Genomic DNA, 144,179 nt, shown 5'->3' with positions numbered 1-144,179 from the left:
ATACAGACGCCACCGACTTCAGCTTATATGATAACCTCACATTGGTATAACCAAATGTTAGCTGAAAATCTACCAACATATTCAACTGATTGCAGTTTCAAAAAGACAATGAAGGATAACAACACCTCATTCATGTCAGCCATTTTGAGTAGAAGTTAAACAAACAATGTAAGGTAAAACAATCATATGTTCCTGTGTTTACTTTCATAGGGCCTGGACATAAATTACGGGGGAGGGGGTTTTCACCTTGGAAGGGTTGCACTACTATCGCAACCATACGAAAACAAGATGTGGCAGATACATCACTTTACTGAAAAACATCAAATAATAATACATTGGAATCAGTTTGGCAAAATATTGATAATTTTGCCCTATAAAACATGCATTCGGAGTAAAAAATCCATCTGTGTACAAGAAACTTGATTTTTGGATTCCATAAAACTGTTGATTCACTCACTGTCCCTCCACCCGCCATTGTGGAAACGCGACATGTGCGCTATTGTTTAAATGTGTTAATTGCTCTACTGTAGGTACGAGGCGTGTTGCGGATGTAAATGTTTGTTTGGGGACGCCATCAGTAGTGTTTGGCAACATCTTGCGGTGCGGAGTATTTCATTTGCTGTCATTTCGATATTGTGACAAAGTGTATGAAACAAGTGGGTTGAATCAAATGTGGATGCTAAATAATTCGAAGGAATTGTTGCTTGATTTAAAAGTCAAGAAAAACAAGTTCAGCTCAATCCGAACATTTGACTTTTCCAAATTATACACCACAATTCCCCATGATAAACTCAAAGCTGTCATCTCTTGTTAAACAAGCTTTCTGCATAAAATGGCAGTAGAAGGTACCAATACATTACCATCAAACATAGGACAGGTTATTTCAGTAACAACATGGATGCCCAGTACAAAAACACAGAGGAAGATATTATTAAAATGCTTAATTTCTTAATCGACAACATATTTGTTAAGTTTGGTGGTATGACATTTCAACAATCTATCGGCATACCAATGGGTACAAATTGTGCACCCCTTCTGGCAAACTTATTTCTGTATTCATATGAAGCAGATTTCCTACCGTCTCTCTACAAAGCAGGGTCTAAAAAACTTGCAAGGCGTTTTAACAACACGCACAGATATATCGATGATCCGATTAGTCTAGACAATCCAGACATATCAAATTACTTACATCATATATTACCTGATGAGTTGGATATCAAAGAAACAACAGAGGGTAGGAACTCTGCTTCATATCTTGATCTGTTCCTACAAGTGGGTACTGATGGGCTACACACTAAGCTGTATGACAAAGGGATGATTTCGATTTTGAAATCATAAATTATCCCCACCTGTCAAGTAATATTCCATATGCACCTGCTTATGGTGTGTACGTGTCTCAATTTCTCAGGTATTGTAGGGCTTGTGATTCCCACACGGATTTTCAACTGAGACACAGCTCATTGGCATCAAAATTACTGAGACAAGGATACACAACAAAAAGACTCGTTAGGACTTTCAAAAAATTCTACGGTCGATATGACGACATTGTGGCCAAATATGACACCTCGGTCACTCAAATGATTAACGACAGCATTCCCGGCTTTGACTTATTACAGTGATTCATATCCTGTATCTTTTCATACAATATTTAGACAATTTTGGGACCAATCATGACGGGTGTAGCATGCTAGCAGGGTACGCTTACCCATTCCGGACACCTGGTACCACCACTCATTATCATTGGCTCAGGATGGTGTTACGTGCAGAGAAAACGAACAAAAGGGTGAACTCAGCAAATAACGTTTTAACAGAATTTATTACGAAAAACAAAACTAATTGCTAAGTCAGGGATAGAGTACAGGCTTTAAAAGTGTACAGACTACTTATCTCAGCTGGGACGGCAAAGCTCCAGTCTCAGAGTTGTAACAGTCAGTCGGATGAATGAACAGTCCTTCGGCTTGCAGGCTTGTAGTTGCACAAAGTCCACAGTATAAATCCAGCGTTGGCAGTGAAGGTCTTGAAAAGTCTTGAGAATGACTACTGCTGGAGTTTAGTAACACACAAGAGACACGATCCCAAAGTCTGACTGGAAGCTGTGCACGTCCCTTTTATAAAGGCATGTAAGAACAATCTAGAACTTTTATTGACATGCTAATTACTATTCTAAAATTATCTCCCTTACACAACTAATCAACTTTCCAGAACATTCCAAACATGACTAATTGAATTCAAGGTTGTGAGGTCATCAAGGGCAGTGACCTTGAGAATGTTCTAGACTAATTGAACTCAGGTCATGATGAGTGTGGGGGGAATGACCTACATAACACACCCCTCTTCAAAAAAAAAGAAAATTTTTCAAAGAAAAATCTTTCTTTTGCAAATGTAATCTTGAAAAAGATTTAAGTACTCAATTTTTTTTTTTCTTACTCTAAAGTAAAACTTCTTGAAAGTGAACAACAATAAACTCTAAATACGAGAGAGACAGTCTGCAATTAAATTGTCTCTGCCTTTGATATGTCTAATGTCAAGATTAAACTCCTGTAACATTAAACTCCATCTTAGCATCATATAACTCTCTTGCATCTCTGATTTTTGCCTTTAAATTTCTGCAGAAAACAAGAGGGTTGTGATCAATATAAACCACTATTGGCTGATTTGAAGAAGTAACATAAACTTCAAAATGCTGTAAAGCTAATATCAAAGATAAACACTCTTTTTCAATTGTAGAGTAGTTTCTCTGGGATTTGTTAAATTTGCGTGAAAAATAGCAAACAGGATGATCTACCCATGACTATCCTCTTGCAATAAAACAGCACCAGCAGCCGTATCACTAGCATCCACAGCTAATTGAATGGCAAAGTGAAATCTGGTGCAGACAACACTGGAGCACTTTGCAGTATGGCTTTAAGTGTATCAAATGCCTGTTGGCATTGCTCTGACCAAACAAACTTTACTTTCTTTTTAAGTAAGTTAGTCAAAGGCTCAGTAATTGTGGAGAAATTTGGACAGAATTTTCTGTAGTAACCAGCCATACCGAGAAAGCGCATCAGTTGTCGTTTGCAGTTTGGTATGGGAAAACTTGAAATGGCACTGATTTTGGCATCAACAGGTTTTACCTCACCCTGTCCTACAGTATGTCCGAGGTAAGTTACCCTCGCCCAACCAAACTCAGATTGGCAAGGTTGACAGTCAACATTGCTTTGCTCAGTCTCTCAAAGAACTTCCGCATGAGCTTGATGTGTTCCTCCCAGGGTCACTATACAGGACGACGTCGTCAACGTAAGCTGCACATCCGTCTAGCCCGGATATGACGTCGTTGATCATCCGTTGGAACGTTGCCGGAGAGTTCTTCATTCCGAATGGCATCACCTTGTACTGGAACAATCCGTCTGGTGTAACAAAGGCGGATATTTCACGAGCACGATCCGTCAGAGGGACTTGCCAAAATCCCTTCAGTAGGTCAAATTTCGTCACATACTTGGCTTTTCCCACTCGGTCGATGCAGTCATCAATCCTCGGGATTGGGAAAGTGTCTGTCTTTGTTAAAGTGTTGACCTTCCTAAAGTCCGTGCACATACGATAACTGTGATCTGATTTGGGAACAAGTATGCACGGCGAACTCCAGTTACTTTTACTGGGTTCAATAAAGTCATTGTCCAGCAGGTATTTGACTTCTTCCTGGAGATATTTCGCTTTTGTTGGATTCAGTCTGTATGGATGTTGTTTTACAGGCTTACTGTCCCCAACATCAACGTCGTGATAGATGACGTTTGTCCTCGTTGGAACATCTTGAAACAGGTGTTTATATTCATGGAGCAGTTCTTTCACCTGTTGTTGTTGTTCTGGCTGGAGGTGTGCCAACTTTGTAGACTCCAGCTTCTCCAGGATTTCTGAGTTCTGAAGCTTGACCGAGCCCAGCTTTGAGTTTAGAGTATTTTCACTCAAGTCAGTTTCAGTATCACTATCTTCATAATGGTTTGAACTGACTGCACTGACAGGCTGAGTTATAGTAGGATTATCCCTATCCAAATATGGCTTAAGCATATTTATGTGACATAGCTGTTTTTGTTTTCGCCTGTCAGGGTTATTATGATGTAATTTAAATCACTCAATTTCTTATCAATTAGGTATGGCCCAAAGTAACGAGCATGGAGTGGTTTGCCAGGAATTGGAAGTAGAACAAGAACTTTTTGACCTGGTTCAAACTTCCGTTTTGAGGTGTTTTTATCATATTTGTTTTCATTGACTGCTGAGATGACTCAAGATTTTCTCTGGCTAATTCACATGCTTTAGAGAGTTTTTGTACGAAAATCTGACACATATGCAAAATATTCAGACAATCATCATCGTCTGATAGGAATTTCTCTTTAACGAGCTTAAGTGGGCCACGGACTGTATGTCCAAATACAAGCTCAAATGGGCTAAAACCAAGAGACTCCTGAATTGACTCTCTAACAGCAAAGAGCAAAAAATGAATTCCTTCATCCCACTGCTTCTCTGTGTCAAAACAGTAGGTCCTAATCATGTTTTCAAAGTTTGATGAAATCGCTCAAGAGCACCCTGACTTTCTGGATGATAGGCGGATGACCTTGTACTGTTTAATGCCTAGCTGATCCATTACTTGTTGAAAAATACCAGACATAAAGTTGGAGCCTTGATCGGACTGGACACATTTAGGGAGGCCAAATAAAGTGAAAAATTTGACTAAAGCTTTCACTATAGTCTTTGTCTTTATATTTCTCAGTGGTATGGCTTCTGGGAACCGAGTTGATGTACACATTATTGTCAGCATGTACTCATTTCCTGATCTTGTTTTTGGTAGGGGCCCAACACAGTCTATTAGTATCCTACTAAATGGTTCTTGAAATGCAGGAATTGGCTGTAAAGGGGCCTTTGGAATGGTCTGATTTGGCTTTCCTACCATTTGACATGTGTGACAAGTTTTACAGAAATGTGCTACATCCTGCCTGAGATTAGGCCAATAAAAGTGACTGAGAATTTTATGATAAGTTTTCCTGACTCCTAAGTGACCAGCCCAGGGAGTTTCATGGGCCAGGCGCAATATTTCAGCACGGTAGGGCTTGGAACCACAATTTGATGTTTTATAGCCCAATCGTCATCAACCAAAACATCTGGAGGTCTCCATTTACGCATGAGAATACCAGATTTTGTATAATAGGAAACAGAGCTATCTGAAGTTTTACCTTCATCATCTACCCTGTCAAACAAAGACAAAATATCTGGGTCTTTGTGTTGTTCTGCAATGAGATTTGATCTAGAAAATGTCTGACTTTGGTCAGCAGAAGTTTTACTGGAAGTTTCAAATCCACGAGGGATAACGGAATGATCCGTGTCAAACACCTGACTGAGAAAGGTGTCATTTAAGTCAACATCTGTGACATTATTTTTGAGAGTATTTTGATTCTCGGAAGTTTTCTTTGACATGGCTCGAGTAATGGCACATGAAGGAAATAAATCGGGTATCTCTTGTTCAATTGGCTCTGGATCCTGATCTAAACTAGGATTATCAGTCACAAGTGGATTAGTAATGACCTTGTCCCCAGCAAGGTCGTTTCCAAGAAGAAGGTGAATCCCTTCAAAAGGCAAAAAGGCCTAATACCTAAAGCCACAGGTCCAGAAACAAAGTCCGAAGACAAATAGACATTATGGAGAGGAACAGGAATGTAGTCATTGCAATCTACCCCTTAATAAGAACTTTAGAACCTGAAAATGACTTTTCAGAAAACGGCAGGTATCTGCCAACAAAAGAGACTGGGAAGCCCCGGTATCTCTTAAAATTTGACAGGGGTAGCGGAAGAGAATCACTAGAAAGTGATATAAAACCATTATGAATAAATGGCTCGAAAATACCCATAATGCTATCTTGAGAAGAATTGACCTTGACCTCATTAATTGGGGATAAGAGGGGTTTAACCTCAGAAAATGTGTTGCACACATTATTAGACTCTAATTGAGTTGATGAAGAAATAAAGCCGGTGGGCTTAGATCCACTTTGACCACTTTGACCTTCACGTTTTCTTTTCAATTTGAACACTCTGACATTAAATGGCCGTCTTTCTTACAATAATTACAAGAAAGTGTACCGAACTGTTTGTCAGAAGGAGATTGAGACTTGGGATCTGATGATGTGTGAGTGTTACTTAAATTTTGTGAACTGTTGTCATTTGATTTCTACTTCCTTTGAGAAATTCTTGGATGAAAAGGAGGAGTTAAATTTACCTGCATTGTTTCTGTATGAAAAGGACTGGGATGGTTTGCTGAGAAATGAAGATTTGTGGGTCAATGAATAATCATCGGCCAAACGTGCAGCAACCTCCAATGTATCTGCCTTTTGTTCATTGATAAACGTCTTGATGTCACTCCGGATGCACCTTTTAAATTCCTCAATCAAAACGAGCTGTCGTAATTTGTCATAATTCTGACTGACCTTTTCAGAAGAACACCAACGATCAAACAGTTGTTCTTTTGTTCGAGCAAATTCAACATAAGTTTGATCCTTCACCTTCTCACAATCCCTAAATTTCTGACGGTAAGCTTCAGGCACCAACTCATAGCCCTTGAGAATTAATTCCTTCACAGAATCATAATCTGAAGCCTGCTCTACTGACAACTGAATGTAAATTTCTCTGGCTTTACCCACCAAAGCACTCTGCAAAAGCATAGACCAGGACTCCTTAGGCCAATTCAGACTCTGAGCAATTTCTCAAAATGGAGAAAATATTTGTCAACATCCTTTTCTTGGAAAGGGGGAACTAACCTGAAATGCTTAGTGATGTCAAACTTGTCCGAAGGGAAGAATTTCCTGACTGTCCAAGCTCTAAACGTTTTATTTCTACCTGTAATCGCTGTTCTTCTAATCGCAATTCTTTTTCTCTCTGTCTTTCTTCCATTTCTAATCTTTCCTGCCTTCTTTTTCTTTCTGTCTTTCTTCCATTTGCAATTCTTTTTCTTTCATTCCTTTTCTAATTCCAATTTCTTAAGCTCCAAATCTGCCTGTCTCTCTTTTCCATTTGTAATTCTTTTTCTCTCATTTGTAATTCTAGTTTCTTGATCTCCAAATTTGTCTGCATTTCTAATTCTAATTTTCTGAGTTCAGAGGTAGACTCGGGCTCATAATCTTTCAGGTGGATTCCTCAAATTGGCCTAAATCAACTAGATGTTTGGCAATACGGTACTGTATTTCCCTCTTGCGCATAGATCTTTTAACTTCTACTTTAAGGAAATTTGCCAGTGCTATGAGGTTGTCTTTTCTGAGGGAATTAAATGTGTCCTGATCAAGGTCATCCATAAATTCGTCTGGTTTAAATTCCGCCATGATTGGATTTGGCTGAGTTCACAGTGTACAGTAGTTTTGAAAAGGCTGGCAAAATGTTGTCAAACGGCTCAAAATATTCGTATCCCGGACGAGCCCCAATTTGTTACGTGCAGAGAAAACGAACAAAAGGGTGAACTCAGCAAATAACGTTTAAACAGAATTTATTACGAAAAACAAACTAATTGCTAAGTCAGGGATAGAGTACAGGCTTTAAAAGTGTACAGACTACTTATCTCAGCTGGGACGGCAAAGCTCCAGTCTCAGAGTTGTAACAGTCAGTCGGATGAATGAACAGTCCTTTGGCTTGCAGGCTTGTAGTTGCACAAAGTCCACAGTATAAATCCAGCGTTGGCAGTGAAGGTCTTGAAAAGTCTTGAGAATGACTACTGCTGGAGTTTAGTAACACACAAGAGACACGATCCCAAAAGTCTGACTGGAAGCTGTGCACGTCCCTTTTATAAAGGCATGTAAGAACAATCTAGAACTTTTATTGACATGCTAATTACTATTCTAAAATTATCTCCCTTACACAACTAATCAACTTTCCAGAACATTCCAAACATGACTAATTGAATTCAAGGTTGTGAGGTCATCAAGGGCAGTGACCTTGAGAATGTTCTAGACTAATTGAACTCAGGTCATGATGAGTGTGGGGGGAAATGACCTACATAACAATGGTCCTACTTAAATTTGTAATCACAATTGTCCCATGGACCTGGTATTATATTACCTTGAATGGAAACGATTATTGGACAGTTTAATGTCATTTTGCTTCTCTGGTAACTTTGTTACCATCGCCAGGATTTCTGATACAACTGAGAAACTGTTTATTAAGAGTATTTTCGTTTTAGATTTTCGTCTATGATTTTCTGTGTTTTTGCGTTGAATTTTACCCACCAATTTTGACCTCGCTAGGTAGGAAGAGGCACCTTATAGTACAAACCCCCCCCCCCTTCACTTGCAGTAATAAGAAGAAATCGAAAAAACTTTGGCGTAATCAATCAGCAATGGGGTTTAAAAAAATGGTAGTATGCGGTTTGTTTTTTTTTACTCTGTTCTGTTTCAGAAACGCCCGAGTTTTCGACGATGCATTTGTTGTTAAAATAATCGCAATCATACCAATCATAATCCAATGACAGTAGGTCAGAATTCGTAAGACAATAGTTGTAAACATAGACACAAAACAGCACAGAACAGACAGTAAATAGACGGTACACAAACAAAGTCATATTCATGAAAGAAAGATATATATTGATCTCTGGCCAGAAGACAAAGAAGTGATGTCAGGTGTTTCGAAAATAGTAAGCGCATCCTGCCCCACATGTGGCACCCGCCATATATCAATCTATAAGTCAGATAGGTAATGGTCACTAACTAAGGCCCAATGTCACCGATGCCATCAGTGATCATTTGTCAAAGAGAGATATTATATTTATCTACCAGCTTACAATACCTGCAAAAAAGCGTTTGAATGTAGAGACAAGTCTTGCTAAAGATGGCGGCAACCATACTTCGGCAATGCGTTTTTTGAACAACGAAAATTGCCAATAAAATTCCCCGTGATGTTTCGGAATGCTGTTGAGTTTGCCGCGACGCCATTTGAAACTTTGATCAAGCAGGTTGGTCGGTCACAAAGTTTTTTCCTCCCTTTCATGTTTGAATCTAATCCAACTCAGCATATTTGGTCATTGAACATTAAATTTACGGTATTTTACGAATGGTGAGACACTTATTTTGATGTTTATTCTTCCGAAACGATGATTTTTTTGAATAGTGATTTTGTTTTTGTCTTTGTTTAACCGTTCTATGACTTAGGGGTACAGTCGCGTACAGTTATCTAGCAGCGATTCCTTTGAAGCTCAATCTGTTTTGAAGGCCAAAAGGGTAGGCCAAAAGGGTACGAAACAGCTTTGAAAAGAAATGATATTTTATGTTTAAAAATGTGAAAGAACCTTGAGGCTCCCACCTCAATATCGAAACGTTTGTGTTTCAATATATTTCGGAATATTGCAGTGCTATCTGATCATTTTGGTTAAAATTAGCATATTTTCATGCAAATCCATGTACTTGTCACCTTTCAAGCCGCACTTTTCAATCTCAGATTTCCGCATTAGTTGAGATCTCCTCCAGGCAAACACTTGGCCAGTACGATGTTTAATTTCTATAACATTGATTACACAAACTGATCTCAACCTTTTGTCATATTTTGCTAATCGTGCAAACAGAGTTTATTCAAGCGTTTGATTGACTGTCGGTTCAAATCACCAACGGTCATCGATTCCCAACACAACGCTCGAACTTCCTAAAAAATTGTCTTCCAGTCGCGTTAGACTTTGAATATAACCACAGAGTTCGATCAGCAGCAACTTCGCGCTGACCGCTTGGCAGTCTGTCTGTGTTTTTGCGGCAGGAGAAAACTAAAAAGTGGCGTTATCTTGAGCGTGTGCCCGCGTGTTGCCTGTACACAATGAACGCCGCCATAGCTTCACGTCCTTTTAAAGGGAGGTTCCGCCTTTAAGCTGTCAGCAATACACAGATTTTTTTTGTAATAGATATGTTTAGCCGCAACGTGGTTCAGAACAAAAAAACAGGAGGTGTTTCCAACTGGTTTGTGGAGGGATGGTGATTCACTACACATTGTATCTATGAGGAAACCCTTAAATCTTATTTTTAAATACAAAGTTAGCCACATCTGTGTATTTATAGATGCTTGATTATTGATAATAATGTACTTAGTTAGACTGAGCTGGTTACTAGTGAATGTGTTGCAAGAAATGTGATTTTTCGAATATTACCGGAATGTTGATGCACTTTACACATACATTCTGCCCTCTGTAAAATCTGCAAATAGATATATTTTATATACATCACAAGTTAAATCTGTGCTGTTAGAAATGTTTGACAATTGATATAAATGTACATGGTGAGAATGGCGTTTGAAAACAGATGTGAACAACAAATATGCCATTGAACTTTCACCTAAGTGATTATACAATATTTCTAGAGGTTTAAGGTATTTCTTGAACGTTCAAAGGTCAAGTAAGAAATTTTACGTCAAATATTAATAAAACATTAACACAGACTGTGACACAAAGGGCGAATGAAAATTGGAAGCAATCTATTTTCTTGAAAACACTTTTGAAGGGTGATTATTCTACATTTTCGAACCAACACCCCAACCTACCCCCGCCTCCCTGTAATTTCTGTACAGTCCCTCACCGGGATCAACACTCATCCAGGATCTATTGCACGGCGAACACGAATATGTCATATTAGCATAAAGTTGCCTTGGAATTAGATGTCTATTGTTCATTTGACATAATCAGGAATATCGAGGATTTAAACAACACAAACGTTAGACATTTTGCTAGATAAAGACATTGCTGAACACGCTTATACGAGAAGGAGTAGACGTATGTAAGACACTTGGGTGGTTACGAATCAGAGGACAACTATACATATAGATACCTAGACGATGTTATTTCAATGAATAACTCTGAATTCAGTAAATATCTCGCTATGATTTATCCTCCAGAATTGGAGATCAAAGAAACTACAGAAACGACCTCTTCAACTTCATATCTTGACATTTTACTTGAATTTGACTCTAATGGTCACCTTTCTACTAGGCTATATGACAAGAGAGATGATTTCAACTTTAGTACAATCGATTTTCCACACCTCATAAGTAATATTCCACTCTCACCAGCATATGGGGTATACATTTACCAGCTTATTCGATATGCTAGAGCATGCAGTTCATATGGTGATTTTGTAGAGAGATATGGCCATCTCTCGTACAAACTGTTAAATCAAGGTTACACCAGAGCAAGACTTGTCTCTACATTCAAACGCTTTTTTGACAGGTATTTCAAGCTGGTAGCTGGTAGATAAATACAATATCTGTCTTCGACAAATGATTGCTGATGGCATCGGTGACATTGGGCCTTAGTTAGTGTCCACTACCTATCTGACTCATATATTGATATATGGCGGGTGCCACATGTGGGGCAGGATGCGCTTACTATTTTCGAGACACCTGACATCACTTCTTTGTCTTCTGGCCAAAGGTCCATATATCTTTCTTTCATGAATATGACTTTGTTTGTGTACCGTCTATTTACTGTCTGTTCTGTGCTGTTTTGTGTCTATGTTTACAACTATTGTCTCACGAATTCTGACCTACTGTCATTGGATTATGGATTGGTATGATTGCGATTATTTTTCTATACTATACACGACCGCCATCCAGCTGATGCAGGACTCAGTGGCGATCGAGGCATTACAGTGCGTGTCAACCTCTCGCTGGTGTGAAGAGAGTTGCTCTCTTCTGTCAAAATAGCTAAAAAGGGTTGTCGAGTTTGGCCCTGATTGAACGGAGAATAAAATTTGCTGCTTGTCGAACCATAGAGCTTAAATTGGTAGCTCTATGGTTGAACTGGACAACGTAACTTCATGACACGATCGACGACTCACCAGTTGCACTAGATTCAAACGTACAGCATAGTCATCAAGACGGTCCAGGATTTCAAGGGTAGCCTCTGTAGACATCCCTAAACACAGGTGGGACATGTCAGTAAATGCTAAAAGATGAACGACTGGAGATTTTGATACGGATATGATTGTTGACGGTACATGTAAGTGACGCGACGCTAACAACTGACATTGTGTCTTTTGATTGACCTTTGACAAATATGGTTTATGGCTCCTTAGGTTTTGAAATATTGAAGGAACGAACTGCAAAGAATTTGATGATAACTATCATTTTTTTACACAATCTTGGACACAAATATTGCTAACTTAGCTCCATCTTCTTCTTTCGCCAGATAAATGTACAAACTCAAGGGCAGCAGGCTAAGGGGTCAATTTTCAACAGCAAAATAGTTTTGCTCTGCCGTCTGCATGTGATATCAGACTTCGGCTTGCAAGCTGTTACGCACACAGACCTGCCAAACTCGTGCACTGAACCGGATATTTGGCGAGGTCTTTTTCAAAATACTACAAAATAGCAGCAATCAGGCCTGGCCTATAATCGTGTTTCAGTCATACTATGAGGTACAAAAACGACTGAAGACAGTATTTTCGAACCAAAAAACGTGTCAAGGAAAATCGATAATTTAATTTTAAAAGTTGAAAAAAATAGTCATGGTCGTTGCTCACTATTGATTAATTCGTGGAAAGTATCGCGTCTCCCGACTATGATTTAACATACTCTCTCTTTCTTTCTTTTCCTTTCTTTTTCAATTGATAAATTATTTTAATCTTCAATATTCCATCCTCATTTATAACCGATGTCATATCCTAACCTACTGATTTAGTTTCTGACGAAAATACAAGGACGTGTCCCATGCACCAACGTAGTGCAATATGTTTTGTGACATTGAAGAACTATTGTAGTTCGGCCGTGCTCAACCAGGTTGCTCCAGAAGTAGGGTGTCACAACGAGGTCAAAGCGAAAAGATAACAAATCAGTTGCATAAAACACGGTTTGTTACCGTGGCCCTTTTCTACAAAGTTTCGCGAGGTGATCACACACATCAGATTTCCGCCTGCCGGGATTTCACTTACATTTCTGCGCGACGACATCACACCAGATTTCTGCGCGACGACATCACACCAGATTTCCGCGCGACGACATCACACCAGATTTCTGCCTGCCGTGATGTCACTACCCGTGACCTCTGACACAATATATTATGCATGCATGCATACTGCGGCTTTCCCGCCGTACCGTTGTGTATATGGATTAGTTGCATGGTCCGAATTCAGGTATGTATTCTTTTTGGTGTTCGTAGGTTTAACTCTATTTTTACTAACCCCATCTTACCATGTTTTTGCAATGTTATAAAGGGAAAGTGGCTTCACACATCAGCCATCTCGTCTTGTATGTGCTTTGGTGTGTTTAGTGTCTGAGTTGTGTTTTGGCTGTTAGTGTGAAAATTAAAACTGCATAAAAACCCTATAATACTTACTGTATTAACATGGATTATTGCCTTTATTTTAGCTGAAGAGTGCATATACAGATGAATACAGTCAAGAATCCATTTTTTGTATTCAGCAAGCCTGTATTCATGTGGATTTATGTGAATTCACGTGTATTATACTGTAATAACAGGCAACTCATTAATGTGAATTTACCTGAATTATAGGGTTTTCATGCAGTGGGGCGCATGTACAAGCGAGTCGTTAATTTAAAAATAAGCCATTGCAAGACGTGGGCATAGTCAGATGTGTCTTTGACAGCCGTGACTCTTTTTATCCCCACTTTTCGAAACCAGAGCGGTCTCTTCCTCAGTCGCCTAAGATATATATATATCTTTTTTGTTTTATGTCATGTCGATATTGTTGATCTCCTGTTCTTCTAGCAGTGAAGATAGACCACACACTGGTTTCGAAACGTAGCGTCAAAGGATCATGCTGTCATTTGACAGCCAGATTACGGCTACGTCTCGCCATGGCGTATATCTACACCAATAGCCAAATACACAAATTCAAACATGAACAAAGAGAGCGAAAAACTAGTGTAGGCGATGTGTGCAGCCGCTTTTCCTTTATTACATAGTTGTGTCAAAGGTCTTAGCAGGCATGGTGCGAAGTCTTGTATGAGAAATCACCACAGGCGGAAATCTGGTGTAACATCACCGCAAGCTGAAATCTGATGTGATGTCGTCGCGCGGAAATCTGGTGTGATGTCGTCGCGCGGAAATCTGGTGTGATGTCGTCGCGCGGAAATCTGGTGTGATGTCGTCGCGCGGAAATCTGGTGTGATGTCGTCGCGCGGAAATCTGGTGTGATGTCGTCGCGCGGAAATCTGGTGTGATGTCGTCGCTCGGAAATCTGGTGTGATGCCGTCGCGCAGAAATGTAAGTGAAATCACGGCAGGCTGATATCTGGTGTGTGTGATCACCGCGCATATCTTGTAGAAACGGGCAACGGTCGTTTTTGGATATCGTATCTGTTTATTTCAATTTCTGAATATGCTTTGGAATCAGCCTGGTATAATAACTATCAACCTGTACCACCCCTACCCCCCGACGGGAAAAGCGAAATACAAAAAATTTTATGCAATTTATAATCATTTGGTCATGGTCGCGATTTCACATGCGGAAATATCCAAACCTGGCGATCACATCGGTACATGAGGTACAAAGTTTGCAACTCTAAAATCTGACCAGAAAAATACAACTGTACAACAGTAGGTACACAATTTTATAAAACTTAAAGCACTAGGAAAAAATACCGTCAAGGACAGTGTGCTCACATTCGGTTTGAATTGGTCCATTCGAGAAACATTTAAACCAGGAAAAACAAGAATGACAAAAGCAAATAAGGTCTCCAACTTAGGTACTGGAGGTCATCTTTAGGAACACGCATATCAACTTCTATAGCAATGGGACAAGCAGATCCTACATACATAAGCAAATGTCAACAACAAAAAATAGACAGAGAAGGTTTGATAAAAAGAATGGGTGGGAGTGGTTAAAAAATGTACAAGGGATCTGGTAAAAAAGTAATGCTACCTCATCAATCTTCTACACCCTACCCCTCCTGAATATCAAATGTTCCATCCCTTGGTATTACATAACGCCAGATGACAGGAAATGTATTTACAACCTTGGGGAGTTTTTAATTAATGCGATGAGTGTTACCATTCTAATGTAAACAGCACTTAAGTTAGTTACAGATAGTGAAATGCCTTCCACTGTGGGTGGTGATTACACATCTGGAATTATCTTGGATCCAAATTTCTCATCAGTTCTTGTATGTCTTACATAGAAAAGTTGCAAAAATTGGTCCAAAATGAAAAAATTCTCCTCAGCTTTGTTTTCTGGATCAAATTTTCCTACAAATTGATACCAAATATGATAAAATTATGTTTACAGCCTTCAAAACTGTCTCACAACATATCCTGGGTTGGTGTAGGTCATTTAAGGTCACAAACAGAGAAAATTACCTAAAATATACAAATTTGGGGGTTTCCCAACACTTTTAGCAGAAAATTTATCTAATAACATCCCTCGGGACTTTATACCAAATTACAAAGGTATCAAACAAGTAATTTTGAGAACAAGTTTTCTTGACCAAAAATGACAATATTGTCTTAAAAATACAAATTTGTATACCGGTATTTCAGGACAATTTCATCTCTGTACATCTGTGTACCAAATATAAAAGCTGTCTGTTCAGGGGCTTTAAAAAGAAAATACTGTTTAAGATTTTTTGACCTAAAATGACAAAATTGCTCCAAAATAGTAATTTTCCCAATTTTGTCATAATTTCAACAAATTAGAAGAGTAACACCCTCGCAAAGATCCAACCCAAATTTGAGAGCGATTGGGCTGGCGGTTTCAGAGAAGAAGAATTTTTACTGAAAATGAGAAAAGTCACCAAAAAATTCAGCAAAAATACAAAATTAAGGATATCTTCACAATATTCATAAAACTGTATAAGGTTCACCTAAGGTACCTGCACACAAATTTTCGAAAAAATCAAAACAGCGGTTCTTGAGATATTAATTCTTGACCATTTTCACATTTTGTAAGCTCATTTGCATAATTTTGGCAATGCAGACTTCATTTGAACAAAATCCCATCTATAGCCCAGGATGCATCCACACAATAAATACAAAGCTGAAACATGCAGCGGTTTGCGTGTTTCTGATGTTGACGGACATACTGTACGATACATACATACATACATACATACATACATACATACATACATACACACACACATTCAGACGCCATCGACTTCAGCTTATACAATAAACTCACATTGGTATAACCAAATGTGAGCTAAAAATCAGAAAAAGGTCACATCTTCACCTAGCTGAGCAAAATAATTTGACCTTACGGCATTGATGTTTCTTTTGCATTCATGTTTTTAGGCGGCTGGCTGTACTGATATACACTCAGTGTGACAGTTTTCGGACGACCTCAGTTTTCGGACATTTAGTGACATGCTGTTAGTTACACCCACTTCGCTCCGTATCGATAGCGTTTTACAGGTCATGTGACCTCGTATTAAGTCAGGTGACACTGTTGTCCCGTTTTCGATAGTTTTTTTGGTAGAAGCTATTGAGTTCGCTACGAGCGGCGGTCACAAATTGTCGTCTGATACCGCGTCAGTGATACTGTCAACATACTGCCGTCAGGTCAAAGTAACTGAAATTTTGACTAAAGTCCTGATTTAGCATTGAATTTTGAATGTGGGGGAGAATAATGATTTTGAAAATATTCTTTCCATTGTTCGCTACGATTGCATGTAGTTTTAACGAAAACTGCGCAGTTGTTTAGAGAAAAAAAGTACATTTAATGAACGTAAGAAGTGTACAAGTTTTCGGACAGACAATATTTAGCATGTGTAAACGTAGTAAGTGACTTACCGCGTAAAAACTTGACAGGTAAATAATTCCATACGATGAAATATACTCGCTATTTTTATTAAATAATGCCTGTGCGATTCTAATACAAACAAAATATGCAATGGAAACAATTATAAGTAATACTCACTGAACAAACTTAGCGAAGTTAGCCACACCGTACGATACAAGTTGCCGAAAGCAACACACACAGAGACAGCCCGTGTCCGATATCTAAGCGCTATACACTTCGAAATATAGTCGAGTCGTCCATGGATTAAACATAACTAATTATCATGAAATATTCCTATATACAGTTTTCTAAACACATCGAAATTAAAAATCGGTGGTTTGAAGTTTCAAATTATCAATACTTAGCTCCTAATCACATTCCAAACACAACGTCCGATTTCTGGGATTGCAGTCCGATTATTACGCCTTCAACACCAGGTCAAAACTCTGGCAACTTTGACCCCGAAATACCACTCCCGACGTGTCAACTGAGTTTGAGGACAACCACAATAAAGTTTCGAAAGGTATGGTAATAAGATTTCATATTGCTGGTCATTTACGAAACGACTTTGGGCGAAATTTACTACCCTGTCCGAAAACTGTCACACTGAGTGTACTCATACGGAAACTAAGACAATACAATGTTCGCTTTGAGAGTATTTCATATGACTGATGCCATTAGCTACAGCAAAGTATTTTTAATATTGTCGTTTCTGTGTTCCGCATCATTCTTTTTAATCATTCCTTCGTTTTGAACGGCGGTCGATTCGCCTGATAACTACAACGCACTTGCCAGGGTACAGGAGATTTGATAGAAACTATGTGAAACCCCCACGATACTAGTGAGAAGTTGTATCATAGGGTTTCCGTCAAGCCACGGACCTCCACACTCAACGACCATTGAAGCGCCCGTGCACCAGAGTGTCTATAACAATATGCAAGGGAGGATATTGGGTAGCCTGCCCAATTTCCGGCACTGAGTCCAGGGGAAGAAGTCCCTGCCCTGATAATGCTTGTTGCACTTAGCACAATTAATTTATTCGGTCTGTGCTGCAGCCCTCACCATGACCGTACTGGATATGCATTGTGGCCACATACCAGGGGCCTGGGTTCGAAAATGACACTACATCATCAGAATAAAATGGCCGATATATTTACACATTTCACATTTGATAATGGTCTTGCCTTCTCAGCAGTCTCAAATGTTGCCATTGTTGACTTACACTATTATTTATAGTGTATTACATTAGTCGGCTGGGATTGAGTAAGATAACAAAAAAGGTTGTTTTCAATCATGGCATTGAGCTGTCAGAGTCACTCCTTATTTCACGCAAACCTAAATTTGAGTGTACACGTTCTTATAAGTTGTAGAACGCATTAGAAATGGACTCTGTAGGGTCCTGGATGTAAAACAGAGAAGGGTGCAGGAGGGCTTGATAATCGCTTTCCCACGTATTAGACTATTATGTCTTTGTCGACGCTGGTCTTTTGCCAGGATCTGTGTGGGATTGTTTACGAAGCAGGATCTTTTGAGTTCAAGTGATGGAGACAGAGGCGTCGGCTGTATTTCTTCAAAGTTTATTACTACAGCTACGATGAACTACTGCTACAATAACATAATGTATCAGTGGGTGGATAAGTGACGACCAGATCCAGTGGTGAGTGATGCGCCCTGAGTATACGCATACACATACACTATACTGTACGTAAACATATACTACAGTAAAGTGGCAAAGGATAGAATTCAAAATTCTTGGCATCACTTATAAGATACTCAATGGTCACGCTCCAAAGTATTTAGGTGAATTGCTTACAGTCCGTGACACTCAGCGCACACTTCGCTCTCACTCCAGTGTTGTAAATTTATATCAGCCATAGGAAACACAGTGTATTACGGTGATAGGGCTTATTCAATTTGTGCACCTCGCTTATGGAATTCTCTGCCATTACATATTCGAGCGGTTCAGTCATTCGATGTTTTTAAAAGTAAACTGAAAACTCACCTTTTTACGTCTTTTTATTCATAATTTTTGTAGTTTTTATGATGAATTTTTATAACATGTTGCTAATTTTAACTTTGCTTTTTTACTGTCAGTTTATAACAATTTTTGTTTCATCCTTCTCTTTGTTGATTTTAAGTGTAAAGCGCATTGAGATTATTTTTAATGTAATGCGCTATATAAGAAATAAAGATTAAAGATTAAAGATTAAAGATTTGTCTGCTTAGCAACGCCTTCTTCTTGTTATCGCATATTGTCTTTGCGATGTTGGCGAATTCTTGTCTTTGTACATCTTTAATCCACTCTATCTCAGTGCGATTGAGTTCGTCAGCGGTTATCTGTCCGGTTTTGTGAGTTGCCTTTTGTTTTAGGTTTGAGATAAAATGCAGGACTAATGCGGTTACGCGAAGTAACTTTGTGAGACCACTATATCTGTTGACATTTATGATTAATTGAATTCCGTTTACAGAAGGTTTGCTTCTGTCATCACTAGGCTTATTGCAATCCGCACTACGGGTACCGAAATCCTCCTCAGTAGACACACGATATGTTGAGCTGTCTAACACGGGACAGATAGACCAATCACCTTGTTTTAGCCAGGGTGGGCCTTGCCACCAGAGAATGGATTTCTCTAACTCACGGGTTGAGATTCCACGTGTCAATAAATCGGCTGGATTGTCCTTGGTTGGACAATATTTGATCGTGCATGGCACATTTCTAATTTCTTTGGTTCGATTTGCAACGAATACTGGAAGTTTCTTGTCTTTTCGTGTTATCCAATGTATAATGCATTGATTGTCCGACCACAACGTACGATCTGTGATATTGACTTTGTCTTTCAAGGCGTCGTGAACGAAGCGTAGTAGTCTAGAACCAACTAATGCTGCCATAAGTTCGAGGCAGGGCAGTGATAATTCCTTGATTGGAGCGACGCGTGTTTTTGGCATGACCAAAGAGGTTTGGTCACTGCGCGAAGGTATGCGGCTGCACCGTAAGCCTTACAGCTGGCATCTGCGAAGACATGTAGTTCATGATCGGCGCTCGTATTCTCGGCGAAATAACAACGGTCGATCTTGACCTTGGTGCTCGCGTTGAAGTCCGATACTATGTGTGTCCATCGATTTGCGGGGTCGGTTTCTAGCGGTACATCCCAATCTAAATTGCTCTTCCATATATCTTGAATAAATGTCTTTGCTTTCACTTGAACGGGTGAAAGGTATCCGAGGGGGTCGAATAAACTTGCGGTTACTTGTGTGACTTCGCGCTTTGTCGCGAGATAGTCCGATTTCTTCACATCCTTTTTCTTAGCGTAAGCGAGTTGATCAGAGTCCGTTAACCAGCGCATTCCGAGAACACCCATGTTGTGTTCGTTTCCAGCGTTTTGTCTTTTGTGGCCAATTTGTGTATTTCATCATTGTTCGATGACCACGAGCGAAGGTTAAATCCAGCGGATTTCATTAGAGAGTTTGCGTCTGTGTAGTATTTCGTAGCTTCCGGAGTATTGTTGACACCCGAGATGACATTATCAACGTAGATATTATCTTTAAGATCAGCGGCGATTGGAGTGTTACTGTTGTGACTCCAAGTGTGTTTGACAACTGCGTTAATATGAAGGTGAACAGACCGCGCCAAAGGGAACGGTTTTAAAACGATAAACTTTGAACGAGCTCTCAGGGTCACTTGGGTCAGATAACCAGAGGAATTTTATGAATTTCCGGTCATTTTCGTCGAAACGTACATTGAGAAATGCTTTCTCGATGTCACTGCTGAGAGCAATGTCATGCACTCGAAATCTGAGTAGAATGATGAGAGATTGTTAAGAAGTGGCAGTCCAGTCTGTAAACAGTCATTTAGACTAGGTGAATCTGATTGTCTGCAGCTGCAATCATATCCCGGGGGGGTACCTGTTCAGAGAAGTGGCAGGGGTGTGCGGCCGCAGGTATAAAACCCAGGGCCCATTTTAGACCTAAAATCCTGTTATTTAGGACCCCATTTTAGACCTTTATGACCTTGACCCAGGTCAAAAGTCAAAGCGTCAAAATTTTTAAAATGGAAAAAGCAAGTATTTGCCCCAGTAAAGCGTACCACTGTACTGCGTTTAGGGCTATGTTGTTGCTGGCTAAGCCATGATTTCCAAAAGGAAATGCCAAAAAAATTTGATGAAAGAAAATTTTGTCTTTCTTTCACCCTCACCGAATTTTGGTCCAGCTTCTACAAATTATCAATAATCTGCAGTTACAGTCTGACCGGTGGTTTTTTTTTGAAATTGCAATTCACAACAAACCTCGCTGTTCATCTGTAAAGCATCACTACTTCATGTGGCCATGTTGACCTGTCTGTCATGATCAATACTAGGGGCCACTTAGTTTGGGTATTTTCTATTGGGCAAAAATCTTCCATATATGGAGTTCTGACCAATCAGTGACGGTGTTTTACAACCAAGTCGATATTTACTTTGGCGTAAGCCAGGGGGTCTCTTTAATGGTTCCCCTGCCACAGAAGAAGATATCGATGCTTATAAAGTGCAGCTGAGAACCCTGCTAGCGAGAGGGAACAGACGGTTGAAATTTGTTCTGGTGGGACACTCAAAAATCAACCCCATTTTAGACCTTGGTTTACAGTGGAATTGATACCCCCATTTTAGACCAAGTTGCTGAAATACCCACCCCATTGGGCGGCACGTATACATATAGGCAAGTAATGGAAGTGACCCCCCGGGAATCATATACAACATGAATGGGTGTAGTCGTCGAGTCTTTCTTTACTGAGCGATGAGGAAGATAATGTCCGTTTGTTTTTCATCGTCATCGACTTCCTCGATAAAGTCGTGAGACTGCTGGTCAATTAAGATGTTGTTGTATACTTTAAATAAATCGGGTGTTACCAGACGCACCATAGCGCGTGTGCGTTTATCAGTAATATGATAATTGGTCGGTAATGGCGGGTGGTTGACCTTCCATGGTAATTTAGCAACGTATTTTCCATCTTCAACTCGTAAATGCGTATCACAATATAATGCGAATTCGCTTACCTCAGTGTCCTTGGCGTTTACTTGGTCTCTTATTCCGATTGTTTCCAAGTCCCAGTAGTTTTGAAGTTTCATTTCCTCTTCAACTGTAGTCATAGTGATGTGTAGAGTGGTTGCGTCGGGGTTAGGTGCGTTTCGTATACCAGTGGGTCCCAACAATAAGTATCCACCAAATTTAGAAAGGACGGCACTCGGCCTTGTCCCCGTACAATGTCATTTTCGATAAAGTCCCAGTAATAATCAGTATCGATTAATAGCGATATCTTGAATGATTCGGCATCAGAGAGTGGGTGCGTTAATTTTAAACCCTTTATGTGAGGTAAATTCAATACTGAACGTGAATTTTGTTCTTCACGCTGATTGATTTCTCCGGAATGATTAGCGCGCTCATTGACTTTGGACCATCGCGTGTCTGAAGTGCGAACATTACCATTTCAAACAATCTTGCATTAGTAATTTTGTCAACGAATCTCTTTAATCTGTATACGTCCGAGGTTTGTGGCTTCATATCTAGCTTCATTACTAGATCACGTGTAATGAGGAAACGTCCGAGCCTTCATCAAACAATACCGTAGCGTTGATTGTATTTGGATCGTAAGTGATTGGAACTTCGGCAGTTTGTGTATGCCTGGCTCCATTTTCCGTTTACCCGAGTTACTCTCCGTTCTCGCAAAATTTACTCCAATCTGCGTGGCAGGTTTAGTAGATGAGGTAGGCTTGTCGTCGCCTCTATTTCCTGTTGCGTGCGGTTGAGTGTCCTTAACCTGATTGTTGGGATTTGGTCCCATTGTAGCGTGACTAGATTCCGTGGTACACAGCGAGGTGTGATGCTTCCTTCCACAGCGAAAGCATTTCCCTTTCGATTTGCAATCTCCGACTTTGTGTTTCCGAGGCAGTTGAAACACAATTTATCCCGTTTAACAATTTTGTGGTGTTTGCTTCAATCGGTTACTACCGTACAGTCGTTCAGGGAGTATTTAGTGGGACCGATGTCATGAGGAGTTACCTAGTCAGTAGCATTTGTTGCATTGTTGTCAGAGTGCACGCTCGTAGTTATAATATAATAACTGTATGCTTGTTTTCAATCTCTGATTGTCGCAGTGCCAAGCTTTGACAATATCCTATTTCATGTTAAAAAGTTCGGGGACCCGCTAACACATTTTTCATACGCAGTGCATTGATCATTGTAATAAAATTCAACAGTATCCATAATGGATATACAGTTGTATTTTCTATACCTGCACTTCTTACACCCCAGCAAATCTGCAATGCATTATGGTTAGGGAATCCAGCAATATCCATAGAGGATTTCCAGATGTATTCCTAAAATGAACTTCTGAGAGTGGTTAACTGGATACTAATAGAATCCATTGTGTATTCTACCACTATATTCTCTAAACTGGATAGCAGTGGATTCCCTTATAGATCCCGCTGTATACTAGTAGAATCCACCGAACTATATTCTAGTCGATTTTGATAGATACGGAACATCTTGCATAGTGTGAAAAACAACTGCTTCTGCTAGATCCTCCACTATACATTTTTCTTGCAAGACCCCATTTCATAGGCCATTGACATAACCCAGCAAAAAACAGGCTGGAGGAAGCCTTGGACAGCATTGATGCTCCACCTCCCAATCAAAATTGGTAAGGGAGAGACCAGAAAATAAATGTCTTTGGCTAGGACAACGGCTTTATTGTCCTCCAAATCAAAGAGCAGCAAACTGGAATGCCTTGTATCAATGTGATGTTAATAAAGATGGCTTGGAAATTCCACAACTCCGGGTAAAGGACCTCAATTGAGTGTTGAACGACAAGAGGAAGCACAAGGAGAGCAATCACTTCTACACTAGTTGAACCTGCTGCTAACCAAAGAGCCTAAGTGCTAGGGCATCGAGCAGGACTGCTGTAAGGATTGAATGCCAGAAGAAAGCAAAAACAAGTTCACCTTGCAGAACCACAACAAGCAGCTCCGTGTCCCATTTTTGATCTACGCCGACATTGAGGCCCTGATCACAAAGGTGGCGGGCTCTGAGCTCAGACCATGGCCATTAACGCCCAGGCCATCAAGTGCTAAGAGCCAAGCAACTTCTTCTATTGAGTCTGTGGTCATATGTTGCAATGGCACAACAGCCCAAAACTTGCATAGTACAGAGGGCCAACCAGGCAGATCATTTTCTCAGAGCTGTACAAGAAGAGAATTGCCAGATCAAGCCATTCCTGGCCACCAACAAGCCTTGTGGAGGCCTCAAAAGACTAGCAGACCAAATACTTCTGCACATGCTGCCATTTACGCCGGACGGAACATACTCTACGAGAGACTCTGTCCACAACAACTGCCATGTCGAAGGGCAGTACTAAGGCATGGCATAACAATTGCAACCTAAAGCTTCAGCTGAGCCAAACATCTCAACCATACTGGTCTTCTTCCATATCCTTAAGGGCCTTTACTCCTATCTCCTGATACAGGGGCCACTTTAAGTAGAGGGCAAGACAAGCTGGATCCCTGTAGCACAGAAAAATATACCTCCTTCTCCCTTGGGCAACTCTGATTAATCAAAACGCCAAGTTTCTGTTGATTTCCATAGACAAGCTAGTGAAGTGCAAGCCCTCTGAATAGGAACATACCCTCTTGCACTGCAAAGGCAAATACCCCTATGAGTACATGGATTGCCGGAAGTGCTTCACTTTACCCAAGCTTCCACCAAAGGAGGCCTTCAACAGCAAACTCGCTGGCTCAGGCTTTAGAGAGAGTGACTATACCCATGTAAGAAATTTTTGGGAGACCTACATCTGCCACACCCTGGGGAACTACCACAACCTGTACAACTGCACAGACACCTCCTTCTGGCATGTGATTGACAGCGCCGAAAAACAAGCCTGTGCCAGTACAGCCTGGACATGCCTTACTGCTACACAAGCCCTAGTCTCTCTTTGGATGTTTTGCTGAAAAAGACAGGTTATTGCTAGATATGTCAATCGACTACAATCAGCGCATCTCCATTGAGAAAAGGCTGCGAGAGGGATCTCCACAAAAACGACAATATATGCAAAGGCCAACAACCCAGCGGTGGGTAGCTATGATTCAGCCAAGCTCAATGCTACATCCTCTACACAGACGCTTACAACCTCTATGGCTGGGCGATTGGCCTCTTGCTTTCAATGGGGACTTCCAATAGGTGGATGACTATGGAAAGCTCAAAACGACCGTCGCCACCGACCAAATTGGCAACCCTGCAGGCTGCTTCTTCAATGTGGACCTTGAGTACCTTTTTGATCTACATGAGGATAACAGTATTTATTATCTGGTCCAAGTGCGCATGTTGCCTAAGAAAGAATGGCTATGGTGTACCTGCAAGGGTTTTTGGGAGGAAGGGGGCATTCTCTGAAGTTGAAAAGTTAGTCATTATCCTCCGGGAAAAGGACCACCGCAACCTCTGCTATTACACCTTGCAGTTGTACCTTTGGAGGGGACCGCATCTAAAAAAGATCAACCAAATCATGAAGCTGAGTGGTTTTGTCTGTGCCTTCTCCATTAGGTGATGGGGTACTGTATGTTGTTAATTTTGAACCCGATTGATACCACCATATTTTTACCTTTGGTTGATAGCTCTGCTGGTGGACAGAATTGTCCCTGAACCTGTCTTTTGCCCAGTTTAAGCAATGTGTTCATCGCTTCACTTCGATAAAATTTTGTGTGTGATGTGTGATAGTGAGCTTACGAGTGTGAAAAAATTAGTCAAAAAGTCATAGTCAAAAAATTTGTAACACCTTAGCTCAGTTAGTGAACCAGTGTTTTTTGAGATTAGGATTTGGCCAAGCGGTTTTATCTGTGGTTTCTCCTCTGGGTTACTGGGTACTGTACATTGTGAAGTTTGAACCCGATTTAAACCATCGTATTTATGCAAAGCCCCTGGATGAAGCTATACATCTATATGAACATAAAGTTGCAGAGGCAGGCAACGTCCACATTTGAAACAAACCTCTACAGGTCGATATATAATCAATTTATGGGAAGAACAATGGAGAACCTCTACATTCAGGTAGATGTGCAGCTTAAGCACACATATCAGGGGGACAAGTTTCAGCACCTGCTAGCCTGACCTACCTAGGCATGGGCTGATAGCGTTGACGAAGAACTTACAGCAGTCCAACCCACAGACTACACCACATTCTCAACTATCCTGTGTATATGGGCATGAGCATTCTCGATGTTTTGAAGCTCCAAATATACGACTTCTTCCATAACAAGATGAAAGCTCAATAGGGGAAACTCATCAGTAGCTCACATGGACACTGACACCCTTTTCTTAATGGTCTAGACAGAGGACATATGCAAGGACATGGCAAAGTGCCTGGCCCTCTATGACACGTCCAACTCCCTGCAACATCACCTCCTCTACTGCCATCCAAAAGGCACTGGACAAGATTGGCGCCCTATCACCTAGTACATTGGCCTGTTCCCAACATGTATTCCATTCTAGAGGCTAGTGGAATAGTCATCAAGGGCCCTAAGGTCCTGAAAACTGTGAGCTGATGCAGATCATACACAATAAGCAGTTAAAAGAGGCCCCTTTTGCAGGAAAACATTAGCTACTGCATGGATGTGCTTAGTTCCATGGGGCGCAAACATACAGACAACACTTAGATAAGGTCTCACTGTCCCCCTTTAACAGCTAACACTGGATCCAAAAAAGGATTGGAGATCCCAACCCAGTGTCATGCGAGATTTTTAGAAGCAGCTGCCCCAAAAATGTGGCCTTGGCCCATGGTGACCTAAAATATGGAGCTTGTCTAGGGGACAGAGCTGTGTTTATGACAGCAATTATATTTTATTCCACTTAAGAGGGGACATGGTCAAGCTATAGTCACCTACTGCAAACAGGCTTGTGCAACTCGGCCATCCAGCCACAGACATTGCTGTAGATGAGGATGATTGCCTCTCTGCCGGGGGATGTGCTTCAAGAGGAGCAAGACTCATGGTTGCAGGTGTACTCAAGGATGACAGGCTTCTTCTACCCGCATCTGTCCTGGACAACCAGCAGACCCTGCCAGCATTACATAGAGGATCACCCTCTGAGTAATTTGATTCAAGGAGCCATCCATATTAACTAATGTACACCTTTCTGGCCAATGGAGGATAAGGTAGGGGCAACCGCCTCTGGGGAATGTTTGGACCTCCATGGTAACTATTATCAGCATGGAGTGGTTTTACTCAGCAAGGGTCTCCCCAGGCATCAGGCAGCTGGGAGTTGGTGCATGCTACCCCAAAAGAGGTAGCCTGACCCTAAAAAGGAGGAGGGCTAGACAAATTTAAGCAGGTTTTGCCTATTTTCCATGTAACTGCCAGGCTGGTGCCACTGCCTCCTCACAAAAAACGATCGCAAGTGTCTTACTTTATAATGATATAGAATAATACAGCAAATCTGGCAGCAAGATTGCAGCAAGTTGGCAGAAAGCGAGCCTTTCCAGCTAAAGCAAATAATCGCAATCATACCAATCCATAATCCGATAACACTAGGTCAAAATTCGTAATACAATAGTTATAAACATGGACACAAAACAGCACAGAACAGACAGTAAATTACCGGTACACACAACAAAGTCAAATTCATGAAAAAGATGTATATGGACCTCTAGCCAAAAGACCGAGAAGTGATGTCAGGTGTTTCGAAAACAGTAAGCGCATCCTGCCCAATTGTGGCAGCGGCCATATATCAATCTGTAAGTAAAATAGGTAGTGGTCAAACACTAAGGCCAAATGTCACTGATGCCATCAGCGATCATTTCTCGAAGGGAGAAATTGTATTTATCTACCATCTTGTGATACCTGCCTAAAAAGCGTTGAATGTAGAGACAAGTCTTTCTCTATTGTAATCTTGATTTTAGAGTTTGTAAGATAGATGGCTATGTGTCTCTACAAAATTACCATAGGAACTGCATGCTCTTGCATATCGAATAAGCTGGGAAATGGAGACCCCATAAGCTGGTGAGAACTGAATATTACGTACGAGTTGTGGGAAATTGATTATACAAAAGTTGAAATCATCTCTCTTGCCACATTGCCTAGTAGAGAGGTGACCATTGGAGTCAAATTCAATGAACATATCCAGGTATGAAGCAGAACAGGCCGTTTCTGTATTTCTTAAATCTCGAGTGAATTTTTGATGAATGTCTTCAAAGACAGGGGCACCCATTGCATGCTGCCTTAGCCATTACCAGAAGGTGAACTAATGCACCAAATAGTGAAGTTTAACAGCTTGGGCTAGTACTGGATATGAGTGCCAGCCAACCAAGCCTTTGCCTCCTTTGTGTTTCTATGGCAATGACACTGTTCTTGAATATGTCTATTGGGTTGGTGATGGACATTTCTGACTTAGTCATGTATATTTTGAGTTCAGTCAGCAGCATATTGAGATCAGCCACAGGCATAGTGCCCATGCCCCATTGGCTGCCAGAACTACTGGGTGCAGATTCTTCTTGAGATAGAAACTGTTGGCATCGGCAGCCATCGTGCTGATATATATATATATATATATATATATATATATATATATATATATATATATATATATATATATATATATATATATATATATATATATATATATATATATATATATATATAATATTTCACCAGTTATCACTGGCTACCCTTTGTCAGTATAGCCGTCGAGCCTTTTCTTCCGCATATTTTTTCCAGAGGACAGGTGAAGCTCTCTTCCTTTTGGATCTTGAGTGCCTTAGCAAAGATATATACTTGATTATGGCCGAGTCTGGGTCGTCCATCCACTAGCTAGCTAAGTGCATAACTCTCTGCCTTATCTCTGTAGGCAGATGCTTGTACCAGATGTAGTCGAGTTTGTATCATTCTCTTTTCTCACCCACACCAATGCTCGTAGGATGACCATGATGACTAGGACAGGAAGGGCAATTGCCCAATGGCTGTTGGTATGGCAGGAACGAGGGCAGCTAGTGAATTGCTGATTAGCTTGCCATTTGCAATGTTCATACCTACATTGATCGAGCGCATCATCTGGTAAAGATGATGGGCTCGAGAAATGCACTCATAGGTTAGAATCATGTATGATAACAGACTTTCGCCAACGAGACTGGAAATTCTGACCAAGCAAAGTTGAAGGGTTATCATTTGGTAAGCAGTTGCTGTTCTTTCAAGCAGCTTGCGGGCATCTGTGGAGACAGAGACATTAACCATCGTTCTCTATTTTACATGCAAATTCCCATGCGATTGAAGTTTGTATCTATTTGTGTGTGTGTCACTATAGGAAAAATTTGCTGGCGTAAACTTTCTTGCAATCGGTGAGGTTCTCTCATTATTCTCATAGCTTTCAGTGAAACTTTTTAAATCATCACTTGTAAACAGTGAGAAATGCACTCATAGATGAGAATCATGTATGATAACAGACTTTCGCCAACGAGACTGGAAATTCTGACCAAGCAAAGTGGAAGGGTTATTTTAATGGTAAGAATGCATCATACACTTATCATTCACTAGTGAGATTCAACCGGACTCACAGTGGTATTGGTGAGAATGAGCCAGATTCATTGTTCATTGGTGAGAATCAAGCTGATTAATTTTAACCAGTAAATAATAAATCTAGTCGATTCTCACCAAAGACGGTGAGTCTGGTTGATTCTAACCAGTAAAACTATCACACTGACTAGGCTTGGTGAGAATTTCCAGTTTCATTGGTAAGAATCTGTTATTATCCTTGATTTTATCTAAGGATTGCATTTCTCACTGCTCACCAGTGAGAATTCAAAATGTCTCACTGGCATAAATGAGAATAAAAAGAGATTTTCGACAATTGTTAGAAAGCATCACTCTCTTGCTCCTTTCGGGCAATTTTCCAATAGTGCCTGTGAGGATAAGCTTGAGAACATGATTTTCGTTCAGATAACATTGCTCTTTTATTACAAGAGTTCACTTGTTAGCTATTTGCCCGAGTTTGCTAGGAGGACTTGTCTATTAACTCTCTGCAGGCTGCACCATTCTTGATCAATGTAGTAGCCAAATAATACCGTGTGTTTCTGAAAAAAAATTGACATATTTTTTTTGCTTAACATCCTCATCTACGCTGTGAACCTATTCACCATATAAGATAAAAGTACTGTCAAGAAAATCCATAGCTGTTCAACCATAAAGCCCACCACGCTGTCAGCGGTTTTTGGTACTAAACTGATTGTGTTGCCAATGAATCTTGGGATAGGGGCATAGCCAATTCCTCCAGCCACTGGTCCTGATATTTGACTGCTTTTTTGCTTGTCGTATGCTTTCACCTTGGGACCATCACTCATGTCACCGTACGGTGCGTTACAGTGTTTCGTATGTAGTCGGCTCAGAAGGTAGGGTTCCCATGCACCCCATGGATGTATTTTTTAACCTACATTTTTGTAATCCTTAGGGTCTATATTTAATGAATTTTGATGTTCCCAAAATCAAATCGTATCCCATGGGGTTCATTTGGCGCCATCTTTGCCGCCATCTTGGCCGCCATCTTGGATTTCAATGATGGGGTAGGGGTCACGTATCTACCGCTCGACGGAAACAGAAACAATAAATACTATAAACGTTACAATTTTAGAAAGCCAAGATCATGGCCTTTTCATTGATATATAACTTAATAGGGATTAATTAATATTCGAACGTCGATTAGACTTATATTGGTCATTGGCCGTAAATCGTAAAATTTGCGAAATTTCACACCCAATAAGTTCCCGTTCCTCCAAACAATTTTTCATAAGGTATTTATATATTTTTTGGAAGAACTCAGTGCAATAAACAAGAAAAACAAGATTAAAAGTATGTGTCTTGAGATTTAGTGGGTGCATGAGCTTGTTTTCTTATTACGCGGTATGCCACATATCCGTGTGTAACATAAGGGGTAGGGGTAATGTTTCCCTTTCTGTTTCGAATCATGAATGATTAAACCATAAAAATGTTACATTTTTTGAAAGTGCTGCATCAGACCTTTCTAAAAATATATAGATTTATGGGGAAAAATTGCATATTTTAAAGTTACAAAGCTTAAACCTTTCGGTTTGTGTCGATTTTAAGTGATTTTTTAAGAACGAAATTACAACATATGGGGTAGGGGTAATGTTTCCCTTTCTGCCTCGAACCATGAATTACGAAACCATATAAATGTTACACTGTTTAAAAGCTCTGAAATGGGCCTTTCCAAAATGTATAGTTTTATTAGAAAAAATTACATATTTTAAAGTTAAAAAGCTTAAACCTGTCAGTTTTGTGTAAATTTTAAGTGATTTTTGGACACCGTGGTGCAAAGCACCAAAGGTGTCCCATGTCGCCACAATGTCTGTGTGTGTGTCCGTCTGTCCGTCCGTCCGTCTTCCGTCCGTCTGTCCGTCCATCCGTAGACAGATTTTGTTCCACTCATAACTTAAGAACCCTTAGGTCCAATGTCATGCAATTTGGTATTTGGTATTATCATGATGAGACTTAAGTCTGATTAGATTTTGGTGGGTGTGGCTTATTAATTAATTGCTCATTTGCATATTTATGACTTTTTTCGTTCACGCAGATATCTCAGAGACGCCTGGAGCGATTTTGTTCAAACTTAGTAAAAGGATAGTACTTTACCTCATACAGATGCATGTTGATTTGTTTCACAATGCGATCAAATTTGGCCGTGGTAGAGGACTTTTAGTTTTCACCTCCATAGACTCCCATGTATAAGGCAGACCATAGACTCTCATGTATAAGGCAGACCATAGACTCCCATGTATAAGGCAGACCATAGACTCCCATGTATAAGGCAGTCCATAGACTCCCATGCATAAGGCAGTCCATAGACTCCCATGTATAAGGCAGTCCATAGACTCCCATGTATAAGGCAGTCCATAGACTCCCATGTATAAGGCAGTCCATAGACTCCCATGTATAAGGCCAAGAAAAATAAAAATTTAGTTTCTCATCGTATTCATATTGCAAAAAGGATGCAGTGACACAGTTTTTAGTCCCCACAGATAAAGTCCAGGGGGCTCATAGATTGGGTCATGTCAGTCCGTTAGTCCATCCATGTGAGTCCATCCGTTCACGCAGATATCTCAGACGCTTTGACAAAATGTCACGTGACCTTTGACCTCAAATATACATATTTGTCCATAACTCGGTAACCACAAGTGCTAAACCTTTCATATATGGTATGATTGGACACCCTATGATGCCACATATTGTACCTCATTAATTATGTGCATATCTAATTTTGAGCAAGCCAATAGAGCTAGAGGTCTGATTTTTGGTATATATGGATAACTTAGCAATACAATTTTTTGACAAAATGTCGTGACCTTGGTGACCTTTGACCTCAAATATGCATATTTGTCCATAACTCAGTAATCACTAATGCTACACCCTTCATATTTGGTATGATGGGACACCTTATGACGCCACATATTGTTCCTCATTAATTATGTGCATATCTAATTTTGAGCGAGCCAATAAAGCCAGAGGTCTGATTTTTGGTATATAACTTAGCAATGCTATTTTTTTGACAAAATGTCACGTGACCTCAATTACCTTTGACCTCAAATATACATATTTGTGCATAACTCAGTAACCACAAGTGCTACACTCTTCATATTTGGTATGATGGGACACCTTATGACGCCACATATTGTTCCTCATTAATTATGCACATATCTAATTTTGAGCGAGCCAATAGAGCTAGAGGTCTGATTTTTGGTATATAGGGATAACTTAGCAATACAATTTTTTTGACAAAATGTCATGTGACCTCGGTGACCTTTGACCTCAAATATACATATTTGTCCATAACTCAGTAACCACAAGTGCTACACCCTTCATATTTTGTATGATGGGACACTTATGACGCCACATATTGTACCTCATTAATTATGCACATATCTAATTTTGAGCGAGCCAATAGAGCTAGAGGTCTGATTTTTGGTATGTAGGGATAACTTAGCAATACAATTTTTTTGACAAAATGTCACGTGACCTCAATGACCTTTGACCTCAAATATACATATTTGTCCATAACTCAGGAACCACAAGTGCTACACCCTTCATATTTGGTACGATGGGACACCTTATGACGCCACATATTGTACCTCATTAATTATGTGCATATCTAATTTTGAGCAAGCCAATAGAGGTAAATGTATGATTTTTAGTATATAGGGACAGACTATAGGATAGAAATTTTTTGACAAAATGTCATGTGACCTCGATAACCTTTTACCTAAAATACACGATTATGTCAATAAATAAGTAACCACAAGTGCTATGTCCTTTATATTTAGTAGGATGGGAGACCTTATGACAACACATGCTTTACCTCGTTAATTATGCCCATATAAATTGTGGGCAAGCCAATAGAGCTAGAGGTATGAATTTGGCATATATGGATTAATTAGCAATACAATGGTTTTTTTTTCCAAAATGTCACGTGACCTTGATGACCTTTGACCTTGAATATGCATATATATGCATAACTCAGTAACCACAAGTTCTTTACGCTTCAATTTTGATAATATAGTAGACCTTAAGATGTCACATCTTGTACTTCATTATTATGCACATATGTATTTCTTGGCAGGCCAATACAGCTAGAGGTCTGATCTTTTTCCCGATTTAGAACCATAACTTAGACATGCCTCTTTTTTCAAAATGGGAACAATGACATAGACCTATGTGCCATAGATCTGAACATATACACTCCAGTGATACTTCTTAATGACCTCATTTCCCTGCCCCATCGAGACTAATACTCCTATTACAAGTGGGGACTATGTCATTGTCAATGACTTGTTACTTCTAGAATATACAGAATATTATCTCACATAGTGAGTGTCTGAATATTATTCTGAATTGTATTCCTAAGCACATTCTGAAAGTAACTCTTCTGAAATATCACATTCTTTGCCACTGCACCATCTCCCTAATACATACTGATGACCCACGGTGTCCACTCAAGTCTCACTTTGATTTAAGGACGAAATTACAACATATGGGGTAGGGGTAATGTTTCCCTTTCTGCCTCGAACCATGAATTATGAAACCATATAAATGTTATACTGTTTAAAAGCTCTGAAATGGGCCTTTCCAAACATGTATAGTTTTATTGGGAAAAGTCCATATTTGAAAGTTACAAAGCTTAAACCTTTCAGTTTGTGTCAATTTTAAGTCATTTTTTAAACAAAATTTTAATATAAGGGGTAGGGGTAATGTTTCCCGTTCTGCCTTGAACCATGAATTATGAAACCATATAAATGTTATACCGTTTGAAAGCTCTGAAATGGGCCTTTCCAAAGATGTATAGTTTTATTGGGAAAAGTCCATATTTTAAAGTTACAAAGCTTATGCCTTTCAGTTTGTGTCAATTTTAAGTGATTTTTAACAAAATTATAATATTAGGGGTAGGGGTAATGTTTCCCGTTCTGCCTTGAACCATGAATTATGAAACCATATAAATGTTATACTGTTTGAAAGCTCTGAAATTGGCCTTTCCAAACATGTATAGTTTTATGGGGGAAAGTTGCATATTTGAAAGTTACAAAGCTTAAGCCTTTCAGTTTGTGTCAATTTTAAGTGATTTTTTGAACAATATGCACAAAACAGTTAGTCCGTTGGCCAGGTATCGAAATCATCCCCTCTAAGGCATTTTACCCACTATGATTTTCTGTTAGCTAGTATTCTCAGCTGTCATAATCTGCTTATTTTCCATTTAACTGATGGTGTGTGAGAGTGTAACGACTTGTTTGTGAAGGGCTGTCATGCCCTCGGTAGTAAAATAGGAATGGTTTAGGGGTAACATATTTACCGCTAGTCGGAAACAAAAACAGAAAAGTACCATAAACAATATATTCTTAGAAAGCCCAGATATAAGCTTTTTCTTTTTTTATAATTATTCGACTTTAGATGGCGCCAATATTCCGTATGTACATGGCGGTCAGCAGCTGAATCATTCACATAACGAACGTTGATATGGCCTGAAACTTCGGTAAATTCACTCAAGCAAACTCTTGTTTGATTAAGTTAATAGTTTCCTTTTTTTTATTTCGAGTATTTGCCATGACATGACTGAAACGAACCTTGAAACAAAGGCTGTACGTATCTATATCTGTCCGAGCCTGAGCGTGATCTGAGAGCAAACAGATCCGCAGATAATGCGAACGATCGCAACCGTTACCAACAGACTCATTATGCAGAGCCATGCCCCAAAACGCCAACCAAACTTGGCACTAATCATGATCCCAGTCCATTTCGAGCCGGGCTTTAAGGGAAGTGCGGTGGCCTTTGAAAGACCCTTTGGTTTGGTTTTGTACCTTAGTATAGGAAGAAAACCCGACCTGTCGTCGTTGCTGTGAATGTTTGTGTTGTTTTTAGCCTCTTTTTTGCCTATTTGAAGAATCGTCTTTGCAGCCTTCCATCCTGCGTTCTGTGTAGCGAGTGTCTTCGATCGCTCTCTTAAGTTTGTAATGTACAACTGTCTTGAGTCCCGGTGCTTTATTGGGTGTAGAGGTAAATAGTTAGAGATCAGGGTGATAAATTGGTTGCCGCAGTGTCTTTCCAGGTGTTGCCACTTTTGAAGGAATTCAACACTCGGTATTTGGCCTGGTAAGTATTCTTTAAGGTGTACCTGTAGGCTACGTGGTACTGAATAGGGGCCACTTAGTTTCAACACATTCGATACTCTTGGCTTTCGCTTATACCCCGTTGTATGAGTAACTGGGATCGGAAATGGGAAAGGCTTAATTAATATCCATCTTTGCTAATATTAATTCTCGTTTGGCTTACAGATGGTCACCTCTACTTGTTTCGGTGAAAATTTGACTTTCAATTGGACAAAACATAGAGTATGACTTTCTTCTGTGTGTTATTTAGGCCTATGAAAAATATGAAAATTGCATACATATTGTTGTCAAATATCTCAAATCTTAGATTGTAAGAGATAGGCTTAGGCTTCCCTGTAATCATACAAATGAGTTAAATGGGAATTTATTTGAGTAGATTACAGTAATCGAAGAGAATGGTTGACACTATAGAAAGACTTATCTCGGATTGTGGGGACCTAACTATAAAAGAACAGCACAGAATACTTGCCGGATATATTGACTGTTCATGTATAGTACAGGCTAGTACAACGTGGAATATAAAACATACAAATCAAAGAAGTGGCAAATTTTCTCAACTTTTCACAAAGTTATATTCCATCATTACTATCAGGATTAGGATTTTCCCAATCTATAAATAAGCTATTACTTGATTACACTTGATTCAGCATAACTAACATTTTGCATTTTCCATGCAACCAGCCATGCCCGTCCTTGGGATCGAGAACAATGCCTTTAACGAAGCTTTTGAACGCTTTTTGTGAATTGTGTAAGGATGTCCTCTCTGTGGAGTATAATGTGTGAAGCCGTTGTCTAGCTCGCTTGACTCTGATGATTATGTTGACTTTTTTCTCAGCTGCTGGTGGCTGATCTAGCTCAAAAGTTAGATTCATCTAGTCTCTCTGATTCGATCATGCTGGTGGGAATGGTATCTTCAAGCATTGACCCTAAAACGTCCGTTTGTAGGGTCTTTGCTTCAAAGACGTCAGGGTCTAGCATTGGGTAAATGTCATCCATGATAAGAAACTAATGATAGATTCACTCACAAGGCATTTTAAACATTGAGGTGTCAATTGGAATATAAGCCTTTTTAGTCATTTTCTGAGGTTTGTCTCGCCTTCTTATTGCTTGGTGTAGAGAGTGTTTGTTCGCCTTCTGTTTACTATTTAGTTGCGTAATTTGAATGCGTTCTGTGACATTTGGCTTTTCGGATTTTAGTTCCAGAAGTATTTTGCTATTGAATTTTAGTACCCAGTCGAAAATGCAATCCTCATTGGGAGTATATAGTGTTCTGCGTTGTAAAATAATTTCGAAAAATTGGTTATAATCTCTTGTTTTCTGGTAAGGAAGGTAAAGTGCTGTCGATCCATCTTATCTTATTATGAAGAAGCTATATTGTGGATTAATGGTGATTGGTTTTCAGCGATAAAAGATTCTCTCGTGTTCCCGTGTGGTATTAAAAGTACATTAGGGGATGCTCGCATCTAAAAAACAGTGCACTTTTTGAGCTCTTTCTGCACTGATAATATGCAATCTAAAGTAGTTATATCAGATATAATCAGACATTACATAACGCTTAGTCAACAACTTGAGATACCAATAGCTTGGCCGGTACTACTTATGCCAAGTAGCTTCAGCTATTTTCTTATTTTTAACCTCTCTGCTTGACGTTGAACATACAAATTAGAGAGTGATTGTAGGGGTAACTAAGACCACAGTTACACTATCCCATTGTGTGCATGTATATCAAATTAGCAAATCAGAATTGAAAAGTCTTGCATGATAGTTCCAATTATAGATCCTTTTTTCTTGAGGGTCTATGTTAAAATTCACAAATAAAAAATTGTTAGGGAAATGTATGCACTTATTGTAATATTCTGAGACAAGCGCAGTTGACAAAGAAGCTAGCTTTGTTAATCTGCAGAGTTTGTCCAAGAGATCTCCCAAACACCACACTCACTCATTTTTGTGAAACACACAAACATTGGTTTGATTCAAACTTTAAAAAACATTTATTGCATTACCTGGATTTAAATCAAATCGTACAGTACCTGAGATATAAATATGGTGGCATGTTGATATATAATTACAAGCGACCTAATGGCCGATATAGCTCCAATGTGTTTATGTAGAAAATAACTATTTGTGACTCATGTTGATGAAGAAGGTGGAAATCTTTGATAGCTCAATGCAGTGGCCAGAAATAGTGGCTAAAATAGCGGCAAAATACGCAATTGAAGATTTCACCAAAGTACTGAGTGAATGTGGAAATTCAAAAATACCTGAGATAAATAAAAATGGACAAATTCAATAAGATTTTACCTGAGTTGCGTAGCAAATGTTGGAGATCACAGACAATACCTGAGTTAAGTAGCAAATGCTGGAAATGCAGACAATACCTGAGATAGTTCATACTGGATAAAAACAGACTGACCTGAGTTATCTTGGAAATGCAGACAATACCTGAGATAAGTAATAATAAAGGTCAAAACAAAATAACTCTACTTGACGTAGTTGAAAGGGGACATAGCAATACAAAATAAAACCTGAGATAAGTAAGAAATGACAAATTCTGAGCATGAAGGAATAAATATTGTATGAACATTAAACCTATACTTGTCCAGTTATAATTCACTACATTGCAAGGATTTGCTTAGATACCCAAATAATGATGAAATTTCTTATTCAGGCGAGTACTGTTGTAAAATTTGTCTTATAAGTTGCACATGGATGAATGTAAATTCACATAAAATCATATTATGACATTGTCTACAGCTAAATATTTCAAATGTAAAAATTATGTAGTACTGTGTACAAAATTGTAAAAATTGCATTAACAAAAGCCAAGATAGCATGGAAATCATTTTAAAAGTTCTAACATGATCTAAAAAAGTTAAAAGTAACAGTGCTAGCTATACGTTAGTGCAGACCTCACTTTTGTAAAAAAAAAAATGTGCATAAGTTCCTGCAAGCAAACAGATCCCATACAACATGTCCCTTCAAAAGAGTTTTACTTATAATTTAATGCATTTTTGCATTTCTTGGTGTGTAGCCAAAACAGAAAAAATATTATGTCACAAGTGTGACAAACTCATCTTACTTTGATTAAAATCAAGGAAAATAAACTTTTTCTGTAGTTACAATTTACATTTGACTGTAAAGAGTACACTGCTGGTGTGCTTCAAGGTATACCCAGTTACTCATGCCTAGACCATGTTTCTGTATGTGAATATGTATATATCAATTTGCCAAATTTTGTAATTTTTGATTGGCTACAGCAAAGACAATCACATTTTATAGTTCAACAAAAGTACAACAACAGCCCAGTTGTATATACTTCTAACCTAGAAAATTACAAAAGCTACCTGATATCTATCGGGACAATGATAGATCAAAGAGATTGAAGTTGAATCTTCAGAATGTTATGCTGAGTTAGTTTAAAAAATTGAAAACAAAAATTGCTAAATTGCGTCGAGTTGGTGGGTTGCAACTAACAAACATATTTTGTGTAACTTGACAACATACAGTAAACATACAATGTTTTGATACAACTTTCAAATTGCAAAAATCATCAGTTTTTTAAAAATTCGCTTGGTAGTTTTGTGCGGTATCGCAACAATATAAACCATCATGACATTGACCATTGACAGATTGATGTATATCAATTTTCAAGTAGACCATGAGAGTCATATAGAGTTCGAAAAAAGGAAGTAGCTATGCGAGTATTTGTGTAACTTTGTAATGTGTAAAACTGTAGGAGAATTATTGCAAGCCATGACAGAATTGTTCCATTGCCAATAAGCATGTTCTCAAATGTATATGTGCATGTACGTGTACATACACATACAAAACAGAATACTAACTTAAATTAAAAAAGCAGTCTATTTCTATCACCAAGTACTTTTACATATGTCTGAGCATGTAGGTGCTTACTTTCTGAACCACCGTACACCATTTGTTGTAATAGGATTGCATTGCTTTGTACATGTATGTGGAAAACAGAAACAAACAATTAAAATTTACACTACCTTACCAGGGCACAAGATTTGAAAAAGTGTCACTGCATAATTTTTTGTACATAGGGATAATAACTGACTCTTGGGAGGCATTTAATGGTAATTTCTTCATTTCTTCTACAGACTTTTTTCCGCCAACCACATTTCATTGTATTTCAATTTCTCCTCTGCAGAGAGGTTTTTCCAATCTTTGAACACTTTCTTAAAAAGCTGTCGTGCCCAAAAAATGTGGACTTATTTTTTTGTCTTTTCATAATTTCTGCTCTCTTCCTAAATGCAAAGTACTGTGCTGGATTACGGGGTACACGTTTAAACTTTTGAATCTTTTGAGAAAACCTTCCCTTCCTGCAATCTTCTTTCTTAGACAATTTCTTCCTGCGATCTCTAATGACAGATAACATTGTCTTTGTTCGTCTAAAATGTTGGTCATATAAGGATACCTGGACTGAAGGTGTTCCCTTAGCCAGTGAAGTAATATCAAATAAATATTGTGTAAAAGGCAGTCGCAAGTTCCCATTGATACTTTCAAAAATGAAAGATGCGTCTAATATGTTATGTTTCTACGCATGGCAACTTTTAATGTCTCACAATTAATTCTCTGAAAGACTTTTGAGTGAATTTTTGGGTGCCATGCTTTTAGAACAGTACCAACAATAACAAATACCATATTTGGAAAATTGGCAGAATTCCACCTTTTGCACCCGACGTTTGGCTATCTTTGAGGGCAATACCTTGTTTCACTTTTTTCTTACTAAATACCCTTTAAAGACTTTTTGTACAACTGTGGCAGCAGTATGTTGTTGGCAGTATCTATAGAATGTTTCATTCACCGAGTGATCTGTTGAAGTTTGTATTTGATATGACATTTTTTCCAAATATGGAAAAAAGTAGAGTAAATGAGGTCATTCTGCTTAGTAGTCCCACCATGTCTTGTGGTATGTTGAAAATAGAATCGTGCATGTTGATAATTAGTGTGCTCACCACCCTGAGACTGAAATCGTCCTAGTGGAAATGGTAAATCTTGCATCAATTGTGGTACAATATCTATGAATTTCATCATGTATGGAGTCAAATTATGGTAACCATAATGACAACAGAATAACTGATAAAATTTCTCAGCATGTACTGTGTAGTTTTTCAGATCTGAACTATCATATCCAAATTTATAATCCTCAACTCTGAGAGAGCCTTCAGGTTTGCCAGGAAGGATTTTTGGCTGGGAATCAGAATTTGCAATACTGAACATTTGATAAAAGCTGCACCAAATATTTTTCACATTTCAAATTCTGAATATTTATCTTCAGTCATACCAATGAAATCTTTCACCGTCTGCGCCAAAGGTAAGGCAATAACCTTTTGTGTATCAAGGACACCCTTAAGTGGGTGTGGGTACTTATTTTCAAGACCAGATGGGGGAGGGCTTAACAGTGACTGTGCATGAGTTGCATTAAGAGTTATGGGCTCCAAGTCACCTTTAATATTGAAATAAATTTTAAAATTACTATTGCGTACACCTCTTCTACTTATGTTTTGTTCAAGAAGCAGTATTTTATCACTAACAATCTCTTGTGGTCGAAGCGTTTTCATATGTCCTGTTGTGTTGCCACTTGATATTATGTTCTGGGTTACTACCAGGGTGAGTAATTTTTCTGCACACCTTGCCAACCCATGCAATGTACACATGACAGTATTATCAATTGAAATACCTGGTAACAAGTGTAAAATTGTTTCACTTGTAAGGAAACTATATTTAAACATCAACACCTCTACTAGTTGTTCTGGGTCTATACGCCAACCCATGATTGATGTCCTTCTTGGCAGTAAAACTGAATAGACCTTATTCTTAATGGCGGACGAGATCTCGTTTAGCCCGAGAAAGCGTGTGAGTTTACTTTGGGGGGCAACTTTACTTCCGGGAAGCCATGCGTTCGTACAGTGCATATGGAAGTTATGGGTGGACCCCGGGGGGGGGGGGGGGTAACTCCCATAGATGGCTATACGGGGAGGGTCCGCGTGAAAGGGGTCGTTTTTTTGCACTGTTTGGCATCAGAAAGGGTATACTTTTCACGAGGTGTTGGTATGAGAAAGGGTCCGGTTTTAAACACATGGTATTTTATGTTATGGTATTGTATGTTGGCGGGGAAGCGTGAGTTGCTATGCGGGTCAAAGGTCAACCCCACGCTACCCCGCCAAGAGATAGCTGCGTTTCAACAACTAGGTATCAGAAAGGGTAGGTTTTTTGCTCAAAACTGGTATCACAACAGTTTGGGTTTCCATGTTCGTGCGGAGCCCCCCCCTCCCCCTGTACTATTAGCCATGGAGTTACCCCCCCGGGGGGTGAACACGATTCCTGTAGCGCATATGGCTATTTTAAACGAAGAGATCAAGACGGGCATTCAGTCTGGCAAAGGAGGACATGTAGTTATCTGCAAAAGCGCCCTCTCTGTAGCTACCTTCATAGGCTCCTTTGTTTTATACAGTTCAGCAAGGATTCTCCCTGGTGATCCCCTACTAAGATTTAGGAATCTTAGATAGTCACTGCCTTCCTTCTGTCTAGCCCCATACATTTAGTGATTTCTGCCCTCGAGTGCGCCCTCATTGTTCTGTCTCAGGAAAGTGCTTTCTGGTCGGTATGGAGATTGCATTTAATACTCGTTCTCACTTTGTAGCCGGTTTCCTTAAATTAAACCATGGCCGCACATTATGATTGCTTGTGCCTAGAGCGCTCCCTAAAATCTGCTGCCAGGGAAACTATTGTTGGCACCTTATATTTCTTCCCTTTCTGTAGTTTCTCTGCTCATCCTGCCCCCAGTCGCACCAAAAGCTAACTTGTCACACTCACTTGCGCCTACTACAGCCTTCCACTGTGCCGTATTTTCCCCTTTGATCAGATAATTTCATGAAGGAATTCTTAAAATTCCGAAGCGAAAATACTCTATGCAAAAATAGGTGAAAACACAGCAAACAGCACAAACGATCTTAAACTCGTCATTTCATAACAATAAGAAAGAAAATTAAAAAAACTAAAACGATAGAGTTTTAGTTAACCTTCATGAGATGCTTAATCTCAAATATTGTGAGAAATAACAGCAAAATGAAAAATTTGATCCGGCGGGTTTTTTCAGATGTATTTTTCATTTTACGATGTGCCAAATAAGCTCGATTCCCATAGAAAACAATGGCGTTTATGCGCGTCTGATCGACCGAACAGATTGCACACTTCTCGCCGGTTCAAATTTTTCAATTCTGAACCAATGATGATGAAAATTGGCACGGTGATCCTTTGACTTATAAGCAAAAATCGTATTGTTTTAGATTTTTGAATTTCTTCATAAAATTTGTTTTATTGCCATTCTATTTATTCTGATCACTGAAATATACTGTTGTCGTCAATAATATGGCGATCTGACGGCGTTTACATGTGCAGAACAAGGGTCTGAAATTGACGCAAATTAATCAGCAAGTGTCTCCTAAATTGTACAGACCAAATACCTGTCAAGTTGTTGTCTTTTATACAAAATTTGGGTGAATATGAACCATGAACATCGCAGTAAATTGGTAAAAATAACACGAAATCGAAGCGAACTGGTGTAGAGTCTCCACTGTTAACGTGTAGTGAAAATTATCGATCGATATTCTTTTGTTGCAAATTGATACAATGTTGTGTTGCATACCCGCGGATCGCATGGCGCCAAACTTGTCCAAAGAGCGCCAAAATTCACTGAGACATAAAAGTATCACCAATACTAAACAAACTGTCTTCGATTATATTTGAGTGGAAGAAACAACAAGATACGTTGATTTTATGGTATCTAAGTCTATTTGGGCTGTCATGGAAAAATTCATGACGTAACCTGAAAATACGAGCGACAGGCGAGCAGATTTCGATCGAGATTTTATTGAAATGAAATTGATACAATGTTTGCTGTCGTCACTAGCGACCAGCCCAAATTGTTGTCCGGCTGGGGGCGCTGTACTGAACAATTTAGGGCCCTTTTTGCCCATATTGAAGAATATCCCAATATTTCCGGCAGAGTCAGAGTCGGACAGACGCATCATGAGTCTCCTAATAAACCAGATGTTTATATGACCATGGAGCTGAAAAAGGATGATTTGACTTCCTCTGTTACGTTCTGTCGTTACTTCAAAGCGTACGAATCCACATGAGCAAGTGCCATCCTATATCCATAATTGACCCGATGCAGTTCCGCTGCATATCGATCACAGTGTATTACGTCTGACATATTTGCAAGATTTCCTGTCGGAGTTTTCGAAATGCATCTGATTTTTGTACTTTTTGGTTCCAATGCAAACTAAGTTTCGCAAAACAAATTGGCAAATAAACACAATAATCTAGACTTGTTTTCTGACTTCCGACTGCCATCTTGGCTTCATAAAAGTTTTATGTTGGCTGGTACACCGGGATCACGGTTCAATCTTCAGAAAATACTCATTTTATATTATTTCGACACCGATGTTTCCAAATTTAATAAAACATTTGTTCTAAGAATTTGAGAGATTCGAACGAAGGAGATCATGTTTTTTGCATACCAGTATATTGACTTGTAATTTTGTGGGTCGAGGTATAGACAGTAGAGGGGAGAAAATAGTCGAGGACACTGTCCACATCCGGCGCCAAGCGACACCTTGCTGAAATCGGTGAAATCTGTAACTCGAATAAGTTTGCTGATATAGAGGTTCTTGACACAAAACAATGAAAACGATACTATGTTGACAGGGGAGAATACCCTTAATGTAGGAACCTGGGATTAAGAATGGCGGCTTTAAGTGGTATCAGGCCTGAGTAACACTGCACTGCTTAGAGGCCCCGTAAGTGTTTCTGACTTAATGGTACCTGCCAGCGAAGTTCTGCTGGCGTTAACGGCCCAACCAAGGACCAAACACCGGGGGGTCGTGTATTACAGCTCTCTGCCATTTGGCTTATATTCTTTAATGGTTAAATACAACATTCAACAGGAACTACAGCAACAGTTTACTGGATCTAAAGCAACAGCTTTACTGCTAACCGGCTAAGACTTATACTCTCTGCTTACTTTACTCGGGATCGTATGTAGCTCCACCCAGCAAGGGAATGAATGTCTGGAATGCCATGTATGCCCACTGGAACTATACGACAGCAAAAGAGTACTGGAATGAAATGTCTTCTCTGTTAAGACAGTCCAGCAATGCTACAGCAGCAACACCAGAGTCTACGGTGATACTCTGTCAACAGGATCGAGCAGCACACAGCCATTAACCAAGTCTGTAACTGGACTTACCCCTCCGCTCGCTTAACAGGAATCTGGTCTCAATGGGTTGGCTGTAGGCACACTGGCCGCTGGATGCTGAAGCCCCTTGAGGCTAAGTCAGCAGCTGCTCAGGATATCTGCAAGCCTTGCCGTCTAGACGTCTGAGATGTCTCGTACACATACAGCAACTCCGTTCTATCAGCAACTCCGTTCTATCTGCTTACAAAACTCTAAGTCCAGAGCTTAGAGATCTCTGCTACTACTGTTGGGCATAACAGCATCCTTCCCCTGTGCGTGGAGTAGCGCCCGATGCTAACTCAACAAAATCACACAAAACACTTGCTTAAGTATGACTTCTCTAGCAAATCAGAAGCTACCTCTGCACACAAACAAGCCTTAAGCCAATGACATACAATATTTTGCTCATTATGATTGCCTAGTCTGTATATTATATCCCTACTTAATATCATCTTAATACTAATCTCGCTATGATTTATCCTCCAGAATTGGAGATTAAAGAAACTACAGAAATCGCCTTTTGTGCTTCATATCTTGATATTTTACTTGAATTTGACTCTAATGGTCACCTTTCTGCCAGGCTATATGACAAGGGAGATGATTTCAACTTTAGTATCATCAATTTTCCACACCTCATAAGTACGGCTAGTTTTCAATCAGGTTCGAACCCACAACATACGGCATCAGTCGCCTAGCGGAGAAGCCACAGAGAGAACCGCTCGGCTAAATCTCCACTCCCAAAAAGAGTGGTTCAATAGCCGGCTAAGTTGTTACATTTTTCTGAATGAGACCGCTCCACACGTTGTAGAGTTCGTGAAGTACTCACGCACGCATGCTCACTATCACACATCGCACATACGAACTTTATCTAAGCGAAGAAACAAATTCATCGCTTTAACTGGGCAAATGATAACCTCGGGACAATTCTGTCCACCAGCAGAGTTACCAACCCAGCGAAGAAATATGGCTAGTTTTCAATCAGGTTCGAACCCATAATAATAATAATAACAATAATAATAATATTACACTCTCACCAGTTTATTGGGTATACATTTCCCAGCTTATTCTCTATGCTAGAACATGCAGTTCATATGGTGATGTTATACAGAGACATGGCCATCCCTCTTACAAATTGTTAAATCAAGGTTACACTGAAGCAAGACTTGTCTCTACATTCAAACGCTTTTTGGCAGGTATCGCAAACTGGTAGATAAATACATTATATGTCTTTTAACAAATGATCACTGATGGCATCGGTTACACTAGCCCTTGGTTAGGTACCACTACCTATCTGAATTATAGATTGATATATGGCGGGTGCCACATGTTGGGCAGGATGCGCTTGCTATTTTCGAAACACTTGACATCACTTCTTGGTCTTCCGGCAAGAGGTCCATATATCTTTCTTTCATGAATATGACTTTGTTTGTGTACCGTCTATTTACTGTCTGATCTGTGCTGTTTTGTGTCTATGTTTACAACTATTGTCATACGAATTCTGACCTTCTGTCATTGGATTATGGATTGGTATGATTGCGATTATATTACTATTACTGCCATGTTGGCAAAAACAACTCTCAGAAAAGGTGATAAATTACTACACACTCTAAGACGCATTGGAATGAAGTCCAGGCATGTTATTTGATATGTCTACTGACCTCTTAAGTGCATGTACCAAGGACATTACACTACTCGATACTGTAATTAAACGTAAACACAACAATTAACAGGCACTTAACTAATAAAGAAACTATTACAAAGATTATTACACATCCAGAAACGTCACATAAAGTGCACCATCGACTCTAGATTAAAATAATGAGTGAGCTGTTTGATCACCACCCCCTTCATGTTTTACTTCACCAAAATATTGAGAGAAGAAGCGGATAACCCACTTTGTTATTTTTTGCAGTTTGAGAAATGCTCACGGAAAAATCTTGATACCAAGGCCTCCCAAACTTTTTTACTTTGTTCACCCCTCCACAAAGTTTGTGTGGCACCGACCCTTATCTCGATTTTTTCCTACCAAACAAGTACTCTACATTTTCAACAAGCACGGCTTCTTCTTTTTCTCAGTATCCTTTTATATCTATTCTTTTTCCTGACATTCATAAAGCTACTGAAAAGTTTTGCATCACGATACGCTCGTATTTTTCCAAAAGTGAATAGTGTAACCTCCAGGTTGTCTCTCCCTGTGTATTTTTTTCTGTTTTTCCCTATTTTTGTTGGTCCAAGCCTTTTTCCCGGATCACCACAAACAAATTTTATCTTTACACCAACGCTAACGCCCCCTTCCCTGTTTTTTTAAATGACACAAACGATTTCCTTTAATTCTGATCTACCACAATAACTACCCCCTATTGTTTTTACCCCAGCGATTTTTTCTGGATGTTACTCCCCCACTTCGTATTTTCATTACCCCCTAGTATTTTTTTGGATATACGCCCCCTTTTTAATCACCCAGGCGATTTTTTTCTCTGTGTACCCCAGTACTCAATCTGTTTTTGTTTACCCCTGGCGATTTTTTATCTTGTATGACCCCCACCGAAGTTTTATGTTTTACCCAGCGATTTTTTTTTTCTGGATCCTCACAAATGTTTAAAATAATTATCAAACAATCGGCAGGGTGAAGGTTTTCTGTTTCCATACACTGGCGCTGACATGGAGACACCACAGAATTTTCTCTGTGACACCAAATACGACTACTGCAACTACTTTGGATGATGATGCTGTTGCTTAAGTTGCTGTCGTTACTTTTACTATCCCCCTTCTGGAAAAAATCAAGCCCGGCCATAGAGGAGACCTCACACACTGAGATACAGGAGAGGGATTGGGACCCAGGGGCTACATGGTTATAGGGGTATATATGCAAGTGGTTTCTGCACCAGAACCTGTTTCTGAACAACTTTTGCACCACCATAAAAGCTCCAGAACCTATAATAACAGCAATTTTTGAACATTCAGTAGCGGAAGCTGCAATGGTTGCAATACTAGAAATATGATCATTTAAGGTAACAGCTGTTACAGTAGCAACAGAAGATATGAGAGAAGTAGAGGCAAGCATACAAACAGGGGCAATACCAGCCATACTGACGGCTGTGTGCATTAAGATTCCACTCTTCAACATATAAGAAGGGTAAATCTTAATAATAGTGTATCTAACACCAGTAAAACATCTATGGGTACAATGCGTTCCTGTAACTCCTGTTGCTAATGTGAATAAAAGTCTGCATTGCCGCAAGGTGTTTTGGTGTAAGGGTTGGGAGAGAGGTCAAGACCTCTCCCTCCATTTCAAACCATTGCTCCCCAACCAGAATATATATATCGAAGTATGCAGATTTCCACGTGGGAAATTACAGTGCTCGAAGCTGAAGCAGAGCGTTATAAATAATTACACAAAATTACTTCAAGTACAAAGTAATGATATCTGTTACTTATGTTTCATGTATCCTGGAATCATCGGACAGAAGAAGAGTAGGATTGCAGGATGCGTGAAACCTAAGTAAAAGATATTATTACTTTGTACTTGGAGTAATTTTGTGTAATTAATTATATATATATATATATATATATATATATATATATATAATATATATATATATATATATATATATATATATATATATATATATATTGTGTAACATCATTGCAGCCTTGAGGAGAGGAATTATATCAACTGATAGTGAAAGCTATGAAACAGGCAACAGGCAACGGTCTTTATAAATATGAAATATTTGATGTGAAATATTGATGTAAATTTGTTTGCATGAATTCATAATATTTGTAGTCAGGCAAATCTGCTTTTAAAGACATTTCACACTAACATTTGCTTGATTTTTGAAATCCTTTATGTTCATATTCTGTGTAAAGTATCTCCATGTTAAAGTTTCTATAACTTCCTCGAGTACGTTAAGGCGAGGCTCGAGAAATTTTTATGAATATGCAAATTTGCACTAATAAATATTCATGTTTCCCTGAGCGCGCGCGCTCAGCTTGATTCAACCGGGTCGCGGACGTGTATGGTGTGCGAGTACTCGCGAGTGTAGCCTTCGAGGCTTCAGCTCATGAGGGCAAAAGACCCAAACGGGAGATTTGGAACGGCTATTTATGTCAGCCAACTTCACCGTTTCGGTCTTTGGCATATCAAGAGCATATCGAAATGAACGCAGTTTGACGAAGGATATTGTGGCTACGCCATCATGGTTGCCGCCCGGGGTTGCCGCCATCAGCACATGTTGATCCCTGATGTGGCCCACCACTTGTTTTCGCCATCATTCATCAAGGACAGACAGGAGTGTTTTGCAACTACTGGTTGTCACTACTCACGATATGTACAAAAAAACGTCAGAAACAAAAGCGAGGTTGAGTATTTTATCGATCTCCAGAACTGCTCTCGCACCGACGCGATCGCTGAATGCGTACGGTGCTGAAATGGACGCGAACCGCCTCATTACTAGGATACAGTCAGCTGTCTCTACCCATAAAGCATTGCATGTGGTCCCTGGATGGGCTTCCCCAGGGCCTGCATAGGGATTCCCCGGGCCGGCTAGAGTCCCAAATTACGACAAGAAAATTGCCAAAATCCAGCCGCTAAACTTGTTATTTTTTTTAAATCGCTGATTTGAATATTATATTGACATGTTTGTCATTATCATGCTGGCAATTCTTTATCCCAGAAAGCAAGTGCAGGCACAGTTTGACCCCAATTACGCTCGTACTGGAGGTCGTTCGTCAAGGGTCAGCTGATATTTTGTGGCGAGTCATTAATACGGGGCCGAAATTTCTTACAGTATAGGTCGCACTAGTGATGGAAAGTGAGGTCAACGCGGACAGTGGGGTTATTTACAGGATATGGGGGAGTCTACCGGCTGGATTCTGTGCTCGAACAGACTATACCATTTTCGAACCAAAATACCGTTATTTAGTGAAATAAATTATTATTTCCGGGATTTTATCAACATAATACTATTTTGCGGAGTCGTTTTTTATAAAATACATATGCAAAGTTTGACTAATACGGAAGGATGTGCCGATTTAGCCAGTAAAACCGAACGCACTCGTCGATAGAGGGCGCCCTTGCGGGAGCCGTGCCTTAATATACTCGAGTCAGCACCGGATGGAGATCTTTGTTTTTACATGTATTAATCAGTACAAGAAAGTCACGTGTAATATTATTTCTTAAAAACGGCGTTATTTCCTCTATGATATCTTGCATGTCTAGTTTATAATCTTAAGAAAATGGTCAGTCGACGGTACGACATGTAAGTGGTACAAAAAATGTCAACTTGGATTTAAATTCGCTATTCAAGAACTGTGTTTACTCAACAGGTTACTGCAGTAGAAAGATTGAGAGAAGACTCGACATAACCTACAGCAAACAATGCTTTGACAAAACATTACATTTATCTTGTTGATTTTTAGTACGACGGTTTCTGAAAAGTTCTAAACGTTGAATTGTGTATTGCACTAACAGATAAGGGCAGGCTCTGCACGTCTTATGATGGGGAGACAACTATGCCAGAAAAAGAGAAACCGAACGAAGTTCCTTGTGTGACGTATACGACTGCAGCTGTTAATGTCGAGAATGGTAGGAAAAGCTTCGAATATTTCGCCCTCGAATAAAATGCAGATCATCAAAAATGTGATTTTTTTGACGAGTAAAAATCATGGCATTGCATTTCTAATTCAAATGCCTCGATTAGTAAAATTCTGTTCGTTTAACCTTTTTTTTGAATATGATGAATTTTGACAAAAAGAATAAGAACGGAATTCGACAAAAAGAATAAGAACGTTTTGAACAAAAACAACGTACTTATCTTACTAGACTGGACTTTTGATGGACTGACAGCAATCATCATGACCGTTATTTATTTCGTCCTGACTGCACTGGTACTTTGTGTAAAGTATTGGGATAATATCAGGCAGCGTTGGAATGATAGAAGGGATCAGGTAAATCTATACACGATTTGCTTTTGTACCTTAGTATTAGACGCTTGCTATAAATAATCGCATTAAAACAAAGTTACTGACCAGTGATATATTCTAACACTATTGTTCGCAATGAAATATTTAAAACACGTAACTGATTAGACGGAAAACAGTTGGCGAAAACAATCACAGTTGCTATCAGTGCTGAGACATATAGAATTCGGTGAAGACTTATTAATTATACTTGTATTGTATATGATGTACATAATATCCGATCAAGTAAACTAGAAAGCATCAAGCCGACATTAGAACTAATGTTTTTTTTTTTTCTTTTTCAATATTTACATTGGGCATCGCGCCAGACAAGTGAGAAAGACACCCAAGAAGGAATGCCAATGAATGAAGTGAGAAAGTATATTTTTAGCTAATGTCATAGCGATGTCTGTCTGTCTGTCCATGTGTGAGAGAGTGTACCGGTAATGTGCGTGTGTGAGAGTGTGTATGTGTCTGTCTATCTCTCTGTTTACACGATAACTCAAAAACGCCTGAAAAGATTCAAGTCAGATTTTGTAGACAGAAAGAAATAATAGTTGCAAGAACTGATAAGATTTCTGTAAGTGTGGCTTGCATATTAATGGAGTTATGCAATGCCATATTTTCCATATAATGGTTTCTTTATGGAGACGGTAATGACAGAGTCGATATATATCAAGAAATACCGAACAAAATTTCATAAAACTTTTCACCGACGACAATATGAGAACATTATGATGATTACACTGTGAGTGTCATGTAAATTATCTGCTCATTTGCATATTTCATGATTTTTGTAATTAGTGTCATAACTCTGAAATCCCTGCATCAAATTCGGTGAAACATGTTACAGATAATGGCCTGATAAATTTTTAATTGTACTGAGAAGCTTTTGGCAGTGTAAGTTAATAAATTGCTCATTTGCATATTTTATGAAGTTTTGTAATTAGTCATATAACTCCGAAATAACTACACCAAATTTAATGACATCTGCTGCAGATACTGAACTGACAGATATCTAACTGTGGTGTAAAGCATTTAGTATTTGAAGTAAAGTAAGGGTTAATTTGAATTTTAATGAAGTTTGTTATTAGGTATATAACTCGTAAATTACGACACCCGATTCGATGAAACCTGCTACAAATAATGGTCTGATAATTCTCTAATTGTACTGAGAAGTATTGGCAGTATCAAGTTAATGAATAACCACTTTGCATATTTTATGAAATTGTGTAATTAGTCATATAACCCCAAAATAACTGCACCAAATTTGAGGAAATATGTTGCAGATACTGATCTGACGTATATCTAACTGTGGTGTAAAATATTTAGTAGTGTTAAGTTAATTAAGATTTCATTTGCACATTTCATGGATTTGGTAATTAGGTATATAACGCTTAAATTATGGCACACGATTCGATGAAACCTGCTACAGATATTGACATTAGGGGAAGACTGCATTAACTTGCATGGTACCTGAAACCCGAGTCCTTGTCTGACCAATTCGGGGTGACTAACAAAAGACTGTTAATCACCCAAAGTGTGAATGTTCCCTTGTTATGTTATCTAATCCAGCTGGTGCCATTGTAGTGCCATTGTAGAAAAAGGCAGGTCCGTGAAATTGATCCTCTAGGGAAGTAGGGTATTCCTAAGTTAATGGAGCTTTCCCGTAATGATCCGATAAATATCTATTTGTACTGAGAAGCATTTGGTAGTGTCAAGTTAATAAATAGCTCATTTGCATATTTTATAGTGGTTTTTATTAGTGATATTACTCTAAAATTACAGTATTAAATTTAATGAAACATGCTACACATGTTGATCTGATAGATATCTAATTGTCCCTTAAAGCATTCGGCATTGTCAATTTAATATACAGCTCATTTGTGTATTAAATAAATTTGTTATTAGTGATTTAACTCCGAAAGTTGATGAAACATGCTATATACATTGGTATAACGGATATCTCATTGTTCTGTGAAGCGTACTACTATTAATGAAGCATTTGTATAGCACATTTAGTTCACATCTGGTATGTTTTTAAATATAAGTCGTAAGGATGTAACTTGCTTTCATTAAAGGGACATAAGCTGTAACATGTGGCAAGTTTTTCAGTATTCTGCTTCTGCATATCAATTACCCTGTCTGATCCTTATCAACTTGTCATGCTGAAATTTCGAGTATTGTTTTTTGTCAACACTGCTTGTATGTGTGTAGTGATCATTGTTTATTGTTTACAAAAGAATTCTAGACCGGACTTTAATTTTCAACAATAACAATAGAGATTTTATTTATATAGGTTGTGTTAATATACTAAATACTTGGCATTAAATTTCAGTTTAAGGATTCAATGCAGGAAATGTAAGGAAACTACAAAACAAAAGTTCTGGAAAAATACCCAAAAGATCAGCTTATGGAGCTTAAAGATATCATTTTAATCGATAAAAACATGTACTTTCCAGGCGCTCTGAATATTTTCAGACAATGTGTCCAATACAAAAAAACAAATTTATCTTTATCTTCTGTCTTGCTGAATTTAATCAAATTTGTGCCCCTCTAAATAACTAAGAAAGATGTTACGGGTGATTCTTTACAAATTACTGATTCATATTGGAATGAATAGATGAAACTATTGAGCTTCCTACAATATAATTGTTGGTGTCATTTTATCCTTTCCTGTTGTTTTCTCTTTCTTAACCCGATCTATTAATAGTTATCCTTACTTTGCGACTGTTCTTAAATAGGGCATCATTTCTTCAACAGGTAATACCAATAGTTGATGGAAATACACAAGATGATCAGCCAGCTACTTGATCAATGGAGTGCCTTACAATCGCTGTATCTAACCATGAACAGAACGAAAAAGAGTTCCCACTTTACGAAAAAGTCAGGTTTTTCTCAATTTTCATGTGAAAAATGGAAAAGTAGCGGCATTTGATTGCTTGTTTTGGATAATTTATCTCCAAAATTGTGAATTCTTGAATTTGTGTTAAATAACTGTCGGAATAAATAATTTAAACACAAAAAGTTGTGAAAATTTTGCTTAATAAAAAGTAAATAACAATTGTTACATGGTATTTGGGTAAAACATTTCAAAATCGTCAAAAAAATTCAAATTAAAGTCGTCCTATTCTATGTACACAAATTAATTTTGCTAAAGTTGGTATTCCTCAGAAAGAGCAGTATCTGAGCTTTCCAAAAATGTAAGGTTTTTGCTATTTCATGCTAGTTTACTCAATTTAGGGGAGGATATAGTACCCCCTACCCCTACCCATTTTTCGCCATTTTTTGCGGTACATACAAATCAAAAACCAGTGCAGACAGGTAGTGCATCCCAAAATATCCAATGTTAACATCTTTTTTCTAGTTCAGCAGATCCCAAAGAACAAAAAAATACCCATGTAGTAGGTTTAGGGGGGGTGCACGGTGGGCCCCTCCAGCCCACGGACTATTTCTCCTTGCACCATAGGTGTGCATGTTTAAATGTTTGACCCATTGTTAACTTCAAAATAGATGACCTAGGCCTATACCTTCAACTGTTTCATCCAATGTTTGTTTACAGCTTGTTGGGTATTCCTTCTCGTCTCAATTGCAGATTGTTGCATTGCATTCCTTTGTAAAGCTGCTGCTGTTATTAGCCGCGATAAGTACAACGTTCATATGATTTGAGGCAGATCGTCCAACGCGCTGGGATTACCTCCGGGGATTACCTCCATTGAAAAGTACCTGCCGTGTGCCGGTGCAGTAACGATCGGTGACCTGAGTCAAACGATGGAGGTAGCAAACTAAGTCAAACATCGCATTTCGGCATGGTTGAGACATCTCGCTCCTACTCTCACAGTCAAAAGAATCTTCGCAGCCGCTTTTTCTTTGTCCTTGAGTGCAGCTGTGCATGCTTTGCTATGTAAGCTGGGTGTGCTGTGACGTAACTGTATATACTATTAAAATAGGCAGGGGTCAGTTCCTTGTGCCATGCCGCTAGGAAAAAATATTGCAATCATAAAGCTGAAACTATATCACAGGACGAAAACACAGTAGTGATTATAAGTGATATACAATATTATCATATACCCATGCCCATATTGCTACATCCTAGTGACGTTCAACGTAAAATATCAGCCGTGATATTTCACGGTAAACATCAAGATATGCACGATGAATGTCATCAGTTTTAGGGTTTTCCCGAACTACATTGGCAGTTTGTTGGTAAACAACGTAAACAACAAAATGGCCGCTCCCCACCTGAGAAGCAATGTCGCCGACGTAAAAACTTGAAGGGCTTCGAGGAACACGGGTATTTCTGGTTGCAAAATACGGAAATATCACGTTGAGTCTTGAAATGTTTTCCCATGGTATTTTTTGGTCAAGTTCTAGCAAACATTCTGCCGTTCGCACGGCACCGGCACTGTGCACGGTCTCCACCGAAGAGCTAGTGAGCGCGTGGCGTGAGGACGATGTCGCGCACGCGACGACTGTTGACATGGCAACTCTAAAGGTAACCTTACAAAATGGCGTCCCCTTTCGACGCGAGCTCCGTGCCGTACGACGATCAAAATCAGGATAGATTTAAAGCTGAGCAGTTTTTGATCGGTTACAGTTGCAATAGCATATTGCACCTTAAAATGTTCCTTCTGTATGGCAATTTTTGTATCCCTATGTCTTTCTTCTTGGGTTTCATTGAGATATGGACGACTTGCAGCGGTGTCGCCTGTGATGTTGACATCTTCGTCGTATACTTTATGAATGAAGCCTGTTCACATAAAAATTCTGATATTGATGCGCAAGGCGTAATAAAGTAAAGCCTCAAAATTAATGGGTTTTCGTTCTATTAGTAAAAATTCCCTAAAATTATGGGCATTGGTATATGCTTAATCGGTTATTACCCAATATCGCCTGTTCCTTGTGTCGTATCAGCATTCGTGTCATTTGTGCTGTGTCAGACACTCGACTTCGTCTCGTGTCTGACGCAGCACAAATGACACTCATGCCAAATGACACTCAAATGACACTCATGCTGATATGTGTCATTCATGTCATTTGTGCTGCGTCAGACACTCGACTTCGTCTCGTGTCTGACGCAGCACAAATGACACTCATGCTGATACGACACAGGAACAGGCGATATTGGGTAATAACCTCTAAGAATTATACTCAAGAGAGAAAAGCACACCTAACGCTTAACAGGCAGTCCCTTACGAAAGATCAAAATTTGCCACAAGTTTGCATTCCTTATTTGTTACAAACTTGATACAAATTCTGACATCCAAACAAGCACCAATCTTGCTAGTCAGTTATATACACTTTGATTCAAAAATAGGCTAAGTTTGCAGCAAGTATGTGTGGAGAGTGTGATGAACATTGCACCAAGTTTGTACAGAGAATGTAGAGGTCATTTTGTTTTTGTTTGTATTGAGTGTGCACCAAGCTTGGAGATGTGGGGGGGGGGGGATTCAATATCGTGGGCACGGTATCTGTTGCCTTAGCAGCAGCAGACATATACCGGTACTGTTGCCCTGGTTACATTTCAGGGGATTTAGATGATTGTAATTCCTGACAGCGTCTTTTTCAAAGTAATGCTCACACATCATGTGGTACATGACATCATCGTGCTGATACTCCCCATTGTATTGTATACAAATGATTCTTCTAAACTGGCTTATAAATGTACACTCTTTAGATATGTTTACCTTGTGAGCAGCAGATTCTAAAATTCACCTTAGAGTCATGTATCCAGATGTTAGGTTGAACATCTATGAAAAAGTTTAGAGGATATTACTACATCCAACACGCACTCACCCTACGACACATTCAACTATATCACTACACTGTAAAAAGAAAAAACTTCTCACACAATAAATTTTGTTAACTAAAAACACTATATATTACTGCAGATAAAACAGTATCTCTACTATAATAAACATACAATCTTTGTACTTTATACATAAAATGAGCTGTAAAATATATTCTTTTTGGCATATATGTACAGTACACTCTAATTCAAAACATTCCCTGACAATGGAATTTAGATTGAAAAATGGTAAATTCTGTCTCTTTAAAGAAGATCATACAGATCACAATTTTTTTAAATGTGTACCAAATAGAAACTGAATGGTGAAAAATATTAAAGTCTCATAGATAGTTAACTATGAAAAACTTATTCAAAAAATTGTGTATTTTTTGTGACATATATACTTTTGTTGACGAATAAAATTCACTTTAAACATTTCAAAATACCTTTCCGATAGAGTGTACATGGAAAACATAAGAGTTTTAACTTAATGTTGTATTATTACATGTTCAAATCAAAACGCAAAATCATCGAAAAACATTGTCCAGAGCTACAAAAAAAATAATAACTTCATGGGATGACCTTGACTTAACAGCGATATTTGAACAGACACTTAGTGTTCAGTCCAACTTCAAAAAGCAAAAAACTAAACACAACCACATTCCACATCACTTGGATGATAGATTAGTTCCGCCGAGTCCAAAATATTGTTTCCACCGTAAGATACTGACAACTGTGACGAAAATAACTCTGCCATGTCCGATTTGTCCAATGCACAGCATGCAGTGGAGTTTATATCATAAGAACCAATGCAATGATCGATAGGGACTGCAGTCTCACTTCTTGTCATCATGATGTTCTCAATGAACAGTGGTTGGTTTGAAATGGTCCTCTGTGGCATGGAAAGTGTCAAAGCTGCAAACTCTAGCTTGAAACTTAACTGAAATCCCGCGGAATTGTCCAAGGTCATTTGAGTGTATAACGGACATCCATGATCCACTGAATGTGTTTAACTTACATAAACTCTCGGTGTCGAACGGAGGCAATGTGTCCTTCATCAAACAACAATTGTACTCCCAAATCTCTTCTTTGTTCCCTTAATCGTCGGATGACAGAAATAATCTACAATTTCTCCCCAAAACGGCAGGTAAAAACGTTGTAAATTTGACTGCTGAAGCAGTGCATGATCCATGACTTGCTATGGTGCAGTGGAATAGACCTTTTCCCGGTTATCCCACAATGCATTGCAGTGACTTTATCAAACATCGTATATAAGCTCAAAACAGCGAAAAACATGCTGATTTGTGTTGCACAACGGATTGTTATAGAAGGATGACACAAATTTGCAATGCCAAATAATGCCCCGTGTATAATCTAACCATCGGCGACGAAAATATAGGTCAGGATGTACCCTGCCATAGAGTTCTACCCTGCATGTACCCTACGGCTAAAAAGTTCTATGCGTAACGTACGCTTTGTATACCCTGGCGCGCACTGCATCATGGAACCGGTAAAAGAACTATTCAAATGCTGGTGTTGGCCAAAGTAGCCAATCAAGTGTCTCTCTTCACGACATGTGATCTTGTAAGGTCGAAGTTCAAATACATAATAGGCTGTGTGACCTGTGACCTCGATGCTCTCATTTATCTGAAACGTCAGTTTCTCGAGAAATGGGAGAGTATATTACTTTTTTACAAACTTTTATGCACTTGAAATCAATCATTTGAAGACATTTGGTGTCAGCTGGGATCCATGGTCTTTGGACATGTGTAATAATGCAAGTAATCATTTATAGCCGTGGCAATGACTTTTACCTGCTCTGAGCGTACTCAGTACTGGTATGACAGTGTGAATGTGTTTTGGCGGACACATGACAGGTACTTTCAGTGGTTACGACTAGTGAACGGAACAAAAAAGTCTTTAAAATGGAATTCGTGTACCATTTTGGATCCTTATCATTTAAAATATGTCCAAGGAAATTGTTTGAAAAAAGGCAGCTTAGTTGACTTTTGATGTTTTTCATTCATGATGTTGCAATGGTTTGATATGGAGGTAGCTACCTCAATGGTTTTTATAAATTTGTGCATTCCTCGCGTAACCTAATTCATATGTGTTTAACAACCGAGAGTATTAAAAAATTTTTGAATAAAAAAGAATTAATTTGTCATTTTGTACAATGAACACAGGGTACGTAGTTCGATCATTGTTTCAATTCTGTGACAAAACAGTGCCACGTGGGACAGCTAAAAAAATCTGAAGTTCGTACCAAACTTGATTTGTATTTCATATATATCTACAAGCTTGGTACAAATGTCACAACTACCATGGTGAAAATCCCATAGTGTGTACCAAACTAGTACAAACTTGGTGCATATTTCACATGTTCAATTAAAGTGTGTATGAAATTTGTAACATATATGTACTAATATGTAGCAAGTTTTGATCTTTCGTACGGGGTACAAGATCTGATCTCTTTTGCCCTTCCCTTTTTACAATGGACTACCCGACCCTTGACCTTCACTAAGGTGAAAGGTAAATATGAACCGAACCTCGACACACACACAGAAACCGGTGGAACGCATAAGTCATGTCACGGTTTTTGTGGAGGGACCGTGGTCATGTACAGTGGCTGCGTGCACGATTTTGTGGAGGGACCATGCTGCGTATCATACCATCGTCAAAGATTCGCACCATCGTTCGTCTTATCACAGGCGTGATGTTTTCTGGGTAGTTTCTATGAGTGTAGTTTATGCTACGTTCCGTCGTTCTCTTCCGTAGCCTAATCACAAGGTAAGAAACAGAATTATCCGGCCTGCCAAGAAAACTGCACGTTCCAGTCGAAAAATAAACACAAATCCTACATTGAGTTACCTAGTTAGATGCGGAAGGATCTCGGCTGTCCAAAAAACACTCTCATGTTACGATAAAATGACAACTTTAGGAGAAATCTGCCGTGTTTTGACAAACTAGGCATTTCTGGCGTCCACCGTTGTAATAACGCAACTCATTATCATAATTGTACGCCGTCCGCATCGCTGATTGGTCCGTGAGCAACGCCATCAACGGCATCAGACTGAGATTCAACGCTTTCTATGTGCAGACACACCGTCCATTATGATAATGAGTTGCGTTATTACAACGGTGGCCATCAGAAACGCCGATGTTGTCAAAACACGGCATATTTCTTCGAAAGTTTTCATTTTATCGTGACATGAGTGTGTTTTTGGACAGCCGAGATCCTTCCGCATCTAACTAGGTAACTCAATGTAGGATTTGTGTTTATTTTTCGACTAGAACGTGCAGTTTTCTTGGCAGGCCGGATAATTCTGTTTCTTACCTTGATGATTAGGCTACGGAAGAGAACATCAGAACGTAGCATAAACTACACTTATAGAAACTACCCAGAAAACATCACGCCTGTGCACCATTCAACATTTATTCGACCAGTCTTCAAGGCGACAGCTTATGCAGTGAACTGTGCGTGATGTAACAATGCAGTGGATCGTCGCTCAGACCTGCTTATCCATGTCATGGATAATGGCGTGCAGTTGCAGAAAAAACAGCCGGCTTTAGACTCAAGCACCTTACACAACATGTATTTTTGACCACAGTCGAATCGTGACTTTAAACAGCGTGTATGTATAACCGACACACTTGTTCATCTCAGGAATTTGACCACTTCGGTTCACTGTTGCGGGCACCCTGTTGCGGCCGGCCAGGAATGTAGTGCCTTCCATGCCTATACAAAGGTATGTCAAGTTTGTAATCTTTATCCAAACACCCTTTTTATAGTTCCGTGGTTCAAATCAAACAAACATTGACCAGTAAAGCTCAATCTTCAAATAGCAAGGGAGGAGTCCTTGGGCGAGGGGGGGGGGGTTGTTACTTTGAAATATGTATTATGCCAAGGGACACTTTGTAAATTTTAGGCATGTCCATTTGATCAACAGACATTCAACTGTAAACATTTTCATTTCCATCACATTCAGCATCGCCGTCCAGGTCTTTTTATACTCCATGGTGTAATTATACAGACATACATGGTATAATATTCCAAATTACCAAGGTACATTTTCTTTTAACATTGCACCTCTGCTTCTACAGTACATGCATGTGTGTTCCTCAGGCCCACTTCTCCCATTGCCAATATCTTGTATTGAAATATAAAATATATTAGGATTTCACTGAAATTTTCCAGCTCACAGAGTCAGAGTCATTCATTGTGGCACCAGAATTTAGCCGGCATTGAAGGTCGTCTAGCCTTGTGTTAGGAGAACCTATAAAGTACATATAAGTTTACTAAGTTCAGTGGTTTTTTCAGAGACATGCACAAAAATTTGTATCTTTTAAACCTCAAATTTAATTAGGCCATGTTGATGCAAACTGTCAATGTAAAAGTAGTGTACAGTTTGCAATTTCCTGAGAAAACTGACAAGAACTTGGCCATTTAAACAAATCCTATCATGGTGCAATGAAGCATTTGATAAGTAACACTACTCTTACATGTTCCTTACCAAGTTTGTGGAACTAATTGCATTCTGAATAATTGCCTGTATTTTCACAAAAGTACCACATTATCTTTCACAATATACAAATTTTATATTTTGTAAATTAATTTAACACTAACAATAGAGCTTTCCATTAATTATATTTAAATGATAAGGGAGAAATGAACTAAATGTGAACTGACAAATATAAAGAGACATAAATAGTACATGTACAGTTGTGTACCAGTCAAACATACATTTGATGCTGAACATTTGCAATAAGTAGGTCTTTCATACTCTGGTTTTTTAATTGCAAAGGCAATTCTTGAGTATTAAATGAAAGAGTAAGTGAAAACTACACTGTACAGGTACATGTGACAGCCAGCTATAATACTGTACTGAAATGCCAGTGTCTCTTGTTTTGAGACAGACAACTCATTACACCTTCAATAAACTGCTGGATCTACTTTCCCTTGGACCCCTCACCAAAAACAAAAAATAGAAGCATAGTCACATAGGGGTCATGATATAAATCTATGAAATGGTCATGAATGTGAAGACAGCCAGAATTGAGCTGACAATGTTCTGGTGTACAGTACTGAAAATGAGAGTAATTATACACATGGTACATAGTGAATTTAAATATTTTTTTTTTTTCTTTCAATTGCATGCCAATACTATTTTGTATGCTGTTTGGTTTGTATGGCTCAACTAATTTGTGTGTTTTATTATCTTTGATTGTAGATCATTGCCATGAGAAGGACACCAACAACACAATAGAGGCTGAAGAATTACATGGGCACATGAACAGTATTTCATTGTGTGTAGAGTTGATAGAGGAGATTGATGACGGAAACAAAACGGATGGGACCCAGAATACTTGCCAAGACTTCAAGACCATATTGAGGAGTAAGTAGTCAAACCCTTGATGGAAAAGCTACATCATATGTCAAAGAAAATCAAGGGACTATAGTTTAGGTAGATTCTACAAATACTCAAAAATGTTTGAAGCTTTCAACTTCGTTGATTTAAGAACATTGTCACAGAGTTTTCCTTTTCCTTCCTCCAATTTGGTTTTAGAATGGATACATGTAGCGAACAAAATTCAAATTGACATCTTTTGATACATGTAAGATTGAAGTCATGGTCAAAGATTCGAGAAATTCCCCTGACAAAATACTGGTTCAGTTGCTTTGAATATTGAAACAAGGACTCTAAGGGGTGTCTTTAGCTCATACTTGTATACATGTAGTTAAATACATGTAGCTTTTTTATGTGATGTGTATTTTGCATCATTATAAAAGAATGTAGCAGTTATACAGGAATTTGTTTGGCAATACTAATTATGTACAGTTTCAGACTTTTCAATTCAGTCTAGTTTTTGTGGGTTTTAGCTTGTCAAGATCTGTTGTTACACATTTAGAAACTGATTGCATTCAATTCTATACACTGTTCTATGGCAGAGTACTAATGTGCAATATTTTGTTCACAATCGGATTAATTGCTGGTGGCTGAGATAGGACCCATACATGTATATGTACATGTATGTACACTCATATGTACACTCATATATGATTGAATTATTTTTTATTTCAACTCTGTAAACCAAAACAAAAGATGAAATCATGTTTACTTTGATACATGTATGCTTACTGTCAAAAGAGAGCATTGATATACTTTTATAAAAAAAATAAAATTTAAATAGAAAAGGCCATTGCTTTGAATCTTCAACATTTTGCAAAATTATTCAATTCTGAAAATTGATATTACATTAACCCTTTTCCTGCCAAGTCCATATTTCACCACCAGGTCAAGATGGTTAAAATAATGAAACACAACATATTCCATATGATGTATTTTAACATATTACTGTACATGTACATTTGAAGGCTGTTGAAAACATAAATTCTATAAACTTGATTTTTTTTTACCAAAGATGCTTTAACATACCAAGCCAAGTGGGTGAAAATACATCATGTTTTGGCTCAAAACCGCCTTTTACTGACTTGGCTGATGGGGAAGTGACACTGTCTGGCAGGAAAAGGGTTAACATAACACTTTTTTACATCAATCCTTAAGCAGTCACAATATTTCAACAGATCATTTGCGGTATTTGCTTCGTTAGATGGCTATTCTTTTTCTCAGGCTAGAACTGAAGGAGCCAAGTGTAGTTGGATGTTTTTAATTGTTGTAACATGGCAAGGATATTGTGACAGTAGATTGGAGACAATGTGTTCTCTCTTGTAGACAGCAATTTAAGTATTAAATGCTTGAAGAATAACTTAATCTAACACTTTCTCAATACAGTTAGAGGTCAAAAATATCTATCTGTGCTGACCTGAATTCAACATTAGTAGTACTGAAGCAACAATTTGGACAACAATGCAACTCTAACAATCACATTCTTTTTCACCTCAGTGACTATATAGGTTTCTGTGGCAGCTACAAAGTCACATAATTTTTTTTAGCACACAACATTTATTTCCATACATGTAGGGACTAATAAACAGAATGAAAATTTAATTGTTTATGGAGACTCCACACAGGGCACTCTGCAGTGCAGTTTGTTGCCATTCACAACTGTACATTTTCCTCATCTTTTAAAACCCTTTGAAGTTTTTATCAGTTTAACAAGAGGGGTGTATGTGTTCAAAGACTTGTTCATCAAATTTCCTTCCAAAATTATTATTATTTTTTTACAATCCACATTCATAAGTTACCATAGTATTTTTTATTTAAGTGTGATGCTACATATACATGTATCTGTATGTAATGATTAAGCCCCTTCATATCAATCAACATGATTACATTTTATTCTGTATCAGATGTGTTCTTACATGATTAGGTTTTCATTTTTCTCTGACACTTCTGTGTAGGGCTATATAGGCTGGCTGCAAGGTCACTTGTAGTATGATGTAAAACTCTGTCTTTCAATTTGAAAATAGTATAGTAGGTCTCCAGTGCTACACTTAACTTTGTGGCCACCCAGTGTATGGTTCATCATCATGTATCAGGACCATCAACTTACAATGATAATTCAAGGACACTAAAAATTTGCATTCATTTGTAAGAACTATGTATATGGTATATCAACTGCTTTGTACCAGTCAATTACATTGCAGTAGCATGTATATACAATGTATTATCTGTTGAGAATTTGTTGAAAGCATTACTACCAGATATTGCTAAATTGTTGTAACGTTGCAAAAATAATGATTTGTTAATTGTAAGGTGGAAGGGTTGAAATTTAAACTTAAGGCTGCATTCACAAACACCTCTGGAGGTGAAGGGCAGGAGATTTCAGGGAAGACCTGAAAAAATTTAAAACATGCCAGGGGGATCATAAAAAATTGACATTGCAAAGGGTGGGAGACTTGAAAATTTATTGAATATCAAATTCCTTTCAAAATACCTTCTGGCACTTTCATTTCCAGCCATTTCCATTTGCGGCGTGACATAGTTATATGTACTTATGAGTACATGAAATTTCATGTACTCACAAGCACATATACATTGTAACTACCATCTTCTAATCAAGTATAATTATGTCAATTATTCAGGTCCATAAATGCACCAATATTGCAGTTTTAAATTAGGAAAAAAGTATTCACAGTTTTGTCATAGACTCCAATGTATAGGGATCAACATTTCTTGTACACATATGCACTTTTTGCCTGCCAATTCAAGCAAAGTACATTTAAATGAATTATCACACACATATAAATGTAAAGATATAGCTTGTTTTTATGGGAACAAATTGTAATAATTTGCCCAATAGCCTCGCCTTCATTATGATTTGATATTTTCAGACAAAGCATTATATTGGCCACATTTTGCCTTCCTTTGGGAGTGACTAAAAATTATAGCAAGTCAGAAGGGAGGGGAGGAGGCTTTGAACACTTTGTAATTTTTATTTAAAATTTGTTACGGGGTAGTTGAAAAAATCTGAGAACTTATTTGGAATCCCCCCTCCAGAGCTGTTTGTCAATGCAGCCTAATGGCTCAGTGTAGAAAAGCATTCAATCTAAGTATGGCAAATTATAACTGTAATTTTGAGATATATTTTGTTTGAATATATTTGTACCTGATGTAACACAAACATTGACTTTTCTTTCAAATCAGATTCTCTCTAAACATAATGTAAAATGTATATGAGAATATTTTTGTAATGTATATTTCTACTACATGTACTCATTGAAATGTTAAATTCCTTATATATATGTAATAATGGTTATGAATTGTAATTGAAAGTAATTTATGCCTGTAACTTTCATTTTTTCCACAAAGAATTTCACTATCACCTTCATCTGTGCACACATTCTATATTTACACATGTTGTCCTCTGGTGATGGTGATTCAATTAAGGAAATGTCTGAACAGACATAACTGAGTATAGCCATTAGCATTAGAATAGACGAGTTCACCATTTGAAGTATCGTCAACAATTGTTCAGATTTGGAACTGAGTACAATAAGTAGTGTTTAATCAGATTAGTTGATTTTGAAGTGTTGTCAACTGTGGTTGAGATTTTGAACAGAGTATAGATGTTGCAATTTTTCGACAATGGTTGACAAACTGAATCACCTTACTCTGAAATTGAAATTTTTTATCATATAAGGCAAGTACTGCTAATCACGTATGTGTTTTGTGGACTTTTGCTTTAAAAAAATGAATTTCATGTGCAGTAATTTCTCGGGTCACATTTTTCATCAGAAAATGTTACATAGCCATATTTCTATCAAGATGGACTCTCTTTTTTTCATAGAAAAATACAAAAATGAAACCACATTAATTTGTAATAGGATTTTCAAGCACTTTCTTTGAAAGTTTGAAAAGAAAAAAAATTGATTCCATGATTTTTAAGAAAAAAACTCATTTCACCTCAACTTTTCGTAAAGTGGGAACTGTTTTCCGTTCTGTTCATGGCGAAAATACATCGTGAAACATCGGTCCTGTCTAAATTACATATCTGAGGGACATAAAGTATCACTCAATACAAGTTATACTATCTCACAGCACTACTCTAATAAGATTCCAATAGTTTTTACCGTGAAATTTGTCGTCTGTTCAAAACTGTGTACACAGTTTGGCGTCAAACTTCAGAATCCCATAGTCTTGAGCAGCGAATACCTTCATTTCGGCGGAAAAACATAAAACAATCTATACTATCCATTTGTTTGAATCAAAGCGAAGATGTGTACACGCTATCGTTCAAAACTAACTGATCTTCTTTTTGTATTATCCAAAGAAGAATCATTATCTCTCTAGTTCCCTTGTTATAAGAACGTGGAAGCATAAAACTTCATATACGCGCAACTCAATTAATTACTATGAAAATGAATTGAGTGAAAGTTATTTCTGTGTTCATAAACTCTCCAAACTCGCTACTGTTCTCTCGAAATGAGATTAAATGATATCAAGTCAGCTTTGTTATCCCAAAAGATACGGAGTCTCATGTTCCATCAAACATTTAACGAATCATCATTACTTTCATCAACAACTTTAGTTGTATGATGTGTTTTCTGTCAGCCGATTGTGTATTTTAACGTACAGTACTGCTATTGTATGCAGGAGAAGCGGTTCATCGTATACTGTATGTGAGGCATTCCTGCCTGGTCTTAGGAGCATGATATCTTGGGTATAGCAAGTACCTTTAAATCAAACAGACTGCACCATTGCACGTATCAATATGTCAAAATGTCCATGCAAGATATGGTCTAGTCGGAAGGTAGGGTTCCCATGCACCCCATGGATGTATTTTTTTAACCTACATTTTTGTAATCCTTAGGGTCTATATTTAATGAATTTTGATGTTTCCAAAATCAAATAGTGTCCCATGGGGTTCATTTGGCGCCATCTTTGCCGTCATCTTGGCCGCCATCTTGGATTTCAATAATGGGGTAGAGGTCACGTATTTACAGCTCGAAGGAACAGAAACAATAAAATACTATAAACGTTACATTTTTTGAAAGCCAAGATCATTGCCTTTTCATTGATATATAACTTAATAGGGATAAATTAATATTCGAACGTCGAATAGACTTTATATCGGCCATTGACCGTAAATCGTAAAATTTGCTAAATTTCACACCCAATAATTAAGTTCCCGTTCCTCCAAACAATTTTCATTAGGAATTTATATATATATATTGGAAGACTCCAGTGCAATAAACAAGAAAAACAACATTAAAAGTGTGTGTCTTGAGATTTAGTGGGTGCATGAGCTTGTTTTCTTATTACGCGGTATGCCATATATCCGTGTGTAACATAAGGGGTAGGGGTAATGTTTCCCTTTCTGTTTCGAACCATGAATGATGAAACCATAAAAATGTTACATTTTTTGAAAGTGCTGCATCAGACCTTTCTAAAAATATATAGATTTATGGGGAAAAGTTGCATATTTAAAAGTTACAAAGCTTAAACCTTTCGGTTTGTGTCGATTTTAAGTGATTTTTTAAGAACGAAATTACAACATATGGGGTAGGGGTAATGTTGCCATTTCTGCCTCAAACCATGAATTATGAAACCGTATAAATCGTATACTGTTTGAAAGCTCTGAAATAGGCCTTTCCAAACATGTATAGTTTTATTGGGAAAAGTCAATATTTTAAAGTTACAAAGCTTATGCCTTTCAGTTTGTGTCAATTTTAAGTGATTTTTAAGAACGAAATTACACGATATGGGTAGGGTTGTGTTTCCCTTTCTGCCTCAAACCATGAATTATGAAACCATATAAATCGTTATACTGTTTGAAAGCTCTGAAATAGGCCTTTCCAAACATGTATAGTTTCATTGGAAAAAGTCCATATTTTAAAGTTACAAAGCTTATGCCTTTCAGTTTGTGTCAATTGTAAGTGATTTTTTTAAACAAAATTATAATATAAGGGATAGGGTAATGTTTCCCGTTCTGCCTTAAACCATGAATTATGAAACCATATAAATGTTATACTGTTTGAAAGCTCTGAAATAGGCCTTTCCAAACATGTATAGTTTTATTGGAAAAATTGCATATTTGAAAGTTACAAAGCTTAAGCCTTTCAGTTTGTGTCAATTTTAAGTGATTTTTTGAACAATATGCACAAAACAGTTAGTCCGTTGGCCAGGTATCGAAATCATCCCCTCTAAGGCATTTTACCCACTATGATTTTCTGTTAGCTAGTATTCTCAGCTGTCATAATCTGCGTATTTTACATTTAAGTGATGGTGTGTGAGAGTGTAACGACTTGTTTGTGAAGGGCTGTCACGCCCTCAGTAGTAAAATAGGAATGGGTTAGGGGTAACATATTTACCGCTAGTCGGAAACAAAAACAACAAAGTACCATAAACAATACATTCTTAGAAAGCCCAGATAATTCCCTTACCATTGGTATACAACTTAATGGGGATAAATCAATATTCAAACATCGATTAGATTTTATATCGGCCATGAAATGTAAATTGTAAAATTTGCTTAATTTCAAACCCAATAATTAAGTTCCTGTTCCTCCAAACAATTTTTACAAGGTATTTATATATTATTTGAAAGAACTTAATGCAATAAAGAAGTAAAAAACATTAAAAGAGTGTATATTCCTGAGACTTATGGGGTGCGTCGATTGTTTTCCTAATATATGGTATGCCGTACATCCCTCTATAATATACATTTAAGGGATAGGGGTATGGGTAATGTTTCCTCTCCTACCAAACGCAGCGAATAAGGAAGCCACATAAATATCATATCTCTGAAACACTAAGGCAGTTGTTTTTCCAACAAGATATGGCTTGATGGGGTAAACTCAAAAATTATGCAGTGACAAAGCCTAAACTCAAAGGTTGTGTTACTTTACTGACATTTACTCGTTAAAAGGGACATAGAAAAATACTCTATAGGCACTAAATGCACTAAAAAGTTAAAATGGTGGTTAATAAAAGACGTTTTATTCATTTCAATAACTCAAATTAGGGAAAGAAAGTTAACAGCTATAATATGTCAATAATTATATATTCCAAACCCACAAACACTAAATTGGTTGTCATAGTCGTCATGCTAAGTTGATATGACAGCAGCAACAATCAATCCATTTGTTTAATTGTATCGCGAGAGATGTATAAGCAATAAAGCACCACTTTGAAAGGATACCACACGGTTTCGACCGGTAAACAACATATACGCACGAACTTCAGTTGTGTGTATAAGGAGTGAAATGGTCAAAACCAAGCTCGAGTGGTGTACCCAACTTATAGGGGTTGTTTATCGCTATATTATATCAGTATATTGAAACTTGTGATACAAATAAAAACAATTTGAAAGAAACCCACTTGGGAGATAGGAATGGCCAACTTTACAGTATATAATAAATATATGCACAGTCACGTGACCGTCTGGGCAAATCAGAGCTTACTATTAATAGTGTTAGTTTTAATACCACACGGGAACACGAGAGAATCTTTTATCGCTCAAAACCAATCACCATTAATCCACAATATAGCTTCTCCATACTAAGATAAGATGGATCGACAACACTTTACCTTCCTTACCAGATTACAAGAGATCATAACAAATTTTTCGAAAATATTTACAATGCAGAACACTAATACTCCCAATGAGGATTACATTTTCGACAGGGTACTAAAGTTCAATAGCAAATAATTCTGGAACTAAAACCAGAAAAGCCAAATGTCACAGAACGCATTCAAATTACGCAACTAAATAGTAAACAGAAGGCGAACAAACACTCTCTACACCAAGCAATAAGCAAGGTTGACAAACCTCAGAAAATGACTAAAAAGGCTTATATTCCCATTGACACCTCAATGTTTAAAATGCCTTGTGAGTGAATCTATCATTAGTTTCTTATCATGGATGACATTTAACCAATGTTACACCCTGACGTCTTTGAAGCAAAGACCCTACAAACGGACGTTTAAGGGTCAATGCTTGAAGATACCATTCCCACAAGCATGATCGAATCAGAGAGACTAGATTGATCTAACTTTCGAGCTAGATAAGCCACCGGCAGCTGAGAAAAAACAAGTCAACATAATCATCAGAGTCAAGCGAGCTAGACAACGGTTCACACATTATACCCCACAGAGAGGACATTCTTACACAATTCACCAAAAGCGTTCAAAAGCTTCGTTAAAGGCATTGTTCACGATCCCAGGGACGGGCATGGCTGGTTGCGTGGCAAATGCAAAATATTAGTCATGCTGAATCAAGGTGTAATCAAGTAATAGCTTATTTATAGATTGGGAAAATCCTAATCCTGATAGTAATGATGGAAAATAAACTTTGTGAAAAGTTGAAAAAAATTGCCACTTTTTTTATTGTATATTTTACATTCCATGTTGTACAGTACTGCCTGTAAATAGTATACTCGAGTATGTTAAGGCACGGCTCCCGCAAGGGCGCCCTCTATCGACGAGTGCGTTTCGGTTTTACTGGCTAAATCGGCACATCCTTCCGTATTAGTCAAACTTTGTATATGTATTTTATAAAAAACGACTCCGCAAAATAGTATTATGTTGATAAAATCCCGGAAATAATAATTTATTTCACTAAATAACGGTATTTTTGGTTCGAAAATGGTATGGTCTGTTCGAGCACAGAATCCAGCCGGTAGACTCCCCCATATCCTGTAAATAACCACACTGTCCGCGTTGACCTCACTTTCCATCACTAGTGCGACCTATACTGTAAGAAATTTCGCCCCCGTATTAATGACTCGCCACAAAATATCAGCTGACCCTTGACGGACGACCTCCAGTACGAGCGTAATTGGGGTCAAACTGTGCCTGCACTTGCTTTCTGGGATAAAGAATTGCCAGCATGATAATGACAAACATGTCAATATAATATTCAAATCAGCGATTTAAAAAAAATAACAAGTTTAGCGGCTGGATTTTTGCATTTTACTTGTCGTAATTTGGGACTCTAGCCGGCCCGGGGAATCCCTATGCAGGCCCCTGGGGAAGCCCATCCAGGGACCACATACAATGCTTTATGGGTAGAGACAGCTGACTGTATCCTAGTAACGAGGCGGTCGCGTCCATTTCAGCACCGTACGCATTCAGCGATCGCGTCGGTGCGAGAGCAGTTCTGGAGATCGATAAAATACTCAACCTCGCTTTTGTTTCTGACGTTTTTTTGTACATATCGTGAGTAGTGACAACCAGTAGTTGCAAAACACTCCTGTCTGTCCTTGATGAATGATGGCGAAAACAAGTGGTGGGCCACATCAGGGATCAACATGTGCTGATGGCGGCAACCCCGGGCGGCAACCATGATGGCGTAGCCACAATATCCTTCGTCAAACTGCGTTCATTTCGATATGCTCTTGATATGCCAAAGACCGAAACGGTGAAGTTGGCTGACATAAATAGCCGTTCCAAATCTCCCGTTTGGGTCTTTTGCCCACATGAGCTGAAGCCTCGAAGGCTACACTCGCGAGTACTCGCACACCATACACGTTCGCAACCCGGTTGAATCAAGCTGAGCGCGCGCTCAGGGAAACATGAATATTTATTAGTGCAAATTTGCATATTCATAAGAAATTTCTCGAGCCTCGCCTTAACGTACTCGAGTATGTAATTTCCTTTCTGTGACACAAATAATATTTACAAGACCCCCATTTTAGCTACAGAGGGAAAAAACCCCCTCTCACCTGTAACTGAAGTGTGACCCTGACCTGTATATGAACTCACATACGTGACAGCTGGTGTGAGTACAGATGTATAAATAAACACTGACGTCACTCCCGTTTACAGATGACTCACTGACATATATATTTAGGTCAGCACTCAGCACGGGAATTCCCTACAACAGCTGAGTTTCCTATGCAGTCATTTGTTCGATAGATTCTGACTGTGCTGCAGCTCTGTATCGTTCCGTAAGGTTTCCAGTGCTGATTCTCTTCTTCTGAATGTAAGTATCAATATCTTCTGGCTGTGTTGTGTCCCTATTCACAATGTTTCTCATTTTTTTCATACCCTACCGGAATGGGAGCAACACTTATGTTAGATTTTCACCTATTTAGTCCCTACCCTACAGTAACTGTAACCGAAGGGTTCCAATCTTGAACACTGTTGCGCAATACCTTTCCAGGCAGGGACTTTCCGGTGGGACTTTCCGATAGGATTTGAGTGTTGCTTAGCAGCCTGTGATGTCATGATACAGGTCTGTCATTCTACAGTTTTCATGAAAATTTTCTGAACTCAGGAGTTAACTAAAATTGTAAAGACTTTAATCTACTATTCGCAACGTCGACCTGAGCATCACTAATAACATAAACATGGGCAAATATATTATCATCGCGAGCTTCGATTCTATTATCATCGCGAGAGTCGACACCCTTAACTGAAGTATCTTTTTTCAGGATTTCAAGCTGTATACCATCCTTTGTGTTCATTACTTTTAAACCATTTCCATGAAATTCAATATCTTTAAAACTACGCAGATCTATAAACAGACAAAATTTATTCTTCAAATAATCGACTTCATCTATATCAATTTCACACCAATCTTCATCTTCCGCAAAATACCGTCGCGTTTCTTTCCAAAATTGTCTTGGTAACATCTTCTGAGCATATATTTTATTTGCAATGCCCTCAATTGCTACAGACACGGATTCAATGGATGGATTAAAGAAAAGTTCACTATTAAGTTCTGACTGATTCTGATATTTAGTGAAGAGTATCGCGATACCTCTAATGGTACGTCGTGGTACATTTATATTTTCATTGATAACCGTGGTTGATTCTTTGAATGGGATTGTTCTAAAATAATGTAAATGCTCGTAAAGGTAACTTTTTCCACTGTTGTAATAACCAGCAGTATCTCTCGCGAGGTCGGAATCAGATATTGTTTCGTATTCCATTTGAATGTTTTTTAATTTATAATTGGGTGTAACAACATTATTACTGACAAGTAATTGGGAGGCGGGTGCAAGCGTAATTTCCCATTCGATATGACTCCCTAATGCTGATGGATATGCAACCCCATGGCCTGTTATGAGGGGATGAGACAGACGAATAGCATATTTTGTTTTATATGTGTCAAAAAGTAAACGATCGTCCACGGCGGCGTGATCTGCATTGACCACGCCACTTCTCAAATTCTTAAATTTTCATTCTGAATTCCGTACAGTGTCATGTTCATTCTCTCCTTTTTATGTTTGAAGAGATCGCGATAACATTCAATAAGGTTATATTTATTCAAATTGAAAAGTGCCTGCCCCTCAAATGTGAGAACCATACGCTCAATTATATTTTTTGCAACATTTTGAACTACTCGATTATCTTCATGTCCCGTTACTTCGAGATCAAAAACCAGGTCGAAAGTATCTGGAACTAGTACTACTCCGCTTTCTACCTTTGGACATCGTATGATAAGTGTCTGGCCTGGATCTGCCTCACTTGGATTATGAGCAATCACATGATGAGTTCTTTCTGACTTTGTTCCCTGCAGTATTCGGTTGCTGAAATTCGGAAATAATGATCTGTCGTACCCCATTTTCGTGTAATGTATATAGTGACTAAGAAGAAAAATTACAGTTAAAAAGAAAATAAATCACATCCTTACATAAATATTTTCGTCTGACTGAAATATAAATCAATTACCTGTGTCGCGAATCAATCGAAGAACCCAATGTTCTTGTAAATGTTGGACTTCCATTTCATCATCAACCGCCCGAAAGACGTTTATGAATTCTAGTCGCTTAAAGAAGTTAGTCTTTTGACGTTCCTTCATGAAAGCTAATATGTTATGATATAGATTATCATCTTTGAGTCAGACACCTGGATTTGCTCGAAGGATATGTCGATTTACTCATCTGAGTTTACAGCATTCCAAATTGACAGAGGAACCAAACAGATCTTTATTTTTAGAAAGAAACTTTGTAATATTCTTTTCACCAAACATGTCGATTCCATAGGGGTCATATATTAATACATAATTTTATTTATTATGACTAATGTTAAACCTGTCAAAAATATCCATAGCTGTTCTCCAACAAATCCGACCACCGATCCTGCTGTTTTTAATAGAAAACTAACAAGTGAACCGATTAAACCTGGTATTGCAGCAGCAGTTTTTGCAGCCAATGTTTTTAACTATTCACCATATTGCTTTACAATTTCTTTCACTTTTGTGTATATTTTGGGCGGACCTGCTCAAGACCCGCCAGTTCCTGCTCCCCTCGTCCTCCTTTTGTCACAGCAAGGGCAATTGTTGATATTGTCATTCCAAGGGCAGTTAGTATTGCAGCGATTGTAATACCATTTCGTTTAAATAACTCTGTCAGCTTCAGCCTGAGTGACAATTCTGGATCGGAAATTACATCACGAAGAGACCTAGTCGACGCCAGTCTTTCACGTGCCCCACTGATCATATCATGTTGTACTTCAATTCGATTATTAATTTTAGCTAGTCTTGTTCTGAGTTCGGGTGTAAGTTCTGTCTGCTCTGACATAATTTTATCTCTTTCATTGTAAAGCTCATCAAGACGCATATTTGCCATCTTTAATTCATCAACAAAAGCTCTATATTCGGGGTTTAGATTGTTCCATTCATCGATTTTATTTTCAAAAGCTTGTATTTTATCTGCATTACCGCTAGCATCTTGCCGTAAGAATGTCAGTTCATCTTTGTATATACCAATGTCTTCTGGTGTCATCTTCTCAGCCGGTATTTTATCGTTTTTCACATCTTCAGAATACAATGTTGAACTCACAAATTCGGGCTCTGCAATACAATAGCAAGATTTTCTCTGGCTGGCAATCGGCTCACTGCTTTAAAAAGCACAGTCAATTTCTTGAACTATATCAATACATGTAGCGAAATCGTGAATCCCTCTTTTAAACCGAAATTTAAAATACTTTGTCTGTGTGTCGCTCCCTCCTTCTGATACACTTTAGATGGATTGTAAAATCCGCAGTATTCTTGGTTAGATCTGCGGTGGAGTAGGCCAGGCTTGCAGCATAACTTTTAGCAGTGCTTGCATCGAAACTTTCACCTAAGGTACGGAATACTATTAAATCGGTAAACTTTTGAAGACTCGGTTGCCAACGGACACACATTTCATCGCATGTAGCTGGATCTTTGGATCCATATTTAGGTCCGATGTTGAAAACCACTTCTAGCTCACTGTCTACATATATGAAAGGATCTACATATTCACCAAATATGAGTTTGCCGTCACTGATTTGAATATTGTTTTCTTCACTTTCAAGTATTTTTATTGCATCTGAAATAGAAAGGATTGCCATTGTCTTATCGTAATATATCTTTACAAAAAATAATTTTAAAAATTTTTTCTATGATATAGATAGCACAAAAAATGTCATACATATTCATAAATGGACCAACTGGAAGTGGTAAGAGTTACGATGCAGTAAATTTGGCGGCGACTCACGTACCAGAATTTGACACTAGTTTTTCTAGCAACATTGCCGACTTTTATAATGGGAAAGTTTCGATTGCCGATTTTCAGAACCAGTTTATAGAACATACTCTTAGTTTACAATGTCAGCTTATTTGTGACTCTTCCATAATTCAACATCTAACTTTTTCTAGAATCCGGGGCGTTTCCGTTTCGTCGGAAGAAAAAAAGATTGTTTCTAGAGCATTTGACCATTTACATAGTTTCATTATCATATTCAAAGATAAGCCTTTTGATTATTGCAGGCGGAATATTCTGACTCGAGCCAGACAATATGAAATAGCTGCCTTAAAAGAACTAGAAGAGATTCATGATAAGTTCAAAAAAGTTTTCTTAGAAATTTGTAATGACTACAGACTTCCATGTTTGGTAATTCATCAATCTCTTACGCCTGAAGTTCTCAAGAATATACTTAATCCAACAATTGATACAGAGACAGTCGGGCCAGTAGATTTTCCACGAGCTTTTGACTTTGGAATTGCATGGGCGCTCAGCGGTGGCAGCCAGGGATTTTTAATAGACGGTTTCGGCGAGGAGGAACTTGAAAAAGCTTATTATCCACCTGGTCAAGAACAACTAGAACAACCTCGAGTCTCACTCAAGAACCTACACAAACTTCTTAATGCTTGTGAATCTGTGTAGCTATAATGCTCCGTTTGACTTACAGGCACTTGATATGATGAAGCCCTACGGTTCCGTAAGGGACTTTGAAGTTACTTGTCTATGGCTCATGTCAGTTGTGTACATTATACTTCAGCCAGAACTTATCGATAAAGCTGAACAAGGGGGACTCGAAAGAACAGCTTGTGGCAACATGCACAGTCGCTTTGAAGATCTTGCAAACTTAATATGTTCAGGAACCGAGGTACCACCTCATCCACATACTGCCAAAAAAGATGCAATAAGTGAACATTACTTACGACAGTACATGATAAATACTTGGCCAGGTGGTTGGAAGCGGGGTGGTAAACTGACACTTTCGGCTTTCAAGAAATTAAGACTTCTTCCATGGTACTTATTGAATAACTTTCGTAATACTTACGTTAGTACTTGCGTCGTCATACAAGTACCAGCACAGGAACTTACGAAGTACTTACGAAGTTCTAATAACATTTTCCTCTGGCTCCCAACTATTGAAACTTTCCGGATAACCGCGCCATTTATCAGATAATATTTCTTTCCTCTAATTTTTTTCGTCTTCAAAATTCGTTCTACTCTGTACAGCTCGTCGGCACGTTCCGAAAGGGCCTCGTCGCGCCAGCAGCACTCTGCAGTTCATCAGAATAGAAAGTGCCGAGTATTTCCTCTCCATTCAGATCTTTTATCTTGTAAACAGGCGGCGTTCCTAGTCCAGCTGCATACACCACTTTTGAAACTATGAAAATCTCCTCTGTCCAATTGGTAAATATCCTTTCCTGAAAGTGGTCTTTTATTTTGTAATTCGAACCCGTTCTCCCGGCTTGAATTCGGGGTTAGCTCCCATGGCTGCCAACTCAAGGTAAAGTTTTTAAAATGCCTGCCAATCGTTCTCCTCTGTTATATCAACGGGTTTCATTTTGATACTTCTGTGTACGGTGTTATTGTAATTCTCGAGAAGTTGTGGTAGAATGGGGAGCCATTCACGTGTCTGTCTGTATGTAAAGTATTTCCACATCATCGTCTTAACGTACGATTAAAACGTCCAACGATGCTAGCTTTTTTGTCACTGTAGGTGTGAAACCAGTGAATTCCCGCCTCCTGGAGCCATTTCTGCATTTTTGGTTAGTAAATTCCCGCCCCTCATCTGTCTGAAGTTTGTCGGGTTGCCCCCCGGATTTCTTAATTATGTCTTGTCGTGCGTGCAGAGTATCATCAGCCGTTTTTGACTGTATCGGCCTGGCCCATGCATATTTGCTGAGCACATCGATTACTGTTCGCATGTATCGAATGTTACTATTCGCTTTTGCAAATTGTGCAGGGAATTCCACGAGATCAGCCAAACTCGTCTATCGATGTTACTAAAACGCGCCTCCCACCCGTAGCACCTGAGGTACAGGTTTATGTAGATGATAAGTTAGCTGAGTTTTTAACCACTCCTGCACCTCTTTCTTAGGAACTTTTAGTCCGCTGGCGAGCGCTGCTTCATATAAATTTTGTACACCTCCAAAACCAGTTTTCGGGTTGTAATATAATTCTCTAAGAGTTCCTTTGGTAGAACCTTCGGGCGAAGCCATGATTAGCTATATTATACGAAAAATTGTATGTCGTACGGATGCCGTAAATGAAATACTAGTTTACTGAATGGTGTATTTTTCAATTGTCTGATTAGGGAACCCACCTCCCGTTCTGACACCTCCATTCCATATTCTTTTATAATAGTCTTGTTATCTGTCTTGCTTGGTGTGTAAAATAGTACTAACATCTGTATGTTTTCCCTGAATGGTTTACTAATACTAGTATATTGTTGAGTCAGAACCCAGACAGATAATCCGTCATGTCTTGCGCTGAAACCAAGTTTGACTAAAATGTCACTGCGCTTCTTCATATCTTTGGACGATGCACAGTCATCGAGGATTATTAAAGTGTTCGTGCCGGCCCATTCCTTATGTACAAAGGCTAGTGTATCATCCACAGCATCGAGTCCGACCGGAAATATAAACACATAATCATCGGCTAAAATGAATCTTTTATTATACGTTTTATTGTTCATGAATGTCGGACAAATGAAAACTATATATTCAAATTTCCTTAAGTACGGAACGGTGAGGAGATGATCCATCACATATTCATCTTGCCAGAATTTGTCGGTCCAGTTACAATCATGTAGAATGGTACGGTTGCATACATCTGATCTATATACAGTACATAAATGTAATGAACATGGCTAAAGATAACAAACCAATTTTGCCGTATTCGTGAATAGGATCCGCGCCGGCGACTGTATTTGCTGCCTTCCGTTCCGAAGGCGATAGGGAAGGTGACCCTCCAGGATGCACAGCATCCTGCCACTTCACGGGATCCTCTTCCCCTTCCATCTCATGTATAGCACTTTCTCGAATTTCCGTGTTTATATCACCATTCACCCCGAAGGTCATAGATTCAGTTGCGTATTGCAATTCATTATTATAACCTGAGATTGCCGGGCCCGAAAGAATAACCATTTTAGATGGCAAGAGAAGTAAATTGGGCGAAACGGCCATATCAATTTGACACCAGTATTTGTTATTGTGTCTTGATATCGCCTATAACTAATTACTTTGTCTGTATTGCGAATTTCATCTTCGAGGAGAACGCCGAATTCTTTTCTTACTTGCACTGTGCTGATCACCCACTATGGTACTGCGAATATTTGCTTGTGTGCCAAGTATGCAATATACGTAGGCTTCAAGGTTTTCATTGAGGCGGGCGAGACCGTCCTTTGTTAGACCCCTCCGGGAACCCAAGTCTCAGTTCAGGGGACGAAACTATTGTATTGCCCCTCCGATCCATCATTTAGGAAGAAATAATAATTTGGTCTGTCTTTGTCAGGCAGTACATGTTTTTTCTTTCAAAAAATTGTATGTGTGTAATAACGCCTCCGTCGGCGGTGAGGAAAAAGTCGTGACCATTGTATACTGCTTTTGGCTGTCGAACGGGGCCACGATTAGTGTAATATTCATAACCATAACCAAGACCTGAGTTTTGACCGAAACGATAACGAAAGTCAGACTTCGTTGGGCTTATATTTCCAAATTATGTACATACCGGTAGAAGTTCATATTGGACGAGATTGTACGGATTGTCGCCAGCTTTGAAGACAGTATCGCCTGGAAGTGCAACGCCCATTTCATGAAGGATCCGACGTATCGTAAAATAAACATGGAAACGACAGAATAATCGTATTTGCAGCGGAAATTTCTTATCAAAGAGATGGGCGAATGATATACCACAACCAGTAGTGCTGCACCATACGGCGAAATTTAATTGCTGGTCCCAGTATTTCATGTTCGGGCTGCCCAGCCATATATTACTTTCTTTAGCTGATCGATGAGTGATTACGTTATCTTTGAACACATCCCTTGGATAAAAAGTAAATTTATCTGTCGGTGTTACATATATTTCTAAGTCCATGAGAACACGTTTTATGTCATTCGGTTTGGAAGGAATATCAGCATGCTGTACTGTCAGTATATGTTTTTTATTCAATTGAAAAGCAACTGGGAATAAGTCTGTACTCATGATTCGTGTTTCTATATACAGATAGATTTTAATGGAGGAGAATTTTCCATACTTCAGAATGGGAATCCCTATCGGTACGGTTCCGTTAGGGGTCCTGACATTTCAGACTATGTTAATACTATATTTCGGATTCAGGTTTAAACGTGTATTTATTTTTTTACTAAGAGTAGATAATATATTATATAGATTTGATCATATTTTCTGAAGGATTTTTTATTTTTACTAAGAATAGATAGCATACTGCAAACAATGGAGAATTTAATAAAGACTTCGGCAGATGCAAATACGACAGCGACAGCACGTTCCAAAGGGGCACTTCCAACTGCAGCATCGGACGCTCGATCCATAATAGAGACGAAACGTGAAAAAATACTTTGTGTCATCGCAAGTGGTCAAAGTAAGTTATTTTTTGGCAAGGACATAGAAAAATGGGGGGATGATAAGGTTATTATAACCTTCAAAATATATGAAGCGAAATACAGTTCTCTTATAAGTGATACCATCACTCAAAGTTTCATAGATCTAGGAGCCCGCGCAATAAGTTAGGTAGTTCCAATCGATGATCGAACAAACTATGCCACTGATCTTAAAAAGGATTTTATTCTAAACAGTGAAATAAAACGATTATCATTTTCAACGGATTTTGAGAAAACTTATCTACCTTGTGATCGTAAATCCTTTGCCCAACAAAATGATCGTCAAGATGAAGACCAGAATTCCTGCTGATTCAATAAAGTTTGCTGGGGAATACATAAGAAAATAGACAAAGAAAAACAGATAAATAAATACATAAATAAAATCCATAGGTCATATATTCACTCTTTTGAATCAATATAATTTTGTTTTTCTGTCGATTGAATAATGTGAACTACGAAAATTGCAAAAATTCATAAAATATTGTCAGGGCTTGGATGATCCCCTTGTCATCATTTGAGTGTAATATTTGTGAAGCAAAGAAATACAGTTTAAGTAACATTCCAATTGATAATTTTCCTGTCATTCCATTGTATTAGATTCCTGCATCAGGAGTTACTACCCTGCACATCAATTTTATTTATGGGTAATCTCATATAATATAAATTATATTGACTGAGGCATGGATACAAAAGTTACAAAGCAGTGCATGGCACATCTGTCATTTCAACTGACCTCCCTACTAACTTGTGATTCACTTACCTAACATTTCCAATCCAGGATACGGTAAACCAGTCTTTCCGTACATCCCGTATGCAATTGTCATCAGAAACAAACTGGAAAATTCCGCCAATACTGAGAAGGCAAACAACTTGTATGTACAGTGTAGAAATCTCCGTTCTGACAGAATCTCTGTAAGTACAACACAGGGTATATGAAATCAAATTAAATCACCTTTATAATGCTATATTGTGTGAATACATCCATTTACTGCATGAATAGTTCTCTACTTCGTACGATATGGTTGTACTTGTGAGCTTTATTAATTAAAAGCCGCATTGAGTGATGCTGCGCTCTCAATGGTATTCAGCAATCACAAAGTATTCAACAACTAAAATTTTTATTCGGGTAAATTTTCACCCTTTTCCTTAGACTCTCGCCAGTCGCTTGTACTACTTGGTCTCGCGTAGCTTCCGGTATTTATAAATGGCTCGTGCCTTCGGCACTCGACCTTGGCCTTCGGCGCTCGATCGCTTACGTTGGATTGCTACCGCACTTAATAAAGTGACTCCGGTCAAAAGAAGGCACGAGGACTGTCGACAGTCTACCTTTTCCTGAAAAACACTCAGTGCAGTACATATTTTCTATAACTTGGTAAGAGGACAAAAATCTTATTTATAACTTGTCAAGACCAGTACTTACTGGAAAAGCACATATTCCTAGATAAGAAAACATTTGGACAAATGCTTAGTGAAAAGAACATGGATCATTCAATACCAACTGGAAAAGTAAATATTTTGACAGATACATTACTTACTGGAAAAGCGGATGGTGATCACAGACAGGAAGAAATACAAAACCATAAACACCAAATTGGTTTCCAGAATATCTGAAAGATTGAAAATCAGAAAAAAATTAGGACCAGTAACAGGAACATTTTAATAATGTTTGCTCAAATATATTGAAGATTTAAACTCTATGCAGTCTCTACTCAGTACAGGGAGTGTCCATCAAATGATGTATTTTATTTGTGTTGTTCTTGTCTGTTATGTAGTCTCTTGTAATATTGAAGTACCCTGCCTTCACTCTTTCAATGCAGACTGTATCATCTGTGTAATGTACATTTTACTTTAAAAGACAGTTGGCCATTTTTGATCAGTTATTCATTTTTGCTATGGTTTCATTTTTCGTATCTAATACCGGGGTCGAATGTATGCATGGTCACCCATTCATTCAGTATCTTTCGACATGTCAAACAATATATGTAGTATCTCGTATCAAACAAAATTCATGAAAAATGGCCAACGTTGTCCTTTTAACGGGTTCTCAATCATGTTACCAGGGTTGCCCTGAGAATATTAGTACAACTGTGTTACAGGACAACATAAATGCTTCCGGGGGTTCAAACATAATTTGTCTATCCTCCAAAACCTTAGCTAAAACAAAGCAGATACAAACGATGAAATGAAAAATGCTTGTTAACCATTCATTACTTCACAGGTTATGATTTTTTTCAATTTACCTATGTCATGAAGACATCAGTATCATAAAATGAATCAAAGCAGTATCATCAAGTTTCATTTAACTTTAATTTAATGAGCACTAATGCGATAGGTTTTCATCACTAGTATTGCGATAACGTCCCCAATACTTACATCTTTCATCAGCTGAGAAGTGTTTATCCCACAACTTGACACCGTTGGTCATAGTAATGTTATAATCAAAGTCCATAGCTACATCAGAATAACAGTTACTCATCACCAAGTACCACCAACGTGCACGGGGTGTTTGAAAGGAGCGACCTCCAACACAGTGTATCCACTGAAAATAGAATTCATACTATAATGGTGAGTACAGTCCACAAGACGTCAGACATTGCTGATGGTTGACTTTACAAAACAACCTTACCAATGGAATATACCACAACTTGTGTTGTAAGGTCATAACTAGAAATTTGAGAATTTGACAGGGCGCTAGAAATGTCAGATTGTTACCCCTATGAGTGCCAAAGTCAATTTTTGTTGCCTTTATAAAATATTCCCTACTAGTCAATTTGTTTCAGATTTTTACAGAAATTTTGATAAAAACTGTAGCCAATAAAACATGAAGTCCATTTTGTCCAAAATTAATACAAGACTCACAGATAAATTCATAAAAATTGGTAAAATATTGCACTAAAATTTTGGTGGGAAAAATTATAGCACTCACAGGGTTAATACTAGATTCCAAAATCTGAATGCAAACCTTGTTCTAATAAATACTTTATAATGGCTCTTCACAAAGAATATACTGAATTTAAGTCAATGTAACAAGTAATTCCAGAGATTATTTTCAGCATAGTGATGACTTTTGCCAAAATGTCAGTTACCACCATCTTGCTCTGACACGACAAGTTACTATAGCTATTCCATTAGATATCAAACCACTGTGTTTCAGTCTATAACATATACAATGCAGGATTCGGGGCACAATTTTTTTTTCGCCGAGGTCTCCGCTACGTATCGATCGGTATCGGGGGTAGCGGAGACCAAATAATCTTGAAATAAATAGATAACAAGCCGTAATGATGTATTAGTACGCTGGTACAAGTTTAACGATTGTATTAGATAATAGAAAAGCCGGACTTTTTTCTCTATCTTACACTTGACATTATTGACAGCCGGAACTTTTTTTATAAATGAGCACCTACTTTCAAAGTGTCTATAAAACCTGTAAAATGAAATTTGCAGCGTTTGTAATCAAATAAATAAATCAAATTGGTGTCGGTTACGACGCATAAATTATAGGGATGCACTTGGTTGACCGGAGATTCAAATTACTACAAGTAAGAAATCTTAAATCGTTTTTTTTATTTTTCCTAAACGATCGCAACTTTGCCCAACTTTTTAAAATAATATAATTACATTTATAGATTTATTGAGCATTATGAGGTAGCGGACATTTTTCCCATTCCAGAATATGCTCAAAATCGGTAGCCCATAGGAGACAAGGTAGCGGAGGGTAGCGACGGGTAGCCAAAAGTTTCAGACTTCATGATTGTCACAAAAAGATTGTTTGGAGGAGTCAAAATCGATAGCCCATAGGAGACAAGGTAGCGGAGGGTAGCGGACATTTTTTCCCCATCCAGAATATGCTCAAAATCGGTAGCCCATAGAACACAGGTAGCGGAGGGTAGCGACGGGTAGCGGACAAGTTTCAGACTTTATTGTCACTAAACGATTGTTTGGAGGAGTCAAAATCGGTAGCCCTTAAGAGAAAAGGTAGCGGAGGGTAGCGGACATTTTATCTCATTCAGAATATGCTCAAAATCGGTAGCCCAAAGAACACAAGGTAGCGGAGGGTAGCGGACATTTTTCGCCATCCAGAATATGCTCAAAATCGGTAGCCCATAGAACACAAGGTAGCGGGGGGTAGCGACGGGTAGCGGACAAGTTTCAGACTTTATTGTCACTAAAAGATTGTTTGGAGGAGTCAAAATCGGTAGCCCATAGGAGACAAGGTAGCGGAGGGTAGCGGACATTTTTTCTCATTCAGAATATGCTCAAAATCGGTAGCCCATAGGAGACAAGGTAGCGGAGGGTAGCGGACATTTTTCCCCATCCAGAATATGCTCAAAATCGGTAGCCCATAGAACACAAGGTAGCGGAGGTATCGACGGGTAGCGGACAAGTTTCAGACTTTATTGTCACTAAAAGATTGTTTGTGGAGGAGTCAAATCGGTAGCCCATAGGAGACAAGGTAGCGGAGGGTAGCGGACATTTTTTCTCATTCAGAATATGCTCAAAATCGGTAGCCCATAGGAGACAAGGTAGCGGAGGGTAGCGGACATTTTTCCCCATCCAGAATATGCTCAAAATCGGTAGCCCATAGAACACAGGTAGCGTAGGGTAGCGACGGGTAGCGGACAAGTTTCAGACTTTATTGTCACTAAAAGATTGTTTGGAGGAGTCAAAATCGGTAGCCCATAGGAGACAAGGTAGCGGAGGGTAGCGGACATTTTTTCTCATTCAGAATATGCTCAAAATCGGTAGCCCATAGGAGACAAGGTAGCGGAGGGTAGCGGACATTTTTCTCATCAGAATATGCTCAAAATCGGTAGCCCATAGGAGACAAGGTAGCGGAGGGTAGCGGACATTTTTTCTCATTCAGAATATGCTCAAAATCGGTAGCCCATAGGAGACAAGGTAGCGGAGGGTAGCGGACATTTTTCCCATCCAGAATATGCTCAAAATCGGTAGCCCATAGAACACAAGGTAGCGGAGGGTAGCGACGGGTAGCGGACAAGTTTCAGACTTTATTGTCACTAAAAGATTGTTTGGAGGAGTCAAAATCGGTAGCCCATAGGAGACAAGGTAGCGGAGGGTAGCGGACATTTTTTCCCATTCAGAATATGCTCAAAATCGGTAGCCTATAGGAGACAAGGTAGCGGAGGGTAGCGGACATTTTTCGCTATCCAGAATATGCTCAAAATCGGTAGCCCATAGAAAGTCAGGTAGCGGAGGGTAGCGACGGGTAGCGGACAAGTTTCAGACTTTATTGTCACTAAAAGATTGTTTGGAGGAGTCAAAATCGGTAGCCCATAGGAGACAAGGTAGCGGAGGGTAGCGGACATTTTTTTCCCATCCAGAATATGCTCAAAATCGGTAGCCCATAGAAAGCCAGGTAGCGGAGGGTAGCGGACATTTTTCCCATCCAGAATATGCTCAAAATCGGTAGCCCATAGAACACAAGGTAGCGGAGGGTAGCGACGGGTAGCGGACAAGTTTCAGACTTTATTGTCACTAAAAGATTGTTTGGAGGAGTCAAAATCGGTAGCCCATAGGAGACAAGGTAGCGGAGGGTAGCGGACATTTTTTCCCATCCAGAATATGCTCAAAATCGGTAGCCCATAGAACACAAGGTAGCGGAGGGTAGCGGACATTTTTTCCCATTCAGAATATGCTCAAAATCGGTAGCCCATAGAACACAAGGTAGCGGAGGGTAGCGACGGGTAGCGGACAAGTTTCAGACTTTATTGTCACTAAAAGATTGTTTGGAGGAGTCAAATCGGTAGCCCATAGGAGACAAGGTAGCGGAGGGTAGCGGACATTTTTCCCATCCAGAATATGCTCAAAATCGGTAGCCCATAGAAGACAAGGTAGCGGAGGGTAGCGGACATTGTTTCCCATTCAGAATATGCTCAAAATCGGTAGCCCATAGGAGACAAGGTAGCGGAGGGTAGCGGACATTTTTTCCATTCAGAATATGCTCATAATCGATAGCCCACAAGACACAAGGTAGTGGAGGGTAGCCGACGTGTAGCCGACATTTTGTCCGTGCAAATTTTGTGTGAAACAGTAGCCCTAAGGATCCAAGGTAGTCTAGGATAGAGTAAGGGTAGAGCACATTTGGCCAACATATTTTCCATCATGAATGTGACCATAAGCGGTATCCTTTACAACACATGGTGCGGGCGGGAGCCGACATTAGTTCCTACATAGCTTAAGACTTATCACAAATGGTAACCCATAATAGACACAACACTTTACATTCCGTTCATTGCGACGGCATGCCGACTCCTATAGAATTTATTACGCATGTATTACATTTCAGACCCACCTTCCTTGAGTGATTTTGGTCATTTTTTGTTTTATGGTAAATTTTGAATCTGTCTAATATGGCCTTTGGTGGACGATAAGTTTGAAACCATAACATACTCGGAAATGAGTTAGATTTTAACAAAAATGAGCATTGTAGGCCAGTTCGCGTGCCGTGTTTTTCTTGTGTCTTAACGGTTTCCAGATTAGTCAAGGCTATCTCAAGAGCATAAGTAGATTACGCTAATTACGTCCGGAGGAGTGCGCATGCGTCAGTCTTCTTCCCAGCTGCCGGCAGGAAGTATGTCGTGGCTACTGAACATGCTGAGCTTAGTAGCCGTCGATTGCAAAAGCATGGTCCACAAAAGCGAAATATCAAGCATATGGCTGGGAATGAGAGAACAGTTAAAATTGTCAGAGTTACAGTCAGGCTTAAAACTCCAGTTTCTGATGCGTTGAAAAGGTGTCAACTGGAAATGGTCGCAAGCGAGGAATGTAACGCAGAACGCTTACTCATTCAACACTAAACCACGGTCCGGACCCTGACTAAACTGAGCTTCGAACAAAAACTGGTGATACATCTTGCGCACAACAGAGAGGCTGCTCATTGTAGTTTACGTAATTTTTACTTCGTTTTCCTATAACACGTATTTAATAAAACTGTTCCCGTACAAAACAAATAACGGCCGAAAATCCAAATAGTAGGTCATTGTCTTTACGTGTTTGCTAAATAAAGTCCAGCATTCAAAATTAATCGCCGCCGAAAACATAAACGTACATTTGTGCCCGCTAACAAATGACGTGGACTCAATGAAAAGTATGGTCTGACATTCAAAACTGACCCCGCCCCAATCAAACCAGGCTACTCCAAAAATCCAAAAATTACGTCTTTTTCTGATAACAGTATACATGTTGGTCTGCACCTTATATGAAGGCCGACATTCAAAATTAATCCCGCTCCGAACTAATTGCGACTGATGATAAAAATGTCAGATGATTTTTAACGTCTGCAAATGCCCAGTGAAATCCGGCAACCAAAATTGTACCGCTACGTTACGGTTTACACGTAAAGCATGCAATGAAGATTACGTTCCTGTACGTCACCACAAGTTTTCTATCTTTTTTGTGAAAATGGTTGCGACGTCTTTTTGTTTCGACAGTCGGGCGAGCAACATTCCTCTCAGCAGAAATTAGAAATATGCCAACAGTTCGAAATTTTATATTAACGAGAAAATCGCGCCTGTGTCTGCTCTGCCCGGTTTGGAAACGTGAGCTTATTGTTTTGTAAATTCTATGCGGACACAGAGGGAACGTGATGCGGGTAATGCACGTAGAGTTTAGAATGCCGTGATTTACAATGTAAACGCAATGTTGACCTAGCATTTGTTTTTCAATCTGTACCGGAGCTAATCATAGAGCATATATAATTTGTCTCGATCAACTGAACTTTTATTGGCGGACTGCTCATGAAGTGAGTCGAAGTCCAGGGTCGAAATCAATCTCGATTGAAAAGTATGCGATATTTCACAGCACAAATTCATGTCGGTATAGCTTTAAAATCATTGCGATTGAATTGTTATTAGGTAATTATAAACTTATGCAATAAATTTAAAGAAGCCAAAATTGAAAATGAGAGAATACTTTCCATGAATTTGAGAAAAAAATAAACAACCGTGAACGTGCTTTTTTTGAATCAGCAACTACTTTTTCCTGTGGATAAACTCAATCACGCTGAAAAACAGCGTGCTGCTGGCCTGTCTATCGTCGCTATTATAGTCAGCGGACAGTCGCCACCGGAGAACGACGAATGCTCGTTTCCACACATCAGCCAACGCGATATTCAACTGTTTGAAGTTCACGCATTTCATTACTTGTACAAAATTCGACCGTCGCGGTTTTAGAATGACGCATTCAGTTTAATATCAGCGTGGTCAGAGATTCACATCTGTTTAGGTACTCGCCTCCATGACACTCGCGAAGCCAAAACAAGTTGCTTTTAGAATTGTTCAAGTTTCGTGTCAGATTCAATTTATTTCAGTTTTTCGCCAACTTTTATCTTTCTATCAGGAAATCGTTTTAGACACCAGATATTGCCAGGTGTTATATTTAGTTTAGCCTAACGATGGGTTCTAACATGGCACAACACAAAGTTAGCCCGGCACTCGTGCTTCTGAGGTCGGAAACCGCGTTCATGTAGCTGTCCGTTTTTAGCTCCATGCCATGTTCAAGGCGGACTGTGGTCGTACTTCAACATGCAGTACGGAACGTAAAAGCTAACGTACGCAACACGGCGTCTGAATGAATTCGTCTTTGTCGGTATGTACCACATTGTAAATTCATGGTCACGTGTCTCTCTCCAGGCAGGAAGCTGAAAACGCCGTGACGGTTGCGCAACCAAAAGAGAGGAAAACACGATGTCATCGGACTTGGCATGCAAACTCACATAAGTTTACGAAGTATATATGCAGCCAGCCATTTCTTCGCTTGATAATCAAATTTTAACCGGTACACTACAGTGCACAGTTAATACGCTAGTTTGTATTTAGCTAGAAGATTATCCCCAGATTTAGCTCGGAATGACAGTTGTGTAAATAAAGCCTAACGCTTACGCCGCGAACTGGCCGTTTCAGTGTTCATTTTCTTCCAATTTTCACGTCATGTATAATTTCATTCATACCACAAATTCAGACAATTGTGTAAAAAGTCCTGTACTTCATTATGGGCTGGGAATTTCCACCGAAAATGTGAGCGAACCGGAATTTTAGCTGACTTTGTGCGACTCGAAGGGTCGCATACACATTTCTGCGATTTACTCCGTTCCGTTTCTGGCAATGTATCGCAACTTCTGGAGAGTGTAACTTGGCGCCGCGTTGACGGATTAGCCTTATCTTTGCACAGGTTGTAGTTAGTGACTGTTTCTACAAAACCATATGTCTCAGAATTCCGATAATGTCCGAAAACAAAAGATATCGTGACAAACGTGGACAAAAGCCGTTAATTTATTCAGAATCCACCACTTCTCACTTTCAAGGCTAATTGTGCAAAAACAAAGCGGAGTATCAAAATTCCAAGACACGGTTTTTTACACACCTTACCCTGCTATCGATTGCAGTAAACGGCTTACCAATGGCCATCACCCTCTCGTACTTACACTTTTTTAAGTGAAAAACTCAAAAACACACATTTTTGAGCAAAACAAACACACGCAAACAGGTTTTGAAATATTCTCACAATTTTTATAATCTTCAACTGTCGACCTACCCAAACATATACTACATGTTGGGTTAAAGATTCATTTTAATGGTGAAAAATCAGGTTAAAGAAATGTACCCCTCCCAGCTTATAATGGACGAAAGCAAAATTTGCACAACAAGGCGGAGCCGAGTACATGATGGAGCGCAAAGTTTGCTTGATGAGTCAATTGTGGGAGGACGGGGATATATTAATGCTGTTATTTTATAGTTTTTGAGATGTCACTGACTTTGAAGATGTACAAAACATCTTTGATAGCAATGATGGATGATTGGATACATTATCAGTACGTATCTGAGGGTATGAGGTCACAAAATTCACTGGTATTGACAAAGCTATAATAATATTACACCTCAACTACAGTACTGATCTCGTGATTGGATGCAACTCCGCAACGTGACATTCCAAAAAACTGTGATATAACGTGGTTTGAATTGCTATTGCCCTCTTGCCGGCAAGCCGTCCGAACGCCATTGGTAGCGCACATACGCACAGTACAAATACTGTATTTTGTGATGATTTCAAATTGTCGGTGCAATAAAGTTAACAACACATGCCCTCAGGCTGGTGCTCTTGACCAAAATATTGATTATACTCTTGGTAGAAACAACAGTGATCCGGAGCGATCCACGCAAGAGATCTACGCCTATTCCCGGTCATCCCATAGAGCATTTCCTTGGTCGTGTCAAACTCTGTAGGTATATGTACAGTAAACAACCAAATTATGAGATTTTATGTTGTACACGTATTGGCGTACAAGACTGGTATATATCAATGAAACTCAAAATGAATGTTGTATTTCATAATTCGGCCACGAAAATATTTGTCAGGGTGAAACCTTTAATTGACTTTATTAGAATTATGAACGTTCACTGTGCGCAATGCACCACGGAACCTTATAAGAACTTTCAGGCCGATCTGGGACTAGTATACCTAAGGGAAGCCGTCATTATTTACGGCCTGGGGATCGTAAGCCTGTGAGGGACTAACTCAAAATTGAAAACTTCAAGGGGGTTGCTCAAAATGTGGAGAGGAAGAAGGGGGTTACTCAATTTTTTAAGCAAAATAAATTGAAACACCTCTCAAATTGCACCATGGTTGCACCCATCAATTTCTCAAAATTTTCGATGCGAGAGGGGGACACCCCTCCCGTGCTCTTCCCTTAGGGCGTTCTAACAGTTTTACTAGTTAAAAACAATTAAAAAACACCTTTGAGGCTTTCAGATTGCACCAGGCTGCACCATTGCACACATCAATTTCTCAAAGTTTTCCACGCAAGATAGTGAATATCCCCTCTGACACTTCCCCCTCAGCCTCGCGCATGTTATTCCCCTTTTACTTTCAAACTCTGCCCAGTCATATATCCTAGTGAAAACCCAGTCATGATACCCATCCAAATTAAACAGTACTATGTGGTTAGATACTGGTTATAGCGTGAGCTTTAATATCTATATTTCGTTGTCACTTTGAATTTCATTTAGTTTGTTTCACCTTTTTCAACCGTCATTAGATAACCGATAATAATAAAGCAGGGTACATCAGGATTTGAAAGGTCTTTACTATCGCTGTATTTTTGTAAATTTTACAAGTACGTGTATTGGTATTTAGCTCTTCTAAGAGGGGGGTCAGTCAAAATTTCTGAGTTAGAGAGGGGGGTTACTCAAATTCATCATGGTTTGCAAGGGGTACTCGAAATTTCGGAGTTTCCGATGAAATTACTCCAACCCACCCCCCCACCCCCGCCAGACCGTAAATAATGACGGCTACCTAACAGTCGCATGGTCGAGTTACACGAGGCACCTCGGTAGGCAACGCGACGAGCAACGCGGTAGGCAATTCGAGTTGCCCGTGGAGTTGCCTCGTTTGTATGATATCGTCGCGTCGTCCGATGAGGTCAGGCGACGCCGCGTGGAAAACCGACACGTTGGTTTTTCAGGCGACAAGTCAATCATCATCATCATCATCATCGTCGTCATCATCGTCATCATTATTTTATTGCCATATTTAATATTCAAGAAATATAATACAATTCAAATTCCGCAGAATACATTGACAATAAGAAGCTACGAATATAGTCTTGTGCTAGTCGAGCCTAGCCTGTTAACTTATATGTACATTGTATTGAAAATGTATTGATGTATATATATTGATACATGTAATTTTGTGAAGAGAAGATGGTAACTGTGACAGTAAAAAATCCCACAAAGTTAGATGATTACAGCTAGAATTCGTTTTACCTTCGTACATGTACTTAAGCACATTAACATAGAGCAAGACATTCTCATAAAAGATAGCTTTTGTGAACTTACACATAGAAGTTTGATTTTTAACAAAATTCAACAATATGTTCTATATTTGTGCACCTGTGTAAGATATTGAAGATTGACCTGCAGATGTATACATGTGCGGCATACGCATTTAATAGTGTGCTAAAATTGCGTAATGGCTGTAGGGCCCCTATGCATGCGTAATTTCACTTCCGCACTCGATGGGTGGAATGAAAACTGACTACAAAATACGATGAGCCGTTCAATAAATCTACACTACCAATTCGGATTGTACGATGTACATGTAACATTATTTAATGTAAACAAGTTCGACGAACAACTTGAACAACTGGGCTGTGTTTCAAACATGCTGAAACGTAACAGCGAAGGGTATACATGCGGCCGTCAAAACACATCGGGCAACCCAAAGGTTAGAGGTATTGCAGCTAATTCAGGCACTAGCAGTGTTCGAAATGTAAACATTTATATTTATACATCAAAACGTAACTATGGATATTCAGTCTTGCACTGCTCTTGGTAGCCTGCGTGTGGTTGTGGATTGAATTTTTTTGGTAACCGGTGCATTATCATCACGGCTTCACTTTGGCGCTGATCCCCTGTTGTTGTATCGGCGACAACAGGACAATACGTCGTGGATTCCGACATGGGTTCAATTTCACTGCGCTTCTCCGTGTTCTCCATGTTGGGTTGCCCAGAAGTGTCTTTCGATTGATCCTCCGAATCATTTTTTCACGGACTCTTTGATCAAATTTGGGGACAGCGAGATGCGATCATCATGAACGGTTGGCATTTAATTTGTTGCAACATTTCTGTCAGTCACTCACTTTGCGTCATAAGTTTCAGAAACTATCGCTCGCCTGAAAATGATCAACGTATACGTAGTTCATAGACACAGTTGATATGATAACGTGCCTTTTAACTACGATGCCAATTTTTCAGACAACGCCCAGAGAATCCGAAAATTTCCACACGAATGAGTGATTGACAGAAACGTTGCAACAAATTTAATGACAAGCGGGCACTAATATCCTCTGGTTCTCACAAGAGCTCAGTCACAGGGAGTGCTTTCGGAAACATTTTACTGTTTTCCTTTGCGAATAGAAAACGCATAACAATGAAAGAAATGCGTAGAGAGAGAGTCAATTCCAATGCGTGAATACGCATTTTTGTGCATGTAAACGCGAACACTCTTGATAATATGAAAATAATATGATAAGTAGTAAGGAACATTTTGACGGAGCAAATCAAACATAAAAGTACAGATTTAGCAACTTGCAGAGCTTATGAACATCCTGAATACGTAGATTTGGATCAAAGGTGAAGATGGCTCTCTAAATTCAGAGAATATTATACTGCGCATACACATTTTCTGAGCGATATGAATTGGATTTAGATACGATGAAAATGTATTCCCCCATACTTCTAAGCCATATGTTACATGGGTTGAATAATGATATATAGTGCAAAATGAGAATACTTTGTGGTACAGCGTGTCTTAATTTAAATAATATTCCGGCCTTCTTTCTTATCATCGCCTTACCTTTGTAATGTGTTGTTTCCATGTAAGGTGCTTATTAATAATTACCCCCGACAAATGATGCTTGGTGAATCTGAACTAGAGGTTGATTTTTCACACACAGATAACCATTTAAATACACCGCTCTACGTTTTTGATGGAAAATACATAGTTTGTCTCATTTATGTTTAAGGTGAGCCTATTAGCGTCAAACCAACGTGTTACATTTCTCAAAGATTTTCTACTGGTGAAAGATCAAAACAGTGCCATTAGAATATGTATGAAAAAGGGTTGAGTCTGCAAATAGACGAAAGTCGAAGTAATCGCATGAATTAGGAAGATCATTAATGTAAAGAAAAAAGAGTGTAGGATCAAGTATTGATCCCTATCTCCACATGCGACAGGTAATTGTCATGACTGAATTAATACAATCTACAGACACATGTTGATATCTCTGATAGTAAAGGATTTCCCCTTTCACACCATAATATAGGACCTTTACTAAGAGGATTTCATTGTCAATGGTATCAAAATCCTTCGAAAAATCTGGGAAGATTCTTATTGTACTATTTTCCTGGTCAATTTGTGATGTCAGGTCCTCAGTAAATTTATAAGAGACAACTCTGCACTATGGTTCTTACGAAAACCATACTGATGCTTATAAAAAGTCATGATTGTTAGAATAATTTACAAGCCGATTATTGACAGTCTTGTCCAAAATTTTGCTAATAAGAGTAACGCTGAAATAGGGAAATATTTTGCAGGAATCTCTTTTGGACCTTTTTAAAGATGGGTACTACTCTATCAACTTTAAGAGCATCTGAAAATTTACATTTGCAAAAGAAAAATTGAAAATATGACAAAATGGAGCTGCAATATGTTCGGCTGCATTGACTAAAGCTTCGCAGAAATGTTGTCATACCAAGCATGGTGTGGGATCGCCTATTGGTATAACCAATATAGTCAATGGGCCATCACAGTCTATTGTCTCCCAAATACCATCTTCTCCTAGGCACTTCCCATCACTATGTTTTCCAGTGAGCTAGGATATTCGGTTATCATAATATGCTTGTTTGTCATTAATCTGGCGGTGGGTATGAGTGTTGGTCCTCTTGCCATGACACTGCAATAGCTAAAATCTGACATCTCCGAAAATACCATGACACTAAAGGTATATGTATTTGTTGGTATTTGAAGCTGGCAAGTTAATTGCTATCGCAATATAGGTCATTGAAGGTCATGGTCATACCTACTTAGGGTCGTTGCCAAGGCAGTGCCCTGTCGAAAAAAACTTTTTTAGGGAAAAGGAGGAAAAGCTTTATGGCTTATATCATATACCTTTGGAATGAAATGCACAAAACACAATCTAATTATCTACAAAATTAGGCCATCTATGCAATGCTTGAGCAATACAGCGCTGTAATTTTTCAAAGTCAAAGTGCAATTTAAACCTGCAGAAATTGATATTTAAAGTCACTTTCCACAGGTAGAGCAGCACTCTTTACATAGCATGTTTAAGCCTGTATTACGCTATATTGAACTTTGCCGGAACACAACTCCCCCGATATACGAACACACAATATTATCAGAAAGCTGAGTATCTGACCTTATTTCTCAGTGCAGTTGCAAGCTGAAACTCCTGAATGAGGTTTTGATCTCCGATAACTTTATGACATGATCATGTTTCTTTTCAAAGATGAATCTAGGCTCTTTCCATGTAAGTCCTTAGTTTTATTTTCGGAGATATTATCACTACCAAAGTGTGATTTATCATTCTTCTGTGGCAGCAGAGAGGTTACCAAACAAAATTACATGGCCGTAGCCTGCAAGGGGTTGGGACGAAGGGGGACAGCTGCCCCGCCCCCTCTTGAATTTTGTAAGCAGGCAAATTTTTCGAATACACAGAGATGCTTATAAAACACTTATATTTTCCGGGGCGATTCCCAGCACGCGTGCTTTGGATTGATGAATTTATACTAATCTCCAGTGTCGCTATACCTACACTGACTCGTCGCTGCAATTTCTATTGTTTCTATGGTTTATTGTACGCTTGGTTAACTGAGTAAAGTGTTTCACCTAAATAAAGTATGTTGTCATTTACACGTTAGTTCACCACTTCGGGTCACGTGTTCATAACAACTTTGGCAACCCAAAATGTCCAAGTTACTTTGTAATTATTTAAAAAATCACTCTGTGCATGTTACTATGTCATTATTTGTGATTTACTGACTGATCGCATAGGCCAGGACGGGATTTAATCGATATAGCTGTCGGACATTTCTGTCAAAACTATAAATGGTACCCCTCCCGGACAATAATTAAATCGGCTTCATATCAGACATTTTTTGTGCAGTTTCTTTTCCTTCACTATGGCCCGGGACGGGGGGCAGTATTGAATTAATAATAATTGTTAGAAAATCATAATTAACACTTTATTTGTATATGTACCGGCATTAAAATCGGGACGGTGGGGGTCATTAATTTAGGGCAAGGCCACTATTTTTCATGCAAAAGATTGGGGAAGGTCTCACTATTTTCCACGCAACCAGAGTTGTGCCTCGTGTAACACGGTGCAAAAGTTATACATCAAATATCTGTCCCCATTCTTATTCCATTCGAATAAACCTCGAGTATAACCAAAACCCTTTGTAATATGCCAAGGTGGATCTGTAAGCCGCGAATGAGATCTGCAGACTGTCAAGCCAAATATACTGACGTCTTCGAAGTCACCATGACCGAGAGGACAGACTGACAAAAATGAGATTGCGACTGTGACTGACGAAATCACTGCTACAGTGATATGACGGATCACGTTATTACACAGGCATAAAAAAATCACCACAGATGACGCCCCGACGAAACAAATTGTAGTCCACGATTAAGGACGAAGAAACACTAAGCGTTGAATTACTTTAAGACGCAATTCTAAACTTAAAGATCATGCCACGATAAAAAAGCGAGCTGTAACACATGACAAGAAGAGACAAGTACATGAGCAATGAGGTATTTCAGTGTTTCAGTGTCGCTGAGAGGAAACGGCCCCCTTTCACACTAAGAATCTCTGATAAATAATTACCTAGAAACGCATATGAACCATTTAATATTCGAAAGCTTAGATATTAACCAAACCAACCGCGCTTATGTTGTATCAAGTGCTTACTCAAGTATCATGTTACGGAAAATTTAAATAATCTTTAAAATCCTTTGTGACAATGCAACAATATTCCCGGTAAAAAATTGTACACCAAATATCAAAACTATCAGACAGTACTTTTTATGAAACATTTTTTGACCAAAAATGACAAAAAGTGCCCCCCAACTCTAAAATTGTAGATTACGTTATAATTTGAATATCTCACATTTTGCCCATCCCTTTAAACCTGTATACCAAATACAAAAGCTGTCAGACAAGTGATTTTGGTGAAAAAATTTTTTTTACCAAAATTGACAAAATTTACCTTAAAGGGACATTAGCTGTAACTTTTGACTAATTTTCACTACTCTGTTTCAATGTATCAACTACAGAATTTTACTATAATCCGATCATCATGACCAATACTCGGTGTCCTGGTTGCCAACACGGCTTGTATATGTGAAATGACCATTGCTATTGTTGATAAATGAATTGTAATCCGGATCTAGCTGAATACACAATTTAAACAATAACAATGCAGATATCGGTTATACTCATATAGGGTATATTTATGAGCTAAATATTAGGAATTTCCCCATGGTTTAGGGATTCAAACCAGAAACTGCAGATGATACACAGAACAAACAAAATTTAAAAAATGACCAAAGTTACAGCTAATGAGTCGTTAAAGTCTAATGTGGTGTTCCGTATACTTTCATATATGTATATATACAAGAACGTATATCGAGTATATTTTACCCAGTGAAAGTACGATGAGGTAGGTAGAATACTACTACAGGATTTCCCTTTTTCTACGTCATTTGCATATATTTGATACTGACATGTTCATGTCAACAAATTCACATCTCCACCCTCGCGTGCACCTGTACACCAAGTAATAAGATGGTAGGTGCTGTGGTTTTGGAGTTTTTGATGTAGATGCACACACATCCGCACATACTATAATACATACATACATACATACATACATACATACATACATACATACATACATACATACATACATACATACATACATACATACATACATACAGTAATATAGTTCAAAGTAAGACCTTGCAAGAAAAGTTGTATTTAACTAAGGACTAAAGGAAAAAAGAGATACTTCAAGAGGATTTACACTCTGCAATTGATTGAAGAAAGCATACTCTGAGATAAGTCATACAAGTAGAATTTTTCAAACTTGCTCTTCTTACTCAGCTCGCTCTTGTGCTGACAAATAAAGGGCAAGCACTGCTGATATTTCAGGCGAAATTTCCTACGTTCACAAAGTATCATGTTGAGTACTTTTCAATTGTTGAGTGCAGCATCGATTGCTTGCACAATAAGAACCAGTGCTAAATTCAACCATCCCTCTAAAGTGAATTCAGTATTAATTGTGATTGTTGGCCATGATTTTCAGTAATTTTGTTCAGTGTTTCAAGTAGTTTGGATTTCTATTTCCTACTGCACTATGAAAAACCTATTCTTTAGTATCCCAACACAGCGACCATTTTCGCAATAACCTTTTTTTATTGTTGTCAAATTCAAGTCCACATTTCAATTCAATTTGTAGTGATACCAGTGCTGATTGTACACACTGTGTCGTGAAGACAAATTCTCCGGATTTCATTATCTTGAGGGAATTGAAAAAGACACAGTGACTGTATTTGTTACAAGGATAAAAATGCTAAAAATAGTCCAAAGTTCATGATATCAGGGTTTTTTATTTAAGAAATTACACGTACAGATGAACAAGTTGTTAAATACATTTGCTTTACTTGAAAAAAATCCAAAAGTAACAGAATTAACCATGCTGTTCACACGATTTGCTGAATGAGGAAAAACAGAAACTCAATGATGAATCAAAGTAGACTTATGTGGTCACTATGTTCAATGGGCATGCATTTGAAAGATATGGTGTGGTGCACATCTTGAAAGGTATGACTGTGATCTGAAAAGTCATGCACATGACATCTTCTTGAGCAAATCCTGAAATATGGCATATTGTGCTCCACAAACCATACTTAGTACTTTAATACTTTAGTATACGGTGAATATTTAATTTGAGTAATTATTGATTTTGGCGGAAAAAATGATAATCCATTAAAGATACAAATGGACAGTTACATAGCAAGCTCAGCACTCAAAACTGTACGTATAGTACTATTTACTACAGTATGATGCGAGTACATGTGAAATGCAAGGTTACCTCGATGTTGGAGACACTTTTGACAAGTGGATAGGGTAATGAACTCACTATCTGAGGATGGTGAGTTCGAGACCCGGTTCAAGAGCGGGTAGGTCCAGAGTAAATGACTCACTGTTGGAGAACGGTGAGTTCAAGTCTATAACACAGTGTTGTGCTCATCCTGTAATTGGGCTAACGCCCGTTGGATGATAGACTGATAAAAAAAGGTGAAACAATTTTGGACATATAGCCCAAAGAATGGATATTCAAATGACCAAATAATCAACAAGCACCGCTCGACATGAGACAAGTGTTAATGCATCTTTATGTCACAGCAGACCATATATGAACTGATCACATGTTTCATTATATATTGCAGTTTTGCGTAAATTTAATCTTTTGCCACATGTTTGCAACTTCATTGAAAGTTTTTCATGATCAACATCATGAATAATATTCACCACATATTAATTCTAAAGGTCATTAAGTACACAAATGTATAATTAGCTGAAATATACTGTCTTTGACTTCTCTCATTGTATCATCACTTTATATGGCAAGTGTAATTGCCTTTGGTCAAGTCCTTTATGTTCCGTATGCCAAACTGTGAATGCTCATTAGATATGCAAATTAGATGACATAAAAATGCGAAATGACTTTCAATATTGTTTTAACCGGGTATTATCAATGTACATAGCATGTTTCACCTACTTTGATCAAGTAATCCTGGTAACTATCCATAATTAGGAAAGTTCATTAAGTGTGCAAATTAGGAATTGGTTGAAGTAAAATTGCTAAATGACTTTTAATATTATTTTATCATAGTATCTTCAATATACATAGCAAGTTTCATCAACTTTGGTTGAGTCAATAAAGATATAGATCCTTAATTAGGAAAGTTCATTAAAGATACAAATTAGGAATTGGCTGATTTAAAATGTTTAACAACTTGCAATAATGTTGTATCACAGTATCTTTAATGTAGATAGCAAGTTTTGTAAACTTCGGGGGTCAATTCAGATAAATATCCCTAATTTGGAAAGTTCATTAAACATGCAAATTAGGTATTGCCTGAAGTAAAAATGCTTAATGACTTTGAATATTGTTGAATCATAGTGTTTTCAGCGTATTTAGTAAGTTTCATCAACTTTGGTCAAGTCAATCAAGATATATATCCCTAATTAGACAAGCGACCTAGCGGCCGATATAGCTCCGCTGTATTTATGTAGAGAATAACTATTTTTGACACATGTTGATGAAGAAGGTGGAAATCTTTGATAGCTCATTTCAGTGGCCATAGCTGCTAAAATACACAATTGAAAATTTTATCATACTTTGAATATATCACATCAGATCATCCCTAGGAACATGCCAACCAAAGCTATCTGATATGAGTAGTTTTTGAAAATAAAATTTTCTGACCAACAATCGCCCCCAAAAAGAAAGATTGCAGATTTCATCATAATTTCAACAAATATCATTGAGTTCATCTATAGCAACCTGTATACCAAATTTCACAGCTATCAGATGAGTAGTTTTGGAAATAACACATTTTTGACCAAAAATGGCAAAAATTGCCCCAAAAATACAAAATTACAGATTTCATCAGAAATTCAATACGTATTACTTAGTTCATCTATAGAAACCTGTATACCAAATTTCAAAACTATCAGACCAGTACTTTTTGAGAAATACATTTTTTGACCAAAAATGGCAAAAATTGCCTTAAAAATGCAAATTTGCATATTTCTGCACAATTTGAAAAAATCTGAAATAGATCATCTCAAAGGATATATGTACCAAACATCAAAGCTATCTGATTGGTAGTTTTGTAGAAGGAGATTCTTAAAGATTTTTTTACCAAAAATGACAAAAATTGCCTTAAAAATACAAATATGCATATTTCACCACGATTCGAAGAAATCTGACTGAAGTCACCCTAAGTAAACTGTATATCAAATTTCAAAGCAATCGGACAGGTGGTTCCAGAGAAGAAGATTTTTTTACCAAAAACACCAAAAAATGCCCCAAAAATACAAATATGAAAATTTCACCACGATTTGAAGAAACTTAAGTGAGGTCACCCCAAATAAACTGCATATAAAATTTCAAAGCAATTGGACTCGCGGTTTCAGAGGAGGAGGCAATTGTTGACGGACGACGACGGACAATGACGGAAAATCAACCTATTTGACAAGCTCCGCTTGACTGACAGCGGAGCTAAAAAGTTGATTAAACATGCAATTAGGAATTGCCATGAAGTAAAAATGCTTGATAACTTTCAATAATGTTATATAGTATCTTCTATATACATTGCAAGTTTTGTTAACTTTTGTAGAGTCAATTCATATAACTATATATACCTAATTAGGACAATTCATTAAATATGCAAATTGGCTATAATCTTTAATGTAACCCCTTACTATCCTTCACAGCTGATATATCCTTGTGTGATCAACATTTGTAGCAAATCTAATCAAATTGTGTACAGTCATTCTCAATGTATATCGGTTATTTTAATCATTAATTATGCAAATTAGCAAAAAGTATGCAAGCCACACCCACCAAAAACTAATCAGTCTTGCCATTTGCTAACTAAATTTATGTACCAGATTTGATTCTAATATAATGAGCCGTTTTTGAGATATACGGCCAACAGATGGATAAATAGACACACAGACACCGCTGCGACATAAGCTTATGTATTAACACATGAGCTAAAATGATGCATTTAAATTTGACTATCCTTAGGCTGGGTTCACATATAACGGTTAGTGGGGGCTGGAGGAATCGCGATTGAAATTTTATTTTTTCTGATCCCCCCCCCCAAAAAAAAAATTTCGTAGAGCCACATATTTATTAGGTATGCACTCAAAGAAAAAAAAACATGTATTTGGCAGTTCTGCTCAAAGATGTACAACACTGCTTGTTATTAGCATTTGTAGAGCCATATTCCTAAGGCAAGTTCTCTAATATTTAACCACATCAGTGGACTTTTTTGATGTATCAGTCCAAGTCAACTTTAGCTAAATCCAACTCTGGCCATGCCAATGGCACCTGCTGAAGAACACACAAAATGACGATCATGAGAGTATGCAAATTGTGAATTTCTGCATACATTATATGCTTAAGGTTTTACGAAATTGACAATACTGTAAGGTAAAAATATTCTATCAATAAACGTTTAAATCTCTGACATGTTGGTGTAACAATGGTTAAATTTGGTAAAATCAAACCAATTAGTCACATTTTTCATATAAATTAGTCTTTACTGAACAAAGTTTTACTTTAATTTGTGTTTATTATTTTACTATGAGAATGTGAAAATTTAGAAAATTTAGCATGGTAACCCCCATCTTTTTCTTTAATATTTGATTATTCTCATATGCCAGAACTCAAAACTCCCTGATAACTTTCAAGTCTCCTACTCTTCCATGTGCTGCTTTCTGGCCTGATCTTATGTACAAGTATGTTCAACCCTGCCATGAGCGTCACATGACCCAAACTCTCCTTCAGCTATTTCATAGTCAGAGCTATCTCTGTCACTGCTGGTATGCAGTGACAGTCACACTGTCCATAGGCAGCAGCAGCAGGGCAGGAGCAGTATTAACTTTGATAATTCTGACAATAATTTTGTTCAGTTTATACAACTGCATTCTTGCTCTTTTTCCTACAGCATATTGCAATTTGAACTGTCAAGTATTCAGCTTGCGAACACAGTCTGTGAATATGTATCCTGCATTGTATCACAGACAAATGACTTTACTCTGGAGTCTATAATTCAATTACCACCAAATATTCACATATGCAGGCTTTTGATGACAAACTGAATATTGTGTGTTTCAGCATGCTGTAGGGAGACAGGAAGAACTGTATTTGATATATTGCATAGAAATATTGAAAAAATTATCAACAGGTGCTAACAGGTGCAGCAGTGCTCTGATACTAATTGGCCTACTTGTTGTTTTTTTTATGAAAATACATACATGTACAGTGTACATCTTTTCAAGACAAAAATAGTGAAATGCGACAAAATGCTTCCAGATCTTGTTTAAATTATTGCTAACATTAGAACAATTGGATGACATTAAAATGTTATTCAATTTTCATTGAATTACCCACCAAACCTTGGAATTGTAAAAAAGGGAAGCAAACATTTTTATATCCCCCTTCAGGCAGAGCAAAATTTTCAAGTCCCCCCTCTACTACCCTAAAAATTTTCGACTCCCCTCATTTTTGTGAACGCAGCCATACACTGCAATGGAAAATGTGCAAATACCATCTTTCTATGCAACTGATTTACTTGTAACAAGTCATTGACAATGACATAGTCCCACTTGTAATAGGAGTATTAGTCTTGATGGGGCAGGGAAATGAGGTCATTAAGAAGTATCACTGGAGTGTATATGTTCAGATCTATGGACACATAGGTCTATGTCATTGTTCCCAATTTGAAACAAGAGGCATGTCTAAGTTATGGTTCTAAATCGGGACAAAAGATCAAACCTCTAGCTGTATTGGCCAGCCAAGAAATACATATGTGCATAATAAATGAGGTACAAGATGTGACATCTTAAGGTCTATTATCCTATCAAAATTGAAGCGTAAAGAACTTGTGGTTACTGAGTTATGCTTATATATGCATATTCAAGGTCATAGGTCATCAAGGTCACGTGACATTTTGAAAAAAAACATTGTATTGCTAATTAATCCATATATGCCAAAATTCAGACCTCTAGCTCTATTGGCTTGCCCACAATTATATATGGGCATAATTAACGAGGTAAAGCATGTGTTGTCATAAGGTCGCCCATCCTACTAAATATAAAGGACATAGCACTTGTGGTTACTTATTTATTGACATAATCGTGTATTTTAGGTGAAAGGTTATCGAGGTCACATGACATTTTGTCAAAAAATTTCTATCCTATAGTCTATTCCTATATACTAAAAATCATACATTTACCTCTATTGGCTTGCTCAAAATTAGATATGCACATAATTAATGAGGTACAATATGTGGCGTCATAAGGTGTCTCATCATGCCATATATGAAGGGTGTAGCACTTGTGGTTACTGAGTTATGGACAAATATGTATATTTGAGGTCAAAGGTCATTGAGGTCACGTGACATTTGTCAAAAAATTGTATTGCTAAGTTATCCCTATATACCAAAAATCAGACCTCTAGCTCTATTCGCTCACTCAAAATTAGATATGTGCATAATTAATGAGGTACAATATGTGGCGTCATAAGGTGTCCCATCATACCAAATATGAAGGGTGTAGCACTTGTGGTTACTGAGTTTTGGACAAATATGTATATTTGAGGTCAAAGGTCATTGAGGTCACATTAAATTTTTTCAAATAATTGTATTGCTAAGTTATCCCTATATACCAAAAATCAGACCTCTAGCTCTATTGGGTCGCTCAAAATTAGATATGCGCATAATTAATGAGGTACAATATGTGGCGTCATAAGGTGTCCCATCATACCAAATATGAAGAGTGTAGCACTTGTGGTTACTGAGTTATGCACAAATATGTATATTTGAGGTCAAAGGTCATTGAGATCACTTGACATTTTGTCAAAAAAATTGTATTGCTAAGTTATCCTACATACCAAAAATCAGACCTCTGGCTCTATTGGCTCGCTCAAAATTAGATATGCACATAATTAATGAGGTACAATATGTTGTGTCATAAGGTGTCCCATCATACCAAATATGAAGGGTGTAGCATTAGTGATTACTGAGTTATGGACAAATATGTATATTTGAGGTCAAAGGTCACCGAGGTCACGTGACATTTTGTCAAAAAAATTGTATTGCTAAGTTATTCCTATATACCAAAAATCAGACCTCTAGCTCTATTGGCTCGCTCAAAATTAGATATGCACATAATTAATGAGGTACAATATGTGGCGTCATAAGCTGTGCCATCATACCATATATGAAGGGTGTACCACTTGTGGTTCCTTAGTTATGGACAATTAGATATTATTCCCTAATATTTTTCTTCGTTCAGCTCGGAAAATACTCGTGACGTAATGACGTGTCACCACTCGTCGAAAACGAGTGGTGACACGGTCATTACGTCACGAGTATTTTCCGAGCTGAATACGAAGAAAAATATTAGGGAATAATATACTTATCACATGCACAAGCCAAGAATTCGTTATTTTTTGCAAAATAAAATAAGTTTTCCATGACGATTCCGCGTTTAAACTTTGAACTACTTTAGGAATAAATATCAGTACGCCGTGCATAAGTTGTCAATCATTTCCAGTCACGCGTCGTGTGCATTTACGCTCACGTTCGTTCGTGTGTGGAGCAAATGACAGCTCTCGGTCTACATGTAGGCTACCTTCCGCAAAGTTATACTCTATTTCAAAGATAGCATAGTCCTAGAAATTTATCACAGACGAAGATACGCTATTTTTCGGGAACAAATATCGACTGAATCTCGACGGCGCGAACACTGTAAACGTCGCGCCTGACCCTGTTTGCAATGCGTACGGAACCCACGGTATACGCGACCAGCTTCGAGTTCGTTGTTTCCGCAAATTATTCACGTAATTCCTTCGGAATATACAGGCGGTACACTCTTGTTTTTACATTGTTCGGATTAGTAATGTCGTAGTCTGTGAAAATATCGATTTCATTACATGACTTTTGATCGTGGGAGAAACATCGGCCACCATGTTGTTTGTTTACATATTTACGAACACACCGAAGATCGACAAAAAAGGTCCGACGCACCAAATTGATGACATAGACGCGGGTTGTCGTGACGTAGAACGACCAGAGAATAAATCCCGTATTTTTTGTTCGGAGACGACAAACTTGGCTTGTGCATGTGATAAATATGTATATTCGAGGTCAAAGGTCACCGAGGTCACATGACATTTTTTCAAAGTGTCTGAGATATCTGCGTGAACGGATGGACTCACGTGGATGGACTCACGGACTGACATGACCCAATCTATGAGCCCCCTGGACTTCATCTGTGGGGACTAAAAACTGTGTCACTGCATCCTTTTTGCAATATGAATACGATGAGAAACTAAATTTTTATTTTTCTTGGCCTTATACATGGGAGTCTATGTACTGCCTTATACATGGGAGTCTATGGACTTCCTTATACATGGGAGTCTATGGACTGCCTTATACATGGGAGTCTATGGACTGCCTTATACATGGGAGTCTATGGAGGTGAAAACTAAAAAGTCCTCTACCACGGCCAAATTTGATCGCATTGTGAAACAAATCGACGTGCATCTGTATGAGGTATGGTACTATCCTTGTACCAAGTTTGAACGAAATCGCTCCAGGCGTCTCTGAGATATCTGCGTGAACGGACGGACGGACGCACGGACATGACCAAACCTTTAAGTCCCCCCGGACGGTGTCCGTGGGGACTAATAACGACAGGAGTCTAGATGTTTGTCAGTGATGTCAACATAGTTTGCTTAACTCACATAGATAACTAAGCCTTGAGATACGCTATATAATTTTAAAGGTCATCAGTTTTTCCTCTGACACCTTTGGTGCTCATTTCAATGATAATGGCTGTTGTTTATAAAGCTGATGATGTCATCACAGTAATTACTAGGTTTGTTGCGAGTCTTTGTTTTTCTCTTTGTGAAATAAAACAAGAAAATTAATATTACCGATAGCATATTGGCATTAAAAATATGCCAGGCCCTGTCATCTTCTGTAAAGACAGTCTTTTATGAATTGCCTTGCGCCTTTGTTTATTTGAATGATATTTTTGTACTGCATCCCATAAAGATACAGGCAGTACATAGACTTCACTGGCATACTTTTCACTGTGGTATCTGAAAAAAATCAAAATGTTTAAAAAATTATAAAATATTGTTATCCATCAACTTATCACTCTGTTCCCTTCATTCAGTTTCCTTTTATCAAGTAAATACAATAATTTTAACTTTCAAAAAGGAAATTGGTTCATAAACCACATATATAGCTCTATTAAAGTGACCTAATGCAATGAGTCGAAAGCCCCAGTAGCTGCAAAGTTAGACTTGCTTGTCTGAAGTTGCTGTTTTTCCCCACAAAGTTATACTCCCAGCATTATTTGTGAGTTATTGTACAGTTTATACTTGAAATTAAAAATGGGTGATCACAGTACAATTGGAGACAGTGATACACTTAAAGTCTGCAGAGTGATAGGTGAACAGGATGGGATGAGTTAAGTGTAGCTTTCTCAAGTTTCTTGCATATACTAGCTATTGTACAATACAGGAGGCTACAAACATACTGTTAAACAATTTATGTGAAAAAAATGCATAGCTTTCTGAATTTGCTTAACATTATAATTTGTGCATTGACAAGCCCTACCAACATCCTTCAAATCTATGCGCTGGTTAATGTTTTAGACCATGGCGTATTCATGTAAAAGGAGCGTTTTGCACAATAAAAGTCTAATGGAAGAAAGGGGAAAAAATCGCAGATACAGATGAGGAGGATGTCACCAGGGCTTGTCAAGGCACAAATTTTAACCAGAAATCTTGCAGCATTCTCGCAAAATCAGGAAAAAGCCAATTTTTTATAAATGGCCGTCACGTGACCACTGTGTAAATAATGACTATACTGTACACGATCAGATTCCCCTATATCAGGGAATTTAGAAATATATACTTTTTTGGGTTCAAGACTTTGACAATTGACGGAATATTACAATTCTGAAAGAGTCTAATTTTGTATCTTGCATCCTTAAAGGTCTGGTGAAATGGTCCCGTTCGTGTGAATGAATATCTTCCAGGGGGTCAATACTATAACAGTCGCAACAGAATTGCCACCTAAAGTACACGCAAGTGTTAATTTTTTTTATATTTCTATGCGCGGCTTTCATGGGGTCATTTGCGACACTCAGGTCACGCCCACTGCTGGTATCATGGTTGGCTATCTGTGACGTCACAGGTGTGTTCATTTACATTGAATATTGGTCCCACGCCGCCTTATCTCTGCCCGGTATCCACTAACAAAACAGGCTGAGCCAGTGTTCGCGCTGCCCATTCGCCACGTTCGCCAATGCAAATCGAAAAGTGGCAAAAAAAATCGATCCTAATTCGCCACAGTGGCGAAACTGATTTTTGTTTAAAAAATATGGTAAAATAAAGAAAAAACGTGGCTTTTTTAGTCTTTTGTTGATCTGCGCTCCTCTCTCGGCGATTCGCAAAAACTGTATCTACTTCCGTATTATTGCGTTCTTTCCGTCGTACGTATTTGCAATCGAGCCAAGTCTCGCGAGACATTTGACGTCAATTAGTCTAGTGTACAGCATGCATAAATGGCTCTCGCGAGAATTGAAACTTGGACACACGCAATCGAGCCCTCGCGATAAATTTGACGTCATTTATAGGAACGCTCGCTCGCGAGAATTGAAACTTTTGCTATACATAGCGAACATACACATTTTAATCGAGGCAACAAGGTTTGGTGTTGCAGTTGATTTACATTGCGGTCTAGATGTTCTGTGTTGTGCATTTTAATCACGGTCTTAAACATTCCACGTTGCGGTCGATTTGCATCGCGGTCCTCGTGGTCCGGTATTCCCCTTGTTCTTCTTCAATTTAATTGCCCTCCCAACGAAGCGTTCTGTGTTGTTGTCGATTTGTATCATGGAGGACTCTACCTCCATGATTTGTATCGCGATCTCTACGTTCCGTGTTGTTGTTCGTTTTAATGGTAGTCTCAACATTCAGTGTTGCTGATCATGCAGCTGATTTGCATCGTGGCCCCAACCTTCCGTGTTGTAGTTATAGTGCATTTTAATCACGGTCCCATTTACGTTTTAAGTTACTGTCGATTTGCATTGCGGTCCCGACGTTCCGTGTTGTAGACACGTGTTGAAATACTTTACTTCCCGTTATGAGATACAGCGTCGGGCAAACTTCGGAAAGCCGAAAAAGTCGACTGGAGAGGCTCGGGGGACACGCCCACATTGCATTTTTCTTTTGCCATATTTCATAATCACGAGCGCTAAACGAAAAAAGAAATGAATGTAACAGTTTTATAGACCATCAACTGTATTTCTGTGATTTTGCAACATGGGCATTTCACCAGACCTTTAATAGTAATTCTACTTCAATATTTTGAAAGCCAAAGGAAATGTTACATGTAAGAAAAATGATTTAAAGTCACAGTGCCACAAATGAAAAATGGTGATACACCTACACATAACATCAGCATGTAAAATCATAGCTACCTGTTAGTGTTAAAAACAATTCTAATTTATATTAATGAAATTTATGAAGTTGTTAAAATTGAGTCCTTACTGAAGAGCAAAATCCACAACAGATCCACAGAGTTCTTGGTGTGGATATAAAGTAGACACATCCACTTGTGTTAAAGGATATTTTGTATTTGAAGTGAAGGCAGCAACACTGTAGTTAAAATATAATATGTAATATTGTTATGTTGCATCATTAGTTATCAAAACTTGCACAACAATAGATTGGGACACAAAATCTAAAGTGAAATTAAAATATTTAGCTCAAAAAATATCAAGAGAGTAGCTATATGCTTTTTTTCAAAAACTATATGAAGCCCTAAGACTGGCACAGGAGGATGATTGAACAGTAATTTATTTTGGCATTCATTTGCCACTGACAATGATTTGTTACACCAAAAATACTGTCAATGGCACAGTGACGCGCACATTTGATCAGAATGATCAAACACTAAATGTGTGATTTGAAAAATTATTGTAAAATCAAAGTGAGACTTAAGTGGACACCGTGGCTAATTGGCATGACTTAGGAAAATAGTGCAGCAGCCAAGAAATGAATTCTTGTTATTTATGTAAAGCAAAACAGAGGACTTGTTGGACTTAACATTGAATGGAATATGGGGTCACCATGTGAATTTTTTAAAAGAAATATATGACAAAATTAAAACTACAAGCAGCACTGATGATGCCCAAGCAATTAGCCATAGGCTGAATCTCAGCCATTTACCTCCATTAGTTCCTAAGATAAATGAAAGAAGGTCAAAGGCCACCCAAAACTTTTGCAAAACATTTGGTCCCAAAGTTATCATGTTTTCGCTCATTGGCGTAATCTGGCCAATGTCAACTTCATTTGAACAAAATCCCATCTACAGCCCAGGATGCATCTACACACCAAATACCAAGCTGACATGGGCAGTGGTTATCCATTTTTTGCAGTGGATGGACATACATACATACATACATACATACATACATACATACATACAGACAGACAGACAGACAGACAGACAGACAGACAGACAGACATACATACATACATACATACATACATACATACATACATACATACATGCATACATACATACATGCACACACAGGGCTCGAAATTAGCGGTAGTCCCGCGTCCACAGACTACCGACTTTTCCCTGGGGCTACCAAAGTCCATGAAATGGTAGCCCACGTGGACTACCAAAGCCTGGGACGTGAAATACTTGGCGTGCGATGTTCGTCACTTTGGGACGAGCTAAATGCAGTCAACATGCAGTTTCATTTGTTTGAAGCAATTATCCTTTCATCTGTGAAGTTTTTTTGCTTGCGACTATTACAATTGTCACTGCTATATTGTTGTTTAACAAGATGCAGAGCGTTTGATACTAGAATGTTGAGTTGCTTTTCCGTGTGCATGCCAGTTCACACTATGCTGTTGATCGCCAGTATACACGACGTACTTGTGTCCAGTTTTGGTGTTTTGATGCTGAAATTTCACAAAACTGTCACTTCTGTATCCAGAGATTGTATTATCAGTTTAATTTGAAATAGTTATATAAAACAATGTGTCAGTTAAGCTTGGAAGTCGTGGCTGAGTTTCGCTGTCTTTTATCTATGGTTGTCGATCAGTATCGGTCTGTATGGAGAGACTCGGGTGTAACAAGGCATGCCAGTTCATAAAGATCATAAAATTTTTTTTTTTTTTGGTTTTTCTTTACTCAAGATACAAGTTCTTGGATGTATAAGCCAAGATTGAAAGTGATAGAAAGTGTTAAAAATGTACATAAATTAGCATAAATTAAGCGTTCGTGACACGTAACATGGGGTTTCTCGAGTGGAAGCCCCTAGTTTTACTGCTATTTTGTTTCCGAACCGGGGGCTTATACTTGGACGAGTACAGTGTCCCTAAACTAAAATATTCATGGACTACCAGCCATCGCCACTGGGCTACCAACTTCAGAAAATGGTAGCCCAAGTGGACTACCAGGGTAAAAAGTTAATTTCGAGCCCTGATACACACATACGTACATACATACATACATACATACATACATGCATACATGCATACATGCATACATACATACATACAAACATGCATACATGCATACATACATGCATGCATACATACATACAACATACATACATACACCCATACATACATACAGACATACATACATACATACATAATGTTTTGGAACATTTCATAAAGGATTTACACGCCAAATAGCAAAATTATCACTGATGTGATATTTTAGGGTTCATTCTTTCTACACAGTAATTTTGCAGTTTTTGACTAAATTCTGCACGAGGACCTCTCTCAATGCAGTAAAAGTAACTGCACAGAAATTTTAAAAAGATCTTCAGGTGACAATGTATGACCAACATAGCAAAATGTTTACAATACCAAAGTTTAGGGAAAAAGACAAACAGCATACAAAACTGATTGAAAATCTACAGTTCAATACTTATCATATTTTTGAAGATGAATTTTTTGACCCAGAGGGATTTAGTGTCACCTACCAAACTTCACAGAAGTGGACCTTAGAAGAATAGTTTTCAAACAAATTGCCCATAACATGTAAAATTGCAGTCATAATTTCCACAAGTCTGACAGATATCGTGATTTGTCTAGTGGCAACATTAGTCTACACATCATCTTTATTTTACTTGGAAATAATTACAGCCATTGATGTGGTAGCAACATCTTCTCCAATTGTACAATAGGCATTACATGTGTGTGTGAGAAAAGGGCAGGCTTTGTCTAAAATTAATTCAACATATGGCTGACCATTATAGATCCTTTTTTAATCATAAATACCAATATCCGGATTCTTAAAAAACTACTAATTGTAGCCTTCTGACTTACGTCATCTGTGCTGAAAATTGTTTCCTAGCATACTTTCTTTGTCAACGGCAGGTTGTTATTTGTGAAGGGCACACAACAAGTAAACCGCAGGTCTTCGAGATTTAACTTGTTGTCCAGTCCAACACAACAACAATGCCACCACGCTCCACAGTGCTCACATTCAAGCATTTTGGTTGTGTCTGGAGAGGTGCACATCCCGAATACAGAAGCAGTACATCCTCTGTGGACAGCTACAAATAGGTCAGCCTGTTTTTTTGATGATGGCTTTTGGCTTAACTAAACAAACAAAGAAAGTGATGCGCATTGGAATATCGTGCAATGTCTAATAAAATAGGAATGGCATTATAAGTGACATTTATAACTATCTGGCACATGGGATGTGAAGAAGTTACCAGCACTTTGAGCAGCACATGCACGATTTGAAGCATATGATATTGCAAAGCACCACATGACCCACCAGACTACTGCTAGAATATTGCCATTGAATACAATGACTAATGAATTTACGGTACAGTAAGAGATGCTAGCTAGCACTGATGGCCAGCAAAACTACTAGATATGTTCATGTAGGGCAAAGATCATAAGGGCAGCTTATCATATACCTCGATTCATGTGCCTGTGTAAGTCTATGGGAAAAAGCGCCATGCAGTTTTTTACGAATCACGCCCCTGCCTGGCTGCCCAAATATGGTCATATGCACGCACAAATGAACTGTTTTTCTTCTCATTGCTACGCGCACTGCCATCTGCATACGTTCCATTCGAAAACACTTTAGCGCGAGATTCAAACCCGTCTTTCAGTGTGTTCATTGTAGTTGCACGTAAAGTCGGGTACAATATTTTGAATCTTTTTCATACAAAGTTGGTTTACTTTAAAGCAAGTGAATATCAGATGATCCCCAAATTGTTTTGCTGAAGCAGTGAATTTGAACGTGATGCAACTCAAATCCGGCCAGTAGCCATGTTGATATTTCTAAAAAACAAGCTCGCGATCAATTCTAAGGTGAACAAATGACATCATTGTGCATATAGCAATCCACAAGGGGGTATGGCTCCTGATCATCATTAATTCACAAATATTCAATAGTTCAATACTAAAACATATCCTACCATTCAATAAGGGATATTATAAAATCTTTACGGCATAGATACGTATTTTGTTGCCCTCAGTCGTATGACAGATGGGCCCTCCTTCGATCGGGACCCATCAGCCATACAACCTCAGTCGCCATACATAACAGAGCTGTAAAGATTATCTAAATAATCAGACATTGTGTGATGTTTCAAACTGCCATACCACAAGATGTCAAATTTAAGAGCCACATAATAGTTCAGTGTGCTGTGCATCAAGTTGCATATGCTGCATTCATTTCATGCCTATAGTGATAAAGCTACGAAGAGATTCACATTCCCAATCAATTCACATTGAGATAAAAATCACTGTTACCACTAATGGTGCCTTCCGCATATGAGAATTCATGTTATACATAATTTGCAGGGTGTGTACAAAAGACTCAATAGACATATTGGCAACTGTATTCTTGGTATACTGCAGGAATCTCACAGCGAATTTTGCAAAAGATTATTTATGTCTACCCTAAAAACACGATCTGTAAAAAGTGCTCACCTTTACAACATGCATGGCCTTTTCGAACAAGTGGCACAATGTGATTGGGTGGCCCATCATCAGATGACACCCACATAATGTGCATAGGTGCAGAACCAGTTTGCTAGTGATGGTTCCACACACGGACACTGACTGACCGGCCCATCATACACTAGCTTGTACCCTGGATAAGAGCAGTGCTGTATGATGTTTTTTCCTACAACACTACTCAGCAACATTACTTGAATCAGACCTGCTTTGATAGAAATAATAAAAGTTTAAAAAATCTTACAAATTAAATCGATGTTTTTTTGGCATAAAGACATGCATAAAATCATTGTTTTAATTAAGCTCACAAGGGTTCTGTTCATCACAATTGTAAAGTTCATATTGTTGCACTCGTCTTACACTTCTCGTATACGAGTGTAGGCCTGTAACTAATCAAGATTAATTTTGGATGGGGAGAGGTGATTTTTCACCACCACTTGTCAGGAGTGACTATATGGAACAGACTATAGAATTAAGTGTTTGCAATAGGCTTTAAAAAGAAGCAATTGTACTGTGTTCTAAATACACGGATTAATGTGATAATTAATGCCACCTCTATACCAAACATACATAGTGTAACATACCGGCATGCCTAAATGACATCTCTCATTGTTCAAAGTTGAGATTGTTTGTAGTGGTGCTCATTTAACAACCACATTCCCACTGCACTCAGAAGAGAAATTGTACGTTTTGAGAATATCAAGAATTTTTTAGTTTACAGGCGAAAGTCATTACAACAATGGAACAATACTCACGATTCAAAATAATTTCATGAGTGATATGCACTTTGTCATCAAATTTTACAATTAATTATTATCCTATGGTATGGCTATAGGCTTTTAAAAATACAAAAGATACAGTCAAGGAAACTGTGCTCCATTTGATCTTAAATGGTACATTCAAGTGTAACATCATATTAATTTGTCACACTGATTAATTTAAACATAAACCCAATACACTGGGGTGACTTTGGCATTGGACATGTACAGTTTATGAGATGGCATAGGTAAATATGACACATAACATTCCCAAGACCCTGCAAACCAAAGGGAAATTCAGTTGGATGGTCATTTACACTATTTGAACCCAACATTGTCTGAAAGAGAATAGTGCTATTTTTGCCAATTCTACATGTCACGCCCTCATACCAAAGTCCATAGCTGACAGGCAATTTCCAAGAAATGCATTTATAAAAATAAAAAATACCCATAAAATACAACATTGACATTTCCATAATCTTGGCACATCATAATGAGGATACCTGTAGAAACATTAAAGCACCATGAGTTTGAGAAAAGACCAAAATAGAAAAAAGTACACAAAAAATACAACATATTGCTAATTTTGTCAGGATTTTAACAACACCAAAAAGTACACCTCTGGCTCCCTGCATGACCTACAATTTTAACAGCAGCTGGGCAAGTGGTTTAAGAACAGAATAATTGACAAAAAATGAATATAATGACAGAAAAGATTGTTAAAAATAAAACAAATTCCTGATATGGACACAATTTACAAATCAGCATAAGGCACACATGCCCACCAATCTCAAGGCAATCTGACCTGGCAGTACTTCTTGAGTTTTAAGTTGTGACTATTATTTGCGTTTTCTTTTTCAGTGACAACTTTATTTGATCAAAAACCAATCAGAAGTCAAGTATGCATCTACACACCAAATACCAAGGTGAAATGTGCAGTAGTCTTACGTTTTTGGAGTAGACAGACGTACATAATTATGTAAATGTATAATACATATACATCAGTCAGGGCCATTGCCAAATGTGTGACACTATACCATAATGTTATTTCCACAATAGCCATTCACCTATTGGATTATGTCATGTGATTGAAGGCTTGCCATCACAGTATTAAATGGTATTGGCCATTTAGGCCCTAATGTATATTGCCCAAAATTTTAAGTCTGCCATAAAAAAACATGATGCACAAGTGCACTGCTACATCTTGACAAACAATGAGACCATCAAGCAAAGCAATGGCCACCAACTGATCCCATAATCTCTCTCTGGTATACATACACCAAATATGAGCTAAAAAATGTTCATTGTTTCTTCACCTGAGTAAGTCGAATTCTTGAGACAGAGCAGGGATTCTTCTCTAAATGCACATACAAGTAGTTCTTCAACAGTCAGTTCCCTGAAGTTTATGTTGTCCAACACTGTATCCTCACATACTGTCTGAACAAACTGAAGGGTGACCCCATGTTCTTCAGGCTTTCTTTGAACTACATGTATTCACAGATAAGGAAGAAGAAAGAATGATAATATCATTAATTGATAAGGAGATCCAGTGTGCTTATTTCAGTAGTGAAGAAAAATCACAGTTATTGTCACAAGGTCATTAAGTGTTATGCAAGTGTTGTCACTGAAAACCATGATGGTAAATTAATGATTTGCCAGTACATGCACAAAGACCTTGTGATGTAAAATCCATCTAACACCTTTTGGTGCACCATTAGTAAGGTTAAACGTTTTGATAACCACTTCAAAATGCTACAGCCTGCCTTGTCTATCAGACCTCTTACAATTTGAGCACATCAAACCTGCTTATTGGCTACTGGTTTAAGCTTGCAAAAGTTTAAAATCATGCAGTCTGCCCATAAAATAATTTGTTGTGTCACACCACTAAAGTTGAAATTTGTATCCCTGCTTGAGAACTCAGATCAACTTAATACGTGTTTCATAAATCATATAGACCTCTCACCCCCTCACCTCTCACCTCAACATCTGTGTATCACCCAAGGGGGATACACAGATGTTGAATCCTGTAAACAAATTATGTGTCAAGTTCAACAAATGCTGTGCTTGAACACAATTAAAGGGCCTATGACATGTCCCATACAACCTAACGTAAAATCACTCTTTGGGTCTTAAAGTTAGCCTACGTCACTGTCTTGCATTGTGTATCACCCCCCTTGTCCAGATAAAAAGCAAGTAAAAGTTACGGGTGGGCATGTACCCCTAGCCCACTTGTTCGTCTTTTTTCGTCTTTTCGAATTTGAGCCGACGACTTATCTTAATACGGGCAAACAGTCTTTCACACCTTCGCAATCTCATATCTGTAAGGGTGTGAGGCAAGGGCTTCCTTCGGTCAGAACGTACACCCAGCGCGCAACGCACGAGAGAACATTGAAAGATTGGTGTTTAGTTTGCTAGTTTGCTATATATACCTATAGTGACATGGTCTTTTCAGGAGATTACCAACGGTCACGTCGCGTATGGCCGATCGCCTCGCCGATAGAAAATGACTTGTCAGGCTATATGATTAGGTGTACTATGCTTTCGTGCCAAATATGGGAAATAAACATTACAAGAAGGATGACAGTCGATGTCACATTCTCATTCATCGGGAAACATTTGTGCGGCAGGAAGCTTCCCGTCTCTACACAATCGTAAACGGTATAAAGACTGCAATTCAAAATGGCGACCCGACAATGTGGCGACAAGCTTTCTTTGTTTTTCTTCATCAAAACATGTACAAAATAGGCCTAACACATCACTTTTTGCAGGATTCGTTTGCTCTGAAAATGCACGGGAACATGGGTCGATTGCACCATTTGTCTCGTGCTCCAAGGAAATGATAGTTCTGTCAAAGGTCGACGTCCAACACAGCTACACTCAGAATGACAGTTTTCGGAAAGGGTAGTTAATTTCGCCAAAAGCCGTTTCATAAATGACGAGCACTACACATTCTTATTATCATACATTTTGTGTTTATCGTCAACTCTTAAAACAACGGAAGTGGTATTTAGGGGGTCAGGTTGCAAAATTTTTGACCCCGTGTTGAGTGCATAGGAATCGGACTGCTATCGCAGTAATCGGATGTCGTATTTGGAAAGTGAGTAGGGGCTAAATGTTGATAATTTGAAACTTCAAAACCCTGATTTTTATTTTGGATGTGTTTCAAAAAACTATGTAAATATTTCATGATAATTAGTTACGTTTAATAGACGACATATTATTTCGACGTGTTTGGCGCTTACCTACTGGACATATGGGCTGTCTCTGAGTGTTGCTTTCAGCACCTTTTATCGTATGGCCTGGCTAACTTCGCCAAATTTGTAGCCCGAAATAGCTTGTACTAAACAAACTATCCAAAACGGGACAGCAGTATCACTTCACTTAATATGAATTCAGTCACACAACTTGTAAAACGCTATCATTACGGAACAAAGTCATTCTGACGAACAGCATGTGATTGAATGTCCGAAAACTGCACACTGAGTGTACTATTCTACTACAGCTAGAACATGCAATGCATTGAATCGAAATACTCAGGCGTGGGATTGCTCCACTTTTCATAAAATAAATTCAACCGTCAAAAGTTCAAACTGAGGATGATACTGTCTTTTTATTTCATACAGAGAAATGAAACGTAGCCTCATCGTACTTTCAAATCTATCCCGAGCATTCCATTGCTTTGTCCACTCGCGCTTTATCCTTCAGAGTCAGAATCTGACTCTGATTTGGAACCACTCGTCCCGGATGCCTGGGGTTGCCTATACGCCTTCAAGCTAATTCTCCTCAAAATCACTTTCTGAATTCTGGTCAACACTGTCGACATGTCCTCGCTGGAAGGAAATTGATAAGCCCCTGCAGCTGGACCGCCGGTGTGGCTTCCTTGCCAGTGTTTACTGGGCGTCCGTGAGCACTGTTTATATAGCTCAGCTGACTTTGTTTGTGGTCTAATTTATGCAAGGACCGCTAAATACACTTTCGTGACAATAGCGTGCTACAAATGACGACAATTGTACCCATAGGTCAATATGCAAATACCGCTGCCTGGCTCGGGTGCGAAAAGGCCCCCTGATCACCAGGCATGAAAAGGAGTCAAATTTTGCCCTTCACGCACATCTTTCCAGAGTGACACAATATGCAATCCATAGAAGGGTCCCATAGAAGAGTTTTTGAAGGAAAAAAATAAAAACTTTGGAAATCATGTCATAGGCTCTTTAATGATAACTGTTGCTGTTAACACATCCATGAGAGACATGATCAAGCTGGTACAAAGAATCAGTCCCTTCATATTGTAGCTTACCTTATCTACAAAATGTGGCATATGCAAAATACCATACAGACCAGTAACAAGTCTGAGGAGAGAACTCAATCTCTCAGACCCACAGAGAAGTGTGCTCACACTATTAAACAGACAGTTGCCATCACCAGTGGACACCCCCACATAGCAACTTTTCAAGCAGCTCTTGTACCTGAAATGATAATACATATTGTTGTTTGTAAATAATTTGATTAAAAATAGATGAACAATAACAGTTTAAGGCTACATATATTTTACTTACTAAAACTTAATTCATTAACTAAATGTGAAGTTGTAAAAACAACAATAGAAATAGATTGAATCACATATTGAGATCTTATGGTCATCTTATGGTCTTATTGACAGCATTTAAAATGACAATAAATTGTGATCGTTTGTTTGTCAGCGAACACTGGCTCACATCTCAGGAATTGTCAGGTCTTAATATGCAGCTTATTGACAAAAACAGATGGTTACATATGAATCTGGAAGAACTTATGTCCGGCTGTCCTTATGGCGGCATTGGTTTCATTGCAAAAAGAGTTCCAGGTATCTCTTATAAACCAATTGCTGTTGACTCTGATGGAATATCTGGTGTTCAATTGATTGCTAGCGGACAAATTTATTCTTACAATCTTTGGAGCGTATATTTACTTATTATAATGGTCATCCTGAGCAAATCGATCTTTTGTGCGAAATGTTAGATATTTTACAATCTGCGACTGATAACATGGATTTGTCGCCTATAATGGTCGTGGGTGATATGAATGATTCATTACCACTACGGCCCAAAAGTATGCCTCAGTGTACGGTATTCCGCGAAGCATTATTTCTATGGAACAGCGCTTTCAGCCGGTCGCTATTGACAACGGCGAACATTGTATCAATTTATTTCAATAGATTATCGATCGAAAATCTGTTTGGGTGCCGCTCGTGCCGGGCGCTCGTGTGTTGAGGTTACGTCTATAAACATTTCCAAAATTACCCGTATATTGACTTATACACTTCAACATCAAGGTATCCGTTGGTTTCCTGTACGAAAGTATATCGACGACATTTTTTTTCAGTTTTGGTGATAGTTTTACGTACGTTTCGGCACATTTTGGCGCACTTCGGCGTAGTTTGGCGCCATTGTGAACGAGGAACTACACGCGAGTGAGTGAGACAACAATGTAACAATTTCGGACAAAAGAATATCGATCGATAACGTTCACTGCACGATTACAGTGGAGACTCTACGCCCGTTCGCCTCTGTTCTGTGTTATTTTTGCAGTTTACTGGAATTTCCATAGTTGATATTCGCCAAATTTTGGTGTAAATTACAACAACCTGACAGGTATTTGGTCTGTACAATTTAAGAATCGCTAAACGATTAAAATGCGTCAATATAAGACCCTGATTCTGCATATGCAAACGCCGTAAGATCGCCATTTTATTGAGGGCAAGAGCAAAAATTCAGCGACCGAAAAAATAAAATGCAACTAAAACATGTTTCGTCGAGAAATTCAAAAAACTAAAACGACAGGAATTTTGTATATAAATCAAGAAACACTGTGCCATTTTCACTATCATTGGTTCAGAATTGAGAAATTTGAACGAGCGAGAGTTGTACGGTCTGTTCAGTACATTAAACGCCATTGTTTTCTATGGGAAATCGAGCTGATTAGACACATCGTAAAATGAAAAATACATCTGAAAAAAACCGTTGGTTTAACTTTTTCATTTCGCTGTTATTTTTTATAATATTTGGTATGACAGATATCATGAAGGGTAACTAAAACTCTATGGTTTTATTTTTTTGAGTTTCCCTCTTATTTTTATGAAATGACGAGTTGAAGATCGTTTTGCTGTTGACTGTGTTTTTACGTAATTTTGCATATGGCTGTTATCGCTTACGTATTTTTGGAAATCCCATGTGAAATTCTTCCCAAAATATTATAATTGTAAGGACTGGACATAAATTACAGGGGGGGTGGGCCGGTGTTTTTCGAAAAACCGCTGCGTAAAAAATAGTGACCCTTCAAAAGTTCATGCACAAAAATTAGTGACCCTCCCCCTTATCCGTGCATGAAAATAAGTGACCCTCCCCTGTTACTCAATACCCCCCCCAAAAAACCCGCAATGTGTTAAAGACCCCCTTCTGACTTGCTATACTTTTTAAGTCGCCCTCCCGAAAGGAAGGCAAAATGTGGCCGATATAACGCGTTGTCCAAAAAATATCAAATCATATGTGTGTTATTCATGTAAATGTACTTTGCTTGAAGTGGCAGGTAAAGTGCATGCCTGTACAAAAAATGTAATTTTTAGATTTTATTGATAATGTTGATTCACTATACATGTAGTCGACTATAAGAAAACTACGAACGTGTATTTTCCAGTATAAAACTAGCTATATCTGTTCATATACAGATGTTTAATAACTGATATAGATATACTTGATTAGCATGGGTTGTTTACAAGTGCACATGTGAACAAGATATTTGATTTTGGAATTTCTGTCAAAATGTTGATTCACTATACATGGGAGTCTATGACAAAACTATACATGGGAGTCTATGACAAAACTGTCAAAAGATTTTCAGAATTAAAAATTTGCACTATTTGTGCATATATGGACCCTGAATAATTGACATAATTGTGCTTGATTAGAAGAGGGTGGTAAAATGTGCATCTGTGTACAGTAACTTTGTTTTTGGAATTTCGCATAAAATGTTGATCCACTATACATGGGAGTCTATGACAAAACTGTAAAAAAAAATTTCAGAATTAAAAATAATGCACTATTTGTGTATATATGACCCTGAATAATTGACATAATTTGCTTGATTAGAAGAGGGTGGTAACACATGCATCTGTGTACAATAACTTTGTTTTGGAATTTCGCTCAGTGAAATGTGGATCCATTATACATTGTAGTCTATGAAGAAACTATGAATAATTTTTTTTAAATACAAACTTGGCAAATCTGTGTATTTATGTATGCTTGATTATTGATATTTATGTTCTTGATTAGACTAGAGTGGTTACAAGTCCATGTGTGTGCAAGAAATTTGATTTTGGAATTTCACCGAAATGTTGATTCACTATACGTGGCAGTCTATGGTGAAACCCTATGAATAATTTTCTTCCAATACAAAAATAGGTAAATCTGTGCATTTATGTACACTCAATTATTGGTACTAATGTTCATGATTAGACTAGAGTGGTTTCAAGTCAATGGTTGTGCAAGAAATTTGATTTTGGCATATCACTTAAATGTCGATTTACTATACATGGCAGTCTATGATGAAACTATGAATAATTTTTTTCCAATACAAAAATAGGAAAATCTGTGCATTTATGTACACTTGATTATTGGTATTAATGTTCATGATTAGACTAGAGTAGTTTCAAGACAATGGGTGTGCAAGAAATTTGATTTTGGAATTTCACTGAAATGTCCATTCACTATACATGGCAGTCTATGATGAAACTATGAATAATTTTTTCCAATACAAAACTTGGTAAACCTGTGCATTTATGTACACCTAATATTAGTATTAATATTAATGATTAGACTAGAGTAGTTTCAAGACAATGGGTGTGCAAGAAATTTGATTTTGGAATTTCACCAAAATGTTGATTCACTGTACATTGTAGGCTATGAGGAAACTACAAATAACTCATAGTGTTACGTGCAGAGAAAACGAACAAAAGGGTGAACTCAGCAGTTAACGTTTAAACAAAATTTATTACGAAAATAAAACTAATTGCTAAGTCAGGATAGAGTACAAGCTTTAAAAGTGTACAGACTACTTATCTCAGCTGGGACGGCAAAGCTCCAGTCTCAGAGTTGTAACAGTCATTGGATGAATGAACAGTCCTTGCAGGCTTGAAGATGCATAAAGTCCACAGTATAAATCCAGCGTTGGCAGTGAAGGTCTTGAAAAGTCTTGAGAATGACTACTGCTGGAGTTTAGTAACACACAAGAGACACGATCCCAAAAGTCTGACTGGAAGCTGAGCACGTCCCTTTTATAAAGGCATATAAGAACAATCTAGAACTTTTATTGACATGCTAATTACTGTTCTAAAATTATCTCTCTTACACAACTAATCAACTTTCCAGAACATTCCAAACATGACTAATTGAATTCAAGGTTGTGAGGTCATTAAGGGCAGTGACCTTGAGAATGTTCTAGACTAATTGAACTCAGGTCATGATGAGTGTGGGGTAAATGACCTACATAACACACCCCCTCTTCAAAAAAAGAAAATTTTTCAAAGAAAAATCTTTCTTTTACAAATGTAATCTTGAAAAAGATTTAAGTACTCAAAATTTTTTTACTCTAAAGTAAAATTTCTTGAAAGTGAACAACAATAAAATTTCTTGAAAGTGAACAACAATAAACTCTAATACGAGAGAGACAGTCTGCAATTAAATTGTCTCTGCCTTTGATATGTCTAATGTCAAGATTAAACTCCTGTAACATTAAACTCCATCTTAGCAATCTCTGATTTTTGCCTTTAAATTTCTGCAGAAAAACAAGAGGGTTGTGATCAATATAACCACTATTGGCTGATTTGAAGAAGTAACATAAACTTCAAAATGCTGTAAAGCTAATATCAAAGATAAACACTCTTTTTCAATTGTAGAGTAGTTTCTCTGGGATTTGTTAAATTGCGTGAAAAATAGCAAACAGGATGATCTACACCATGACTATCCTCTTGCAATAAAACAGCACCAGCAGCCGTATCACTAGCATCTACAGCTAATTTGAATGGCAAAGTGAATCTGGTGCAGACAACACTGGGGCACTTTGCAGTATGGCTTTAAGTGTATCAAATGCCTGTTGGCATTGCTCTGACCAAACAAACTTTACTTTCTTTTTAAGTAAGTTAGTCAAAGGCTCAGTAATTGTGGAGAAATTTGGACAGAATTTTCTGTAGTAACCAGCCATACCGAGAAAGCGCATCAGTTGTCGTTTGCAGTTTGGTATGGGAAAACTTGAAATGGCACTGATTTTGGCATCAACAGGTTTTACCTCACCCTGTCCTACAGTATGTCCGAGGTAAGTCACCCTCGCCCAACCAAACTCAGATTTGGCAAGGTTGACAGTCAACATTGCTTTACTCAGTCTCTCAAAGAACTTCCGCATGAGCTTAATGTGTTCCTCCCAGGTGTCACTATACAGGATGACGTCGTCAACGTAAGCTGCACACCCGTCTAGCCCGGATATGACGTCGTTGATCATCCGTTGGAACGTTGCCGGAGAGTTCTTCATTCCGAATGGCATCACCTTGTACTGGAACAATCCGTCTGGTGTAACAAAGGCGGATATTTCACGAGCACGATCCGTCAGAGGGACTTGCCAAAATCCCTTCAGTAGGTCAAATTTCGTCACATACTTGGCTTTTCCCACTCGGTCGATGCAGTCATCAATCCTCGGGATTGGGAAAGTGTCTGTCTTTGTTAAAGTGTTGACCTTCCTAAAGTCCGTGCACATACGATAACTGTGATCTGATTTGGGAACAAGTATGCACGGCGAACTCCAGTTACTTTTACTGGGTTCAATAAAGTCATTGTCCAGCAGGTATTTGACTTCTTCCTGGAGATATTTCGCTTTGTTGGATTCAGTCTGTATGGATGTTGTTTTACAGGCTTACTGTCCCCAACATCAACGTCGTGATAGATGACGTTTGTCCTTGTTGGAACATCTTGAAACAGGTGTTTATATTCGTGGAGCAGTTCTTTCACCTGTTGTTGTTGTTCTGGCTGGAGGTGTGCCAACTTTGTAGACTCCAGCTTCTCCAGGATTTCTGAGTTCTGAAGCTTGACCGAGCCCAGCTTTGAGTTTAGAGTATTTTCACTCAAGTCAGTTTCAGTATCACTATCTTCATAATGGCCAGAACTGACTGTACTGACAGGCTTTGTTTTAGTAGGATTATCCCTATCCAAATATGGCTTAAGCATATTTATGTGACATAGCTGTTTTTGTTTTCGCCTGTTAGGTGTTATTATGATGTAATTTAAATCACTCAATTTCTTATCAATTAGGTATGGCCCAAAGTAACGAGCATGGAGTGGTTTGCCAGGAACCGGAAGTAGAACAAGAACCTTTTGACCTGGTTCAAACTTCCGTTTTGAGGTGCTTTTATCATATCTGGTTTTCATTGACTGCTGAGATGACTCAAGATTTTCTCTGGCTAATTCCATGCTTTAGAGAGTTTTGTACGAAATCTGACACATATTGCAAAATATTCAGACAATCATCGTCGTCAGACAGGAATTTCTCTTTAACGAGCTTAAGTGGGCCACGGACTGTATGTCCAAATACAAGCTCAAATGGGCTAAAACCAAGAGACTCCTGAATTGACTCTCTAACAGCAAAGAGCAAAAAATGAATTCCTTCATCCCACTGCTTCTCTGTGTCAAAACAGTAGGTCCTAATCATGTTTTTCAAAGTTTGATGAAATCGCTCAAGAGCACCCTGACTTTCTGGATGATAGGCGGATGACCTATACTGTTTAATGCCTAGCTGATCCATTACTTGTTGAAAAATTCCAGACATAAAGTTGGAGCCTTGATCGGACTGGACACATTTAGGGAGGCCGAATAAAGTGAAAAATTTGACTAAAGCTCTCACTATAGTCTTTGTCTTTATGTTTCTCAGTGGTATGGCTTCTGGGAACCGAGTTGATGTACACATAATTGTACACATAATTGTCAACATGTACTCATTTCCTGATCTTGTTTTTGGTAGGGGCCCAACACAGTCTATTAGTATCCTACTAAATGGTTCTTGAAATGCAGGAATTGGCTGTAAAGGGGCCTTTGGAATGGTCTGATTCGGCTTTCCTACCATTTGACATGTGTGACAAGTTTTACAGAAATGTGCTACATCCTGCCTGAGATTAGGCCAATAAAAGTGACTGAGAATTTTATGATAAGTTTTCCTTACTCCCAAATGACCAGCCCAGGGCGTTTCATGGGCCAGGCGCAATATTTCGGCACGATAGGGCTTTGGAACCACAATTTGATGTTTTATAGCCCAATCGTCATCAACCAAGACATCTGGAGGTCTCCATTTACGCATGAGAATACCAGATTTTGTATAATAGGAAACAGAGCTATCTGAAGTTTTACCTTCATCATCTACCCTGTCAAACAAAGACAAAATATCTGGGTCTTTGTGTTTGTTCTGCAATGAGATTTGATCTAGAAAATGTCTGACTTGGTCAGCAGAAGTTTTACTGGAAGTTTCAAATCCACGAGGGATAACGGAATGATCCGTGTCAAACACCTGACTGAGAAAGGTGTCATTTAAGTCAACATCTGTGACATTATTTTTGAGAGTATTTTGATTCTCGGAAGTTTTCTTTGACATGGCTCGATTAATGGCCCATAAAGGAAATAAATAAGGTATATCTTGTTCAATTGGCTCTGGATCCTGATCTAAACTAGGATTATCAGTCACAAGTGGATTTGTAATGACCTTGTCCCCAGCAAGGTCGTTTCCAGAAAAAAGGTGAATCCTTTCAAAAGGCAAAACAGGCCTTATACCTAAAATTACAGGTCCAGAAACAAAGTCCAACAAGACAAATAGACATTATGGAGAGGAACTGGAATATAGTCATTACAATCTACCCCCTTAATAAGAAATTTAGAACCTGAAAATGACTTTTCAGAAAACGACAGGGTATCTGCCAACAAAAGAGACTGGGAAGCCCCGGTATCTCTTAAATTTTGACAGGGGTAGCGGAAGAGAAATCACTAGAAAGTGATATAAAACCATTATGAATAAATGGCTCGAAAATACCCATAATGCTATCTTGAGAAGAATGACCTTGACCTCATTAATTGGGGATGAGAGGGTTTAACCTCAGAAAATGTGTTGCACACATTATTAGACTCTAATTGAGTTGATGAAGAAATAAAGCCGGTTGGCTTAGATCCACTTTGACCACTTTGACCTTCACGTTTTCTTTTCAATTTGAAACACTCTGACATTAAATGCCGTCTTTCTTACAATAATTACAAGAAAGTGTACCGAACTGTTTGTCAGGAGGAGAGATTGAGACTTGGGATCTGATGATGTGGGAGTGTTACTTGAACTCTGTGAACTGTTGTCATTTGATTTTCTACTCTCCTTTGAGAAATTCTTCGATGAAAAGGAGGAGTTAAATTTACCTGCATTGTTTCTGTATGAAAAGGACTGGGATGGTTTGCTGAGAAATGAAGATTTGTGGGTCAATGAATAATCATCGGCCAAATGTGCAGCAACCTCCAATGTATCTGCCTTTTGTTCATTGATAAATGTCTTGATGTCACTCCGGATGCACCTTTTAAATTCCTCAATCAAAACAAGCTGTCGTAATTTGTCATAATTCTGACTGACCTTTTCAGAAGAACACCAACGATCAAACAGTTGTTCTTTTGTTCGAGCAAATTCACACATAAGTTTGATCCTTCACCTTCTCACAATCCCTAAATTTCTGACGGTAAGCTTCAGGCACCAACTCATAGCCCTTGAGAATTAATTCCTTCACAGAATCATAATTTGAAGCCTGTTCCACTGACAACTGAATGTAAATTTCTCTGGCTTTACCCACCAAAGCACTCTGCAAAAGCATAGACCAGGACTCCTTAGGCCAATTCAGACTCTGAGCAATTTTCTCAAAATGAAGAAAATATTTATCAACATCCCTTTCTTGGAAAGGGGGAACTAACCTGAAATGCTTAGTGATGTCAAACTTGTCTGAAGGGAAGAATTTTCCTGACTGTCCAAGCTCTAAACGTTTTATTTCTAACTGCAGTCGGTGTTCTGCTAATTCTCTTTCCTTTTCTTTTTCCTCTCTTTCTTTCTCCCTTTGTCTTTCTTCCATTTGCAATTCTTTTTCTTTCATTTCGAATTCCCTCTCTTTCTGTCTTTCTTCCATTTCTAATCTTTCCTGCCTATCTTTCTCTCTCTGTCTTTCTTCCATTTGTAATTCTTTCTCTCTCATTTGTAATTCTAGTTTCTTGATCTCCAATTTGTCTGCATTTCTAATTCTAATTTTCTGAGTTCAGAGGTAGACTCGGGCTCATAATCTTTTAAGGCAGACTCCTCAAAATGGCCTGATTTAACTAAATGTTTTGCAATCTTGAACTGAATTTCTCGCTTGCGCATAGATCTTTTGACATCTACTTTAAGGAAATTTGCCAGTGCAATGAGGTCGTCTTTTCTGAGGGAATCAAATGTGTCCTGATCAAGGTCATCCATTTCCTCTGGTTTAAATTCCGCCATGATTAAATTTCGCTGAGTTCACAGTGTAAAGTAGTTTTGAAAAGCTGTCAAAATGTTGTCAAACGGCTCAAAATATTCGTCTCCCGGACGAGCCCCCAATTTTGTTACGTGCAGAGAAAACGAACAAAAGGGTGAACTCAGCAGTTAACGTTTAAACAAAATTTATTACGAAAATAAAACTAATTGCTAAGTCAGGGATAGAGTACAAGCTTTAAAAGTGTACAGACTACTTATCTCAGCTGGGACGGCAAAGCTCCAGTCTCAGAGTTGTAACAGTCAGTTGGATGAATGAACAGTCCTTGCAGGCTTGAAGATGCATAAAGTCCACAGTATAAATCCAGCGTTGGCAGTGAAGGTCTTGAAAAGTCTTGAGAATGACTACTGCTGGAGTTTAGTAACACACAAGAGACACGATCCCAAAGTCTGACTGGAAGCTGAGCACGTCCCTTTATAAAGGCATATAAGAACAATCTAGAACTTTTATTGACATGCTAATTACTGTTCTAAAATTATCTCTCCTTACACAACTAATCAACTTTCAAGAACATTCCAAACATGACTAATTGAATTCAAGGTTGTGAGGTCATTAAGGGCAGTGACCTTGAGAATGTTCTAGACTAATTGAACTCAGGTCATGATGAGTGTGGGGTAAATGACCTACATAACAATAGGTTATCTGATCCTAAATTGTTATTCAAAAGTTGTTCGACCTGAAGCTTCCAGTTGTTATTGATGACACTATGCACTATTCTGAACAGTTTGTATTCTGTCAATGTCCTCAAAAACTTAAAAAATGTACATACAGCGACATGAATGTTTGACACCGACCTATACCCAATGTATTGTCAATGGGAGAATGATGTCAAATAAGTAATCTCCCAAATTGTTATTGAAAGAGTCATTATAGGGGACAGTTATGCACAATAGTGTTGAATAAGTAGAAATCATGACAACTTAAATCAATGTGGCTGCTTGGATCATCAATACATTGTTTATTATACCTGAAATTTGCGCCCGAAGGGCGCGCCGAAAATGGTAATGGCAGAAAATGAAAGTGCCAGGAGGTATTTTTTTCTTTTCTCAGTATTCCATAACGTGCACATGCAATTTCAGCTTTGATGCATGAAAAAAGGTGACCCTCCCCCATAGGCTTGCACAAAATTTTATGACCCTTCAAAAATGCTTGCGCGAAAAATGGTGACCCACCCCCAAAAAACACCGGCCCACCCCCCCCCCCTGTAATTTGTGTCCAGTCCCTAAGGGCAGCATATACGGGAAATAGGACCTGTTACTCTTTCATTAATATTAGCTGTGCAGCAAGGAAATACGGCGAAATTTGCAACATGACGCGGGAGGTGAAATTTACTGTGTGAACGCGCACATCCACGTATGTGTGGCGAAAATTCGGGACGCTAATACCGTACAAAATGGGGCGCCTTTGGGCCGTAGTGTACCCAGTGGCAGTCAGCTCGATAATACTGGTACCAGAAACATCAATTTACAAACATTGCTACATATTGTATGATTTTTTATGCAACAATGAATTCAAGGTAGCTAACTTTAATTTTGCACAAAATGTTACTTACACATGTTTTAACGAGATTTCTAAATCTTATATTGATCATGTTTTCTGTTCTGGTATGGCTATGGATATCATTAGGAACTATACTATAATGTCTGACTTGTATTTAAAGGGCTAGTGTAGAGTAAAACTGAATTTTTTTTTGCTTGTTTATTTTGACGAATAAAATGGTCAAAAAAGATCTGCATTGGAATTTTTCAAAACTGCGCTCCCAGTTCCGAATAAAGGCCCTAGCGACGCCCTTGGCAATGACGATACAAATCTTCGGTAATCTTCGGTAAATGTCGGGTCTACGTCACTTACAGGGTATTGACCGCTGATGCTTTTCACTGCAGTGCTTTGTGTACATTCTAAATCTATTGTAAAAAGTTGTAACAATGCCTAAACGTTGTGTCGCTATGCATTGTTCCCATGCAGAATCAAAATTGTTTCAATGGCCGAAGGATGAAGATCTGGCCAGAAAATGGACAAAGTTTGTAAAAGCAAAGCGGGTTTATTTTACTCCCATAGCCACGCGCGTACTTTGCTACAAACATTTTACCGACGATTGTTTTGCCAACCGCATGGAATACAATCACGGATTTCAAAGAAGGTAAGCCCTAATTTGTAAGATTATTGATAAAAGTAGCCTGGGAAATGTTGCTAGGTTAATAACAAATTCAATCTCAGTTTGCTGCAATGTTAGTCATTGTCATCTGGTTCACATTGGTTAATTCAGGCCATTTCTGGTTAAAGTCAGCTCAAAATAATCAATGTGGACGCACTGGGTCGGTTTTTGGATGGGGTCCAAATTTTGTATGTGGATTCGTCAGGCCAGTCCAGGAATCAGTCAACGCTCTTCCAAAACAATATCTTCCCACAAGGTTTTGCTCCGCAAATGAGACCATATTATGTTATCCGATTGCTTATGAGAGACAGTTCTATTGTCTTGTGGGATCATCTAACATATACCGGAGATGTCCCCGCTTGTTCAAATGCAGGGTATCACCCAGATTATGCCTTTTTGTGCACAAAAACGCAGGAAAATCAAGAACAATCTAAAATGCAAGAAGATTTTTTGAGAGTTCCATGAACTACCTAAATTTTGTGAATGTGAACATAGTTATTATCTTTACGTGAACTATTACGAAAAAATGCTGAAGTTTAACATTAAACATAAAGATATGTTCTAGGCAGACACTTATGCTTAAAATTATATTATCCTAGCAATAACCTAACCTCTTATCTTCTGGTATGCGGTGTTCGTATTCCTTACAGCAACCGTCCAATTCGGACTGTAAGGTGGGCAAGCACTCCCTAGCATAGTCCTGCACTTCCTCAAAGGATTTCATGTGTAATGTCCTCAAAATCTGGTCAATCTGTATGTGATATGAATTTGCACAATAAATACAAAGATAATAATGCAATTATCATTTTTTACTGTAGATACATTTACAGACAGTTAATACATATAGTATCTACATTATACTAGTAGCTCCTACTACCTTGACAATTACCAGAACAGTGTGTGGATAATTATCTTGCGTTAGGATGAGATCCCTTATAAGTAGTATGCAGCTTTCATATGACATTTAAAACAAAAATTTAATGTTTTCCAGTAATTTTGTACAAAGAGCTTGGCAGTGCAATCCATTTGATCATGGTAAAAAATTGTAGTTGCAACAATGAAAGGATTTAATGGTGCAAACGTATACATATGTTAGAAGGTACTGGAATGTGTATTTCATGTCTGTGATTGGATAAAATGAAAAATACCGTCAAGGACAGTGTGCTCACATTCAGTTTGAATTGGTCCATTCAAGAAATATTTAAACCAGAAAAACAAGAATGACAAAAAGCAAATAAGGTCTGCAACTTAGGTACTGGAGGTCATCTTTAGCAACATGCATATCAACTTCTATAGCAATAGGAAAAGCAGATCCTACATACATAAGCAAATGTCAACAAAAAAATTAGCCAGAGAAGGCTTGAAAGGTTGGAAGAGTGGGGAAAAAATAAAGAGAGGGAAAAAATGTACAAGGGATTGGGTAAAAAGTAATGCTACCTCATCATCATCTTCTAGACCCTACCCCCTCCTGAATATCAAATGTTCCATCCCTTGGTATTACATAACGCCAGATGACAGGAAATATATTTACAACCTTGGGGAGGTTTTAATTAATGCCATGAGTGTTATCATTCTAATATAAACAGCACTTAAGTTAGTTACAGATAGTGAAATGCCTTCCACTGTGGGGGTGATTACGACATCTGGAATTATCCTGGATCCAAATTTCTCATCAGTTCTTGTGTGTCTTACATAGAAAAGTTGCAAAAATTAGTCTGCAATGAAAAATTCACCTCAGCTTTGTTTTCTGGATAAAATTTTCCTACAATTTGATACCATATATGACAAAATTACGTTAACAGCCTTCAAAACTGTCTCATAACATATCCTGGGTTGGTGTAGGTCATTTAAGGTCACAAACTGAGAAAATTACACAAAATATACAAATTTGGGGGTTTCCCAACACTTTCAGCAGAAAATTTATCTAATAACATCCCTCGGGACTTTTATACCAAATCACAAAGCTATCAAACAAGTAATTTTGAGAACAAGTTTTCTTGACCAAAATTGACAATAATGTCTTAAAAATTCAAATTTGTATATTTCAGGACAAATTCCACATATCTAACTATTGTCATCTGTGTACGTCTATGCACCAAATATAAAAGCTGTCTGTCCAGGGGTTTTAAAAAGAAAATACTGTTTAAGAATTTTTGACCAAAAGTGACAACATTGCACCAAAATAGTAATTTTCCCCGATTTTGTCATAATTTCAACAAATTAGAAGCGTAACACCCTCGCAAAGATCCAACCCAAATTTGAGAGTAATTGGGCTGGCGGTTTCAGAGAAGAAGAATTTTTACTGAAAATGAGAAAAATCACAAAAAAATTCAGTAAAAATACAAAATGAAGGATATCTTCACAATATTTATAAAACTGTATAAGGTTTACCTAAGGTACTTGCACACAAATTTTCAAAGCAATCAAAACAGTGGTTCTCAAGATATTAATTCTTGACCATTTTCACATTTTGTAAGCTCATTTGCATAATTTTGGCAATGCAGACTTCATTTGAACAAAATCCTATCTATAGCCCAGGATGCATCCACACACCAAATACCAAGCTGAAATAAGCAGCCGTTTACGCGTTGTTGATGTTGACGGACATACTGTACATATGTACATACATAAATACATACAGACGCCATCAACTTCAGCTTATACAATAAACTCACATTGGTATGACCAAATGTGAGCTAAAATCAAAAGCTGAAGTACTTGGCAGAACCACTTCTGAAACAAAAGTTCACAGACATATCTGGCACTAATGCAATGTTTAAGTTGGTGTACATGGACAAAGCACGAGTAATTACTGTGAATAAAAAATAAATGAAATAAGAAAATCTCAGTTAATGACAGCAAATTGATTAATTATGAAGGACACTTACTTCAGATATATCAGCTGTTTCTGGGTTATCCAAAACCTGCCCTGGAATATGCTCTGAGAGTGTCTGATAAAATGAAAATAGTTGGTAGCAATAGATGATTACGAAACCAGATATGAACTGACAATGCTCACGTGTTTCATTATATATTGCATTTATGTGCAAGTTTGAACCTTTGCTACATGTTTGCAACTTCATTAAAAGTGTTATGATCAACATAATGAATTTCACCACAGATCAATTCTAAAGGTCATTAAGTATTCAAATATGTAATAAGCTGAAATAAAAATAATTAATTTCTTTGAGTACTGTCATTGTATCACAATATAGCATGTGTAATGTCCTTTGGTTAAGTCCTTCAAGCTCTATATGCCAAACCGTGAAAGCTTATTAGCTTAATGCAAATTATAAATTAGCTGACATGAAAATGCAAAATGACTTTCAATACTGTTATAACCTGGTATAATGATCAATGTACACAGCATGTTTCGCCAACTTTTATAAAGTAAATGCCGGTATATATTCCTCATTAGGAAGGTTTATTTAATATGCAATTTGGGAATAGGCTGAAATAAAAATGTCAAATGACTTTCAATAATCTTGTATCATAGTATTTTTAATGTACATGGCAAGTTTTTGTCGACTTTGGTCAAGTCAATACAGATAAATATCCCTAATTAAGAAAGTTCATCAAATATGCAAATTGGAAATTGGCTGAAGCAAAAATGCTTAACGAATTTCAGTAACATGTATTATAATATCTGAAATATATGTAGCAAAATTCATCAATTTTGGTTGAGTCAATTCAGATATATATCCCTAATTAGTAATGTTCATTACATATACAAAAAAGGAATTGGCTGAAATAAAACTTGTTAATGACTTTCGATAACGTTATATCATAGTATCTTCAATGTACACTATGTCATCATTTGGGCCAATCAGGTGGCCCACTTGTAGACTTCCTTGCCAAACAAAAAGGCTTCCAGCAACACAGATTTCGCATACTCAACTTTAACGCTTTGAGACGAAAAAATTTCATTGGTGGCCAAATTTACATTCCTGCGGCTTCCAATCATGGAAAAAACCTCTCCGATAAGCAGTGAAGGAAACTAAAAATGACAACAGAGTTGAAATACGGGTTCCTTGCAATCTTTCTGGTGGTCTTATGCCTTATGCGGGATATCAGACCGCAGGCAGGCGAAGATTGCATTATAAGTGCGCCAACCCAAACTCACTGCATGGACATCACATTTACGAAATTGAAGTCCAAAGTCAACTACGTTATTGTTAGAATAAGCGAGGTTTTCCATCACACGGGAGAATATCACCACAAATTTTGCACAGATAGCGTTGCACTGGCATTGAAAAAAGGTGCATGGGAACGAGGGCAGTTTCCCTCTCTATGGGTAGGAAATGCATTGAGCAAGACACAAATATAACTATTTGCTGTGATACATAGCAGAGGCATATAAGTTTGTGATGCTGAGAATAACATCAGTAAATAAATTACGGATTTTAAAAGTTGACATTTTTTGCGACGAAACAGACTTCTGAAGGGAGCTCGCTTGGGCAACACATCATCCCGACCGCTGTTCCTTTCGACCCGAGTAACTCACACTGGTTTTGTTTGGCCCCGGTACCCCAGTCACTTCAACCCCGTCACACTTTTAACATTATGTGACATTTCACTGAATATTTAACGCAACTTAAATTTTGCTAGAGAGAATTGATGGTGTTTCTATGATAGAACTGTTTGCTTTGAAACGATAATTTGGCCGCTGAATGTTTGCACCACGGCCTAGAGCCTAGATGTCCGCGGAGATGATTCAACATGTTCCACAACAAAGCCAAGACAAAAATTGAAAATATCAATAAATTGGGCTTCACAAAGGCTGAAATACGCAATACTCGATGAAGTATGAAGTTTGTGAAATGAAATCAAAATTGACAACACAACTCGGGTAGTACTACTTGAACTAGTCTACAGACTGTTTTTTCTGTACAGTGCAGTATTTGTCAGTGACAAATCTTTGCAATACATTTTTTGCGATGAGCTGGAAATTTGATTAATATCGAGTTAATGTACATAAATATTCCGTTATTTACTGGGACACGTTTATTTTCTCAATCCGCAATCTGCGGACTATGTGCTGAAGTACATTGACTGCTCATGTCAACGATCGTTTCTCCCTCTGCAGAGTTTCTGTATCCCGTTCAACAACGCTGTACCTCGATCACGCGCTAGTAACGCTATGTAGCTTTGCAGTATTGAAAACTTATCATAAAATGGCCACCAAGTCTTGTAACACGAATTGTCGGGATTATCATACGGAAAAAAGACTGCAAAAGTAAGACTGATGAATCTTCATCAGAATGGAACACATCATGATTGTACATGAGTACCAACCGTGAATGCAGGATGAGCTCGGCAGTTTACACAAGCATGGTACACTCACTACATGCACTGCCGCGATGCCGGAATTTGTTTCACGAACAACCTCGCCTTTTTAATCTGACACAGTTAGAATTTTAAAATGTTTACAAAGGAGAGCAAACATACTTTTATGGACAATGGCGAGCACGTTTCTTGGCGAAGCAAAATCAAAACACGGCAGAAGTACATGAAGTAGGTCACGGCCTTGGACTCTGTGCACGAACCTGATTAGACACTTCAATACCTTTGACTCAAGGTTATTATTCATCAGCACTTCCATATTTAGGGATCGGGGCGAGTGATAATGCCATGCCATGACGAGGCTAGGTAGAGAACGTATGTAGTCATTTCTGGCGATCGAGCAGCGAGAGAAACAATCAATCACCAAGGGTAAAGCTAATTTGCTAAACGATATTTTGTCTTGAATAGTGAGTTGAAAGAGTAATAAAATATCATATTTTTAACGTTCAATACGAGGTTCAAACACGGAGGGACCGTGGTTGAAAGCAGAGCTATCCAGCTGTAGCCAACCTGGACCAGCTCATTTCACAGCGCCCTCAAACAGTCGATTGTTTTCACTTGTCATACGCGGAGTTTGCGAAAACTCTCTCATAGACAACTGACAGTGTGTAAAATTAAAACTTTCATAACTTCATAAATATCCAAGCCAACCAAAACCTTATCAGTTCTTGCCATTTAGATCCTGAAGCTGTGTACCAAACTTGGTTGACATCACTTCAGCAGTTCTAGACTCTCCACAGTCGCTGTGCCTTGTTTTGTGCGCGCCGCGATGGGCCTGCATTCGAAGGCTGTGCAGCTGTGAGCACGTGCTGCCAGACACAGCGACTGTCCGTTCTTGCAAGGATATGAATATTCATAAGGGTAGTGACGTCAAAAGAAAAACCTATCTAACTGGGCGGAGAGAATATATACTAGTAGCTGGTAGACCTATATACGCGGTATGTTTTTATTTTTCATTTTTTAATTTTATTTGGCTATGGTACTTGTCATTTTTGTTTTGATTAACGGATTTGTGGAGTTCTATAAAGTACCCGGATCAGGCAGAAATCCGACCGGTCGCTTGCAAGAACGTCCAGACCCTGGGATTCGCGTCGCGTCTCTGAAGGGCGCGCGCGTGTTCCAACAGGGAAGAACGCGAATCGCAGGGTCTCTGCCAGACTACAGCAGTTCTTGAGATATCGGGTATACAGACAGACACACAGACATCGCTAAACCATATGCTCACGAGTGTGAACACGTGAGCAAAAATACAAAGCAGCTATGCAAGAGTTAGAAATTCTCAGTTAATGACAGCAAATTGATTAATTATGAAGGACACTTACTTTAGATATATCAGCTGTTTCTGGGTTATCCAAAACCTGCCCTGGCATATGCTCTGAGAGTGTCTGACAAAATGAAAATAGTTGGTAGCAATAGATGATTACGAAAAAATACAAAGCAGCTATGCAAGAGTTAGAAATTCTCAGCTAATGACAGCAAATTGATTAATTATGAAGGACACTTACTTTAGATATATCAGCTGTTTCTTGGTTATCCAAAACCTGTCCTGGCATATGCTCTGAGAGTGTCTGATAAAATGAAAATAGTTGGTAGCAATAGATGATTACGAAAAAATACAAACAGCTATGCAAGAGTTAGAAATTCTCAGCTAATGACAGCAATTGATTAATTATGAAGGACACTTACTTCAGATATATCAGCTGTTTCTGGGTTATCCAAAACCTGCCCTGGCATATGCTCTGAGAGTGTCTGATAAAATGAAAATAGTTGGTAGCAATAGATGATTGCTAAAAATTACAAAGCAGCTATGCAAGAGTTAGAAATTCTCAGTTAATGACAGCAAATTGATTAATCATGAAGGATACTTACTTCATATATATCAGCTCTTTCTGTGTGATCAAAAACTTCATGCCCTGGCATATGCTCTGAGAATGTCTGATAAAATAAAAATAGAGACAATTGTCTCTGAAGCTACTGTAGACGTGAATGGTCTGGAAGAAGTACACAGCATAACACCAGACACCAAGCGCAAAGGTCTTCTTTTGTGACAGCCGTTTCAGTGTGGCTCACATTAGAAATATTGGCTGAAGCCACCATAACTGTTGCAGTTTCAAGTTTGACATGCTGTAACTTTGTGCAACTCTGTGACATCCAATAAACACCAAAATAACTCTTTGACATCCTTTTATATAAAAGAGACTACATAAATAATATTCATGAAAATTTATTTTTGATTTCATGAATCTTTTGATGAGGGTACTGTAGGACATACGAGTCATTTCCAACACAGTTTGACCAAAAAGTGACGATGCTAAATACCAAATGAAAAGGTCAAGTGGCAACCCATTAAGGCAGAAATTAACAGGTTCACATAGGCAGAAAGGCCCCGGTATTATATATATTTAGTATAAATCAGTGTCGTGAAAAAACAACAAATTTGAGTTAAAGAAAACAAATCAACTAGTTATGCACTTACTTGATCTATAATGCTCTGGCTTTTGAGAGATTTAATTCCTTGAGGTGCTGTTGATGAAAGTGGCCCTACACCAGATGTCTCTTCTATCACATCTTTAGCCTGTTTGGGAAATGGAAAAATATGTCTACACAAACATTTGATCATAGCTAATCAATGCAAGGCAGCTTTCAACAAAATATCACAACTGACTATAATATGTTTGATGTGTGAGTTTGGATGGAGTTTTCAATTTGTATTACAAAGCCTTTTGTTCACTTTACGCAAATGAAGCATAAACGTAAGTGTTCCAAGCCTTTGGCAGTAAACGTCATGAAATTGTGCTGATAACTACCGTATACATGGTCACGCTGATAAAAGGCATACGAAGCCATTGCAACTCTTGGAGTTTCAAGTTTGACATGCTGTAATTCTGTGCAAGCCAAGTAGTAAACTACATTTTTTTACATCTTAGAGTGAGGCTATCATTTGTGGAAATGTATTTCTAATTTCCAGCGTGTGTACAGTAAAAAAGTTCTTTCATGAGGGAAAGAAAGACATGGCAGTGATTTCCCACAGTGTTTGACCAAACAAGCAAATTTACGGCCTATATAGCTCCACTGAGTTATGTTGAGAATAACTATTTGTGAACACGTGTTGATGAAGGTGGAAAATTTAATCGCTCATTTCACGATGGCCTGACCAAAATGGCAAAACAGCTGCAAAAAAAGTACTACATATCTCTTTTTAATGTGAAAATGTTGACATCTTTGAAATAAAATTATGAAACTTTTATCATATCTTGGTATTCTCAGGGGCCTAACATTGTGCATCTTGATTGACAAAATTATTGAATTAAACACAAAAGTATGGTAAAAACGCAATTTACGGTTACAGAGTCAATGGATAGTTAATCAGAGCTTACTCTTAGCCTATATATATCTTGGTATCTTCGCAGTATCTCCCGAAGTTGACAGTCCGTTAGCCTGCAACCTGTAAAATACGTATAAATTTAGTAATTTAGCATGACCATCATACTTACTCATTGCAAATTACTCTGAATAAATTGAAATAGCGTGCATTACTAGGGAATATGGTGAAACAAAATTCATTTAATCCTTTCTTCTTCCAAGTGGTATACCTTTCTATGGTTTGTCTATGGAGTGTGGTAAGGATTATTTTCCAGAGTGTACATGAAATCCATGCAATTATGCAACAATTGTGCCGAAAGAATCTAGAAATTGAGCACATTCATCCAAATTAGCCAAAAACGAGGACTATAAGCCCATTCCACCCGCATCTTGCATATTGACATTAACTGAAACTTAGGCTGCATTTGAATTAAGCTGCAATTTACAAATACGCTGAAAATCGAAAAGCATGACATTGAAATTCTATTGCACTGAAAGAGAATGAAGTTTGCTCTCACACCTGATTAATATTGATAGCAAATGCATTCAAAGGCAAACTCTAAAAGCAAACAAAATAAGTCTTGCCATATATTATGCTCACCTTTCCGTCTATCGTTTGGAGAAGTGAATGGCAATGATGATGGCCACCATTGGGGTTTGAATAACTCACAGTCCCAGAATCCCCGTCGTTTGTTATGCTCCATCAACACTTCAACAGAAAAAATTGTGGTATAATTAGCATACATGAAACTTGAAAATTGTTTGCTAATTAAAGGTCTGGTGAAATCAACCTGTACTGCTGAGCTATTTAGCTTCCGGGTGACAATATTTTTACACTCGCAACAAAAATTCTACATATAAGTATGCGCAAGTGCTATTTTATTGTACTTCTATGTGGCACTGTGGGGTCAATTCGGGGTCACTTCTCTAAACTTAGGCCACGCTCTTAGTTTGGAAATGGTTGGTACACTCTGACATCACAACGCTGATCATAATACATCAAATAGCGGTCCCCACGCCACCCTTATCTCTGCCCCGTATCCGTTAACACAACAGTGTGTGATCAGTGCAACCATGGAGGTAGTACCTCAACGGGGCAACCTACGCTAGCCGTCCGTTTCTCACAAGCAGACTCTCCCGCAAGGGCTACGTCTGATGCACAGTTACGTGTGGTTCGATACATAGCGGCCGCCGGTATGCATAGAAAAATAGTAAAAACTTCCTATTTTTCTATGCGTAACACGTTGAGGCCGCTATGTATCGAACCACACGTAACTGTGGTCTGATGGAGAATTGCTCGACCAAAAGAATACTACAAGCGCCGTCTGCTTTGTTACATGTAAATGCAATCCACGGTCAATTAAGGCTGGCTTTGCTCGTTCATGTAAATCGTATCTGACCAGTAATTGAAAGTTGTACCAACAGTGTGTGCGATGCACACATGCATAAGAATAGCATGGGCAATCAGTATTGACTAAACAGACCACGTTACGCAAATTCACGACTAGAAAAGAGATAAAACAACCAGAGGTACTTCTCTGTACTTTGATTGCTTTATTGAACCCAAAAACTCAGCCCAAAATAATTTAGTGCAGGTAATTATCCCTTGTAAAAACTTGATTTACGACGGTATGAACTTCACAACACCTTTGTGAAAGGCTATGGTAATTGAGTGCGTCAAGTCAAAATTTTAGCGAATCAGAGCAGCCGATACATGTCGGGGATGTAAACAAACAAATTACAGAATACAATACATAGATTGTACATTTGTACATCTCATGATTGCATATATGGAGGACAAGAAGGAGACCTCAGTTGAACCGTAAGTTAGCGATAAACCCGGAAGTAACTTAGCGAGAAAAGAGTATGTCATCAATATGCACCGTTCATCGCGTTAGGTGCATTTTCTTTTCAATTTAGAAAGATTATTGCCTTATTGTCTATGAAAGAGGGTAAAAGAAACGATCTGTGCATATTTCACCCAGCGATCGTCCTGTTTCAATTATTCATTTATCGCATTTTGCAAGTGTTGCGAGCGTTTAGCGTGAACAGAGTATGATACTAATTATGCAAGCGGAAACCCTAGAAGTTAAGCTTACTCCCCGTGGGGAGCTTACGAAGGTGTGAAATACTTACTTCCCGTTATCAGTGTTATAAGATACGACGTCGGGCAAACTTCGGAAAGCCGAAAAAAATCGACTGGAGAGGGTTTGGGGACACGCCCACATTGCATTTTCCTTTTGCCATATTTAATAATCGCGCGCGCTAAACGACAAAAGAAATAAACATAACTGTTCTATAGACTATCAACGGTATTTCTGTGATTTTGCAACAAGGTTATTTCACCGGACCTTTAACATAGGGATGTAAACAATTGAATATATGTTGTCTGACCAATGTTAACAATGACATTTGTGATAATTTATGATATGAGAATAAAATAATAGTGGACAGAGAGAAAACGATAAATTTCAACATTTCCAAATAAAACGCAGACAAGCAAATTCACCCACACTGTGTATTTACATACCGGTAAAAACTTGTGTGCAAGTGGGTATAGTCTAAGCAAGAATCTAGTTTGTATTTGCCCACATCTAAAAACAGTTATATAAATCATGTACTTACACCTTTCAAAAGTAAATCTGAAGAAACCAACATAAAATATATGGTTAATTTGTTAGGATAAGAGCAATAAAATGATATGAGTATGTATGTACATCAGAATTGTTTCATGTGTGTTTGTGCAAAGTTACGACGTTTTTACAAAATTCAAATCACATTTCAAAAGAAGGCATCAACATGTTATCAAAGCCGTTACAGAAATACCGTACTCGTCCGAGTATAAGCCCCTGGTTCGGCAACACAAAACGGCAGAAAAACTAGGGGAGGGCTTATACTCGAGCAACTCCATGTTATCTGCCATGGACACTTAATTTATGAAAGAGAAAGAGGACAGACAAGAACAGGAAATGCATTCACTTAACAACCAAACCAAGCAAAAGGAGAAGAGGCAAGAAATTGCAGTTGTACAGTTACATGTACAGACACACACACACACATTCACACTGATACTGTATATATATATATATATATATATATATATATATATATATATATATATATATATATATATATATATATATACATATATATGAATACAAGAGAAGTCGGCCAGTTGCGAGCTCGGCCAGTTGGAGAACTCGGCCAGTTACGAACTCGGCCAGTTGGAGAAGTCGGCCAGTGGGCGAACTCGGCCAGTACAGTATGCACCCAATTAGAATATATGCTCCATAATAGTGTTTCTTTTTTTGAAGTCTCACTAAAGTTATATGCGAAAGCGATCTAAATGTCATTCATAAGATGAGCGTAATGTTTGCAAACTTCACAGATCACAGTTCAACACACGTATGAACACACATTGCCATTGGGTAAAGATGGCGGTGTATCGCGATCGTGGTAGAGAGATTTACAGCCTTCGTCATAGTTACACTTGAAGTTCGTTAAAAAGTCATAGGAGATGGTGAAGCAAATTAGTTAAGAGTCATCAAGCCATGAATTTTACTGAAGAAATGGCATAATGTTTGCCTGAACTTTAATACGGTACGCGCGCGATCTGCAGAAACTCTGAGGCACAGTGTACCGTACATGTTTTGCAGGGTGGATGTGGGAGCTCTTCGACTTCGAGTTGTTTTCTGAATGTTCATAGTAGTATTAAACCGATAAATAACAAAAACTATGGTAGTAAAAAGTAAAATTGTTTGGCATATTCAACTGTGAAGAGAATGCGTATGCAATCATATTGCTTTGTTGCGAGTGGCCAACTTCTCCTGGCCGACTTCTCCTACTGGCCGAGTTGGTCGGCACCGGCGCTGGCCGAGTTCGCAACTGGCCGATTTCTCCGGTTACCATATATATATCCATTTGTGTACAACATACTTAATAATATACACATCATGAACACAGAGTATGGGGTTTTTCACAGTGTATACGATAACTATAATAAAATTTATTATAGACGGCCTGTGTCATCAAGCATGCAAAAATACCATGCTGACATGTTAGTAAAGACTTTAATTTAATGTGAAAGTACTGAATTAAAGCAGTAAATGTGAATGTTTTCTAAACAAAACAATACAGGTATTGATTGAAATTTTTACCTTCTTGCCTAACAATCGATGATACTACCTTTCTTAGAGATGTACATGGGATGGTGTCTGGATCCACCATACACTCAAATGCTTCATTTCTCTTTTCTTGAAAAAATAATGAATTTTATGAGCAGACGATAAAAGCTTGAAAGAGCAGAATTTATACAGGGATTACCCTGGCTCAAGAACTGCATGAGATAAAATCCCACATGAAAAAAATACCGCAATTATTCGGTGTCGCTCAAATTTGATCAGAATTGGTATATACCAGTATGGGTACCAAAGATCAACAAACATATTGTTTCTATCTGTTCAGTGCAGGAAAATTCTACGCTAATGTTATGACAATGATTTCTGCACAGTACAACCAGAAAAACAACAAGAAATATTTAAACCAGCGAAAAAAGAATGACAAAAGTAAATAAGGTCTGAAACTTTAGGTACTGGAGTTTTCAACTTTAGCAACATGCATAGCAGAAACAGTTAGTCCCACTTAGTTGGACCATAGACAGTCTTCCCCCCTCTACTGTCTATGGTTTGATCTGGTCTGTTATCCCTGTCGCGATAAGTTTACACACACCAAACTTCCAATGTATTTAGGTATACCGCTGGTGATGTTGTTACATTCCCACGTAATCACCCAAGTAATCAGGTAGAATTACACATGCTGTTTACGCTTCTGGAATTCCACCGGGAGCTGAGCCTGGCCATAAAAGTGGCGGCTGTTCAGATGGGACGGAATATTCCACTTTATTGAATGAGGACACAAAAATAAAATTTTATTAAATCAATGACTCTTGTTCATTTTCTTACTGTTTGTATCATTTACCAAGTGTCACTGCTTTATTTTTTGTTTCTCTCGCTTTTCGTCTTTCATCACCAGTAGGCCTATAACCTTAAAAATATACATGTGAACTTACTGCCGACCATTCCTCCCAACCCTAATAAAATGGTATCAACCACTACGTTGTCTGTCCCGCGCACAAACTATCTCCACCGAACATGTCGTCGAAGCGAAGGGTTTTGCCCGACAGTGCGGTCTGAAATAATTCAGCTTTGGCTGAATGGACACTCTATAAGATCTGTTGCTCAGGACAAAATATATCGGCATCAACAGTGGTGGCAACTATTTTGAGGCGATTCAAGAAAACCCGGTCTTACTGTAACGGCTAGAGCAAGTGGACGCCCACGCCACACAGTACACTCAGTGTGATTTTCGGACGACCTCAGTTTTCGGACATGCTGTTCGTTGTACTCACGTCACTTCGCTCCGTATTGATAGCGTTTTACAAGGCATGCTACCGCATATTAAGTCAGGTGACGCTACTGTCCCGTTTTGGATAGTTTTTTTTTAGGTAGAAGCTATTTCGGGCGCTACAAACTTGGCGAAGTTAGCCACACCGTACGATACAAGATGTCGAACGCAACACACAGAAACAGCCCGTGTCCGATATCTAAGCGCTATACACGTCG

At 38.3% G+C, this 144,179-nt stretch overlaps 1 protein-coding gene and 1 long non-coding RNA gene across 2 annotated transcripts; one reads left to right on the top strand and one right to left on the bottom strand.

Moving 5' to 3' along the window:
- The first annotated feature begins 59,887 nt into the window (after positions 1 to 59,887).
- On the top strand, positions 59,888 to 61,816 carry LOC139128552 (uncharacterized). The gene is made up of 2 exons (XR_011551334.1): positions 59,888 to 60,140; positions 61,623 to 61,816. It is a non-coding gene; the product is annotated as an uncharacterized lncRNA (long non-coding RNA).
- Positions 61,817 to 80,149: 18,333 nt separating this feature from the next.
- On the bottom strand, positions 80,150 to 139,741 carry LOC139128559 (transmembrane protein 145-like). Its single transcript, XM_070694319.1, has 8 exons — positions 139,664 to 139,741; positions 137,672 to 137,770; positions 136,882 to 136,944; positions 136,518 to 136,580; positions 82,282 to 82,447; positions 81,444 to 81,515; positions 80,669 to 80,818; positions 80,150 to 80,232 (listed from the first exon to the last, which is right to left on the bottom strand). The coding sequence occupies exons 1-8, from the start codon at positions 139,739 to 139,741 to the stop codon at positions 80,150 to 80,152; spliced, it is 774 nt and encodes a 257-aa protein (XP_070550420.1).
- Between the last annotated feature and the right edge of the window lie 4,438 nt (positions 139,742 to 144,179).

Source organism: Ptychodera flava, unplaced genomic scaffold, assembly GCF_041260155.1.
Source record: "Ptychodera flava strain L36383 unplaced genomic scaffold, AS_Pfla_20210202 Scaffold_59__1_contigs__length_806204_pilon, whole genome shotgun sequence".
NCBI lineage: Eukaryota > Metazoa > Hemichordata > Enteropneusta > Ptychoderidae > Ptychodera > Ptychodera flava.
This window is presented reverse-complemented; position numbering and strand designations above follow the sequence as displayed.

What these genes read in the sequence shown, in the direction of transcription:
- LOC139128559 (XM_070694319.1), bottom strand. Translation starts at nt 139,741, where the DNA reads ATGTATCGAACCACACGTAACTGTGCATCAGACGTAGCCCTTGCGGGA. An exon ending in AAACAGCTGATATATCTGAA is followed by an intron (nt 136,581 to 136,881) that starts GTAAGTGTCCTT and finishes TCATTTTGTCAG; the next exon opens with ACACTCTCAGAGCATATGCC. An exon ending in GATCACCATCCGCTTTTCCA is followed by an intron (nt 80,819 to 81,443) that starts GTAAGTAATGTA and finishes TTGTACTTACAG; the next exon opens with AGATTCTGTCAGAACGGAGA.